The sequence below is a fragment of the Triticum urartu genome, chromosome 4A, assembly GCF_056163025.1.
Source record: "Triticum urartu cultivar PI428250 chromosome 4A, HENAU_Tu73, whole genome shotgun sequence".
In the NCBI taxonomy this organism is placed as follows: domain Eukaryota; kingdom Viridiplantae; phylum Streptophyta; class Magnoliopsida; order Poales; family Poaceae; genus Triticum; species Triticum urartu.
In genome coordinates this window covers 3,177,841-3,322,019 of record NC_141876.1, presented here as the reverse complement: position 1 = coordinate 3,322,019, position 144,179 = coordinate 3,177,841, and positions in this window count along the sequence as shown.

The following is a 144,179-nucleotide window of genomic DNA, read 5'->3' as shown; positions in this document are numbered from 1 at the left end:
GGTGTCTTATGTCGACGATATGCAGAAAGATGATCTTTGGACGGCGCTTAAAGAAAATTTCACCCTACAGCCAGAGGAGGATCCGGAGAAGCCAGTTAAAGAGCAATTGATCAAGTTTTATGCTCTTAAGAAGATGGCAGAACTATTTAGGAGGTGGAAGAATGAGCTGAAAAAATTTGTCGACAAAGAAGAGACACCAGAATTCAAAGGCCGGTATGAGAAGATCAGAGATCACTTGCCCGCATTTGTGGCCCACAAGACATCGGACAAGAGTAAGAAGATGTCAGTGACAAACAAGAGGAATGCTACGAAGAAGAAGCATCACCATTGCACGGGGTCAGGTGGCTACCTCAAAGCCCGGCCGTTGTGGACCAAGGCTGAGAATGACCTGATTGATAAAGGGGTCGAACCAGAGACATTGAACTGGCCAGACCATTGCCGGAATTGGTTCTTCGGGGTTGGCGGAACCTTGGACCCTATATCAGGGAAGTGCATTTGGACGGACGAGCAACTGAGAATACCCATCATGAGGCTTCAGGAGTATATCAATGCAGCGCAGCAAGGGACGTTCGTTCCAGACAGAGAGAACGACGAGCTCATAATGGCCCTCAGGAATCCTGACCACCCTAGATGGACACGAGGCACGCCAGGCTCGGTTCCGTGGAAGGCTGTGTTTCCGGACGCAGGCGGTTACAAATGCTAGGAGAGGAGGAAGAAAGTGGAGCATACCCAACTGCAGGAGCTGCACGCAAGGGTACAAGCGATAGAGGAACGAGAAGCAAATCGCAGCAGACGACCTGCCGAAGCTTCCTCCGAAGCTACCCCGCCATCTCAGCGGAGAAGCAGCATGGCTTCCACCGAGCAGCTTCAGCTGGAGCCTGTCTTCACGGCTCCTGCTAGCTACCCCGTGTATGTTATCACGGAGTCTCAACATTGCCACCTTATGACGCAATGGATGAAATTTAAAGTCAAGGCGGCTATTGGCTCTGTTTTACCTCCTGAACCTGGCGCAACCTATCACTGCTGGCCGATTCCAAAAGGATATGCTAGGGTGATGGTGGATGAAATAACAGACGAATTTGAGGACCTCGAGCTTGACCACCCTACAGGTGATGGGGAGACTCGGCTGGGTTCTTCTCTGAAGACTCCATGCCTATGGCGGAAGGCAAGCTCATCAACCTTCCCAACTGGACGCCTTCGCCTCCTCCTCCTCCTCCGGCGAGTCAGGGCACTCCGCCTCCTCCTCCATCTCCTCCTCCGGCGAGTGATCAGGGCACTCAACCTCCTTGTCTGGCGCGTGGCTGCACTCCGCCTCCTTCTCCGCCTATGCCGGCGCGCCCGAGAAGCCAGCCTCCTCCTTCTCCGCCTCATCAGCAAGGGCGGAAGAGACCTGCCGCCACTCCAGTTTCTCCGGCGCGTCGTAGTCCTCCTCCTCCGCCTTGTAAGAAAGGAAAGAAGATAGCCGCAGCCGCTCCATCTGCTCCGGCGTCTAGCAGTACAGCCAGAGGCGGGAGGCAATACAGATTCGGTCCTTCTCTGAAGACTCTAGAGAAGTTACCATACGAGAGGAGCCTGGAGGAAAACGCAAAGATCGTGCGAGCGGAAGTGACTAACTTCTTTGAAGGGGTGAAAGCAAAGAAACATCCACCTCCGGAGGAGAAGGTAGATCCAGTGAAAGCGAAGCGCACTTTGGATGCCCTGAGGAAACCACCAAAGTCTCCGCCGAAAACCAACTATGAGCGCGTTACTGAAAAGGTATATATCGAAGTGGAGCGGTCGGGAAGTACTATCAGTGATCGAAGGTTAGCAGAACGGCGAGCTGCGAAAAAAATTGCCCAGGTCGGCGAACAAGCGAACCAATCATGCCCCCCGCTCAAGGTGTCTAGCGATATCGTTGCTAATGATCCGAGGATAGTGCCCGGTTATACCAATCTTGGAGATTACCTACCCGACGATGTACATTATGATTTCTTGGAGGTGGACGAACACAGATACCATTACGGGAAGCCTCTCGTCAAACATGAAAAATCTCTAACAACAATGATGGGAAGATTGCATGATTGGTACATGAAAACCTGCAGAGTCTGGGGGGACGAATACTTTGATGCTGAGAGTTAAAGAGGAGCACGACCTCGTTGGAATTGATCTGTTGTCTATTCCATTTGAGGAGTTCTTCTAGTTTTACAATCAAAAGGCCCTCGATAAATTAACTGTCACTTGCTACTGTCTGTAAGTACTACTTCTGTCATTAAGTCTCTACATTTAGCTCAGCTCTTTCATTGCATGTATTTATAATTATCCTCACTATATTATGCAGATTGAAGATCGCCGAGTGCAGAAAAGTAGAAATGTATGATATTGGGTTCATTAACACAAATCTCATAGATGAATTTACGGTTAAAAAGAGCGCCAAACAAGCCGAGGCCAACTTGCTCAAATCATTGATAATAAATCAAAACAAAGATAAAATACTCTTTCCTTACAATTTCAAGTGAGTTTTACTGTCTTGTGCATATTCGGTTTCCCTTATTACTCGAGCGAGGTTATAGTAATGTAATTGATGAGTTATGCATGCGTGCGCAGCTTCCACTATATTCTCCTGGAGATTAAGCTTGAGCAGGGACTAGTAGTCGTCTTAGACTCGAGACGAAAAGATCCCGAGACCTATGCGGACATGACTAAAATTCTCAACAAGTTCAATCGATCATTATCGCACCATATCGGCAACTTTTTGTTCATTTCCTGATATCTCAAGTAATAATTATTTTCTTTGTCTTGCAGGGTTTGGAAAAAGTTCACCGCAGAAGCTCCGGGACTGCCGAAGGAGCTACGATATACATACCCGAAAGTAAGTACTACTAGCTAGCTAGTTCCACGCATCTCCCGTTGATTCTAGCTACTTCTATCAATGCCATTTATAATGCTTCATTATCAGTTTGAACGCACAGTCCGGAGGCTGAAGCCTTAGCAGTTTTCAAACACAACGTTCGAGATGAATGGCTTGCCAGACACCTCGGCCACGAAAAGCCAAGAACAATGGCCTCATTAACAAGCCTCATGATCCGCTTTTGCGCGGGAGAGGACAGCTGGTTGGCAAGATGCAGAACCAGCGACCCAAGTACATCCATAGTTAGGGATGGAAACGGGAAACCGCGGCGCAGCAAGGAACAACGCCGGAATAAGGAAAGCAGCTCGAAGAGCACGGCAGTGAACGCCGGATTCAAAAGCTCTCGGCAGAATCAGAAAAAGTTGTCCCTCAAGGATAACAGGGATGAGCTATCCAACCTAAACAAAATCTTGGATAAGATATGTCAAATCCACAGTACCCCCGGGAAGGCTGCGAACCATACCCACAGAGAATGTTGGGTCTTCAAGCAATCCGGCCAACTCAATGCCGAACACAAGGGGCTTGACACACCAAGTGAGGACGATGACGAATCCCACAAGCAGAGCACCGGGAAACAAAAGAATTTCCCACAAGATGTCAAAACAGTAAACTTACTTCACGTGACAAAAGGGAAAAATAGAGTGGCGCCTATACGGCCTACCCCAAAGGAGTCTCGCCACTGGTCGTTAAAACCGATTACCTTCGACCATCAGGATTACTCTAAAAGTATCCGGAACGCAGGTCGGACCGCCTTAGTGTTAAATCCAATAATCAACGGGCTCCTTTACACAAGTCCTGATGGACGGCGGCAGTAGCCTAAACCTGCTATATCAGGACATAGTCCGCAAAATGGGGTTGGACCCAACAAAAATTCTCCATAGCAACACTTCCTTTCAAGGAGTAACGCCAGGCCCGGATACTCATTGCACGGGTTTTATCCCACTAGAAGTTATGTTCGGCTCTACCGATAACTTCCGCCGCGAAAAGCTAACCTTCCACATCGCCCCATTTTCAAGTAGCTATCAAGCACTACTGGGGCGCGAGGCTTTCGCCCGCTTTAACGCGATACCGCATTATGCATCTCTTACGCATAAGATGCCCGGTCCACGAGGCATCATCTCTCTAAAGGGAAATATCGAGTGTTCCTCGCACGCGGAAGAATTAGCGGCTGCCTTGACAGCCACACATTAAAACAACATCCAACAGGTCATTAAGACCACGGACACGGCTAGGCGAGTCCGGAGAAAACATATAGTTGGTAAAGGTTCAGTAGCCATACACCCCTATACAAGGGGCTCCGCATATGTAAAATAAGCGTCAATAAGGCTCAGTTTTACCCGTCTTGAATTATACCCTATTTATTTAGTACAACTTACATTCCGCACTACTATTCTTTTTTTTCTCAGCTAAGTTCCTCTCTTTTACAGATGAACACCATGCTACGCCCGTCCAGGACATGGCACAACGGAGACACAGGCGCAGACGTGCAGCAGGGACCCGTCTCCAGGATTCTTTTTAGATTAAGACCCTGCGTAAACCTTTTTTACTGTCTCTTGTTGATACACATCCCCCGGACTACTAGTATAGCCGAGGAGGAGACTGGCGTCTTGGCATGTGGCCACGTCAGAATTCTGCACGTACCTGGACACCAGGGGCTTATTATCAAGGGCACTGCTTAGCCCGTTTTTCATAAAGACCGAATACCTTAGGGAGTGTTCGGTGTCGCGAGTTTGGCCTTATATGCATCAGCTCCGAATCATGTCTTTGGTCAAATGTTGGGTTTGCCTGGCTCCTGTGTTTTGCTGCCTTACGTTCCGCTCTATCGGCTAAGGCGGCACCAGGAGAACTACTGCGATTGTGCCCCAGTTCAGCCAGGCGAGCACCTCAGTAGAGAAAGCCGAAAAATGATTGTCATGATATAGCGCGAGACTGGTCAACCACTTGATGACCCGCCGGAATCTTTAGGATTCCTCCGTATTAACGAAGGGCCGTTTCCTAGCCAGGCACACACACGCCCCGAATTCGGGTGAGCGTGGAGCCCCCAGGGGCTATACAGTAGCCCCACTGTCAAACTCCTATGGCTAAGTGAAAGTGATAAAGCATTATAGTCCGGTTGCCTAGTTCGCTGCGCTACCACCTCCTTAATGGGACCAAGACGTTGGATCAAGTGTGAAAATGCGCCTTCTGTGAACACCCCCGCACTATATGTGTGGGGGCTGAAGCCGAAGACTGCCATCTTTCAAGTTATATACACATATACATTAACGGCCGCATAGGAGGTATTTTACTTCTTGAAGGCACAAGTATAAAAAGCTATTACATTCCATCAAAATATTGTTTTATAATAATACATGTCATTCGAACATAGTATCCTTCGAGCACTGCGTCTCTATTAAACAAGCGCATTGCAGAACTTCCTGAAAATAGTGCTCGGCAGGTACTCGGCTTCCGTCCGAGTCTTGGGATGCAACAGCGGTGGCCTCCATCTCCGCCCAGTATGTCTCAACATGGGCAAGGGCCATCCGCGCACCCTCTATGCATGCTGACCTCTTCATGGCATTGATACGCGGCACTGCACCAAGGAACTGCTGCACCAAGCTAAAATAATTGTTCAGCTTTGGCCCTCCCGGCCACAGATGATCTAGGACATCCTTCATGGCGAGTCCGGACAACCTATTCAGTTTGGCCCATTCGGCCAAACGATCAGTCAATGAGAGTGGACGCTCCAGATTGTTGATCTCGGAAATGTTCGGCCGCATCAGCGGCACTCGCGGCCAAATCCAGATAGTCGTCCGCTGAACTCCACATCCGGTCCAACGGTGCATACTTAGGATCTCCGAACTTGCTCCGCAGCATAAAGGGCTTTCCAGCCGCAATATCTCCGGCCTGACGTAGCTCCTCCTTCATCGCTCTCATCGCAGAACGAGCATCCTTGGCCGCCGTAAGGGCCTTTTCCAGGTCGGTCCGCTCCACCTGGTCTTCTTTCTCAAGAAGCTTCTAGCGGTCAGCAGCAGTCTTTAACTTCGCAGCCATCTCGGCCATCTCCTTTTTGCTGTGGCAATGAGCAACATGTTCGGCCTTCAGCTCTTCAACCGCCTTTAAGGAAGCCGCATCGCTTTTTCTGGCTTGCTCCTTGGCTTGGGCAAACTCTGCCCGAAGGTCCTCCACAGCGGCAGCCCCATCTGCATCAAGTGCAATACGGTAAGATATTGGCGTCAAGCTCCTCTTACCAGGCGTCTCCGGAGAGATTACATACCTTGTGCCTCGTAAAGCCGCTTGTTGACAAGCGTGATGTCGGCATCTGCCACGTCAAGTTGCCGCTTTAGTTCGGCAAATTCATCAGTCCGGCTAGCCACCGGACACTTCGCCACCTACACAGGAAGAGGGACATATTACACCTGGGATTATGATCCTCTGCGCGCCGTCACTTTTGACAACACATGGAGTCTCAGGGGCTACTATCTACACAGGGCGCATATTATATATGCGGAACTGTCAAAAGGTACATCGATTCGCGTACCTCAAAACCGGTCAGTAAACTCCTGACGGCCTCATGCAACCCGCTCTCCGCTGATGAAATCCTTTCAATCACCGTACCCATCAACGTACGGTGTTCTTCTGAGATAGACGCTCGCCCGAGCAGATCCCTTAGCTCCTCCGACCGTCCACCGGACGGTGCCGGACTCGTCCGATGGCCTTCTTCAAAGGCCGGATACAGAGGGCTTTGGGGGGCCATATGACTGCTTCCCGGCCCTGCCGGATTCGGAGAAACCCTCCGTGACGACACCTCAGGGTCGCTCGCCTCGTGAGGCGGTACGGCAAGGGGAGGCGTTCCGCTCTCCATCATCTCCGGAAGAAGATCCCCCGAAGATGAGCTCCCCTGAGAAGGGCTGAGATCCGAACTACAAGGTAAAATTTCAGTTATTTTTCTCAGGAATAAAATAGGGGTGTCTCTCATTTTAAACTCCCCTCTCTACTTACGGCTCGGTGCAGGGCTGATCCCCTTGGGGGCATAGTACGGCCGAGGTATCCCCAGGTGCAGGACCCTCTGGCGAAGACCTCTTCCCCCGCTTTGAGACTATGGTCTCCGGGCCTTCAGAGGCGGTCCTTTTCTTCCCCTGGGTAGAGGAATTTTCTATTCCTCCTTTCCCAACAGACTCCTTCGAGGAGGCGGTAGCCCCCTTGTCCCCCTCCTTGTTCTCTTCCAAAGGCACGATCTCCAGCATCCTGGTCAACACGGGATCCGGCGAGGTCTCTGGAAGAGGGGCCAGACACCTGATCAACTTTGCTTTCGCTACCCATTCCTGTTTCAAAGACAACTCTCTTAAGGGTGATGTTGTGATGAATAAACAGATGGTGTGTCCGGAAGCGGGGCTACTTACCTGAGTATCCGGACGATTGCAGCTTAGTCCTGCGTCCTCCGTAGAATCCGGACACATTGCTTGTGGTCCGAAGAACAATTTGTACATCTCCACTGGCGTCATGCCAAGAAAGTGTTGGAGAGCTCGCGGTAACTCCGGGTTGAACTCCCATAGATGGAGAGGGTGACGTTTGCAAGGCAGGACTCGGCGAATTAACATAACCTGCGTCACCATGATATTTCTTTCTAGGAGATCTCGAATGCGGCCTTGCAGCAGGGGCACGTCTTTTGCCGGCCCCCAGTCCAACCCCTTGTTGACCCATGACGTTAGTCGGGGTGGGGAACCCGAGCGGAAAGCTGGCGGCGCCACCCACTTGGTGCCCCTAGGAGCGGTGATATAGAACCACTCTTGTTGCCATAAGTTGAACTCCTCCTGAAGAGAGCCCTCGGGCCATGGAGCGTCAGCATTCTTGCTTATAACAGCGCCTCCGCACTCCGCGTGCTGTCCCTCGATCATCTTCGGCTCTACTTTAAAGGTCTTGAGCCACAGTCCAAAGTGAGGAGTAATGCGGAGGAAGGCTTCGCACACGACAATAAATGATGAGATATGGAGGATGGACTCCGGAGCTAAGTCGTGAAATTCTGGCCCATAATAAAACATGAGCCCCCTCACGAAGGGATCCGTCGCGAAGCCGAGCCCTCGAAGGAAGTGGGACATGAATACCACACTCTCACTGGGCTCGGGAGTAGGAACAACCTGCCCTTGAGCAGGCAGCCTATGCGAGATTTCGCTGGTCAAGAACCTGGCTTCTCTCAGCTTTAGCACGTCCTCCTCTGTAATGGAGGAAGGCATCCATCGGCCTCGAAGGTCGAATCCGGACATCGTCGAAGGTCCGAAGTGCCCAAAATCTAGGGCCTTGGGAGTTGGAACTCGACGCAAAAGGACGGAATCGATTGAGATCAAAAGAAAGGAGTAAGGCCTTGGTCTCTTTATAAGAGGTTGAATACCAAGAGCCCTCCCCGTGACCATTTGAGACTCGCCTTTGATCGAGGAAACATACCAACGGGCACGATTGGGTTACCCACGTCTGTATTGATGAGAATCCCGTAAGTTAAGGGGACACGATCTCTGCTTTGACAAGACGTGCCAAGGAAACCGCCTCGCTGAACACGCTAAGGTGGCACAACAAAACGATTCGAATAAAGACTTGGTCGTGGTGTGATGTCACACTACAGAATACGTCGGCAGATTAGATTTGTGTAAATATTATTCTCTCTATGGCAATATGTGGAACTTATTTTGCAGAGCCGGACACTATCCTTGTGTTCAAAATCTTCTACGAAGTATTCGGAGGAGGAACCTGCCTTGCAATGTCGGAGACAATTTGCGCACCGGACTCGTCGTCATTGAAGCCTGGTTCAGGGGCTACTGAGGGAGTCCTGGATTAGGGGGTGTCCGGATAGCCGGACTATAACCTTTGGCCGGACTCTTGGACTATGAAGATACAAGATTGAAGACTTCGTCCCGTGTCTGGATGGGACTTTCCTTGGTGTGGAAGGAAAGCTTGGCGATATGGATATGAAGATCTCCTTCCGTTGTAACTGACTCTGTGTAACCCTAGCCCTCTCCGGTGTCTATATAAACCGGAGAGTTTTAGTCCGTAGGACGAACAACAATCATACCATAGGCTAGCTTCTAGGGTTTAGCCTCTCTGATCTCGTGGTAGATCTACTCTTGTACTACCCATATCATCAATATTAATCAAGCAGGAGTGGGGTTTTACCTCCATCAAGAGGGCCCGAACCTGGGTAAAAACATCGTGTCCCTTGTCTCCTGTTACCATCCGCCTAGACGCACAGTTCGGGACCCCCTACCCGAGATCCGCCGGTTTTGACACCGACATTGACCTCTATTTCTCGTAAAGTGCTTGTGGCAGGAACAAGGGAATGATTACTGTGTATACTACGTGTGTGAGTTCATCTACAACGCGACTTGCAAAGATAAGCGGGGCTACTCTAAAAGACAATATGAAGTGCGTAAGTAATAATATTCACAATTTCATTTTATTACACCATCATTTCTATTGAGTTTCATTCATATATATGTATTAACCCCCTTCTTCAAATTAGACGTGGCAGATGCGGAATGAACTCCTACCAGAAGATCGCATGAAAGCAATTCAAGAGGAATTGGCGGGATTCTTTCTTGACCACGTCATCAATAAAGCCAGAGAATACCATGTTGAAGCTGCGTTCATATATAATTAAGGGAGATTATATTGTAAGAGATCTTAATATTGTATATATGTAGCCAGTAGCGTCGAATAGATATACGAAAACTTGTTGTTCATGCAATCTCTTGGAGAAGGAGAGGTCGATATCACTTCTCTCGGTATGAATGACGAACTTTTGTACTTAATGGTTTCCTTCATTTGCTTACTAGCTAGCGTGTCGAGGGCCTCTCTATACGTATAGTACGTAGCGTCGACCAAGCACGGAGATAAGATAGGACACTTCTCTCTATTAATTAATTAGCTACCTAACACAATACATGAAACACCTTAATTAATCATACAAAACCACCAAATCCCCCTCCCCCCTTTCAGAAAAAAAAACCCTAGCCCCTGAACAGCTGACGCGTGGATGCCTATTGGTCCAAGTTGGTGCCACCAACCGGGACTAAAGGCCCTACTGCCTGGGCTCGCAGCACCGGCCACGTGGAGGCCCATCTGTCCTGGTTCTTGTAAGAACCGGGACTAAAGGCCTAGGGCTTTAGTAATGACCCTTTAGTCCCGATTCAAAAACTGGGACAAATGGGCCTTACGAATCGGGACAATAGGCCCTTTTTCTACTAGTGTTGGTTCGGCGGTATTGTGAGATGAAGCGGCCCGGACCGACATTACGCGTACGCTTACACGAGACTGATTTCACCGTTGCGAGCACTCGTTGCTTAAAGGTGACTGGCGGGTGTCTGTCTCTCTCACTTTAGTTGAACAGGTTTCCATGAAGAGGGTTCTTTTAGAAGATCAAAAAGCAATCACTACACCACGTTGTGGTTTTGCGTAAGTAAGAATCGGTTCTTCTAAACCCGTAGTAGCCACGTAAAACTTGCAACAACAAAGTAGAGCACGTCTAACTTGTTTTTGCAGGGTATGTTGTGATGTGATATGGTCAAGATGTGATGAAATATAAGTTGTTGTATGAGATGACCATGTTTTGTAAAGTTATCGGCAACTGGCAGGAAGCCTTATGGTTGTTGCTTTATTGTATGAAATGCAATCTCCATGTAATTGCTTTACTTTATCACTAAGCGGTAGCGATAGTCGTGGAAGAAACATTGGAGAGACGACATCGACGCTACGATGAAGAACAAGGTGTCACGCCGGTGACGGTGGAGATCATTACGATGCTTTGGTGATGGAGATCATGAGCACAAGATGATGATGGCCATATCATGTCACATATTTTGATTGCATGTGATGTTTATCTTTTATGCATCTTATTTTGCTTAGTACGACGGTAGCATTATAAGATGATCTCTCACTGAATTTCAAGGTATAAGTTTTCTCCCTGAGTATGCACCGTTGCTTCAGTTCTTTGTGCCGAGACACCACGTGATGATCGGGTGTGATAAGCTCTACGTTCACATACAACGGGTGCAAGCCAGTTGTGCACACGCAGAATACTCGGGTTAAACTTGACGAGCCTAGCATATGCAGATATGGCCTCGGAACACTGAGACCGAAAGGTCGAGCGTGAATCATATAGTAGATATGACAACATAAGATGTTCACCATTGAAAACTACTTCATCTCACATGATGATCGGACATGGTTTAGTTGATTTGGATCACGTGATCATTTAGATGACTAGAGGGATGTCTATCTAAGTGAGAGTTCTTTAGTAATATGATTAATTGAACTTTAATTTATCATGAACTTAGTACCTGATAGTATTTTGCATGTCTATGTTATTGTAGATCAATGACCCGTGCTACCGTTCCTTTGAATTTTAATGCGTTCCTAGAGAAAGCTAAGTTGAAAGATGATGGTAGCAATTACACGGACTGGGTTCGTAACTTGAGGATTATCCTCATTGCTGCGCAGAAGAATTATGTCTTGGAAGCACCGCTAGGTGTACCACCTGCTCCAGCAACTGCAGACATTATGAATGCCTGGCAATCGCGTGTTGATGACTACTCGATAGTTTAGTGTGCCATGCTTTACGGCTTAGAATCGGGACTTCAAAGATGTTTTGAACGTCATGGTGTTGGGGAACGTAGTAATTTCAAAAAATTTCCTACGCACACGCAAGATCATGGTGACGCATAGCAACGAGAGGGGAGAGTGTTGTCTACGTACCCTCGTAGACCAGAAACGGAAGCGTTGACACAACGTACAGGAAGTAGTCGTACGTCTTCCCGATCCGACCGATCCAAGTACCGAACGCACGGCACCTCCGAGTTCTGCACACGTTCAGCTCGATGACGTCCCTTGATCTCCGATCCAGCCAAGTGTTGAGGGATGGTTTCGTCAGCACGACGGCGTGATGACGGTGATGATGTTGCTACCGACACAGGGCTTCGCCTAAGCACCGCTACGATATAATCGAGGTGGAATACGGTGGAGGGGCACTGCACACGGCTAAGGAACGATCATGAAGATCAACTTGTGTGTCTTGGGGTGCCCCCCTGCCCCCGTATATAAAGGAGGAAGGGCGGAGGTGCGGCCTGCCCTAGGGGTGCGCCTGGAGGAGTCCTACTCCCACCGGGAGTAGGATTCCCCCCCTCTCCTAGTTGGAATAGGATTGGGGAAGGGGGAAAGAGAGGGAAGGGGGGGGCGCCGCCCCCCTCTCCTTGTCCTATTCGGACTAGGGGGAGGGGGGCACGCAGCCTACCCTAGCCGTTCCTCCTCTTCTCCCTTAGGGCCCATGTAGGCCCATTAACCCCCGGGGGGGTTCCGGTAACCCCCCGATACTCCGGTAAAATCCCGATTTCACCCGGATCACTTCCGATATCCAAACAAAGGCTTCCAATATATCAATCTTTATGTATCGACCATTTCGAGACTCCTTGTCATGTCCGTGATCACATCCGGGACTCCGAACAACCTTCGGTACATCAAAACACAAAAACCCTAATTACGATCATCACCGAACATTAAGCGTGCGGACCCTACGGGTTCGAGAACTATGTAGACATGACCGAGACACGTCTCCGGTTAATAACCAATAGTGGAACCTGGATGCTCATATTGGCTCCCACATATTCGACGAAGATCTTTATCGGTCAGACCGCATAACAACATACGTTGTTTCCTTTGTCATCGGTACACTACTAGGAAAAGGGCTATAAATGAAATTGACACTAATGGCGCACCAGACATGTGGTGCGCCACTACTATATACTAATGGCGCACCATGTGTTGGTGCACCATTAGTGTCCAAATACTAATGGCGCACCACATCCACGGTGCGCCATTAGTAACAAGTTTTTTTTATTTTTTTTAAAACTAGTAATGGCGCACCAGGGGATAGTGCGCCATTACTAGTTAAAGTAGTAATGGCGCACCACATCCACGGTGCGCCATTAGTAAAAAAAATTCAAATTTTTTTTTCAAATTTTTTTTCATTTTTTTTTCAAAACTAGTAATGGCGCACCAGTGGATAGTGCGCCATTACTAGTTAAACTAGTAACGGCGCACCACATCCACGGTGTGCCACTAGTAATTTTTTTCAAATTTTCCTTTTTATATTTTTTAAAAACTAGTAATGGCGCACCGAGGGAGTGGTGCGCCATTACTAGTTGAACTAGTAATGGCGCACCACTCCCACGGTGCGCCATTACTAACTTGGCCCAAAAATTCCCTCGCATGCACCGCCCGGTGGACCGCCTTTTTAGTTTTTTAAAAAATAAAAGAAAATGATGAAAATGTCAAAAAAATAAAATAAAATAAGTTCCCATGTGATATGTGGTCTAGTTGTTGGGAAAATTTACAAATATGAATTTCGACTTTATTTGCAAAATTTCTCTAGAATTTGTAAAATGAGCATAACTTTTGCATACGAACTCGGATTAAAAAGTTTTCTATATGAAAAATCATCTAGTCGAAAAGTTACATCCGAATTTAACCGGGGGAACCCCGTTAAACATTTTCAAAATCCTCAAAAACCTAACAGAAAAATAGTTACGGGGCTTTTAAGATCTGGAGGCAAAAAAATTCAAAATTTTTCAAACTTACTAGTGGCGCACCGTATGCTAGGTGCGCCACTAGTAACAGAAAAAAATTAGTTTCGATTTTTTTCGCAATTTTTTTTTAAATATGATACGTAATATGAACGGAAGTTTGAAATATTTTTTCAAAATTTCATCACACTCATGAACATGAAAAAAGTTCTAAACATCAACAAGGTTTAATAGGGTTGATATGCTAGATATACAACAAGTGCCTGTGAAGTGAGCTGGTGCTAGGGTTGGATAGAACTCTGAAGTTAAGCGTGCTTGGGTTGGAGTAGTGTGAGGATGGGTGACCTTTCGGGAAGTTTGACCACGGAGTGCAACTTGACCTGAGATTAAGCATATTGACCCGAGATTAAGCCATAGTGACCCGAGATTAAGAAAAAAATAAAATAAATAAAAATAAATTTAAAAAAATTTAGAAAAAAATTGAAAAAAAAAATATTACTAATGGCGCACTTCTATGTGGTGCGCCATTACTAAGTCAGATAGTAATGGCGCACCTCTAGGCATACTAATGGCGCACTACTGGTGCACCATTAGTATCTGGTATACTAATGGCGCACCAGTGGTGCGCCATTTGTAAAAAAATACTAGTGGCGTGGTACTAATGGCGCACCAGTGGTGCACCATTAGTAGGCAAAACTGGTGCGCCATTAGTAGGCCTTTTCCTAGTAGTGGTATGTTACTTGACCGAGATTCAATCGTCGGTATCTCAATACCTAGTTCAATCTCGTTACCGGCAAGTCTCTTTACTCGTTCCGTAATACATCATCCCGCAACTAACTCATTAGTTACAATGCTTGCGAGGCTTATAGTGATGTGCATTACCGAGTGGGCCCAGAGATACCTCTCCGACAATTGGAATGACAAATCCTAATCTCGAAATACGCCAACCCAACAAGTACCTTCGGAGATACCTGTAGAGCACCTTTATAATCACCCAGTTACGTTGTGACGTTTGGTAGCGCACAAAGTGTTCCTCCGGTAAACGGGAGTTGCATAATCTCATAGTCATAGGAACATGTACAAGTCATGAAGAAAGCAATAGCAACATACTAAACGATCAAGTGCTAAGCTAACAGAATGGGTCAACTCAATCACATCATTCTCTAATGATGTGATCCCGTTAATCAAATGACAACTCATGTCTATGGCTAGGAAACATAACCATCTTTGATCAATGAGCTGGTCAAGTAGAGGCATACTAGTGACACATTGTTTGTCTATGTATCCACACATGTATCAAGTTTCCGGTTAATACAATTCTAGCATGAATAATAAACATTTATCATGATATAAGGAAATATAAATAATCACTTTATTATTGCCTCTAGGGCATATTTCCTTCAGTCTCCCACTTGCACTAGAGTCAATAATCTAGATTACACAGTAATGATTCTAGCACCCATGGAGTCTTGGTGTTGATCATGTTTTGCTCGTGGAAGAGGCTTAGTCAACGGGTCTGCGACATTCAGATCTGTATGTATTTTGCAAATCTCTATGTCTCCCACCTGGACTAAATCCCGGATGGAGTTGAAGCATCTCTTGATGTGCTTGGTTCTCTTGTGAAATCTAGATTCATTCGCCAAGGCAATTGCACCAGTATTGTCACAAAAGATTTTCATTGGACCCGATGCACTAGGTCTGACACTTAGATCAGATATGAACTCCTTCATCCAGACTCCTTCATTTGCTGCTTCCGAAGCAGCTATGTACTCCGCTTCACACGTAGATCTCGCCACGACGCTTTGTTTAGAACTGCACCAACTGACAGCTCCACCGTTCAATGTAAACACGTATCCGGTTTGCGATTTAGAATCGTCCGGATCAATGTCAAAGCTTGCATCGACGTAACCGTTTACGATGAGTTCTCTGTCACCTCCATAAACGAGAAACATATCCTTTGTCCTTTTCAGGTACTTCGGGATGTTCTTGACCGCTGTCCAGTGATCCACTCCTGGATTACTTTGGTACCTTCCTGCTAAACTAATAGCAAGACAGACATCTGGTCTGGTACACAACACTTCATACATGATAGAGCCTATGGCTGAAGCATAGGGAACATTTTTCTTTTTCTCTCTATCCTCTACAGTGGTCGGGCATTGAGTCTTACTCAACTTCACACCTTGTAACACAGGCAAGAACCCTTTCTTTGCTTGATCCATTTTGAACTTCTTCAAAACTTTGTCAATATATGTGCTTTGTGAAAGTCCAATTAAGCGTCTTGATCTATCTCTATAGATCTTGATGCCCAATATATAAGCAGCTTCACCAAGATCTTTCATAGAAAAACTCTTGTTCAAAAATCCCTTTATGCTATCCAGAAATTCTATATCATTTCCAATTAGTAATATGTCATCTACATATAATATCAGAAATGCTACAGAGCTCCCACTCACTTTCTTGTAAATACAGGCTTCTCCAAAAGTCTGTATAAACCCAAATACTTTGATCACACAATCAAAGCGTTTATTCCAACTCCGAGAGGCTTGCACCAGTCCATAAATGGACCGCTGGAGCTTGCACACTTTGTTAGCACCCTTTGGATCGACAAAACCTTCTGGTTGCATCATATACAACTCTTCTTCCAGAAATCCATTCAGGAATGCTGTTTTGACATCCATTTGCCAAATTTCATAATCATAAAATGCAGCAATTGCTAACATGATTCGGACAGGCTTAAGAATCGCTATGGGTGAGAGGGTCTCATCGTAGTCAATCCCTTGAACTTGTCGAAAACCTTTTGCAATAAGTCGATTTTTATTGACAGTAACATTACCGTCAGCGTCAGTCTTCTTCTTTAAGATCCATTTATTCTCAATGGCTTGCCGATCATCGGGTAAGTCAACCAAAGTCCATACTTTGTTCTCATACATGGATGCCATCTCAGATTTCATGGCTTCAAGCCATTTTGCGGAATCTGGGCTCACCATCGCTTCTTCGTAGTTCGTAAGTTCGTCATGGTCTAGTAACATAACTTCCAGAACCGGATTACCATACCACTCTGGTGCGGATCTTGACGAAGCTATGTACCTAGGGTAGGGGCATGGACCTGTCCTAAGAGCCCTACCCAAGGACATCCCTGGAAGAAGTCACCTTTCAATCGACTTGAAGGTATCCCACTCGACGGATTCAAGACACTCGACCAGGAAGCTACCACTCGACTACGAAGCCAACCACTCGACTGACAGGAGATCTAAAGTCACTCCGCAAGCAAACGGTCGGCCATTAAGTAGTCTTTATGGTCATCATAGCACTTTAATAGGGGCATTACCAGTAACGCCCAGTCTTAATGTATTTTAACCCTGCATTACTAAGGGCCGGAGGGGTCTGGCGAACTCTATATAAGCCACCCCCTCCTCAGTAGCAAGGGTTGGCACCCCTGTAATCCATCCACACATAATTCAGTCGACCGCCTCCGGGCACCGAGACGTAGGGCTGTTACTTCCTCCGCGAAGGGCCTGAACTCGTACATCCTGGTGTATTTACAACTCCTCAATAGCTGAGATCTAGCCTCTCCATACATACCCCCTACCTCACTGTCAGAGTTAGAACCACGACAGTTGGCGCCCACCGTGGGGCAGGAGTCTTAGCGCCTAATTAGAGAAGTTGCGATTTTTCCGATCCCTTTGATCATGTTTTCGTGCAGAGATTTGGTGGAGGGCCGCGAGATACGTCTCGGTGCACTCACGTTCATCGCCGACAACTCCGCTTGGCTTCAGGAGGCTCCACTCGACATCGACGCCCTCCCCGTCCGCGGTGCGACGCACTGCCGCGCATGTGTCCGTGGCGTCCTCCTGCGGCAGCCGTCGACCCAGTATCGGTCGGCTCCCGTGCCATCTTCCCGCCTTGTCTCCCACCGGCACAAGCGCTCCGGCCGGTCGAGACTTCAGAGGTGGGTAAGGCATGCCGTGGCCCGCCAGTCAGCAGCCCCACTAGTCGCGGCGATCGAGCCCGACGAATCCCTCTACGGCCTGTTTAACCTGTCGACTGGCTCCGCTGAGACCGCATCCGAGTGCGACAGCAGCGACTCGGCGGCTGAGGTTCTGGCGGTCGATGGAATGCACAGTCCTCCCGGTTTTCCTCGCACCGATGGAGGCGCGGGTGGGGGCGACCCGTCGCACCCCCACGATGAGTATCTCCCCGAACCTCTCACGTCATTGCAGCGAGAGGAGCTTCGCCGCCGGAACATGGATGCACTCCGCACTCCTATCGTCGGGAAACCCCCGAGGCCCGGGCCTTGGAGGATGCACGCTTGGCTAACTTGGCCGAGCGCACTCGACTGGAGAATCTCCAGCGAGTACTCGACGAGCAAGTGCGTCAGCGAGCTCCCAAGTCCAGTCAACGTCAGCTCTTCCCGCCTACACAGGTATATCGAACCCCAGTTCAGAATTTGGCAGCCGCGGCCCGTATAGCAGAATCGATTCAGCCCTCCTAGTCGGAGGCTGGCAGGGGCTTGTTGCAAATCAGAGCGTTGCTCCGGGCAGCGGGAAACCAGAATTCCGCTGTTTCTCAGTCGCGGAATAGGATCCACAATCGATCTGTTGCAACGGATACAATCCAGTCGGCTCACAGCCCAAGATCGCCCCCGAGGCGTGAGGGACGCGGAGACCGGCACGATCAGTACAGAAGGAATGAGCAGTATGATCACCGGTTTGATCGACGTCGAGTGCCAACCCCTCCCCCGAGGAGTGGGTCATATGCGCCTCGACAGCAGGATGACGGACACCCTCATAGTGTTGGGCGGAGAGTTCCAGTCGACCCCAGGGACCCAGGCTTTGATGCGAGATCCATCCTCGTCCAGGGTCTGGTTGACAGGAATAGAGCTCACCGAGAAGGCCACGACAGGGATGCGCCTGCCAGCAGCAGAATACGTGTTTCGGGGCCAGAGTGTTTCAGTCGAGCCATCAGGGCCACAGTGATTCCCCCCAACTTTCGGTTGGCGACTGGAGTCAGCAAGTTCACCGGCGAGTCTAAGCCTGACACTTGGCTCAAAGACTACCGAGTGGCTGTCCAGATTGGTGGCGGCAATGATGATGTGGCTTTGAAGCATTTGCCTCTCCTGTTAGAGGGCTCAGCCAGAGCGTGGCTGAATCAGTTAGCACCCAGCAGCATCTACACTTGGGAGGATCTCTCTCGAGTGTTTGTCACGACCTTTGAGGGAACATGCAAGCGACCAGCAGGCCTTACAGAATTGCGGTCTTGCGTTCAGAAACCGAGTGAAACTCTGAGGGATTACATCCAGAGGTGGATCACTTTGCATCACACAGTTGAGAATGTACCAGATCACCAAGCAGTTTGTGCCTTTAAAGAAGGCGTCAAGAACAGAGAGTTGAACCTGAAGTTCGGTCGGACCGGAGAAATGTCTCTGAATCGGATGATGGAAATTGCCACCAAATACGCTAACGGAGAAGATGAAGATCGACTCCGGAGTGGCAAGAGAAAGCAGTTGCCCAGGAAACTGGAGGCAATTCCAGTCGGAAGCAGAAGCGGAAGGCCGAGCCAGCCGCTCCTGGGGAGGCCCTGGCCGTAACCCAGGGAAAATTCAAGGGAAAACCCAAGGGGCCCTGGAACCCCAAGAAAGTCAAGGATCAAGATGGAAATTATGTTTTGGATCTTCCATGTCACATCCACTCCAAGAAAGATGAAGAGGGTAATCTTATTTACCCAAAGCATACCACTCGACAGTGCCGGCTCCTGATCCAGCAGTTTCAGGGCAAGCAGTCCAAAGACAAGGAAAAAGAGTCAGACAGAGTTGAGGACAAAGAAGATAGTGACGATGGATACCCCCAAGTCAATTCCACCTTGATGATTTTCGCTGATGTCGAAAGGAAAAGTCGACTGAAAGTCATTATCCGTGAAGTGAATATGGTTGCCCCGGCAACACCCAGCTACCTGAAGTGGTCTCAGACTGCCATCACGTTCGACCAGTCCGATCACCCTGCGCACATCGCCACCCCTGGGAGGCAAGCTCTGGTGGTCGATCCAATTGTCGAAGGCACTTGACTGACCAAAGTCCTGATGGATGGTGGCAGCGACCTAAACATACTGTATGCAGAAACATTGAAAGGAATGGGCATTCCGATGTCCAGGCTCAGTGCCAGCAACATGAGTTTCCATGGAGTCATTCCTGGAAAGAAAGCCGAGTCACTCGGCCAGATTGCTCTCGGTGTGGTTTTCGGTGATTCAAAGAATTACCGCAAGGAAAAGTTGACATTTGAGGTTGTGGACTTCCAAAGTGTTTATCATGCTATTCTGGGCCGGCCAGCTTATGCACGCTTCATGGCTCGACCGTGCTATGTGTACCTCAAGTTGAAGATGCCTGGCCCCAGAGGTGTGATCACCATTACAGGCAATCGGAAGAAAGCAGAGGAGTGTTTTCAGAAAGGATCAAAGATCCCTGATGCTCAGATGTCAGTAGTCGAGCTGCAAGAGTACCAGAAGACTGCTGATCCGAGTGAACTGCTGCGAGCCAAGAAGCCAGCTTCAGAATCGGCTTTTCAGTCGTCCGGTGAAACTAAGCCAGTTCACATTCACCCGACCAACCCCAACGCTGCTCCGACTCACATCTCAACGACGCTCGACTCCAAATAGGAAGAAGCGCTCATCCAGTTCCTCCATGAGAACTGGGACATCTTCGCATGGAAACCTTCTGACATGCCTGGAGTTCCCAGGGGGCTGGCTGAGCACCATCTACGAGTCGACCCGAAGTTCAAGCCTGTGAAAGAGCATCTTCGACGGCCCGCCGTCCAGAAGAGGAAAGCTATTGGCGAGGAGGTGGCTCGGCTCTTAGCAGCGGAGTTCATCTGAGAGATCTACCACTCCGAGTGGCTCGCCAATGTTGTCATGGTCCCCAAGAAGGACAAGTCACTTCGCATGTGCATTGACTTTAAACATATCAATCGGGCCTGCCCGAAAGATCATTTCCCTCTCCCCCGCATCGACCAGGTAGTCGACTCGACTGCGGGGTGTGAGCGTTTGTCTTTTCTAGATGCTTATTCAGGGTACCATCAGATCCGTCTGTATGGACCCGACGAGGTCAAAACGGCTTTCATCACCCCATTCGGGTGCTTCTGTTATGTCACCATGCCCTTCGGCCTCAAGAATGCTGGAGCCACGTTCATGAGGATGATTCAGAAGTGTTTGCTCACTCAGATCAGTCGGAACGTAGAAGCATACATGGATGATATTGTGGTTAAATCATGGAAAGGTTCCGACCTACTGACTGACCTTGCCGAAACCTTTGCTAACCTCAGGAGATATGATATCAAGCTCAATCCATCAAAGTGCACATTCGGAGTTCCAGGTGGAAAGTTACTCGGTTTTCTCGTTTCCGAATGAGGAATCGACGCCAATCCCGAGAAAGTTGGCACCATACTCCGGATGAAGCGCCCTGTGCGCGTACACGATGTCCAGAAGCTTACAGGTTGCTTGGCCGCTTTAAGTCGATTCATTTCTCGTCTCGGTGAAAAGGCGTTACCTCTTTACCGAGTGATGAAGAAGTCTGACAAGTTCGAGTGGACTCCAAAAGCTGATGCAGCATTTGCAGAGCTCAAAGCTCTACTCTCCACCCAGCCGGTGCTTGCTGCCCCAATCAGTAAAGAGCCTCTGCTGCTCTACATTGCGGCCACGGGACAAGTTGTCAGTACAGTACTTACGGTCGAACGGGAAGAAGAAGGAAAGGCCTTCAGAGTTCAGCGCCCAGTATATTATGTGTCTGAAGTTTTGATTCCTTCGAAGCAAAGATATCCCCATTACCAGAAGCTTGTATATGGGATTTACATGACCACGAAGAAGGTTGCACACTACTTCTCTGACCATTCCATTACAGTCGTCAGCGACGCTCCACTGTCAGAGATTTTGCACAACAGAGATGCAACTGGTCGAGTGGCGAAGTGGGCGATTGAACTCCTTCCCCTAGATATCAAGTTTGAAGCAAAGAAGGCTATCAAGTCCCAAGCAATTGCAGATTTCGTCGCCGAGTGGATTGAACAGCAGCTTCAGACTCAAGTTCACTCGGAGCACTGGACCATGTTCTTCGATGGATCTAAGATGCTGAATGGTTCCGGTGCTGGGGTAGTATTGGTCTCCCCCCGAGGAGATAAGCTCAGATATGTTCTCCAGATTCACTTCGATTCCTCCAATAATGAAGCAGATTATGAAGCACTCTTGTATGGGTTGCGCATGGCCATTTCACTCGGTGTCCGGCGCCTCATGGTCTATGGCAACTCAGATTTGGTGGTCAATCAGGTGATGAAGGAGTGGGACGTCAGAAGCCCAGCTATGACTGGCTACTGCAACGCAGTAAGAAAGTTAGAAAAGAAATTCGAGGGGTTAGAGCTCCATCACATCCCCCGACTGAAAAATCAAGCAGCTGATGATCTAGCAAAGATAGGCTCCAAGAGAGAAGCCATTCCTAGCGATGTATTTTTGGAGCACATCCGCTCGCCGTCAGTCCAGGAGGATCCTTTTACAGAAGAAGCCCCGCAACCGAAAAGTGCCACAGATCCGACTGAAGTCGAAATTCCTGCTATGGTCGACCTAGTCATGGAGGTCTTGGCAATCACTCCCGACTGGACGATACCATACATCGCGTATATCTTGAGGAAAGAACTTCCAGAGGACGAAGAAGAGGCTCGACAGATCGTCCGTCGATCTAAAGCGTTCACAGTCATAAAAGGACAGTTGTATAGAGAAAGCGCAACTGGAATCGGTCAGAAGTGCATAACACCAGAAGAAGGTCAGATAATCCTTGATGATATCCACTCGGGGACCTGTGGTCACCATGCGTCCTCTCGGACCATCGTGGCCAAAGCATACCGAGCAGGTTTTTACTGGCCCAGGGAAAACGAAATGGCGAAAGAGATAGTCGACAAGTGTGAAGGCTGCCAGTTCTACTCCAACATGTCACACAAGCCAGCATCAGCCCTGAGGACCATTCCACTCGTCTGGCCCTTCGCTGTTTGGGGACTGGACATGGTTGGTCCACTGAGAACAGGCAGGAGCGGATTCACACATGTGCTTGTGGCAGTCGACAAGTTCGCCAAATGGATTGAAGCCAAGCCTATCAAAAATCTTGATGCTAGCACTGCTATCAGTTTCATCAGAGAGTTGATATTAGGATATGGAGTCCCGCATAGCATCATCACTGACAATGGGTCAAACTTTGATTCAGACAAGTTCAGAGCTTTTTGCGCCTCTCAAGGCACACGAGTCGACTACGCGTCGGTCGCGCATCCCCAGTCGAATGGACAAGCTGAAAGAGCAAATGGTTTGATTCTCAAAGGACTGAAGCCTCGACTGATGCGTGATCTCAAGAACGCAGCAGGCTCTTGGGTCGACGAGCTTCCGTCAGTTTTGTGGGGACTGAGGACCACCCCGAACCGGTCGACTGGAAGAACGCCATTCTTTCTGGTTTACGGAGCCGAAGCCGTCCTGCCGAGTGATCTACTTCACAACGCCCCCAGAGTCGAGCTTTATAACGAAGACGAAGCAGAGCAAGCCCAGCAAGATGCAGTCGACCTCCTGGAGGAGGAGAGGGAAATGGCTATGATCAGATCGACCATCTGTCAGCAAGACTTACGTCGATTCCATGCCAGAAATGTGAAGAGCCGAGCCTTCCAAGAAGGAGATTTGGTCCTCCGAGTGGATCAACAGAAACCACACAAACTTGCTCCTACTTGGGAAGGCCCCTTCATCGTCACCAGAGTCCTCCACAATGGAGCATATCACCTCTACAACGTTGATCGCCGGATCGACGAGCCACGAGCTTGGAATGCGGAACTACTCCGCCCATTTTACACTTGAATTCTCACTCGGATGAGGTGTAATAAGAAAAACTTCTGTAGTTTATTTTTATCAAAGAAAAGAGTGTCCCAGTTCTTCATGTAATTGCTGTCACTTTTGTTTGCGTACGAAATCCCCAAGTGGGTGGCTTAGCTGCGAATCCGTTTCACCTAAGTTTGCAAAAAATCCTACCGAGTGGTGAGCCAGACTCCCACTCGGGGGCTTAGCTGCAGCCCAGTGCAAGCCTAAGTATTTGAAAATCCTACCGAGTGGTGAGCCAGACTCACACTCGGAGGCTTAGCTGCAGCCCAGTGCTCGCCTAAGTGTTCGAAAATCCTACCGAGTGGAGAGCAAACCTCCCACTCGGAGGCTTAGCTGCAGCCCAGTGCTCGCCTAAGTATATAAAAATCCTACCGAGTGGAGAGCAAACCTCCCACTCGGAGGCTTAGCTGCAGCCCAGTGCTCGCCTAAGTATATAAAAATCCTACCGAGTGGAGAGCAAACCTCCCACTCGGGGGCTTAGCTGCAGTCCAAGCACTCGCCTAAGTATTTGAAAATCCTACCGAGTGGAGAGCAAACCTCCCACTCGGGGGCTTAGCTGTAGTCCAAGCACTCGCCTAAGTATATGAAAACCCTACCGAGTGGTGAGCCAGACTCCCACTCGGAGGCTTAGCTGCAGCCCAGTGCTCGCCTAAGTGTTTGAAAATCCTACCGAGTGGAGAGCAAACCTCCCACTCGGAGGCGTAGCTGCAGCCCAGTGCTCGCCTAAGTATATAAAACTCCTACCGAGTGGAGAGCAAACCTCTCACTAGGAGGCTTAGCTGGAGCCCAGTGCTCGCCTAAGTATATAAAAATCCTACCGAGTGGAGAGCAAACCTCCCACTCGGGGGCTTAGCTACAGTCCAAGCACTCGCCTAAGTATTTGAAAATCCTACCGAGTCGAGAGCAAACCTCCCCCTCGGGGGCTTAGCTGCAGTCCACGCACTCGCCTAAGTATATGAAAGCCCTACCGAGTGGAGAGCAAACCTCCCACTCGGAGGCTTAGCTGCAGCCCAGTGCTCGCCTAAGTATTTGAAAATCCTACCGAGTGGAGAGCAAACCTCCCAATCGGGGGCTTAGCTGCAGTCCAAGCACTCGCCTAAGTATTTCAAAATCCTACCGAGTGGAGAGCAAACCTCCCACTCGGGGGCTTAGCTGCAGCCCAGTGCTCGCCTAAGTATTTGAAAATCCTACCGAGTGGAGAGCAAACCTCCCACTCGGGGGCTTAGCTATAGTCCAAGCACTCTCCTAAGTATTTGAAAATCCTACCGAGTGGAGAGCAAACCTCCCACTCGGGGGCTTAGCTGCAGTCCAAGCACTCGCCTAAGTATATGAAAGCCCTACTGAGTGGAGAGCAAACCTCCCACTCGGAGGCTTAGCTGCAGCCCAGTGCTCGCCTAAGTATTTGAAAATCCTACCGAGTGGAGAGCAAACCTCCCACTCGGGGGCTTAGCTGCAGTCCAAGCACTCGCCTAAGTATTTGAAAATCCTACCGAGTGGAGAGCAAACCTCCCACTTGGGGGCTTAGCTGCAGTCCAAGCACTCGCCTAAGTATATGAAAACCCTACCGAGTGGTGAGCCAGACTCCCACTCGGAGGCTTAGCTGCAGCCCAGTGCTCGCCTAAGTATTTGAAAATCCTACCGAGTGGAGAGAAAACCTCCCACTCGGGGGCTTAGCTGCAGTCCAAGCACTCGCCTAAGTATATGAAAACCCTACCGAGTGGTGAGCCAGACTCCCACTCGGAGGCTTAGCTGCAGCCCAGTGCTCGCCTAAGTTCGGAACACGTCCCAATCCACAAAGACGGCAAGATGATAATCGACTGTTACCTTTTCCTTCAGAGTTGCACCACAAATACGAAGTTATTTCGAGTGAAGGCCAAGTTCCACTCGACAGATAATTCCCAAAGATATTCAACGATAAATCAAGTTCGGATAAAACCCAAAGGTCCAAGACCTCAGATCAAAGTACTCGAGCCCTCGGCTCGACAGAGTTTAACGGCTACAGAATCCACTCGGCATTCCGAGGCAAATTTAAAGTGAAGCATAAAAGTTTTTCATTCCTCAAGCGGAGGACAGGAAGGGGCGACGAACTCGTCCAAGTCGATCCCGTCTGCAATACGAGTAGCAGCAGCAATGAAAGTCTCCATGAAGTCTTGAAAGCTGTGCTTCCTGGTATTGGCAACTTGGATGGCGCCCAGCTTTTATTCTCGCGCCTCCTTGCAATGGACGCGGACCAGAGACAGAGCGACATCAGCACCACATCTAGCAGAAGATTTCTTCCATTCCGCCACTCGACCCGGGACTTCATCCAGTCGAACCATCAGGGACTCAAGGTCGTTCTGAAGCGTCGTTCCAGGCCAGAGTGATGTGTCGATCCGCGACATTGCAACCTTCAGCCGAGCAAGATAGTCAACAACACTGGTAACACGAGACTCCAGTCGGAGCACGTTCATAGCAGCCTCGTCCTTCACGAGAGAATTGGCAGGATCCAAGCCTGGCTCCACTCGACTGGTTTCCTCTTCGAAGCTCTGGCAGAATTCTGCAAATATGATTCAAGAATAAGACAGTGGCCTTACGCGGGCTTGGTAACTGCAAGACAGTCGGGTCGGAATAATTACCTTCGAGCATGACGAACAGCTTCTTGACGAGTCCACTGAGATAAGCCTCCAGATCGTTTACCTTCCCCGCCAGCTCACCCGCCTGGTCGTGCAGAACCATCTTGTCTTTCTTCAGTCGGCTGACCTCTCGATTAGCTGTCTCGAGAGCAGTTTTCAATCTGGAGTTCTCCTGTTCAAGAGTTCCGACCGAAGCCAGTTTCTCTTCTGCAAGCTTCGTTTTGCTCAAGGCCTCCTTCTGTGCTTCGGCAAGATCTTGATCCTTCTTCTTTAGAGCTTCCTCCAGTTCATCTACAAAACATCGAGTGAACTCAACATCAAGAATGGGCAAGAAAGAGAAGTCACTCGTCAAGAATGAGAAACCTCGCCAGCCATACCTTTTGCTTCGTCTCGCGCCTTCTGCAGGTTCTGTTGAGCGAGCTTCAAGTCAAGGTCGAGCTGGATCTGTTTGTTCTCCAACTCAGTGTAGAGAGCCACAAGTCCACAGGATTTCTGCAAAAGTCAGTCGACAGAGGTCCAAGATAAGTTGCTTCCGAGTAACCAAGAGACAATGACGACGTTTATAAGGCTACAGATGAATCAAAAACATTCAACAGTAGTCTCGGGGACTACACCCAGTGGGTGCACTCAGCGTGGCCCCACTGGTTTTGAAAAAAAAAAGAAGAAAAAAATCGACTGCCCGCAGTCAACCGGATACAGTTTCATTCGACATGGCCTGACCAGACCGAGTGAAGGAGTAAAACTACAGCAACGCAATATAAAGACTACAGTCGACTGCCAGCAGTCCACCGTAGTCTCGGGGACTACACCCAGTGGGTGCACTCAGCGTGCCCCCACTCGACCAAAAAACTTAACAGAAACACCCAGTGGGTGTACAGATTTAAAAGATCTTCGGAAAAGAGATTCTTCAGACAGCATACCCTAATAGAACAAGCAGTGAATCGACTGACCTGGACGTTACTCTGAAGAGCTGAACTCGCGTCATAAGCCGCTTGGCTGGCTTCTCGAACCACCTTGACCTGCTCCATCATGATGCCTGCCTGGCGTATAGCTTCCTTAGCTGCTCCCACTTGGTCCTCAGGGACGTGGTGTGTGGCGAAGAGCGAAGGCAGATTTACAGTCGACGTCAAGGGCCGTGCACTCGCCAGAGGATTGGCGAAAGTCATAGAAGCCCGGGTGGTATCGCCACCATCTCGAGCTACGGCCTTAGGCGTGGGAGTGGATTGTGGAGTCTCGCCAGCCGACGCTTTCCTGTTCCGCCTCACTCTCAACGGCGCTTCGTCTTCGTCGTCAGGAAGGCTAATAACATGAGGAGGAGCTACGAGAAAAAATCCAATCGACCAGAGTTATAAGAAATTGTCAGTCGACTCAAGGCAGAACATCACTAATCATACCAGGGTTGGAAGTAACAGCATCTTCCATCTCTTGATCATCGTCCTTGGCGGAGATCTCAGAAGTAGCAGCACTGCAAATTTTGAAAGACCGTCAGTCGGCTTAGTGGGTCGACCAAGGATCCGTCCACGGTCGACAAAGGAGAACAAGTTCTATCATTACCCAGAAATGGTGGGGACGGTCATCCTCATCTTGGGCAGAGCCTTGGGTGGCTTGGACGGCGCCGCGCGGGCGTGCTTGGGAGCTTTTTCAGTCGGCGCTGGAGAAGAGGTCCGAGGGTGCTTCGACGACTGCCCAACGGGAGCAGTCGCCTTACCATATTCCCGCGCAGGGTCGTGTGTAAGCTTGGATCGCCTTTCCGAGCGGGGAGGTCCAGCTTCCTCCTCCTCCTCCTCTTCGCCGGAGTCGACGTCGTCGTCTCCCTCTCCTTCGCCGTCAGACTCCCACTCCTCCTGTTCGTCTCCGCTCGCCTCCCCTTCCTCGGCCTGCCCCTGTGCTCCGTTGGGTGTCGAGTACATCTCTGTAGTTGCATGGAGAACAGCAGACAAGTCAAAAGTCAGTCGACCGATTCAAAGAGAGCAAATGAAGAAGACAAGATCTCAGTCGGGAACACAAGATCGGACCTGGTCCACGTCGTATGAACTGTCAAGAGGGGAAACCCTCCTGGCTCCTCGGGGGTTGTCTTTGTTCCCTGTGATGCTCGACAGCCACCCTTCCAGCATCTCGTCGGTGACCTCCTCTGGGTGGACCCGAGTGGTGTCGTCGAGACCCGAGTACAGCCACATAGGATGGTCACGAGCCTGAAGCGGTTGGATGCACCTCCGAAGGAAGACCTCCAACAAGTCCATGCCGGTCACGCCCTCTCGGACAAGTTTAACCACTCGACCAACCAGCTCCTTGACTTGCGCCTTTTCCTCCGGCAGCACTTTTAGAGAAGCAGGCTTTTGAGCTCGGTCCAGAGAGAAAGGGGGGAGACCAGTCGACTGCCCTGGGGTCACCTGGTCTTGACAATAAAACCAGGTCGACTGCCAACCACGGACCGACACGGGAAAAGTGATAGATGGAAAAGAGCTTTTACCCCTCATCTGGATCGCCAGGCCCCCGCATAGCTGGATCACTTGCGTCCGTTCGTCACTCGACTTGGCTTTCTTTACCGATTGGGAACGGCAAGTGAAGATGTGTTTAAAGAGTCCCCAATGAGGACGGCAACCCAAGAAACTTTCGCACAAGGAAACGAAAGCCGCAAGATACACGATGGAATTGGCAGTGAAATGGTGGAGCTGCGCTCCGAAGAAGTTCAGGAAGCTCCGGAAAAAAGGATGAGGGGGTAGAGAAAATCCGCGATCGATATGGGTGGCGAGGAGGACGCACTCACCGTCACGAGGTTGGGGTTCGACTTCTCCCCCCGGGAGACGCGCAGCTTCATGGGGAATGACTCCCCCCTCGACCATGTCGTTGAGATCTTCCTGCCGAATCACCAAGGGCATCCAGTCGCCCTGGATCCAATCCCTGGGCAGGGCAGTCCTCGAGGAAGATCCGCCCCGAGCGGACTTCTTCCCCTTCCCCTGCGCCGCCGCCTTCTTCGCGCGCTCCAAAGCCGACGTCTTGTCCTTCGCCATCGTCGCCGGCGAGGCTCGAACGGACCTACGACGCTAGGGTGAGAGCGGAGGTGGCGGAGGACCTTGTGGGAGGAGAAGGAAAAGCGAGAGCACACTGTTGGGAGCCCCGAGCCGGCAACTTATAAGGGGCCGCTTCCGAGTGGCTGACCGGTAGGCCCAGGCGATCCCATCAAATCCCGCAACAGGCGCGCGCGGGGTACGTGGCGAAAAAGGTGGCGCGGAGATTGAGGAGCTTCCATCTTATCCCATCCGATTACTTCGGCCGCCCCCGTCCCGCTCGCTTCCCGAAATTCGAAACCCGCGAAATCCGCGGACTGCAGAACAACTCATCAAACTGAAGAGCCCGCTCATGCTGGCACTCGGTATTCCACAAGTAAGGAAATTCACTCGACGAAAGACCAAGAATGGATCAAGGTGACCGAAAGAAGTTGACAACGTCATTCGTGACGATTGATCCAGTACAAGACGTTCGTATAACGCTAAGAACCAGTCGGAAGGACCCCCAACTCCTTCCCCACTCGAACCTCGATCCATTCGGGGGCTAATGATGAAGCTATGTACCTAGGGTAGGGGCATGGACCTATCCTAAGAGCCCTACCCAAGGACATCCCTGGAAGAAGTCACCTTTCAATCGACTTGAAGGTATCCCACTCGACGGATTCAAGACACTCGACCAGGAAGCTACCACTCGACTACGAAGCCAACCACTCGACTGACAGGAGATCTAAAGTCACTCTGCAAGAAAACGGTCGGCCATTAAGTAGTCTTTATGGTCATGATAGCACTTTAATAGGGGCATTACCAGTAACGCCCAGTCTTAATGTATTTTAACCCTGCATTACTGAGGGCCGGAGGGGTCTGGCGAACTCTATATAAGCCACCCCCCTCCTCAGTAGCAAGGGTTGGCACCCCTGTAATCCATCCACACATAATTTAGTCGACCGCCTCCGGGCACCGAGACGTAGGGCTGTTACTTCCTCCGCGAAGGGCCTGAACTCGTACATCCTGGTGTATTTACAACTCCTCCATAGCTTAGATCTAGCCTCTCCATACATACCCCCCTACCTCACTGTCAGAGTTAGAACCACGATAGATCTTACTCTGGTTGATCTACGAGGTTCAGTAACAACTTGATCTGAAGTTTCATGATCACCATCATTAACTTCCTCACTAATTGGTGTAGTCGTCACAGGAACCGGTTTCTGTGAAGAACTATTTTCCAATAAGGGAGCAGGTACCGTTACCTCATCAAGTTCTACTTTCCTCCCACTCACTTCTTTCGAGAGAAACTCCTTCTCTAGAAAGGATCCAAATTTAGCAACAAAAATCTTGCCTTCGGATCTGTGATAGAAGGTGTACCCAAAAGTTTCCTTTGGGTATCCTATGAAGACACATTTCTCCGATTTGGGTTCGAGCTTATCAGGTTGAAGCTTTTTCACATAAGCATCGCAACCCCAAACTTTAAGAAACGACAACTTTGGTTTCTTGCCAAACCAGAGTTCATAAGGCGTCGTCTCAACGGATTTAGATGGTGCCCTATTTAACATGAATGCAGTCGTCTCTAAAGCATAACCGCAAAACTACGATATTCGCACCATATCTAATAAAGTACGATTACAACATTCGGACACACCATTACGCTGTGGTGTTCCGGGTGGCGTGAGTTGCGAAACTATTCCGCATTGTTTCAAATGAAGACCAAACTCGTAACTCAAATATTCTCCTCCACGATCAGATCGTAGAAACTTTATCTTCTTGTTACGATGATTTTCCACTTCACTCTGAAATTCTTTGAACTTTTCAAATGTTTCAGACTTATGCTTCATCAAGTAGATATACCCATATCTGCTCAAATCATCTGTGAAGGTGAGAAAATAACGATACCCGCCGTGAGCCTCAACATTCATTGGACCACATACATCAGTATGTATGATTTCCAACAAATCAGTTGCTCGCTCCATAGTTCCGGAGAACGGCATTTTAGTCATCTTGCCCATGAGGCACGGTTCGCAAGTACCAAGTGATTCATAATCAAGTGATTCCAAAAGTCCATCAGTACGGAGTTTCTTCATGCGCTTTACACCGATATGACCTAAACGGCAGTGCCACAAATAAGTTGCATTATCATTATCGACTCTACATCTTTTAGCTTCAATATTATGAATATGTGTATCGTCACTATCGAGATTTAATATGAACAGACCACTCTTCAAGGGTGCATGACCATAAAAGATATTACTCATATAAATAGAACAACCATTATTCTCTGATTTAAATGAATAACCGTCTCACATCAAATAAGATCCAGATATAATGTTCATGCTCAACGTTGGCACCAAATAACAATTATTTAGTTCTAATACTAATCCCGAAGGTAGATATAGAGGTAGCGTGCCGACTGCGATCACATCGACTTTGGAACCATTTCCCACGCACATCGTCACCTCGTCCTTAGCCAATCTTCGCTTGATCCGTAGCCCCTGTTTCGAGTTGCAAATATTAGCAACAGAACCAGTATCAAATCCCTAGGTGCTACTGCGAGCATTAGTAAGGTACACATCAATAACATGTATATCACATATACCTTTGTTCACCTTGCCATCCTTCTTATCTGCCAAATACTTGGGGCAGTTCCGCTTCCAGTGACCAGCCTGCTTGCAGTAGAAACACTCAGTCTCAGGCTTAGGTCCAGACTTGGGTTTCTTCTCTTGAGCAGCAACTTGCTTGTTGTTCTTCTTGAAGTTCCCCTTCTTCTTCCCTTTACCCTTCTTGAAACTGGTGGTGTTGTTGACCATCAACACTTGATGCTCCTTTTTGATTTCTACCTCCGCAGCCTTTAGCATCGCGAAGAGCTCGGGAATTGTCTTATCCATCCCTTGCATATTATAGTTCATCATGAAGCTCTTGTAGCTTGGTGGTAGTGATTGGAGAATTCTGTCAATGACGCTATCATCTGGAAGATTAACTCCCAGTTGAATCAAGTGATTATTATACCTAGACATCTTGAGTATATGCTCACTGACAGAACTATTCTCCTCCATCTTGCAGCTATAGAACTTATTGGAGACTTCATATCTCTCAATCCGGGCATTTGCTTGAAATATTAACTTCAACTCTTGGAACATCTCATATGCTCCATGACGTTCAAAACGTCGTTGAAGTCCCGGTTCTAAGCCGTAAAGCATGGCACACTGAACTATTGACACTACAAGAAAACTGTTATTTCATGAAGGATTTGTGGTGACGTTCCTAAAAACCGTCATGATTGATGACAGATTTCTCTTGTTCGTCATGAAATCCGTCACAAATTTGTTAGATGAGAACAAGCCAAATGGCAATGGCACCTTTACGATGGACCGTCACTGATACCGTCATGGATCCACCAGCTATACACCAGACAGACCATCATGGATGCCTCATGCTGATGTGTCATGCGTGTCAGACCCACACATGTGCGGCTTTGTTTGTTCGAATCACCACAGACGGCCTTCTGGTGTTTTTTAGATTAGGAAAGCGGAACACTGATGATGTTGGGCTGTCCCGACGTTGGGCCGCTGCAACTCTTTTTTTAGGGGAGAAAACACAGCCTGCTCCTGGTGCGTCATCCCAACGTTGGGCCGCTGCAAGTCTTTTGTTACCCAAAAAACTGTATGGTTTATTAGTACAAACTGAGAAGCGGCTCGTGGGGGGAGCGGATTTTTGAAGGCCGAGCTCTAGTGAGCTCGGTATTTTCAAAAAATCAAAAAACATATTTAAAAGTTCCAAAAAACATCTGAATTTTTTTCCATGGAAACATATATGTATCCCTCAAGAACGTGTTAAATTTCGTCGAAAAATGTTGTGATTTGTAGGCTGTACAAAAATAACAAATTTCCGGTCCAATAACAAAAATAAAAGGCCCATTTAAAAATGCGTATTTGTCTTTTTTCTGTATGCCACATGTAAACGTATAATGCTGTGAAATTTTGCATGTATGTAGTATACATGTGCATGTGTGTTCACAAATTTTTTTTGGAATTTTTGGCGCTTCGAAAAAGTAAAATTTGAGAACGAGCTCACTTGAGCTCGGCCTTCGTTGTATTTTCCGCTCTTGGGGATCTCACTAGGGACCTCACGCTTATATATACCTAGTTCTCCACCGCTGAGGAATGTCTATGTTTCTATCACATGGCTTTCTAAGTTCGGACATAAAATGAAACAAGTTTTTTAGTTAAAGAAAAGTGATTGAACGGGGGAATCGGACCACATAGCATTCAAAAAAGAAAAACTCATGTAGCACTAACCTGTACTGTACTACTTAACGTCGATGTATAACAAACATTCGCAAAAAAGACAAGCCAAGTTTTTACATACAACGAGCATAGTTTTTTAGTTCAACAATATGTTTTTTTTTGCAAAAAGACAACAATTTTATATATTGTACTACTTAACATCGATATATAGCAAACATTTACGAAATCTCCTAAAAAATTGTGCAGATCTTATGAATCAATAACATTGTTCCATGCCCAATTATATGAATTGTCTAACATATTGTTATATTATTATCATTTTTCAGTAGGTTGCAAATAGAAGTTTGAGTTATCCCTAAGTATGTTTTGATGTTTTCATCTATTTCTAGAATGTGAGCTAAAATAAAAACATAATTCCTTAAATATTTTGTAAAATGTTTAAACCTTATTTCACTTGCATATACACAAAATGGCATTACCTCCAATAAGCACACATAAATTCATTTAAACTATAGAAAATGTTAAATCATCTCTAAAATTATTGAAACTCTAAGAAAACAAAATACATGTATTATAGTACATGTAACAATTCTATAGGGGTACGTCGCATTTTCACATTAAAAAAAAAGAAGAACCACACATGAATGGAACTGGAACCCAAGGCATGAATTTTAAGCGGTAAGCTCCGCCCCCCGAGCAACTATGTTGTCGTGATATGAGTGGGACTTTATTCATTAGTAAAGTATATAACGCCCAAAAAATGCCAATGAAGGCCGAGCTCCAGTGAGCTCGTTTTCAAAAAAAAAATCAGAGTGCAAAACATTCCATTTTTTTTTGTGAACACACATGCACATGTATACTACATATATGCAAAATTTCACAGCATTATAGTTTTACATGCGGTGTACAGGAAAAAGACAAATATGCATTTTAAATGGGCCTTTTATTTTTCTTATTGGGCCGGAATTTTGTCTTTTTTGTACAACCAACAAATCACAAGGATTTTCGATGAAATTCAACAAGTTCCTACAGAATACATTTATGTTTCCATAGATATTTTTTTCATATTTTTATTGAAACTTTTAAGTATGCTTTTTGATATTTTCAAATACCGAGCTTACTGGAGCTTGACCTCTAGAAATCCACACCTCATATACCGCCACACTTTTAAGGTTGCGGATCGAATCAGATACATGTGGCTTTGAACAATCATATTTGTTTAAAGAATCTTTCATACGATCAACAAAAATGACCAACTTGTATTTTAAAAATGTTTATCATTTTTTCAATAAGAATTCAACCATGTATTTTGACAAAAAATATGTTCAAACACGTATTTTGAAAATAATGGTCATCATGTGTTTAAAAATGGTAAAAACATGTATTTTGAAGAATAATGTTTATCATGTATTTGAAAAAACATTCAACGTGTATAAGAAAATGTTATGTGTGCATACCAAAATGTACAAGTATATTGGATAGAGTTGATGTGTATTTGTTTGAATGTACAAAATAAAAAATGAATAAGAAAAAGGAAAATGAAAAGAATGAAAAACAAAAAAGATGAAAATTGTAAAACACATAAAACCAATAATAAAAACACAAAGAAAATCATGAGCTTGGCCTGGGAGTTTCAGCCCAACTGAAAGGGAAATCTTTTTTCAAATAATAAAAGTGCATAAATTTTTTAAAGCAAAAAGAAACAAATGACGTCCATGAAATTTTATCTCTAAATGATGTTGAACATGGGAAACTCGGAAAGAATACTATCAAACGTTAGCAAATTAATGATTATAGCCAGAAATTCATTTAATACCAAAATATTAACAAATGATTTCGTCTGATATTTTTTAGTCCTTTAAGTCATTCAATGCATCTGTGAGGAAGACATGTGGTTTCCAGAGAGAAACATGACTAGTTTGAAGGCGAAGCGGCCGATGCTTCATTTGTTGGGATTGCAAGTTTTTCTACAGTCAAAATATACCATTATATCATCCATGTCGAAATTTGGGATTTTTGCAAACCTTTCGCTATATTTAAGTCAAGACTCGACCACAAATATGGATTTAAAAAAATAATTTTGATAAATGGAAGCGAACCCAGAAAAGCATGAAAATTGGCACGGTGTCATCCTTATTCGGCCATCTCTTTTATTTCGCGTATTTATTGAATCTTCTGGCCACATGGTCCCCTCTTTAGGTTAACGATTGATACTTCATCCACTAGCTTTGAAACTTTTTCTGCACTCAAAATACACCACTACATCATCCATGTCAAAATTTGGTATTGCTCGTGATCCGTTTGTTTATTTAATTCATTAAGTTTATTTCTAGACATTTAACAGATATAATTCAAAATTGAACCGGAAGCAATTGAAAAGATTGGCAAAATTAGCTTGAAAATTTGTATTTGTGTTCTCGAGTCTATGTTTAGGCTTTATAGAAGAAAAGGAAAGTAATTCCAAACATGGTGTTTTCAATTTTTAATTGGGCGACGCTACGCGTGGGCTGTCGGATCTTTTTACAAGATCCACCGCATCGACGGCCATTTGAGTTGGCCCCTTTCATCACCATTGCAACAAAGATACTATTGCAAAACTCTTGCAACAGACCTCATGTTGCAGAAACATTTGCAACATGGGTGTTTTTGCGGAAGGACTTCCGCATCACAGTTGATGTTGCAAAAAAATTACCAAGGTCACAAAGGCACGCGTCCAGTGGTTTAGGTCCCCGTCGTCCAGCGAGGAAAGAAGGTGAGGAGACCAAGGGAGGGACGAAGGAGCCAGGGGATGGCGAAGCTCGCCAGCAACGACAGTCGACTAGGCTTGCCCCGCGGCAGTCAGAAGAGGAGGTTGACCGTGGTGGCGGCTGGCGGCCGTGGTTGGCTGCGAAGAGAGGAGAAAGAGAGGTCGGGGAGGAAGGGAACATGGTGCGGTAGCGGGGCGAGGCTCGCCGGCGGCAGAGCTCCGGCTGCCAGCCAGACGATGTGGCGGCGCATGGATCGAATCGGGTGAGGTGGTTGGCGCAGCTCCAGATCCGATCGAGACGGAAGACTTACAGGGTTTGCAACACCCCAGCGTGTTGCAATTAGGAGTTTTGCATCAACTAGTGTGTTGCATTAAGATGTACGTTGCATGCCGTCCAATCGAACTTGGATCTAACGCGGAAGTCTAGGTGTGATCGACAGGTTGATTCTAATCGTTTTCCTTTTTAATTTAGAAAAATGCAAACGAAATCCGAAAAGCAAAAAAAATTCAAGTTGAAAAATATGTTCATATATTTGTCTCCAAATAAAATAGAGAAAATATATTCCATTTCGTTTACCAATTTTCAATAACAGAGTAAATTTTTAAAAATAAAAGTAAGAAAGCAACAAAAGAAAAAAATGAAATCCATAAAAATTGAAGCACATGGGTTTTGAACCCATGACCAGTTTGCGTTGCTAATGCCACAAAATAAGTGTACTAATAATCACACACCGGACGTTTTTATAGTAATAATAGAAGATTTTCTAGTCTGCTGGCTGCTGCGTTCTGATTGGATCAACCAGACCTCCCACGGATCACGCTTCTCCACCGTCCATTCTTACTCGATCCAACGGTTCATGCTCCTTCTACTCTGTATATGTGCTTTCCCTGATGCTTATCCTCACAGTCGCACTCTAGAAGCAGCAAGGCCCTAGGAACTGCAGAGCTTGTAGCCGTCGGACGTCGTCGTCCGCGCGACGGGTCGCCTTCCGCGTGACGGGCCGCAGCACGCCGCTGAGCCGCGCCTTTCGACGCCTATCTCTGTCCTCTGCTCTCCTCTCCCGTCTCTCATCCCTCTTTCCTCTTTGCCTCTCCCTGCAGCAATGGAGGCCGAGCGCCCATGGCGTCGCCCGAGCTCACCTCCCAGCCTCCGTTCTCCTTCGATGTCGTCGGGATCCGGCCGGATCCCGACGCCGTCGCCACGTTTCGGACCTCCCGCCTCGCTTGGGTCATCGGCCACCGCGACACCGTCAAATCGCTCAAGGGATCCAGTGCCACCGCCACTTCCTCGCCCGGAGGAGATGCCCCCACACCGGCACCCGCCCCCACCAGCAGCAGCAACAAACGCGTCAGCAAGGGCATCTCCGGCAGCGTCATTTTCTCATGGCGATGAACTCCGATTTATGTCCTGTGGGTACTAAGCGACGCTTGATGTGGTGGCTGCAGAATAGTACAACTTTGGGCAGAGTAGTCGGCCAGATCTGGAAAGAATATATGTAATTCCAAGTTATTTGATGTGTATTTCTTCCCTCTGATAAAAAATGTTATTTATCTGGTATATTTATGTAATTTCCATTTTTGTTTAATTGAAGAAATCCTTATGGCTCAAAGTTTCCATGGACCAAGAGAAACAAGTGATGGGCTAATGTTTCAATTGAAATTATTGGGCCTTGGATGGACATGAAATTTAATGGGCCAAAATTCTTAGGATGGGTGATACTCTTGAATAGAGTTGAAATTTAGTGGGCCAAAACTCTAATTGGGTTGACTACTACATGGGCTGCCTGGTCAGATCCATTTTGGCCATCATGTCAGACGATGACGTGGATTCATGGTTAACGCCGTTACCTGGCAATAAGCTGTGACGGTCAAGAACCGTCATGGATCCATGACGGTTCTGGAGATCCGTCATGGAGTGCATGGTGGTTAAATTATGACGTGATATACATGACGAATTTCAAATCTGTCATGAACGTTCTACGATGACAATTTTGCGCACATATGTGACAGCTTGAATCCGTCATGGATTAACACATTTCTTGTAGTGTGAGTAGTCATCATCTTTGCTTTGCCAGATGTTCATAACATCTGGTTCAGCCCCTGCAGCAGGTTTGTCCTCTAGCGGTGCTTTCAGGATGTAATTCTTCTGTGCAGCAATGAGGATAATCCTCAAGTTACGGACCCAGTCCGTGTAATTGCTACCATCATCTTTCAACTTAGCTTTCTCAAGGAACGCATTAAAATTCAATGGAACAACAGCACGGGCCATATATCTACAACAACATAGACAAGCAAGATACTATCAGGTACTAAGTTCATGATAAATTTAAGTTCAATTAATCATATTACTTAAGAACTCCCACTTAAAAAGACATCCCTCTAATCCTCTAAGTGATCACGTGATCCAAATCAACTAAACCATGTCCGATCATCACGTGAGATGGAGTAGTTTCAATGGTGAACATCATTATGTTGATCATATGTCAGGACCCCGATTCCAAGTCACATCGATCTAGCCGGTAACACCTCATATCACTTTGCGGCCTCACGCAGGGTATTCCCACGGGTGTCACCTTACCATGGCCTGGGACCGTTTGCGCCTTTTGGCTCACGTATATGATAGTGTCGCTAGCATCCATATGACAGAGAACCCGGGCCGACATCACTAGTCGTGAACCCAAAGTGGCACTAACTTATGGGGACAGGCATACATGAATCAACATCGAGCTTGTCGGTCAGCAGCGTGCGAATCCGGGCTGTAGCGCTGGGTTAACAGGACTCTAGTGAACCAGGCTGTAGCAGGCTAGGCAGGACTCCGGATGTCACCGCGTGACATTTCTGTCACGATCGGGTTTTCCAGACATAAATTTCCAGAAAAGAGCGTCGTGCTCATCAGCCCCAGGATTACTGTTAGCTGATGAGGCTCCACTTGATACAGAAATTCCAAGCAAAATACAACATATGTAGTACAAGACCATTCTGGCCTGTGAGTACAAACAATTGGGTTTCTGGTGGTCGATGGCGGAAGCGGTTTGTGAGACATCAGTGTCTATGGGACTCCATTTCCCACGGGAATAGCTGACCAGGTTAACTCCTATCTTCGCGAGGCTGCTATCACCGTTGCTTAGTTTCCGGGGCTGTCATCGCCACGCTCCTCTCCAAGCAAGCAATCTGGCCAAGACAATAGACAGGGACAAGCCAGTGAGTACTTTGAATGTACTCGCAAACATTAAGAACACAGGTATAATATAATTGATAATCATGCACTAAAAAAAATTCCATGTTCACATCGTCAGTCATAAATAAAACATCTTTTATGCATGGAAGCAGGTTATTTTCATGCAACATGAATAAGCAGTAATAGAGTGGGAATAAAATGCCGCAGTCGGGCGTCTGAGCGACACCACATAAAGGGCTTTAAAAGAAATGCCACAGTCGGGCGTCTGAGCGACACCACATAAAGGGCTTTAAAAGAAATGCCACAGTCGGGCGTCTGAGCGACACCACATAAAGGGCTTTAAAAGAAATGACACAGTCGGGCGTCTGAGCGACACCACATAAAGGGCTTTAAAATAAATAACAAGCATTGCCACAGTCGGGCGTCTCAGCGACACCACATAAAGGGCTTACAAATAAATAATCACAATGAATATCCAGGAGGTAGAACCGTCCCAGGGATACTCCATAATATAATTAATGCAACGGGTTAGTCCATCATAAAATAATAATCATGGTCCTCACAAGTAACCAGTCGGTATCCAAGTTTGGTTTAACAATATCTCCTCTGAAGACCGACACTAAGACCAACACTTGACCCATCCCAGACTGTAATCCTTAACCATGGACACGGCTATTCGAATAGGTTTTAATCTCTGCAGAGGGTGTACTCTTTACCCACGAGTAACGGATTCCTTTAGTCCATCGGGGCTAATTCCGTCTACGGCCTTTTAGTTGAAAACACGCCTAACTTGCACACACCAGCTTAACTCATCGGTGTCTGGAATCACCCACGACACTTGTTAAGCAAAACTCTAAGTGGGGAGGCTACAACCTCGCGTAGCATGGGATCAAATTTATATCGCGCGCTCTAAGGGGTGGCCTCCCCTCTCGGTCCCAACCGGAAACACCCATGCCCCCGGACCAGGTGGCCTGCCTACCGGCTACAACCGATATCTTCCACCATGGCCTCTCTGTACGTTGTGTGCTTGAAAGGGGTTGACGACTTACTTAACCATACCCTACCTGCGGCAGGGACAAGTGGTAGTACATAACAAGTATGGGGGTTACTAGAACAAGACTCGGTCTACGGTCGACTCAGGAGGTTTATAAGTTCCCTGCATGTCATGTAAACAATTATATTTCAATCAACAAAATCACCACTCAATATACCTTACCATGCCATACCGGACATTACCGTCCCGACGGGGACCGGCGACAAGCTCACTCCTACCCAAGGCAGAGGCTTTCCCGGATTCCTTTCCGGCATGCATGCAAGGCACATGAGGGTGATTACCATCACAAGTATATTCATTCCAACAGCAAGGAAATCACTAATATGCCTCCATGTAAATGATCATGTCACATGAAATAAAAAGTCCTCCGAAGTAAGGTGGTGTTATAAACGTGTCAACTAGCACACCAAAAAATATTATTCCGGGGTTCAGAATGCTTGCCTTTAAGTTGTGGAGGGGTGAGGTGCTCTCCAAAACTTTTGGAAGTTTCTTCTCTCTCTCCAAAATCCTATTTAAAATATATTTGAATTAACACACATTTCAAAAACAGTACAAAAAAGTTGTTTGGAAAATTTTCAAATAAATCTTAAAATAAACTAGACCAAATTTGAGGAAGGTAGGAAAAAGAATCAATTCATTTGGAGTTATATTTAAAAAGTTATAGACAGTCAAAGTTGTGGTCAAAATCTGTTATTTAAAATAAAACAGAAAAGAAAACGTTTCGGAGGGGAATACGCTTTCGGAGCGGGGGAAACGTACTGGGCGGATTACGCCTTCACTTAATCCCACGTGGACAGGCACGGGGTCGCTGACAGTGGGTCCAGGAAGTCCCACTAGTCAGGTTTGACTAGTCTCTCTTTCCCCCTCCTTCCTCTGTCCCGAGCGGAGGCGGAGCTCAGGCGATCGTCGCCGATGACTGGCAGCTCTTCGCGGGGCCCCGAGGGCGGGGATGGATCCGCTACTCCAGTGCGGTCCTCCCGGTGGTTGCCAGGCCGGTGGGGACGGAGGGAGCTGCCGGCGGCGAGCTTCGCGGCGGAGGAGGCTTCGGGGGCGGAGTGAAAATTCTCCCGCAGTGAGCCCCGATCGAAATCGAGTAGTGGGAATGGTTCACGGGAGGATGAGGAAGCTCTTGGTGGGGAGAACGGAGAGTGGGAGGCCCTGGTGGTGCTGAATTGGCCGGGGCGGCGGCTGCAGTTGCCGGAGATGAGGAAGGAGGCCTCCCCGGGTCGAATGCGAGCTAGGGGAGTGCCATTGGGGTGGCCTGAGGTTGCCTGCGTGCTCGGGGAAGCATGGGGGCCTCCTTTTATAGCTCGTCGAGGTCGGTTCCGCGGCGGCCGGATAAGAACGACCGCGGACCGCCTTCCTGTAGTGGCAGGGCGTCGTGGCGGCGACGAGCGCTAGGGGACACACTCGCGGATGAGCACGCGCTGTTCCAGGGGCCAGGTGGCGAGCCGGGGTGGCTTTGGCGGCGCCGACCGTGGCAGAGGCGCGCTGCGGACGCCGGTGTGCCGCCAAAAGCTCTGTCGGCGTCGCTGCAGGCTGCCAGGGCGGCTTGGCGCGTTGCTGTGAGGAGGGGAGCGCGTGGCGTGGTGCTGCAGAGCGGGCCAAAACCGTGGGGGCCAGCATGTCGGCTCGGCGCACGGGTCGTGCAATACGCGCGCTCTGGGCGCGTCCTGTGCACGCACTGAATGTGCTCGACGAAATGCCAGAGCATGCTAGAGGTCGCGGTTGAGGCTGGGAAGAAACAGGACTAGGTTAGGGTTTGCAAGGAGATCAGTGGACAAGCTGGTTTGGTCAGGGGATCAGGTTCACAGTGCAAACCAAGAGTTCATGCCAAAACAGATCCTGCCCATAAGGTGTTTGACAAAATGTCAAGGGCACTTAGGCAAGTCTTGGAGTGGTCAAAAACTCCAGATGGTGGTCTCTTTAGATGTACAAGAGGGTGGTGAGGTTAGTTTGTGAAAAGCACAAACTTGTTAGTGCAAGTTTTGCAAAACTTCAATTCTGGACAGGAAATAAATGACATTATTTCATGAACCAAAAATAATCCAATGGGTGCATGCTCCTGGATTTAGGGGTTTGGTAGGGCAGTCTACAAGTAGGAGAAAGCACAAGATCTTTGGAGCAAAAATAAATAGGGTTGCAGTAGAAATCACAAGGCTGGACCAGAATGAAAATGAGGTTGATTCACTCAAAATTTTCAAAGAACAGCACTAGGTTTTTGCATAAAGTGGAATCATAGGCTATTACCATCATCCCATAATTTTGGTGGAGGCTAGAAAGAATTATTTAAATGGGTTGTAGTGCAAATTGCACTCTGGACCAGAGAAGAAAAATTGAGTGTAGACCTCAGAATATTTCATGAATAAGAGATATTTTTGTATAAAAGTGATTTAAAAACATCACATGACATCTACAAATTTTGGTTAGAATTTTAGGTGAATTTATCAAATGGTTGTAGTTCAAATATGGCCATATAACCTTGAAAAACCATTTTTCAAGAAAATAAAGATCAAGCAATTTAATTAGATAATTAGTTATACTGATAAAAGAAAAGTTTTTATTGAGAAGTTAAATATGTCCAATGACATATTTGAAAAGTTTTCTCTTTGGGAAAAACTCATCATAACAGGGAAGGAAATGATTTAAAAATCAAAATGGAGCTCAGAAATTCAAAGTTTTAATTCCTGGCAAAATTTTTAATTCATTAAAACAAGGCCAAATTTTTGGGGTGTCAGAACACTACCCCCCTTAAGAAAAAATCTCGTCCTCGAGATTTGTTAAAAGCTGTTTTAAGAAGAACAATAAGCAGTAAAAAAATGTGGCTATAGTGAGGGGGCAATAAGTGGTGAAAAACCACAGTGTGAACACTGGTGCTGCGCGGAAAAATCTACGGTTCGGGACAAGAACGTGGGATTCTACGCTAGATATAAATTTAGAATAATTTCTAAATTAAATATATGCTGGTCGTACCCGAGAGCACAATGCTCTCTCTGGCTGACAGGTGGACCCGGGGCCCACAGTCAGCCTCTTCTTCTCCCTCTGGCTCTCTCTTCTTCCTCTCTCCCGCGCGCTTTCTCCACCGGTGACTCCTAGCGCGTAGGGCATCTAGGCCGTACCGTGGTAGTGCGCGACGTGCTAGCAGCCGGTGCAGCGTGCACTCACCTCGCGGGCCAGCGTGCTGTCGGCACTGCTCGCGGATTCGACTCCGAACACCGGCGATCGGCGACGAGCGGTGTTGGTGGACTTCGCCCACCGTACACCGAGCTCGAGCTATAAAACAGACGGGGTGCCTCTCTCTTCTTCCTCACACCTGGCCTCACTTCTCCTCCTCCTCCTTTCTCCATTACTGCTTACAGAAGCTCGGGTGAGGCTCTAATGGCGGAGGCGATGCCGGACTGGTTTGTGATCCTGATATTTGGAGGGCTGGCGACATTACTGGGGCTCTCTGTGCTCCTGTGCACGATGATCCTCGACGATCGTCGCGACGCTGCTGCTCGGGTGTTGGCTCTCCGCGGTAGTGGTGATCACGCGGAGTAGATGGGGTGTGCCGGGTGCTAACTGTTGTTAGGGGGTGATTAGTTAGATGTAACACCGTTGCAATGTTTTGCAAACAGTGTACGCGTTCGAATGATTATGGTTGTGAGGCTGCTGCCGTGGTGTTGTGTGAAATTAAATAATCCACGCCGTGAGGAGGTGCAGATGTAGCAACTCAGGGATAAGAAATCTCACTCCAGGATTTTGCGAGGGAAAAACAGTTAATTTAAAGGAGCATAAACCACAACAAAACTACGCACATTAGTAGAAGCCAATTAATTGACTTGTCGTACAAACTCAGGGTATCACGCATAAGTCACACACATAAATAAATGTTGTAATAATGAACACCGCAGCGATGTTCTAAAATGGAAACGGTAACTGGACGGGGTCCCTAGAAAACGTGTCTGGTACTGGGATACACTCCTCTTCTATCGGGGGAAGTGGATTGACCAGTCGATGTACGTGTCTCTCCTGGTCGGGCCTTAGTGCTTTGCCGATGGTGATCTGAGGATTTAAATCTGTGAGGCTCTGAAGATAACCCATCACACGTTGGGTTAAATGCTCTTGAGCGATGACGTACTGGACAAGGTTGGCCAGGACTGGGTCTCTCTCAATGCGTCCACCGGGAAAAGATGTCACTCCTCCGGGTGCTGCACGGCTCGGGAAGTAATAATACCCTCGTTCGCTGGCATAGGGTACCGCGAATCGAAGGCGAGCAAGCGCTTCGTAGGCAACAGCTTCTATGGCCATCTGTGGGGTTGGCATAGATTTCCCCACAAAGGAGACCTCTGTTGGGTCTTGGTTTGAGTTTACGGGAGGGATGTGTACTGCTGCCCAATATCTTGAGGTGGAAGGGGTAATTCTTGATTTGAACAGCTCGTACTGGGGTGGCTGGGTAGCGCCCATGGTACTGCAGGTAAAATCCCGCAATATCTTGACAAAACTACCTGGGGTTGCATCTGGGGTTCTCAGATAAATGCTAGGGCTCGGCATGCTAGAAAATGGTTGTGAGGGTGGTGCACAAGGTGAGAGGTGCTTGGCAAGGTCACGCGGTGGCCTTTTTATAGCACCGAAGCTGGGTCATTTTTACCGTGGTGAATGGTAAAGAAAATTTTCAGCTCTGTTCCAAGGGTCGAGGTCAAGCCACGGATTCACACATTTCACTATAGTGATGTGTTACTGTGGGATTGACGGGGTGATTTTTGGTAACTGTGTCCGGGATAGAAATCTTATACTGCATACTGGCGTATACAGGCAAGGCTACTATTAAAACAGAGGCACGACAACAGGCGGCGCTTAATTACAAGACCACACGATTACAAAGCGAGGGTACACTGGGACTCGATACGACTCGGGTGACTTAGTCTACCTCGTTTACATCCAAGCGGGCGTGCCTTGAGGCTCCTCCACGGGTCTCGTCGTCGGAATTAGCTGGAGTTGGTTGAGGGGCTGCAGGCTCGGGGTAGCGATGAGGACCATCTCGGGGATTGTTGGCCACAATCCCGTTGGAGTGTGCTCCCAATATGCGACGAAGCACTTCTGGGGTTATCGCAGCACCTTGGCTTATGGCTGGGGCAGGCCTCAGGGACTCGATCGGGTGTCCAAACAACACGACTGGGTTGTCGGCGTTGGGCTCATTTTCTTCTCTCGCCGGGGCTCGACGAACCAGCTCTCCACGAGCTGCGATTAGATCAATAGTGATTTGATCGCACAGTTCCTCTAGTGCACTTACATAGCGCACTAGGTGCAACAACGCAGGATCTGTCTCGTGATCTCCGTTGGCAACTTGGGGTGGCCTACCATACCCTTCACGTCTGGGGTAGTAGTGGAACGAGCGACAGTTAACTCTGGGCGACAAGTGCCGAAGATGAACTATAGCCTCTCGAGCAGCTAGTTGGATGGCTTGAAGCTCAAAGGAAGTCGTCCTTCCGGTGAACCTGTAGGGGCGCTCGGGCTCTAGTCCTCTACCATAAATGTGCACAGTGGCCCAGAATTGATGGCTCTCACCGCTCATGGGTCCTTGATACACAACATATTTTGGGGGCCCTTCTAACGCATAGGCACGACGGGTGAGGTTTGCGAGTATGGTCACAAAGCCTCCAAGGTTGGTTGCTGTGGTCTCATTGTGCACGACAGGGCCAGGCATTGTGGCTCGGTTTGGGGTAGAGGCTGTGCTGTGCTGTGGCTAGCGTGCCCCTTTTTATAGGAAAAAGGGGACGGAGTCTTCCTTTGCACGCTTGCGAGAAAGGACTATTTAGGGGCCGGTCACTGGCGCATGAGTGACAAGTTAGGCTGATAGGTTGGGCACCGACTGCCAAAAAGGTGTTGGGTCACTGTGTGGCTATCTTGCACGAGAAGCTTGGCTGGGGTTTGGTTATGGTTTGGTGGATTGGTTTGCCTAAGCTTATAGACCCGGCTAAGATAGGATTAGTCAATGGTCAGCCTGGCTCTGATACCAAGTCTGTCACGACCGGGTTTTCCAGACATAAATTTCCAGAAAAGACCGTCCTGCTCATCAGCCCCAGGATTACTGTTAGCTGATGAGGCTCCACTTGATACAGAAATTCCAAGCAAAATACAACATATGTAGTACAAGACCATTCTGGCCTGTGAGTACAAACAATTGGGTTTCTGGTGGTCGATGGCGGAAGCGGTTTGTGAGACATCAGTGTCTATGGGACTCCATTTCCCACGGGAACAGCTGACCAGGTTAACTCCTATCTTCGCGAGGCTGCTATCACCGTTGCTTAGTTTCCGGGGCTGTCATCGCCACTCTCCTCTCCAAGCAAGCAATCTGGCCAAGACAATAGCCAGGGACAAGCCAGTGAGTACTTTGAATGTACTCGCAAACATTAAGAACACAGGTATAATATAATTGATAATCATGCACTAAAAAAATTCCATGTTCACATCGTCAGTCATAAATAAAACATCTTTTATGCATGGAAGCAGGTTATTTTCATGCAACATGAATAAGCAGTAATAGAGTGGGAATAAAATGCCGCAGTCGGGCGTCTGAGCGACACCACATAAAGGGCTTTAAAAGAAATGCCACAGTCGGGCGTCTGAGCGACACCACATAAAGGGCTTTAAAAGAAATGCCATAGTCGGGCGTCTGAGCGACACCACATAAAGGGCTTTAAAAGAAATGCCACAGTCGGGCGTCTGAGCGACACCACATAAAGGGCTTTAAAAGAAATGCCACAGTCGGGCGTCTGAGCGACACCACATAAAGGGCTTTAAAATAAATAACAAGCATTGCCACAGTCGGGCGTCTCAGCGACACCACATAAAGGGCTTACAAATAAATAATCACAATGAATATCCAGGAGGTAGAACCGTCCCAGGGATACTCAATAATATAATTAATGCAACGGATCAGATTTGGGCTTTTTCACTTGAGCAGCAACTTGCTTTCTGTTCTTCTTGAAGTTCTCCTTCTTCCCTCTGCCCTTTTCTTGAAACTAGTGCTCTTGTCAACCATCAACACTTGATGTTTTCTTTGATTTCTACCTTCGTTTGATTTCAGCATCACGAAGAGCTTGGGAGTTGTTTCTGTTATCCCTTGCATATTATAGTTCATCACGAAGTTCTACTAACTTGGTGATGGTGACTAGAGAATTCTGTCAATCACTATCTTATCTGGAAGATTAACTCCCACTTGATTCAAGCGATTGTAGTACCCAGACAATCTGAGCATATGCTCACTAGTTGAGCGATTCTCCTCCAACTTTTAGCTATAGAACTTGTTGGAGACTTCATATCTCTCAACTCGGGTATTTGCTTGAAATATTAACTTCAACTTCTGGAACATCTCATATGGTCCATGACGTTCAAAACGTCTTTGAAGTCCCGATTCTAAGCCGTTAAGCATGGTGCACTAAACTATCAAGTAGTCATCATATTGAGCTAGCCAAACGTTCATAACGTCTGCATCTGCTCCTGCAATAGGTCTGTTACCTAGCGGTGCATCCAGGACATAATTCTTCTGTGCAGCAATGAGGATAAACCTCAGATCACGGATCCAATCCGCATCATTGCTACTAACATCTTTCAACACAATTTTCTCTAGGAACATATCAAAATAAACATATGAAAGCAACAACGCGAGCTATTGATCTACAACATAGATATGCTAATACTACCAGGACTAAGTTCATGATAAATTAAAGTTCAGTTAATCATATTACTTAAGAACTCCCACTTAGATAGACATCCCTCTAATGTTCTAAGTGATCACGTGATCCAAATCAACTAAACCATAACCGATCATCACGTGAGATGGAGTAGTTTTCAATGGTGAACATCGTTATGTTGATCATATCTACTATATGATTCACGCTCGACCTTTCGGTCTCTGTGTTCCGAGGCCATATCTGCATATGCTAGGCTCGTCAAGTTTAACCTGAGTATTCTGCGTGTGCAAAAACTGGCTTGCACCCGTTGTAGACGGACGTAGAGCTTATCACACCCGATCATCACGTGGTGTCTGGGCACGACGAACTTTGGCAACGGTGCATACTCAGGGAGAACACTTCTTGATAATTTAGTGAGAGATCATCTTATAATGCTACCGTCAATCAAAGCAAGATAAGATGCATAAAAGGATAAACATCACATGCAATCAATATAAATTATATGATATGGCCATTATCATCTTGTGCTTGTGATCTCCATCTCCGAAGCACCGTCATGATCACCATCGTCACTGGCGTGACACCTTGATCTCCATCGTAGCATCGTTGTCGTCTCGCCAATCTTATGCTTCCACGTCTATCACTACCGTTTAGTAATAAAGTAAAGCATTACATCGCGATTGCATTGCATACAATAAAGCGACAACCATATGGCTCCTACCAGTTGCCGATAACTCGGTTACAAAACATGATCATCTCATACAATAAAATTCAGCATCATGCCTTGACCATATCACATCACAACATGCCCTGCAAAAACAAGTTAGACGTCCTCTACTTTGTTGTTGCAAGTTTTACGTGGCTGCTACGGGCTTAAGCAAGAACCAATCTCACCTACGCATCAAAACCACAACGATAGTTTATCAAATAGACTCCGTTTTAACCTTCGCAAGGACCGAGCGTAGCCATACTCGGTTCAACTAAAGTTGGAGAGACAGTCGCCCGCAAGCCACCTATGTGCAAAGCATGTCGGGGAAACCCTTCTCGCGTAAGTGTACGCATAAGGTTGGTCCGGGTCGTCTCGTCCAACAATGCTGCCGAACCAAAGTATGACATGCTGGTAGGCAGTATGACTTATATCGCCCACAACTCACTTGTGTTCTACTCGTGCATATAACATCAACATAAATAACCTAGGCTCGGATGCCACTGTTGGGTTTCGTAGTAATTTCAAAAAATTTCCTACGCACACGCAAGATCATGTGATGCACAGCAACGAGAGGGGAGAGTGTTGTCTACGTACCCACGCAGACCGACTGCGGAAGCGTTGACACAACGTAGAGGAAGTAGTCGTACGTCTTCACGATCCAACCGATCAAGCACCGAAACTACGGCACCTCCGAGTTCGAGCACACGTTCAGCTCGATGACGATCCCCGGACTCCGATCCAGCAAAGTGACGGGGAAGAGTTCCGTCAGCACGACGGCGTGGTGACGATCTTGATGTACCACAGCAGCAGGGCTTCGCCTAAAACTCCGCTACAGTATTATCGAGGATTATGGTGGCTGGGGCACCGCACACGGCTAAGGAATAGATCACGTGGATCAACTTGTGTGTTTCTGGGGTGCCTTTACCTCAGTATATAAAGGACTAGAGGGGGGGAGGCTGGCCGGCCAAGGTGTGGCGCGCCAGGAGAGTCCTACTCCCTCTAGGAGTAGGATTCCCCCCAATCCTAGTTGGAATAGGATTCGCGGAGGGGGAAAAGAGAGAGAGGGGGCCGGCCACCTCTCCTAGTCCTAATAGGACCAGGGGAAGGAGGAGGCGCGCAGCCCATGTAGGGCTGCCTCTTATCTTTTCCACTAAGGCCCATCATGGCCCATTTAGCTCTCGGGGGGTTCCGGTAACCTTCCCAGTACTCCGGTAAAATCCCGATTTCACCCGGAACACTTCCGATATCCAAACATAGGCTTCCAATATATCAATCTTTATGTCTCGACCATTTTGAGACTCCTCGTCATGTCCGTGATCACATCCGGGACTCCGAACAACCTTCGGTACATCAAAATGCATAAACTCATAATATAACTGTCATCATAACCTTAAGCGTGCGGACCCTACGGGTTCGAGAACAATGTAGACATGACCGAGACACGTCTCCAGTCAATAACCAATAGCGGGACCTGGATGCCCATATTGGCTCCTACATATTCTACGAAGATCTTTATCGGTTAGACCGCATAACAACATACGTCGTTCCCTTTGTCATCGGTATGTTACTTGCCCGAGATTCGATCGTCGGTATTCCAAATACCTAGTTCAATCTCGTTACCGGCAAGTCTCTTTACTCGTGCTGTAATACATCATCCTACAACTAACTCATTTAGTTGCAATGCTTGCAAGGCTTAAGTGATGTGCATTACCGAGAGGGCCCAGAGATACCTCTCCGACAATCGGAGTGACAAAACCTAATCTCGAAATACGCCAACCCAACATGTACCTTTGGAGACACCTGTAGTACTCCTTTATAATCACCCAGTTATGTTGTGACGTTTGGTAGTACCCAAAGTGTTCCTCCGGTAAACGGGAGTTGCATAATCTCATAGTTATAGGAACATGTATAAGTCATGAAGAAAGCAATAGCAACATACTAAACGATCGGGTGCTAAGCTAATGGAATGGGTCATGTCAATCAGATCATTCAACTAATGATGTGACCTCGTTTAATCAAATAACAACTCTTTGTTCATGATTAGGAAACATAACCATCTTTGATTAACGAGCTAGTCAAGTAGAGGCATACTAGTGACACTCTGTTTGTCTATGTATTCACACATGTATTATGTTTCCGGTTTAATACAATTCTAGCATGAATAATAAACATTTATCATGATATAAGGAAATAAATAATAACTTTATTATTGCCTCTAGGGCATATTTCCTTCAGATGGCTCCGGTGACCCAATGCCGGTGCAAGAAGGACACCGTGATGACGGCTCCGGTGACCGAACGGAGTCCGGCCAGGTATATATATTAATTAAGCATGTGCTGACTATAGCTAATTGATGCATTAATTGTTTTTGGTATGTACACATATTAATGAACTCTCGTCTTTCTTCTTTTTTCTGGCCCTCCGAATCGAGCACAACTTCGGTAAAGAGATGAGGCCCAAAGAAAAAGTTGCGCTCGGATGAAAGGTTTGAGATCATAGAAATCGCGCGCGATGGCATGCCGATTGAACCCATCCGGACAAAGGAAGCATTTGCTGCTCAGTGCGGGGTTCTTGTTAGGGACAAGATCCCGATCAGCATCCACCAGTGGTTAAAGCCGGCTAAAGAAGACCCTGGGGTGTCTTATGTCGACGATATGCAGAAAGATGATCTTTGGACGGCGCTTAAAGAAAATTTCACCCTACAGCCAGAGGAGGATCCGGAGAAGCCAGTTAAAGAGCAATTGATCAAGTTTTATGCTCTTAAGAAGATGGCAGAACTATTTAGGAGGTGGAAGAATGAGCTGAAAAAATTTGTCGACAAAGAAGAGACACCAGAATTCAAAGGCCGGTATGAGAAGATCAGAGATCACTTGCCCGCATTTGTGGCCCACAAGACATCGGACAAGAGTAAGAAGATGTCAGTGACAAACAAGAGGAATGCTACGAAGAAGAAGCATCACCATTGCACGGGGTCAGGTGGCTACCTCAAAGCCCGGCCGTTGTGGACCAAGGCTGAGAATGACCTGATTGATAAAGGGGTCGAACCAGAGACATTGAACTGGCCAGACCATTGCCGGAATTGGTTCTTCGGGGTTGGCGGAACCTTGGACCCTATATCAGGGAAGTGCATTTGGACGGACGAGCAACTGAGAATACCCATCATGAGGCTTCAGGAGTATATCAATGCAGCGCAGCAAGGGACGTTCGTTCCAGACAGAGAGAACGACGAGCTCATAATGGCCCTCAGGAATCCTGACCACCCTAGATGGACACGAGGCACGCCAGGCTCGGTTCCGTGGAAGGCTGTGTTTCCGGACGCAGGCGGTTACAAATGCTAGGAGAGGAGGAAGAAAGTGGAGCATACCCAACTGCAGGAGCTGCACGCAAGGGTACAAGCGATAGAGGAACGAGAAGCAAATCGCAGCAGACGACCTGCCGAAGCTTCCTCCGAAGCTACCCCGCCATCTCAGCGGAGAAGCAGCATGGCTTCCACCGAGCAGCTTCAGCTGGAGCCTGTCTTCACGGCTCCTGCTAGCTACCCCGTGTATGTTATCACGGAGTCTCAACATTGCCACCTTATGACGCAATGGATGAAATTTAAAGTCAAGGCGGCTATTGGCTCTGTTTTACCTCCTGAACCTGGCGCAACCTATCACTACTGGCCGATTCCAAAAGGATATGCTAGGGTGATGGTGGATGAAATAACAGACGAATTTGAGGACCTCGAGCTTGACCACCCTACAGGTGATGGGGAGACTCGGCTGGGTTCTTCTCTGAAGACTCCATGCCTATGGCGGAAGGCAAGCTCATCAACCTTCCCAACTGGACGCCTTCGCCTCCTCCTCCTCCTCCGGCGAGTCAGGGCACTCCGCCTCCTCCTCCATCTCCTCCTCCGGCGAGTGATCAGGGCACTCAACCTCCTTGTCTGGCGCGTGGCTGCACTCCGCCTCCTTCTCCGCCTATGCCGGCGCGCCCGAGAAGCCAGCCTCCTCCTTCTCCGCCTCATCAGCAAGGGCGGAAGAGACCTGCCGCCACTCCAGTTTCTCCGGCGCGTCGTAGTCCTCCTCCTCCGCCTTGTAAGAAAGGAAAGAAGATAGCCGCAGCCGCTCCATCTGCTCCGGCGTCTAGCAGTACAGCCAGAGGCGGGAGGCAATACAGATTCGGTCCTTCTCTGAAGACTCTAGAGAAGTTACCATACGAGAGGAGCCTGGAGGAAAACGCAAAGATCGTGCGAGCGGAAGTGACTAACTTCTTTGAAGGGGTGAAAGCAAAGAAACATCCACCTCCGGAGGAGAAGGTAGATCCAGTGAAAGCGAAGCGCACTTTGGATGCCCTGAGGAAACCACCAAAGTCTCCGCCGAAAACCAACTATGAGCGCGTTACTGAAAAGGTATATATCGAAGTGGAGCGGTCGGGAAGTACTATCAGTGATCGAAGGTTAGCAGAACGGCGAGCTGCGAAAAAAATTGCCCAGGTCGGCGAACAAGCGAACCAATCATGCCCCCCGCTCAAGGTGTCTAGCGATATCGTTGCTAATGATCCGAGGATAGTGCCCGGTTATACCAATCTTGGAGATTACCTACCCGACGATGTACATTATGATTTCTTGGAGGTGGACGAACACAGATACCATTACGGGAAGCCTCTCGTCAAACATGAAAAATCTCTAACAACAATGATGGGAAGATTGCATGATTGGTACATGAAAACCTGCAGAGTCTGGGGGGACGAATACTTTGATGCTGAGAGTTAAAGAGGAGCACGACCTCGTTGGAATTGATCTGTTGTCTATTCCATTTGAGGAGTTCTTCTAGTTTTACAATCAAAAGGCCCTCGATAAATTAACTGTCACTTGCTACTGTCTGTAAGTACTACTTCTGTCATTAAGTCTCTACATTTAGCTCAGCTCTTTCATTGCATGTATTTATAATTATCCTCACTATATTATGCAGATTGAAGATCGCCGAGTGCAGAAAAGTAGAAATGTATGATATTGGGTTCATTAACACAAATCTCATAGATGAATTTACGGTTAAAAAGAGCGCCAAACAAGCCGAGGCCAACTTGCTCAAATCATTGATAATAAATCAAAACAAAGATAAAATACTCTTTCCTTACAATTTCAAGTGAGTTTTACTGTCTTGTGCATATTCGGTTTCCCTTATTACTCGAGCGAGGTTATAGTAATGTAATTGATGAGTTATGCATGCGTGCGCAGCTTCCACTATATTCTCCTGGAGATTAAGCTTGAGCAGGGACTAGTAGTCGTCTTAGACTCGAGACGAAAAGATCCCGAGACCTATGCGGACATGACTAAAATTCTCAACAAGTTCAATCGATCATTATCGCACCATATCGGCAACTTTTTGTTCATTTCCTGATATCTCAAGTAATAATTATTTTCTTTGTCTTGCAGGGTTTGGAAAAAGTTCACCGCAGAAGCTCCGGGACTGCCGAAGGAGCTACGATATACATACCCGAAAGTAAGTACTACTAGCTAGCTAGTTCCACGCATCTCCCGTTGATTCTAGCTACTTCTATCAATGCCATTTATAATGCTTCATTATCAGTTTGAACGCACAGTCCGGAGGCTGAAGCCTTAGCAGTTTTCAAACACAACGTTCGAGATGAATGGCTTGCCAGACACCTCGGCCACGAAAAGCCAAGAACAATGGCCTCATTAACAAGCCTCATGATCCGCTTTTGCGCGGGAGAGGACAGCTGGTTGGCAAGATGCAGAACCAGCGACCCAAGTACATCCATAGTTAGGGATGGAAACGGGAAACCGCGGCGCAGCAAGGAACAACGCCGGAATAAGGAAAGCAGCTCGAAGAGCACGGCAGTGAACGCCGGATTCAAAAGCTCTCGGCAGAATCAGAAAAAGTTGTCCCTCAAGGATAACAGGGATGAGCTATCCAACCTAAACAAAATCTTGGATAAGATATGTCAAATCCACAGTACCCCCGGGAAGGCTGCGAACCATACCCACAGAGAATGTTGGGTCTTCAAGCAATCCGGCCAACTCAATGCCGAACACAAGGGGCTTGACACACCAAGTGAGGACGATGACGAATCCCACAAGCAGAGCACCGGGAAACAAAAGAATTTCCCACAAGATGTCAAAACAGTAAACTTACTTCACGTGACAAAAGGGAAAAATAGAGTGGCGCCTATACGGCCTACCCCAAAGGAGTCTCGCCACTGGTCGTTAAAACCGATTACCTTCGACCATCAGGATTACTCTAAAAGTATCCGGAACGCAGGTCGGACCGCCTTAGTGTTAAATCCAATAATCAACGGGCTCCTTTACACAAGTCCTGATGGACGGCGGCAGTAGCCTAAACCTGCTATATCAGGACATAGTCCGCAAAATGGGGTTGGACCCAACAAAAATTCTCCATAGCAACACTTCCTTTCAAGGAGTAACGCCAGGCCCGGATACTCATTGCACGGGTTTTATCCCACTAGAAGTTATGTTCGGCTCTACCGATAACTTCCGCCGCGAAAAGCTAACCTTCCACATCGCCCCATTTTCAAGTAGCTATCAAGCACTACTGGGGCGCGAGGCTTTCGCCCGCTTTAACGCGATACCGCATTATGCATCTCTTACGCATAAGATGCCCGGTCCACGAGGCATCATCTCTCTAAAGGGAAATATCGAGTGTTCCTCGCACGCGGAAGAATTAGCGGCTGCCTTGACAGCCACACATTAAAACAACATCCAACAGGTCATTAAGACCACGGACACGGCTAGGCGAGTCCGGAGAAAACATATAGTTGGTAAAGGTTCAGTAGCCATACACCCCTATACAAGGGGCTCCGCATATGTAAAATAAGCGTCAATAAGGCTCAGTTTTACCCGTCTTGAATTATACCCTATTTATTTAGTACAACTTACATTCCGCACTACTATTCTTTTTTTTCTCAGCTAAGTTCCTCTCTTTTACAGATGAACACCATGCTACGCCCGTCCAGGACATGGCACAACGGAGACACAGGCGCAGACGTGCAGCAGGGACCCGTCTCCAGGATTCTTTTTAGATTAAGACCCTGCGTAAACCTTTTTTACTGTCTCTTGTTGATACACATCCCCCGGACTACTAGTATAGCCGAGGAGGAGACTGGCGTCTTGGCATGTGGCCACGTCAGAATTCTGCACGTACCTGGACACCAGGGGCTTATTATCAAGGGCACTGCTTAGCCCGTTTTTCATAAAGACCGAATACCTTAGGGAGTGTTCGGTGTCGCGAGTTTGGCCTTATATGCATCAGCTCCGAATCATGTCTTTGGTCAAATGTTGGGTTTGCCTGGCTCCTGTGTTTTGCTGCCTTACGTTCCGCTCTATCGGCTAAGGCGGCACCAGGAGAACTACTGCGATTGTGCCCCAGTTCAGCCAGGCGAGCACCTCAGTAGAGAAAGCCGAAAAATGATTGTCATGATATAGCGCGAGACTGGTCAACCACTTGATGACCCGCCGGAATCTTTAGGATTCCTCCGTATTAACGAAGGGCCGTTTCCTAGCCAGGCACACACACGCCCCGAATTCGGGTGAGCGTGGAGCCCCCAGGGGCTATACAGTAGCCCCACTGTCAAACTCCTATGGCTAAGTGAAAGTGATAAAGCATTATAGTCCGGTTGCCTAGTTCGCTGCGCTACCACCTCCTTAATGGGACCAAGACGTTGGATCAAGTGTGAAAATGCGCCTTCTGTGAACACCCCCGCACTATATGTGTGGGGGCTGAAGCCGAAGACTGCCATCTTTCAAGTTATATACACATATACATTAACGGCCGCATAGGAGGTATTTTACTTCTTGAAGGCACAAGTATAAAAAGCTATTACATTCCATCAAAATATTGTTTTATAATAATACATGTCATTCGAACATAGTATCCTTCGAGCACTGCGTCTCTATTAAACAAGCGCATTGCAGAACTTCCTGAAAATAGTGCTCGGCAGGTACTCGGCTTCCGTCCGAGTCTTGGGATGCAACAGCGGTGGCCTCCATCTCCGCCCAGTATGTCTCAACATGGGCAAGGGCCATCCGCGCACCCTCTATGCATGCTGACCTCTTCATGGCATTGATACGCGGCACTGCACCAAGGAACTGCTGCACCAAGCTAAAATAATTGTTCAGCTTTGGCCCTCCCGGCCACAGATGATCTAGGACATCCTTCATGGCGAGTCCGGACAACCTATTCAGTTTGGCCCATTCGGCCAAACGATCAGTCAATGAGAGTGGACGCTCCAGATTGTTGATCTCGGAAATGTTCGGCCGCATCAGCGGCACTCGCGGCCAAATCCAGATAGTCGTCCGCTGAACTCCACATCCGGTCCAACGGTGCATACTTAGGATCTCCGAACTTGCTCCGCAGCATAAAGGGCTTTCCAGCCGCAATATCTCCGGCCTGACGTAGCTCCTCCTTCATCGCTCTCATCGCAGAACGAGCATCCTTGGCCGCCGTAAGGGCCTTTTCCAGGTCGGTCCGCTCCACCTGGTCTTCTTTCTCAAGAAGCTTCTAGCGGTCAGCAGCAGTCTTTAACTTCGCAGCCATCTCGGCCATCTCCTTTTTGCTGTGGCAATGAGCAACATGTTCGGCCTTCAGCTCTTCAACCGCCTTTAAGGAAGCCGCATCGCTTTTTCTGGCTTGCTCCTTGGCTTGGGCAAACTCTGCCCGAAGGTCCTCCACAGCGGCAGCCCCATCTGCATCAAGTGCAATACGGTAAGATATTGGCGTCAAGCTCCTCTTACCAGGCGTCTCCGGAGAGATTACATACCTTGTGCCTCGTAAAGCCGCTTGTTGACAAGCGTGATGTCGGCATCTGCCACGTCAAGTTGCCGCTTTAGTTCGGCAAATTCATCAGTCCGGCTAGCCACCGGACACTTCGCCACCTACACAGGAAGAGGGACATATTACACCTGGGATTATGATCCTCTGCGCGCCGTCACTTTTGACAACACATGGAGTCTCAGGGGCTACTATCTACACAGGGCGCATATTATATATGCGGAACTGTCAAAAGGTACATCGATTCGCGTACCTCAAAACCGGTCAGTAAACTCCTGACGGCCTCATGCAACCCGCTCTCCGCTGATGAAATCCTTTCAATCACCGTACCCATCAACGTACGGTGTTCTTCTGAGATAGACGCTCGCCCGAGCAGATCCCTTAGCTCCTCCGACCGTCCACCGGACGGTGCCGGACTCGTCCGATGGCCTTCTTCAAAGGCCGGATACAGAGGGCTTTGGGGGGCCATATGACTGCTTCCCGGCCCTGCCGGATTCGGAGAAACCCTCCGTGACGACACCTCAGGGTCGCTCGCCTCGTGAGGCGGTACGGCAAGGGGAGGCGTTCCGCTCTCCATCATCTCCGGAAGAAGATCCCCCGAAGATGAGCTCCCCTGAGAAGGGCTGAGATCCGAACTACAAGGTAAAATTTCAGTTATTTTTCTCAGGAATAAAATAGGGGTGTCTCTCATTTTAAACTCCCCTCTCTACTTACGGCTCGGTGCAGGGCTGATCCCCTTGGGGGCATAGTACGGCCGAGGTATCCCCAGGTGCAGGACCCTCTGGCGAAGACCTCTTCCCCCGCTTTGAGACTATGGTCTCCGGGCCTTCAGAGGCGGTCCTTTTCTTCCCCTGGGTAGAGGAATTTTCTATTCCTCCTTTCCCAACAGACTCCTTCGAGGAGGCGGTAGCCCCCTTGTCCCCCTCCTTGTTCTCTTCCAAAGGCACGATCTCCAGCATCCTGGTCAACACGGGATCCGGCGAGGTCTCTGGAAGAGGGGCCAGACACCTGATCAACTTTGCTTTCGCTACCCATTCCTGTTTCAAAGACAACTCTCTTAAGGGTGATGTTGTGATGAATAAACAGATGGTGTGTCCGGAAGCGGGGCTACTTACCTGAGTATCCGGACGATTGCAGCTTAGTCCTGCGTCCTCCGTAGAATCCGGACACATTGCTTGTGGTCCGAAGAACAATTTGTACATCTCCACTGGCGTCATGCCAAGAAAGTGTTGGAGAGCTCGCGGTAACTCCGGGTTGAACTCCCATAGATGGAGAGGGTGACGTTTGCAAGGCAGGACTCGGCGAATTAACATAACCTGCGTCACCATGATATTTCTTTCTAGGAGATCTCGAATGCGGCCTTGCAGCAGGGGCACGTCTTTTGCCGGCCCCCAGTCCAACCCCTTGTTGACCCATGACGTTAGTCGGGGTGGGGAACCCGAGCGGAAAGCTGGCAGCGCCACCCACTTGGTGCCCCTAGGAGCGGTGATATAGAACCACTCTTGTTGCCATAAGTTGAACTCCTCCTGAAGAGAGCCCTCGGGCCATGGAGCGTCAGCATTCTTGCTTATAACAGCGCCTCCGCACTCCGCGTGCTGTCCCTCGATCATCTTCGGCTCTACTTTAAAGGTCTTGAGCCACAGTCCAAAGTGAGGAGTAATGCGGAGGAAGGCTTCGCACACGACAATAAATGATGAGATATGGAGGATGGACTCCGGAGCTAAGTCGTGAAATTCTGGCCCATAATAAAACATGAGCCCCCTCACGAAGGGATCCGTCGCGAAGCCGAGCCCTCGAAGGAAGTGGGACATGAATACCACACTCTCACCGGGCTCGGGAGTAGGAACAACCTGCCCTTGAGCAGGCAGCCTATGCGAGATTTCGCTGGTCAAGAACCTGGCTTCTCTCAGCTTTAGCACGTCCTCCTCTGTAATGGAGGAAGGCATCCATCGGCCTCGAAGGTCGAATTCGGACATCGTCGAAGGTCCGAAGTGCCCAAAATCTAGGGCCTTGGGAGTTGGAACTCGACGCAAAAGGACGGAATCGATTGAGATCAAAAGAAAGGAGTAAGGCCTTGGTCTCTTTATAAGAGGTTGAATACCAAGAGCCCTCCCCGTGACCATTTGAGACTCGCCTTTGATCGAGGAAACATACCAACGGGCACGATTGGGTTACCCACGTCTGTATTGATGAGAATCCCGTAAGTTAAGGGGACACGATCTCTGCTTTGACAAGACGTGCCAAGGAAACCGCCTCGCTGAACACGCTAAGGTGGCACAACAAAACGATTAGAATAAAGACTTGGTCGTGGTGTGATGTCACACTACAGAATACGTCGGCAGATTAGATTTGTGTAAATATTATTCTCTCTATGGCAATATGTGGAACTTATTTTGCAGAGCCGGACACTATCCTTGTGTTCAAAATCTTCTACGAAGTATTCGGAGGAGGAACCTGCCTTGCAATGTCGGAGACAATTTGCGCACCGGACTCGTCGTCATTGAAGCCTGGTTCAGGGGCTACTGAGGGAGTCCTGGATTAGGGGGTGTCCGGATAGCCGGACTATAACCTTTGGCCGGACTCTTGGACTATGAAGATACAAGATTGAAGACTTCGTCCCGTGTCTGGATGGGACTTTCCTTGGTGTGGAAGGAAAGCTTGGCGATATGGATATGAAGATCTCCTTCCGTTGTAACCGACTCTGTGTAACCCTAGCCCTCTCCGGTGTCTATATAAACCGGAGAGTTTTAGTCCGTAGGACGAACAACAATCATACCATAGGCTAGCTTCTAGGGTTTAGCCTCTCTGATCTCGTGGTAGATCTACTCTTGTACTACCCATATCATCAATATTAATCAAGCAGGAGTGGGGTTTTACCTCCATCAAGAGGGCCCGAACCTGGGTAAAAACATCGTGTCCCTTGTCTCCTGTTACCATCCGCCTAGACGCACAGTTCGGGACCCCCTACCCGAGATCCGCCGGTTTTGACACCGACATTGACCTCTATTTCTCGTAAAGTGCTTGTGGCAGGAACAAGGGAATGATTACTGTGTATACTACGTGTGTGAGTTCATCTACAACGCGACTTGCAAAGATAAGCGGGGCTACTCTAAAAGACAATATGAAGTGCGTAAGTAATAATATTCACAATTTCATTTTATTACACCATCATTTCTATTGAGTTTCATTCATATATATGTATTAACCCCCTTCTTCAAATTAGACGTGGCAGATGCGGAATGAACTCCTACCAGAAGATCGCATGAAAGCAATTCAAGAGGAATTGGCGGGATTCTTTCTTGACCACGTCATCAATAAAGCCAGAGAATACCATGTTGAAGCTGCGTTCATATATAATTAAGGGAGATTATATTGTAAGAGATCTTAATATTGTATATATGTAGCCAGTAGCGTCGAATAGATATACGAAAACTTGTTGTTCATGCAATCTCTTGGAGAAGGAGAGGTCGATATCACTTCTCTCGGTATGAATGACGAACTTTTGTACTTAATGGTTTCCTTCATTTGCTTACTAGCTAGCGTGTCGAGGGCCTCTCTATACGTATAGTACGTAGCGTCGACCAAGCACGGAGATAAGATAGGACACTTCTCTCTATTAATTAATTAGCTACCTAACACAATACATGAAACACCTTAATTAATCATACAAAACCACCAAATCCCCCTTCCCCCTTTCAGAAAAAAAAACCCTAGCCCCTGAACAGCTGACGCGTGGATGCCTATTGGTCCAAGTTGGTGCCACCAACCGGGACTAAAGGCCCTACTGCCTGGGCTCGCAGCACCGGCCACGTGGAGGCCCATCTGTCCTGGTTCTTGTAAGAACCGGGACTAAAGGCCTAGGGCTTTAGTAATGACCCTTTAGTCCCGATTCAAAAACTGGGACAAATGGGCCTTACGAATCGGGACAATAGGCCCTTTTTCTACTAGTGTTGGTTCGGCGGTATTGTGAGATGAAGCGGCCCGGACCGACATTACGCGTACGCTTACACGAGACTGATTTCACCGTTGCGAGCACTCGTTGCTTAAAGGTGACTGGCGGGTGTCTGTCTCTCTCACTTTAGTTGAACAGGTTTCCATGAAGAGGGTTCTTTTAGAAGATCAAAAAGCAATCACTACACCACGTTGTGGTTTTGCGTAAGTAAGAATCGGTTCTTCTAAACCCGTAGTAGCCACGTAAAACTTGCAACAACAAAGTAGAGCACGTCTAACTTGTTTTTGCAGGGTATGTTGTGATGTGATATGGTCAAGATGTGATGAAATATAAGTTGTTGTATGAGATGACCATGTTTTGTAAAGTTATCGGCAACTGGCAGGAAGCCTTATGGTTGTTGCTTTATTGTATGAAATGCAATCTCCATGTAATTGCTTTACTTTATCACTAAGCGGTAGCGATAGTCGTGGAAGAAACATTGGAGAGACGACATCGACGCTACGATGAAGAACAAGGTGTCACGCCGGTGACGGTGGAGATCATTACGATGCTTTGGTGATGGAGATCATGAGCACAAGATGATGATGGCCATATCATGTCACATATTTTGATTGCATGTGATGTTTATCTTTTATGCATCTTATTTTGCTTAGTACGACGGTAGCATTATAAGATGATCTCTCACTGAATTTCAAGGTATAAGTTTTCTCCCTGAGTATGCACCGTTGCTTCAGTTCTTTGTGCCGAGACACCACGTGATGATCGGGTGTGATAAGCTCTACGTTCACATACAACGGGTGCAAGCCAGTTGTGCACACGCAGAATACTCGGGTTAAACTTGACGAGCCTAGCATATGCAGATATGGCCTCGGAACACTGAGACCGAAAGGTCGAGCGTGAATCATATAGTAGATATGACAACATAAGATGTTCACCATTGAAAACTACTTCATCTCACATGATGATCGGACATGGTTTAGTTGATTTGGATCACGTGATCATTTAGATGACTAGAGGGATGTCTATCTAAGTGAGAGTTCTTTAGTAATATGATTAATTGAACTTTAATTTATCATGAACTTAGTACCTGATAGTATTTTGCATGTCTATGTTATTGTAGATCAATGACCCGTGCTACCGTTCCTTTGAATTTTAATGCGTTCCTAGAGAAAGCTAAGTTGAAAGATGATGGTAGCAATTACACGGACTGGGTTCGTAACTTGAGGATTATCCTCATTGCTGCGCAGAAGAATTATGTCCTGGAAGCACCGCTAGGTGTACCACCTGCTCCAGCAACTGCAGACATTATGAATGCCTGGCAATCGCGTGTTGATGACTACTCGATAGTTTAGTGTGCCATGCTTTACGGCTTAGAATCGGGACTTCAAAGATGTTTTGAACGTCATGGTGTTGGGGAACGTAGTAATTTCAAAAAATTTCCTACGCACACGCAAGATCATGGTGACGCATAGCAACGAGAGGGGAGAGTGTTGTCTACGTACCCTCGTAGACCAGAAACGGAAGCGTTGACACAACGTACAGGAAGTAGTCGTACGTCTTCCCGATCCGACCGATCCAAGTACCGAACGCACGGCACCTCCGAGTTCTGCACACGTTCAGCTCGATGACGTCCCTTGATCTCCGATCCAGCCAAGTGTTGAGGGATGGTTTCGTCAGCACGACGGCGTGATGACGGTGATGATGTTGCTACCGACACAGGGCTTCGCCTAAGCACCGCTACGATATAATCGAGGTGGAATACGGTGGAGGGGCACTGCACACGGCTAAGGAACGATCATGAAGATCAACTTGTGTGTCTTGGGGTGCCCCCCTGCCCCCGTATATAAAGGAGGAAGGGCGGAGGTGCGGCCTGCCCTAGGGGTGCGCCTGGAGGAGTCCTACTCCCACCGGGAGTAGGATTCCCCCCCTCTCCTAGTTGGAATAGGATTGGGGAAGGGGGAAAGAGAGGGAAGGGGGGGGCGCCGCCCCCCTCTCCTTGTCCTATTCGGACTAGGGGGAGGGGGGCACGCAGCCTACCCTAGCCGTTCCTCCTCTTCTCCCTTAGGGCCCATGTAGGCCCATTAACCCCCGGGGGGGTTCCGGTAACCCCCCGATACTCCGGTAAAATCCCGATTTCACCCGGATCACTTCCGATATCCAAACAAAGGCTTCCAATATATCAATCTTTATGTATCGACCATTTCGAGACTCCTTGTCATGTCCGTGATCACATCCGGGACTCCGAACAACCTTCGGTACATCAAAACACAAAAACCCTAATTACGATCATCACCGAACATTAAGCGTGCGGACCCTACGGGTTCGAGAACTATGTAGACATGACCGAGACACGTCTCCGGTTAATAACAAATAGTGGAACCTGGATGCTCATATTGGCTCCCACATATTCGACGAAGATCTTTATCGGTCAGACCGCATAACAACATACGTTGTTTCCTTTGTCATCGGTACACTACTAGGAAAAGGGCTATAAATGAAATTGACACTAATGGCGCACCAGACATGTGGTGCGCCACTACTATATACTAATGGCGCACCATGTGTTGGTGCACCATTAGTGTCCAAATACTAATGGCGCACCACATCCACGGTGCGCCATTAGTAACAAGTTTTTTTATTTTTTTTAAAACTAGTAATGGCGCACCAGGGGATAGTGCGCCATTACTAGTTAAAGTAGTAATGGCGCACCACATCCACGGTGCGCCATTAGTAAAAAAAATTCAAATTTTTTTTTCAAATTTTTTTTCATTTTTTTTTCAAAACTAGTAATGGCGCACCAGTGGATAGTGCGCCATTACTAGTTAAACTAGTAACGGCGCACCACATCCACGGTGTGCCACTAGTAATTTTTTTCAAATTTTCCTTTTTATATTTTTTAAAAACTAGTAATGGCGCACCGAGGGAGTGGTGCGCCATTACTAGTTGAACTAGTAATGGCGCACCACTCCCACGGTGCGCCATTACTAACTTGGCCCAAAAATTCCCTCGCATGCACCGCCCGGTGGACCGCCTTTTTAGTTTTTTAAAAAATAAAAGAAAATGATGAAAATGTCAAAAAAATAAAATAAAATAAGTTCCCATGTGATATGTGGTCTAGTTGTTGGGAAAATTTACAAATATGAATTTCGACTTTATTTGCAAAATTTCTCTAGAATTTGTAAAATGAGCATAACTTTTGCATACGAACTCGGATTAAAAAGTTTTCTATATGAAAAATCATCTAGTCGAAAAGTTACATCCGAATTTAACCGGGGGAACCCCGTTAAACATTTTCAAAATCCTCAAAAACCTAACAGAAAAATAGTTACGGGGCTTTTAAGATCTGGAGGCAAAAAAATTCAAAATTTTTCAAACTTACTAGTGGCGCACCGTATGCTAGGTGCGCCACTAGTAACAGAAAAAAATTAGTTTCGATTTTTTTCGCAATTTTTTTTTTAAAATATGATACGTAATATGAACGGAAGTTTGAAATATTTTTTCAAAATTTCATCACACTCATGAACATGAAAAAAGTTCTAAACATCAACAAGGTTTAATAGGGTTGATATGCTAGATATACAACAAGTGCCTGTGAAGTGAGCTGGTGCTAGGGTTGGATAGAACTCTGAAGTTAAGCGTGCTTGGGTTGGAGTAGTGTGAGGATGGGTGACCTTTCGGGAAGTTTGACCACGGAGTGCAACTTGACCTGAGATTAAGCATATTGACCCGAGATTAAGCCATAGTGACCCGAGATTAAGAAAAAAATAAAATAAATAAAAATAAATTTAAAAAAATTTAGAAAAAAATTGAAAAAAAAAATATTACTAATGGCGCACTTCTATGTGGTGCGCCATTACTAAGTCAGATAGTAATGGCGCACCTCTAGGCATACTAATGGCGCACTACTGGTGCACCATTAGTATCTGGTATACTAATGGCGCACCAGTGGTGCGCCATTTGTAAAAAAATACTAGTGGCGTGGTACTAATGGCGCACCAGTGGTGCACCATTAGTAGGCAAAACTGGTGCGCCATTAGTAGGCCTTTTCCTAGTAGTGGTATGTTACTTGACCGAGATTCAATCGTCGGTATCTCAATACCTAGTTCAATCTCGTTACCGGCAAGTCTCTTTACTCGTTCCGTAATACATCATCCCGCAACTAACTCATTAGTTACAATGCTTGCGAGGCTTATAGTGATGTGCATTACCGAGTGGGCCCAGAGATACCTCTCCGACAATTGGAATGACAAATCCTAATCTCGAAATACGCCAACCCAACAAGTACCTTCGGAGATACCTGTAGAGCACCTTTATAATCACCCAGTTACGTTGTGACGTTTGGTAGCGCACAAAGTGTTCCTCCGGTAAACGGGAGTTGCATAATCTCATAGTCATAGGAACATGTACAAGTCATGAAGAAAGCAATAGCAACATACTAAACGATCAAGTGCTAAGCTAACAGAATGGGTCAACTCAATCACATCATTCTCTAATGATGTGATCCCGTTAATCAAATGACAACTCATGTCTATGGCTAGGAAACATAACCATCTTTGATCAATGAGCTGGTCAAGTAGAGGCATACTAGTGACACATTGTTTGTCTATGTATCCACACATGTATCAAGTTTCCGGTTAATACAATTCTAGCATGAATAATAAACATTTATCATGATATAAGGAAATATAAATAATCACTTTATTATTGCCTCTAGGGCATATTTCCTTCAGTCTCCCACTTGCACTAGAGTCAATAATCTAGATTACACAGTAATGATTCTAGCACCCATGGAGTCTTGGTGTTGATCATGTTTTGCTCGTGGAAGAGGCTTAGTCAACGGGTCTGCGACATTCAGATCTGTATGTATTTTGCAAATCTCTATGTCTCCCACCTGGACTAAATCCCGGATGGAGTTGAAGCATCTCTTGATGTGCTTGGTTCTCTTGTGAAATCTAGATTCATTCGCCAAGGCAATTGCACCAGTATTGTCACAAAAGATTTTCATTGGACCCGATGCACTAGGTCTGACACTTAGATCAGATATGAACTCCTTCATCCAGACTCCTTCATTTGCTGCTTCCGAAGCAGCTATGTACTCCGCTTCACACGTAGATCTCGCCACGACGCTTTGTTTAGAACTGCACCAACTGACAGCTCCACCGTTCAATGTAAACACGTATCCGGTTTGCGATTTAGAATCGTCCGGATCAATGTCAAAGCTTGCATCGACGTAACCGTTTACGATGAGTTCTCTGTCACCTCCATAAACGAGAAACATATCCTTTGTCCTTTTCAGGTACTTCGGGATGTTCTTGACCGCTGTCCAGTGATCCACTCCTGGATTACTTTGGTACCTTCCTGCTAAACTAATAGCAAGACAGACATCTGGTCTGGTACACAACACTTCATACATGATAGAGCCTATGGCTGAAGCATAGGGAACATTTTTCTTTTTCTCTCTATCCTCTACAGTGGTCGGGCATTGAGTCTTACTCAACTTCACACCTTGTAACACAGGCAAGAACCCTTTCTTTGCTTGATCCATTTTGAACTTCTTCAAAACTTTGTCAATATATGTGCTTTGTGAAAGTCCAATTAAGCGTCTTGATCTATCTCTATAGATCTTGATGCCCAATATATAAGCAGCTTCACCAAGATCTTTCATAGAAAAACTCTTGTTCAAAAATCCCTTTATGCTATCCAGAAATTCTATATCATTTCCAATTAGTAATATGTCATCTACATATAATATCAGAAATGCTACAGAGCTCCCACTCACTTTCTTGTAAATACAGGCTTCTCCAAAAGTCTGTATAAACCCAAATACTTTGATCACACAATCAAAGCGTTTATTCCAACTCCGAGAGGCTTGCACCAGTCCATAAATGGACCGCTGGAGCTTGCACACTTTGTTAGCACCCTTTGGATCGACAAAACCTTCTGGTTGCATCATATACAACTCTTCTTCCAGAAATCCATTCAGGAATGCTGTTTTGACATCCATTTGCCAAATTTCATAATCATAAAATGCAGCAATTGCTAACATGATTCGGACAGGCTTAAGCATCGCTATGGGTGAGAGGGTCTCATCGTAGTCAATCCCTTGAACTTGTCGAAAACCTTTTGCAATAAGTCGATTTTTATTGACAGTAACATTACCGTCAGCGTCAGTCTTCTTCTTTAAGATCCATTTATTCTCAATGGCTTGCCGATCATCGGGTAAGTCAACCAAAGTCCATACTTTGTTCTCATACATGGATGCCATCTCAGATTTCATGGCTTCAAGCCATTTTGCGGAATCTGGGCTCACCATCGCTTCTTCGTAGTTCGTAAGTTCGTCATGGTCTAGTAACATAACTTCCAGAACCGGATTACCATACCACTCTGGTGCGGATCTTGACGAAGCTATGTACCTAGGGTAGGGGCATGGACCTGTCCTAAGAGCCCTACCCAAGGACATCCCTGGAAGAAGTCACCTTTCAATCGACTTGAAGGTATCCCACTCGACGGATTCAAGACACTCGACCAGGAAGCTACCACTCGACTACGAAGCCAACCACTCGACTGACAGGAGATCTAAAGTCACTCCGCAAGCAAACGGTCGGCCATTAAGTAGTCTTTATGGTCATCATAGCACTTTAATAGGGGCATTACCAGTAACGCCCAGTCTTAATGTATTTTAACCCTGCATTACTAAGGGCCGGAGGGGTCTGGCGAACTCTATATAAGCCACCCCCTCCTCAGTAGCAAGGGTTGGCACCCCTGTAATCCATCCACACATAATTCAGTCGACCGCCTCCGGGCACCGAGACGTAGGGCTGTTACTTCCTCCGCGAAGGGCCTGAACTCGTACATCCTGGTGTATTTACAACTCCTCAATAGCTGAGATCTAGCCTCTCCATACATACCCCCTACCTCACTGTCAGAGTTAGAACCACGACAGTTGGCGCCCACCGTGGGGCAGGAGTCTTAGCGCCTAATTAGAGAAGTTGCGATTTTTCCGATCCCTTTGATCATGTTTTCGTGCAGAGATTTGGTGGAGGGCCGCGAGATACGTCTCGGTGCACTCACGTTCATCGCCGACAACTCCGCTTGGCTTCAGGAGGCTCCACTCGACATCGACGCCCTCCCCGTCCGCGGTGCGACGCACTGCCGCGCATGTGTCCGTGGCGTCCTCCTGCGGCAGCCGTCGACCCAGTATCGGTCGGCTCCCGTGCCATCTTCCCGCCTTGTCTCCCACCGGCACAAGCGCTCCGGCCGGTCGAGACTTCAGAGGTGGGTAAGGCATGCCGTGGCCCGCCAGTCAGCAGCCCCACTAGTCGCGGCGATCGAGCCCGACGAATCCCTCTACGGCCTGTTTAACCTGTCGACTGGCTCCGCTGAGACCGCATCCGAGTGCGACAGCAGCGACTCGGCGGCTGAGGTTCTGGCGGTCGATGGAATGCACAGTCCTCCCGGTTTTCCTCGCACCGATGGAGGCGCGGGTGGGGGCGACCCGTCGCACCCCCACGATGAGTATCTCCCCGAACCTCTCACGTCATTGCAGCGAGAGGAGCTTCGCCGCCGGAACATGGATGCACTCCGCACTCCTATCGTCGGGAAACCCCCGAGGCCCGGGCCTTGGAGGATGCACGCTTGGCTAACTTGGCCGAGCGCACTCGACTGGAGAATCTCCAGCGAGTACTCGACGAGCAAGTGCGTCAGCGAGCTCCCAAGTCCAGTCAACGTCAGCTCTTCCCGCCTACACAGGTATATCGAACCCCAGTTCAGAATTTGGCAGCCGCGGCCCGTATAGCAGAATCGATTCAGCCCTCCTAGTCGGAGGCTGGCAGGGGCTTGTTGCAAATCAGAGCGTTGCTCCGGGCAGCGGGAAACCAGAATTCCGCTGTTTCTCAGTCGCGGAATAGGATCCACAATCGATCTGTTGCAACGGATACAATCCAGTCGGCTCACAGCCCAAGATCGCCCCCGAGGCGTGAGGGACGCGGAGACCGGCACGATCAGTACAGAAGGAATGAGCAGTATGATCACCGGTTTGATCGACGTCGAGTGCCAACCCCTCCCCCGAGGAGTGGGTCATATGCGCCTCGACAGCAGGATGACGGACACCCTCATAGTGTTGGGCGGAGAGTTCCAGTCGACCCCAGGGACCCAGGCTTTGATGCGAGATCCATCCTCGTCCAGGGTCTGGTTGACAGGAATAGAGCTCACCGAGAAGGCCACGACAGGGATGCGCCTGCCAGCAGCAGAATACGTGTTTCGGGGCCAGAGTGTTTCAGTCGAGCCATCAGGGCCACAGTGATTCCCCCCAACTTTCGGTTGGCGACTGGAGTCAGCAAGTTCACCGGCGAGTCTAAGCCTGACACTTGGCTCAAAGACTACCGAGTGGCTGTCCAGATTGGTGGCGGCAATGATGATGTGGCTTTGAAGCATTTGCCTCTCCTGTTAGAGGGCTCAGCCAGAGCGTGGCTGAATCAGTTAGCACCCAGCAGCATCTACACTTGGGAGGATCTCTCTCGAGTGTTTGTCACGACCTTTGAGGGAACATGCAAGCGACCAGCAGGCCTTACAGAATTGCGGTCTTGCGTTCAGAAACCGAGTGAAACTCTGAGGGATTACATCCAGAGGTGGATCACTTTGCATCACACAGTTGAGAATGTACCAGATCACCAAGCAGTTTGTGCCTTTAAAGAAGGCGTCAAGAACAGAGAGTTGAACCTGAAGTTCGGTCGGACCGGAGAAATGTCTCTGAATCGGATGATGGAAATTGCCACCAAATACGCTAACGGAGAAGATGAAGATCGACTCCGGAGTGGCAAGAGAAAGCAGTTGCCCAGGAAACTGGAGGCAATTCCAGTCGGAAGCAGAAGCGGAAGGCCGAGCCAGCCGCTCCTGGGGAGGCCCTGGCCGTAACCCAGGGAAAATTCAAGGGAAAACCCAAGGGGCCCTGGAACCCCAAGAAAGTCAAGGATCAAGATGGAAATTATGTTTTGGATCTTCCATGTCACATCCACTCCAAGAAAGATGAAGAGGGTAATCTTATTTACCCAAAGCATACCACTCGACAGTGCCGGCTCCTGATCCAGCAGTTTCAGGGCAAGCAGTCCAAAGACAAGGAAAAAGAGTCAGACAGAGTTGAGGACAAAGAAGATAGTGACGATGGATACCCCCAAGTCAATTCCACCTTGATGATTTTCGCTGATGTCGAAAGGAAAAGTCGACTGAAAGTCATTATCCGTGAAGTGAATATGGTTGCCCCGGCAACACCCAGCTACCTGAAGTGGTCTCAGACTGCCATCACGTTCGACCAGTCCGATCACCCTGCGCACATCGCCACCCCTGGGAGGCAAGCTCTGGTGGTCGATCCAATTGTCGAAGGCACTTGACTGACCAAAGTCCTGATGGATGGTGGCAGCGACCTAAACATACTGTATGCAGAAACATTGAAAGGAATGGGCATTCCGATGTCCAGGCTCAGTGCCAGCAACATGAGTTTCCATGGAGTCATTCCTGGAAAGAAAGCCGAGTCACTCGGCCAGATTGCTCTCGGTGTGGTTTTCGGTGATTCAAAGAATTACCGCAAGGAAAAGTTGACATTTGAGGTTGTGGACTTCCAAAGTGTTTATCATGCTATTCTGGGCCGGCCAGCTTATGCACGCTTCATGGCTCGACCGTGCTATGTGTACCTCAAGTTGAAGATGCCTGGCCCCAGAGGTGTGATCACCATTACAGGCAATCGGAAGAAAGCAGAGGAGTGTTTTCAGAAAGGATCAAAGATCCCTGATGCTCAGATGTCAGTAGTCGAGCTGCAAGAGTACCAGAAGACTGCTGATCCGAGTGAACTGCTGCGAGCCAAGAAGCCAGCTTCAGAATCGGCTTTTCAGTCGTCCGGTGAAACTAAGCCAGTTCACATTCACCCGACCAACCCCAACGCTGCTCCGACTCACATCTCAACGACGCTCGACTCCAAATAGGAAGAAGCGCTCATCCAGTTCCTCCATGAGAACTGGGACATCTTCGCATGGAAACCTTCTGACATGCCTGGAGTTCCCAGGGGGCTGGCTGAGCACCATCTACGAGTCGACCCGAAGTTCAAGCCTGTGAAAGAGCATCTTCGACGGCCCGCCGTCCAGAAGAGGAAAGCTATTGGCGAGGAGGTGGCTCGGCTCTTAGCAGCGGAGTTCATCTGAGAGATTTACCACTCCGAGTGGCTCGCCAATGTTGTCATGGTCCCCAAGAAGGACAAGTCACTTCGCATGTGCATTGACTTTAAACATATCAATCGGGCCTGCCCGAAAGATCATTTCCCTCTCCCCCGCATCGACCAGGTAGTCGACTCGACTGCGGGGTGTGAGCGTTTGTCTTTTCTAGATGCTTATTCAGGGTACCATCAGATCCGTCTGTATGGACCCGACGAGGTCAAAACGGCTTTCATCACCCCATTCGGGTGCTTCTGTTATGTCACCATGCCCTTCGGCCTCAAGAATGCTGGAGCCACGTTCATGAGGATGATTCAGAAGTGTTTGCTCACTCAGATCAGTCGGAACGTAGAAGCATACATGGATGATATTGTGGTTAAATCATGGAAAGGTTCCGACCTACTGACTGACCTTGCCGAAACCTTTGCTAACCTCAGGAGATATGATATCAAGCTCAATCCATCAAAGTGCACATTCGGAGTTCCAGGTGGAAAGTTACTCGGTTTTCTCGTTTCCGAATGAGGAATCGACGCCAATCCCGAGAAAGTTGGCACCATACTCCGGATGAAGCGCCCTGTGCGCGTACACGATGTCCAGAAGCTTACAGGTTGCTTGGCCGCTCTAAGTCGATTCATTTCTCGTCTCGGTGAAAAGGCGTTACCTCTTTACCGAGTGATGAAGAAGTCTGACAAGTTCGAGTGGACTCCAAAAGCTGATGCAGCATTTGCAGAGCTCAAAGCTCTACTCTCCACCCAGCCGGTGCTTGCTGCCCCAATCAGTAAAGAGCCTCTGCTGCTCTACATTGCGGCCACGGGACAAGTTGTCAGTACAGTACTTACGGTCGAACGGGAAGAAGAAGGAAAGGCCTTCAGAGTTCAGCGCCCAGTATATTATGTGTCTGAAGTTTTGATTCCTTCGAAGCAAAGATATCCCCATTACCAGAAGCTTGTATATGGGATTTACATGACCACGAAGAAGGTTGCACACTACTTCTCTGACCATTCCATTACAGTCGTCAGCGACGCTCCACTGTCAGAGATTTTGCACAACAGAGATGCAACTGGTCGAGTGGCGAAGTGGGCGATTGAACTCCTTCCCCTAGATATCAAGTTTGAAGCAAAGAAGGCTATCAAGTCCCAAGCAATTGCAGATTTCGTCGCCGAGTGGATTGAACAGCAGCTTCAGACTCAAGTTCACTCGGAGCACTGGACCATGTTCTTCGATGGATCTAAGATGCTGAATGGTTCCGGTGCTGGGGTAGTATTGGTCTCCCCCCGAGGAGATAAGCTCAGATATGTTCTCCAGATTCACTTCGATTCCTCCAATAATGAAGCAGATTATGAAGCACTCTTGTATGGGTTGCGCATGGCCATTTCACTCGGTGTCCGGCGCCTCATGGTCTATGGCAACTCAGATTTGGTGGTCAATCAGGTGATGAAGGAGTGGGACGTCAGAAGCCCAGCTATGACTGGCTACTGCAACGCAGTAAGAAAGTTAGAAAAGAAATTCGAGGGGTTAGAGCTCCATCACATCCCCCGACTGAAAAATCAAGCAGCTGATGATCTAGCAAAGATAGGCTCCAAGAGAGAAGCCATTCCTAGCGATGTATTTTTGGAGCACATCCGCTCGCCGTCAGTCCAGGAGGATCCTTTTACAGAAGAAGCCCCGCAACCGAAAAGTGCCACAGATCCGACTGAAGTCGAAATTCCTGCTATGGTCGACCTAGTCATGGAGGTCTTGGCAATCACTCCCGACTGGACGATACCATACATCGCGTATATCTTGAGGAAAGAACTTCCAGAGGACGAAGAAGAGGCTCGACAGATCGTCCGTCGATCTAAAGCGTTCACAGTCATAAAAGGACAGTTGTATAGAGAAAGCGCAACTGGAATCGGTCAGAAGTGCATAACACCAGAAGAAGGTCAGATAATCCTTGATGATATCCACTCGGGGACCTGTGGTCACCATGCGTCCTCTCGGACCATCGTGGCCAAAGCATACCGAGCAGGTTTTTACTGGCCCAGGGAAAACGAAATGGCGAAAGAGATAGTCGACAAGTGTGAAGGCTGCCAGTTCTACTCCAACATGTCACACAAGCCAGCATCAGCCCTGAGGACCATTCCACTCGTCTGGCCCTTCGCTGTTTGGGGACTGGACATGGTTGGTCCACTGAGAACAGGCAGGAGCGGATTCACACATGTGCTTGTGGCAGTCGACAAGTTCGCCAAATGGATTGAAGCCAAGCCTATCAAAAATCTTGATGCTAGCACTGCTATCAGTTTCATCAGAGAGTTGATATTAGGATATGGAGTCCCGCATAGCATCATCACTGACAATGGGTCAAACTTTGATTCAGACAAGTTCAGAGCTTTTTGCGCCTCTCAAGGCACACGAGTCGACTACGCGTCGGTCGCGCATCCCCAGTCGAATGGACAAGCTGAAAGAGCAAATGGTTTGATTCTCAAAGGACTGAAGCCTCGACTGATGCGTGATCTCAAGAACACAGCAGGCTCTTGGGTCGACGAGCTTCCGTCAGTTTTGTGGGGACTGAGGACCACCCCGAACCGGTCGACTGGAAGAACGCCATTCTTTCTGGTTTACGGAGCCGAAGCCGTCCTGCCGAGTGATCTACTTCACAACGCCCCCAGAGTCGAGCTTTATAACGAAGACGAAGCAGAGCAAGCCCAGCAAGATGCAGTCGACCTCCTGGAGGAGGAGAGGGAAATGGCTATGATCAGATCGACCATCTGTCAGCAAGACTTACGTCGATTCCATGCCAGAAATGTGAAGAGCCGAGCCTTCCAAGAAGGAGATTTGGTCCTCCGAGTGGATCAACAGAAACCACACAAACTTGCTCCTACTTGGGAAGGCCCCTTCATCGTCACCAGAGTCCTCCACAATGGAGCATATCACCTCTACAACGTTGATCGCCGGATCGACGAGCCACGAGCTTGGAATGCGGAACTACTCCGCCCATTTTACACTTGAATTCTCACTCGGATGAGGTGTAATAAGAAAAACTTCTGTAGTTTATTTTTATCAAAGAAAAGAGTGTCCCAGTTCTTCATGTAATTGCTGTCACTTTTGTTTGCGTACGAAATCCCCAAGTGGGTGGCTTAGCTGCGAATCCGTTTCACCTAAGTTTGCAAAAAATCCTACCGAGTGGTGAGCCAGACTCCCACTCGGGGGCTTAGCTGCAGCCCAGTGCAAGCCTAAGTATTTGAAAATCCTACCGAGTGGTGAGCCAGACTCACACTCGGAGGCTTAGCTGCAGCCCAGTGCTCGCCTAAGTGTTCGAAAATCCTACCGAGTGGAGAGCAAACCTCCCACTCGGAGGCTTAGCTGCAGCCCAGTGCTCGCCTAAGTATATAAAAATCCTACCGAGTGGAGAGCAAACCTCCCACTCGGAGGCTTAGCTGCAGCCCAGTGCTCGCCTAAGTATATAAAAATCCTACCGAGTGGAGAGCAAACCTCCCACTCGGGGGCTTAGCTGCAGTCCAAGCACTCGCCTAAGTATTTGAAAATCCTACCGAGTGGAGAGCAAACCTCCCACTCGGGGGCTTAGCTGTAGTCCAAGCACTCGCCTAAGTATATGAAAACCCTACCGAGTGGTGAGCCAGACTCCCACTCGGAGGCTTAGCTGCAGCCCAGTGCTCGCCTAAGTGTTTGAAAATCCTACCGAGTGGAGAGCAAACCTCCCACTCGGAGGCGTAGCTGCAGCCCAGTGCTCGCCTAAGTATATAAAACTCCTACCGAGTGGAGAGCAAACCTCTCACTAGGAGGCTTAGCTGGAGCCCAGTGCTCGCCTAAGTATATAAAAATCCTACCGAGTGGAGAGCAAACCTCCCACTCGGGGGCTTAGCTGCAGTCCAAGCACTCGCCTAAGTATTTGAAAATCCTACCGAGTCGAGAGCAAACCTCCCCCTCGGGGGCTTAGCTGCAGTCCAAGCACTCGCCTAAGTATATGAAAGCCCTACCGAGTGGAGAGCAAACCTCCCACTCGGAGGCTTAGCTGCAGCCCAGTGCTCGCCTAAGTATTTGAAAATCCTACCGAGTGGAGAGCAAACCTCCCAATCGGGGGCTTAGCTGCAGTCCAAGCACTCGCCTAAGTATTTCAAAATCCTACCGAGTGGAGAGCAAACCTCCCACTCGGGGGCTTAGCTGCAGCCCAGTGCTCGCCTAAGTATTTGAAAATCCTACCGAGTGGAGAGCAAACCTCCCACTCGGGGGCTTAGCTATAGTCCAAGCACTCTCCTAAGTATTTGAAAATCCTACCGAGTGGAGAGCAAACCTCCCACTCGGGGGCTTAGCTGCAGTCCAAGCACTCGCCTAAGTATTTGAAAATCCTACCGAGTGGAGAGCAAACCTCCCACTTGGGGGCTTAGCTGCAGTCCAAGCACTCGCCTAAGTATATGAAAACCCTACCGAGTGGTGAGCCAGACTCCCACTCGGAGGCTTAGCTGCAGCCCAGTGCTCGCCTAAGTATTTGAAAATCCTACCGAGTGGAGAGAAAACCTCCCACTCGGGGGCTTAGCTGCAGTCCAAGCACTCGCCTAAGTATATGAAAACCCTACCGAGTGGTGAGCCAGACTCCCACTCGGAGGCTTAGCTGCAGCCCAGTGCTCGCCTAAGTTCGGAACACGTCCCAATCCACAAAGACGGCAAGATGATAATCGACTGTTACCTTTTCCTTCAGAGTTGCACCACAAATACGAAGTTATTTCGAGTGAAGGCCAAGTTCCACTCGACAGATAATTCCCAAAGATATTCAACGATAAATCAAGTTCGGATAAAACCCAAAGGTCCAAGACCTCAGATCAAAGTACTCGAGCCCTCGGCTCGACAGAGTTTAACGGCTACAGAATCCACTCGGCATTCCGAGGCAAATTTAAAGTGAAGCATAAAAGTTTTTCATTCCTCAAGCGGAGGACAGGAAGGGGCGACGAACTCGTCCAAGTCGATCCCGTCTGCAATACGAGTAGCAGCAGCAATGAAAGTCTCCATGAAGTCTTGAAAGCTGTGCTTCCTGGTATTGGCAACTTGGATGGCGCCCAGCTTTTATTCTCGCGCCTCCTTGCAATGGACGCGGACCAGAGACAGAGCGACATCAGCACCACATCTAGCAGAAGATTTCTTCCATTCCGCCACTCGACCCGGGACTTCATCCAGTCGAACCATCAGGGACTCAAGGTCGTTCTGAAGCGTCGTTCCAGGCCAGAGTGATGTGTCGATCCGCGACATTGCAACCTTCAGCCGAGCAAGATAGTCAACAACACTGGTAACACGAGACTCCAGTCGGAGCACGTTCATAGCAGCCTCGTCCTTCACGAGAGAATTGGCAGGATCCAAGCCTGGCTCCACTCGACTGGTTTCCTCTTCGAAGCTCTGGCAGAATTCTGCAAATATGATTCAAGAATAAGACAGTGGCCTTACGCGGGCTTGGTAACTGCAAGACAGTCGGGTCGGAATAATTACCTTCGAGCATGACGAACAGCTTCTTGACGAGTCCACTGAGATAAGCCTCCAGATCGTTTACCTTCCCCGCCAGCTCACCCGCCTGGTCGTGCAGAACCATCTTGTCTTTCTTCAGTCGGCTGACCTCTCGATTAGCTGTCTCGAGAGCAGTTTTCAATCTGGAGTTCTCCTGTTCAAGAGTTCCGACCGAAGCCAGTTTCTCTTCTGCAAGCTTCGTTTTGCTCAAGGCCTCCTTCTGTGCTTCGGCAAGATCTTGATCCTTCTTCTTTAGAGCTTCCTCCAGTTCATCTACAAAACATCGAGTGAACTCAACATCAAGAATGGGCAAGAAAGAGAAGTCACTCGTCAAGAATGAGAAACCTCGCCAGCCATACCTTTTGCTTCGTCTCGCGCCTTCTGCAGGTTCTGTTGAGCGAGCTTCAAGTCAAGGTCGAGCTGGATCTGTTTGTTCTCCAACTCAGTGTAGAGAGCCACAAGTCCACAGGATTTCTGCAAAAGTCAGTCGACAGAGGTCCAAGATAAGTTGCTTCCGAGTAACCAAGAGACAATGACGACATTTATAAGGCTACAGATGAATCAAAAACATTCAACTGTAGTCTCGGGGACTACACCCAGTGGGTGCACTCAGCGTGGCCCCACTGGTTTTGAAAAAAAAAAAGAAGAAAAAAATCGACTGCCCGCAGTCAACCGGATACAGTTTCATTCGACATGGCCTGACCAGACCGAGTGAAGGAGTAAAACTACAGCAACGCAATATAAAGACTACAGTCGACTGCCAGCAGTCCACCGTAGTCTCGGGGACTACACCCAGTGGGTGCACTCAGCGTGCCCCCACTCGACCAAAAAACTTAACAGAAACACCCAGTGGGTGTACAGATTTAAAAGATCTTCGGAAAAGAGATTCTTCAGACAGCATACCCTAATAGAACAAGCAGTGAATCGACTGACCTGGACGTTACTCTGAAGAGCTGAACTCGCGTCATAAGCCGCTTGGCTGGCTTCTCGAACCACCTTGACCTGCTCCATCATGATGCCTGCCTGGCGTATAGCTTCCTTAGCTGCTCCCACTTGGTCCTCAGGGACGTGGTGTGTGGCGAAGAGCGAAGGCAGATTTACAGTCGACGTCGAGGGCCGTGCACTCGCCAGAGGATTGGCGAAAGTCATAGAAGCCCGGGTGGTATCGCCACCATCTCGAGCTACGGCCTTAGGCGCGGGAGTGGATTGTGGAGTCTCGCCAGCCGACGCTTTCCTGTTCCGCCTCACTCTCAACGGCGCTTCGTCTTCGTCGTCAGGAAGGCTAATAACATGAGGAGGAGCTACGAGAAAAAATCCAATCGACCAGAGTTATAAGAAATTGTCAGTCGACTCAAGGCAGAACATCACTAATCATACCAGGGTTGGAAGTAACAGCATCTTCCATCTCTTGATCATCGTCCTTGGCGGAGATCTCAGAAGTAGCAGCACTGCAAATTTTGAAAGACCGTCAGTCGGCTTAGTGGGTCGACCAAGGATCCGTCCACGGTCGACAAAGGAGAACAAGTTCTATCATTACCCAGAAATGGTGGGGACGGTCATCCTCATCTTGGGCAGAGCCTTGGGTGGCTTGGACGGCGCCGCGCGGGCGTGCTTGGGAGCTTTTTCAGTCGGCGCTGGAGAAGAGGTCCGAGGGTGCTTCGACGACTGCCCAACGGGAGCAGTCGCCTTACCATATTCCCGCGCAGGGTCGTGTGTAAGCTTGGATCGCCTTTCCGAGCGGGGAGGTCCAGCTTCCTCCTCCTCCTCCTCTTCGCCGGAGTCGACGTCGTCGTCTCCCTCTCCTTCGCCGTCAGACTCCCACTCCTCCTGTTCGTCTCCGCTCGCCTCCCCTTCCTCGGCCTGCCCCTGTGCTCCGTTGGGTGTCGAGTACATCTCTGTAGTTGCATGGAGAACAGCAGACAAGTCAAAAGTCAGTCGACCGATTCAAAGAGAGCAAATGAAGAAGACAAGATCTCAGTCGGGAACACAAGATCGGACCTGGTCCACGTCGTATGAACTGTCAAGAGGGGAAACCCTCCTGGCTCCTCGGGGGTTGTCTTTGTTCCCTGTGATGCTCGACAGCCACCCTTCCAGCATCTCGTCGGTGACCTCCTCTGGGTGGACCCGAGTGGTGTCGTCGAGACCCGAGTACAGCCACATAGGATGGTCACGAGCCTGAAGCGGTTGGATGCACCTCCGAAGGAAGACCTCCAACAAGTCCATGCCGGTCACGCCCTCTCGGACAAGTTTAACCACTCGACCAACCAGCTCCTTGACTTGCGCCTTTTCCTCCGGCAGCACTTTTAGAGAAGCAGGCTTTTGAGCTCGGTCCAGAGAGAAAGGGGGGAGACCAGTCGACTGCCCTGGGGTCACCTGGTCTTGACAATAAAACCAGGTCGACTACCAACCACGGACCGACACGGGAAAAGTGATAGATGGAAAAGAGCTTTTACCCCTCATCTGGATCGCCAGGCCCCCGCATAGCTGGATCACTTGCGTCCGTTCGTCACTCGACTTGGCTTTCTTTACCGATTGGGAACGGCAAGTGAAGATGTGTTTAAAGAGTCCCCAATGAGGACGGCAACCCAAGAAACTTTCGCACAAGGAAACGAAAGCCGCAAGATACACGATGGAATTGGCAGTGAAATGGTGGAGCTGCGCTCCGAAGAAGTTCAGGAAGCTCCGGAAAAAAGGATGAGGGGGTAGAGAAAATCCGCGATCGATATGGGTGGCGAGGAGGACGCACTCACCGTCACGAGGTTGGGGTTCGACTTCTCCCCCCGGGAGACGCGCAGCTTCATGGGGAATGACTCCCCCCTCGACCATGTCGTTGAGATCTTCCTGCCGAATCACCAAGGGCATCCAGTCGCCCTGGATCCAATCCCTGGGCAGGGCAGTCCTCGAGGAAGATCCGCCCCGAGCGGACTTCTTCCCCTTCCCCTGCGCCGCCGCCTTCTTCGCGCGCTCCAAAGCCGACGTCTTGTCCTTCGCCATCGTCGCCGGCGAGGCTCGAACGGACCTACGACGCTAGGGTGAGAGCGGAGGTGGCGGAGGACCTTGTGGGAGGAGAAGGAAAAGCGAGAGCACACTGTTGGGAGCCCCGAGCCGGCAACTTATAAGGGGCCGCTTCCGAGTGGCTGACCGGTAGGCCCAGGCGATCCCATCAAATCCCGCAACAGGCGCGCGCGCGCGGTACGTGGCGAAAAAGGTGGCGCGGAGATTGAGGAGCTTCCATCTTATCCCATCCGATTACTTCGGCCGCCCCCGTCCCGCTCGCTTCCCGAAATTCGAAACCCGCGAAATCCGCGGACTGCAGAACAACTCATCAAACTGAAGAGCCCGCTCATGCTGGCACTCGGTATTCCACAAGTAAGGAAATTCACTCGACGAAAGACCAAGAATGGATCAAGGTGACCGAAAGAAGTTGACAACGTCATTCGTGACGATTGATCCAGTACAAGACGTTCGTATAACGCTAAGAACCAGTCGGAAGGACCCCCAACTCCTTCCCCACTCGAACCTCGATCCATTCGGGGGCTAATGATGAAGCTATGTACCTAGGGTAGGGGCATGGACCTGTCCTAAGAGCCCTACCCAAGGACATCCCTGGAAGAAGTCACCTTTCAATCGACTTGAAGGTATCCCACTCGACGGATTCAAGACACTCGACCAGGAAGCTACCACTCGACTACGAAGCCAACCACTCGACTGACAGGAGATCTAAAGTCACTCTGCAAGAAAACGGTCGGCCATTAAGTAGTCTTTATGGTCATGATAGCACTTTAATAGGGGCATTACCAGTAACGCCCAGTCTTAATGTATTTTAACCCTGCATTACTGAGGGCCGGAGGGGTCTGGCGAACTCTATATAAGCCACCCCCCTCCTCAGTAGCAAGGGTTGGCACCCCTGTAATCCATCCACACATAATTTAGTCGACCGCCTCCGGGCACCGAGACGTAGGGCTGTTACTTCCTCCGCGAAGGGCCTGAACTCGTACATCCTGGTGTATTTACAACTCCTCCATAGCTTAGATCTAGCCTCTCCATACATACCCCCCTACCTCACTGTCAGAGTTAGAACCACGATAGATCTTACTCTGGTTGATCTACGAGGTTCAGTAACAACTTGATCTGAAGTTTCATGATCACCATCATTAACTTCCTCACTAATTGGTGTAGTCGTCACAGGAACCGGTTTCTGGGAAGAACTATTTTCCAATAAGGGAGCAGGTACCGTTACCTCATCAAGTTCTACTTTCCTCCCACTCACTTCTTTCGAGAGAAACTCCTTCTCTAGAAAGGATCCAAATTTAGCAACAAAAATCTTGCCTTCGGATCTGTGATAGAAGGTGTACCCAAAAGTTTCCTTTGGGTATCCTATGAAGACACATTTCTCCGATTTGGGTTCGAGCTTATCAGGTTGAAGCTTTTTCACATAAGCATCGCAACCCCAAACTTTAAGAAACGACAACTTTGGTTTCTTGCCAAACCAGAGTTCATAAGGCGTCGTCTCAACGGATTTAGATGGTGCCCTATTTAACATGAATGCAGTCGTCTCTAAAGCATAACCGCAAAACTACGATATTCGCACCATATCTAATAAAGTACGATTACAACATTCGGACACACCATTACGCTGTGGTGTTCCGGGTGGCGTGAGTTGCGAAACTATTCCGCATTGTTTCAAATGAAGACCAAACTCGTAACTCAAATATTCTCCTCCACGATCAGATCGTAGAAACTTTATCTTCTTGTTACGATGATTTTCCACTTCACTCTGAAATTCTTTGAACTTTTCAAATGTTTCAGACTTATGCTTCATCAAGTAGATATACCCATATCTGCTCAAATCATCTGTGAAGGTGAGAAAATAACGATACCCGCCGTGAGCCTCAACATTCATTGGACCACATACATCAGTATGTATGATTTCCAACAAATCAGTTGCTCGCTCCATAGTTCCGGAGAACGGCATTTTAGTCATCTTGCCCATGAGGCACGGTTCGCAAGTACCAAGTGATTCATAATCAAGTGATTCCAAAAGTCCATCAGTACGGAGTTTCTTCATGCGCTTTACACCGATATGACCTAAACGGCAGTGCCACAAATAAGTTGCATTATCATTATCGACTCTACATCTTTTAGCTTCAATATTATGAATATGTGTATCGTCACTATCGAGATTTAATATGAACAGACCACTCTTCAAGGGTGCATGACCATAAAAGATATTACTCATATAAATAGAACAACCATTATTCTCTGATTTAAATGAATAACCGTCTCACATCAAATAAGATCCAGATATAATGTTCATGCTCAACGTTGGCACCAAATAACAATTATTTAGTTCTAATACTAATCCCGAAGGTAGATATAGAGGTAGCGTGCCGACTGCGATCACATCGACTTTGGAACCATTTCCCACGCACATTGTCACCTCGTCCTTAGCCAATCTTCGCTTGATCCGTAGCCCCTGTTTCGAGTTGCAAATATTAGCAACAGAACCAGTATCAAATCCCTAGGTGCTACTGCGAGCATTAGTAAGGTACACATCAATAACATGTATATCACACATACCTTTGTTCACCTTGCCATCCTTCTTATCTGCCAAATACTTGGGGCAGTTCCGCTTCCAGTGACCAGCCTGCTTGCAGTAGAAACACTCAGTCTCAGGCTTAGGTCCAGACTTGGGTTTCTTCTCTTGAGCAGCAACCTGCTTGTTGTTCTTCTTGAAGTTCCCCTTCTTCTTCCCTTTACCCTTCTTGAAACTGGTGGTGTTGTTGACCATCAACACTTGATGCTCCTTTTTGATTTCTACCTCCGCAGCCTTTAGCATCGCGAAGAGCTCGGGAATTGTCTTATCCATCCCTTGCATATTATAGTTCATCATGAAGCTCTTGTAGCTTGGTGGTAGTGATTGGAGAATTCTGTCAATGACGCTATCATCTGGAAGATTAACTCCCAGTTGAATCAAGTGATTATTATACCTAGACATCTTGAGTATATGCTCACTGACAGAACTATTCTCCTCCATCTTGCAGCTATAGAACTTATTGGAGACTTCATATCTCTCAATCCGGGCATTTGCTTGAAATATTAACTTCAACTCTTGGAACATCTCATATGCTCCATGACGTTCAAAACGTCGTTGAAGTCCCGGTTCTAAGCCGTAAAGCATGGCACACTGAACTATTGACACTACAAGAAAACTGTTATTTCATGAAGGATTTGTGGTGACGTTCCTAAAAACCGTCATGATTGATGACAGATTTCTCTTGTTCGTCATGAAATCCGTCACAAATTTGTTAGATGAGAACAAGCCAAATGGCAATGGCACCTTTACGATGGACCGTCACTGATACCGTCATGGATCCACCAGCTATACACCAGACAGACCATCATGGATGCCTCATGCTGATGTGTCATGCGTGTCAGACCCACACATGTGCGGCTTTGTTTGTTCGAATCACCACAGACGGCCTTCTGGTGTTTTTTAGATTAGGAAAGCGGAACACTGATGATGTTGGGCTGTCCCGACGTTGGGCCGCTGCAACTCTTTTTTTAGGGGAGAAAACACAGCCTGCTCCTGGTGCGTCATCCCAACGTTGGGCCGCTGCAAGTCTTTTGTTACCCAAAAAACTGTATGGTTTATTAGTACAAACTGAGAAGCGGCTCGTGGGGGGAGCGGATTTTTGAAGGCCGAGCTCTAGTGAGCTCGGTATTTTCAAAAAATCAAAAAACATATTTAAAAGTTCCAAAAAACATCTGAATTTTTTTCCATGGAAACATATATGTATCCCTCAAGAATGTGTTAAATTTCGTCGAAAAATGTTGTGATTTGTAGGCTGTACAAAAATAACAAATTTCCGGTCCAATAACAAAAATAAAAGGCCCATTTAAAAATGCGTATTTGTCTTTTTTCTGTATGCCACATGTAAACGTATAATGCTGTGAAATTTTGCATGTATGTAGTATACATGTGCATGTGTGTTCACAAATTTTTTTTGGAATTTTTGGCGCTTCGAAAAAGTAAAATTTGAGAACGAGCTCACTTGAGCTCGGCCTTCGTTGTATTTTCCGCTCTTGGGGATCTCACTAGGGACCTCACGCTTATATATACCTAGTTCTCCACCGCTGAGGAATGTCTATGTTTCTATCACATGGCTTTCTAAGTTCGGACATAAAATGAAACAAGTTTTTTAGTTAAAGAAAAGTGATTGAACGGGGGAATCGGACCACATAGCATTCAAAAAAGAAAAACTCATGTAGCACTAACCTGTACTGTACTACTTAACGTCGATGTATAACAAACATTCGCAAAAAAGACAAGCCAAGTTTTTACATACAACGAGCATAGTTTTTTAGTTCAACAATATGTTTTTTTTTGCAAAAAGACAACAATTTTATATATTGTACTACTTAACATCGATATATAGCAAACATTTACGAAATCTCCTAAAAAATTGTGCAGATCTTATGAATCAATAACATTGTTCCATGCCCAATTATATGAATTGTCTAACATATTGTTATATTATTATCATTTTTCAGTAGGTTGCAAATAGAAGTTTGAGTTATCCCTAAGTATGTTTTGATGTTTTCATCTATTTCTAGAATGTGAGCTAAAATAAAAACATAATTCCTTAAATATTTTGTAAAATGTTTAAACCTTATTTCACTTGCATATACACAAAATGGCATTACCTCCAATAAGCACACATAAATTCATTTAAACTATAGAAAATGTTAAATCATCTCTAAAATTATTGAAACTCTAAGAAAACAAAATACATGTATTATAGTACATGTAACAATTCTATAGGGGTACGTCGCATTTTCACATTAAAAAAAAAGAAGAACCACACATGAATGGAACTGGAACCCAAGGCATGAATTTTAAGCGGTAAGCTCCGCCCCCCGAGCAACTATGTTGTCGTGATATGAGTGGGACTTTATTCATTAGTAAAGTATATAACGCCCAAAAAATGCCAATGAAGGCCGAGCTCCAGTGAGCTCGTTTTCAAAAAAAAAATCAGAGTGCAAAACATTCCATTTTTTTTTGTGAACACACATGCACATGTATACTACATATATGCAAAATTTCACAGCATTATAGTTTTACATGCGGTGTACAGGAAAAAGACAAATATGCATTTTAAATGGGCCTTTTATTTTTCTTATTGGGCCGGAATTTTGTCTTTTTTGTACAACCAACAAATCACAAGGATTTTCGATGAAATTCAACAAGTTCCTACAGAATACATTTATGTTTCCATAGATATTTTTTTCATATTTTTATTGAAACTTTTAAGTATGCTTTTTGATATTTTCAAATACCGAGCTTACTGGAGCTTGACCTCTAGAAATCCACACCTCATATACCGCCACACTTTTAAGGTTGCGGATCGAATCAGATACATGTGGCTTTGAACAATCATATTTGTTTAAAGAATCTTTCATACGATCAACAAAAATGACCAACTTGTATTTTAAAAATGTTTATCATTTTTTCAATAAGAATTCAACCATGTATTTTGACAAAAAATATGTTCAAACACGTATTTTGAAAATAATGGTCATCATGTGTTTAAAAATGGTAAAAACATGTATTTTGAAGAATAATGTTTATCATGTATTTGAAAAAACATTCAACGTGTATAAGAAAATGTTATGTGTGCATACCAAAATGTACAAGTATATTGGATAGAGTTGATGTGTATTTGTTTGAATGTACAAAATAAAAAATGAATAAGAAAAAGGAAAATGAAAAGAATGAAAAACAAAAAAGATGAAAATTGTAAAACACATAAAACCAATAATAAAAACACAAAGAAAATCATGAGCTTGGCCTGGGAGTTTCAGCCCAACTGAAAGGGAAATCTTTTTTCAAATAATAAAAGTGCATAAATTTTTTAAAGCAAAAAGAAACAAATGACGTCCATGAAATTTTATCTCTAAATGATGTTGAACATGGGAAACTCGGAAAGAATACTATCAAACGTTAGCAAATTAATGATTATAGCCAGAAATTCATTTAATACCAAAATATTAACAAATGATTTCGTCTGATATTTTTTAGTCCTTTAAGTCATTCAATGCATCTGTGAGGAAGACATGTGGTTTCCAGAGAGAAACATGACTAGTTTGAAGGCGAAGCGGCCGATGCTTCATTTGTTGGGATTGCAAGTTTTTCTACAGTCAAAATATACCATTATATCATCCATGTCGAAATTTGGGATTTTTGCAAACCTTTCGCTATATTTAAGTCAAGACTCGACCACAAATATGGATTTAAAAAAATAATTTTGATAAATGGAAGCGAACCCAGAAAAGCATGAAAATTGGCACGGTGTCATCCTTATTCGGCCATCTCTTTTATTTCGCGTATTTATTGAATCTTCTGGCCACATGGTCCCCTCTTTAGGTTAACGATTGATACTTCATCCACTAGCTTTGAAACTTTTTCTGCACTCAAAATACACCACTACATCATCCATGTCAAAATTTGGTATTGCTCGTGATCCGTTTGTTTATTTAATTCATTAAGTTTATTTCTAGACATTTAACAGATATAATTCAAAATTGAACCGGAAGCAATTGAAAAGATTGGCAAAATTAGCTTGAAAATTTGTATTTGTGTTCTCGAGTCTATGTTTAGGCTTTATAGAAGAAAAGGAAAGTAATTCCAAACATGGTGTTTTCAATTTTTAATTGGGCGACGCTACGCGTGGGCTGTCGGATCTTTTTACAAGATCCACCGCATCGACGGCCATTTGAGTTGGCCCCTTTCATCACCATTGCAACAAAGATACTATTGCAAAACTCTTGCAACAGACCTCATGTTGCAGAAACATTTGCAACATGGGTGTTTTTGCGGAAGGACTTCCGCATCACAGTTGATGTTGCAAAAAAATTACCAAGGTCACAAAGGCACGCGTCCAGTGGTTTAGGTCCCCGTCGTCCAGCGAGGAAAGAAGGTGAGGAGACCAAGGGAGGGACGAAGGAGCCAGGGGATGGCGAAGCTCGCCAGCAACGACAGTCGACTAGGCTTGCCCCGCGGCAGTCAGAAGAGGAGGTTGACCGTGGTGGCGGCTGGCGGCCGTGGTTGGCTGCGAAGAGAGGAGAAAGAGAGGTCGGGGAGGAAGGGAACATGGTGCGGTAGCGGGGCGAGGCTCGCCGGCGGCAGAGCTCCGGCTGCCAGCCAGACGATGTGGCGGCGCATGGATCGAATCGGGTGAGGTGGTTGGCGCAGCTCCAGATCCGATCGAGACGGAAGACTTACAGGGTTTGCAACACCCCAGCGTGTTGCAATTAGGAGTTTTGCATCAACTAGTGTGTTGCATTAAGATGTACGTTGCATGCCGTCCAATCGAACTTGGATCTAACGCGGAAGTCTAGGTGTGATCGACAGGTTGATTCTAATCGTTTTCCTTTTTAATTTAGAAAAATGCAAACGAAATCCGAAAAGCAAAAAAAATTCAAGTTGAAAAATATGTTCATATATTTGTCTCCAAATAAAATAGAGAAAATATATTCCATTTCGTTTACCAATTTTCAATAACAGAGTAAATTTTTAAAAATAAAAGTAAGAAAGCAACAAAAGAAAAAAATGAAATCCATAAAAATTGAAGCACATGGGTTTTGAACCCATGACCAGTTTGCGTTGCTAATGCCACAAAATAAGTGTACTAATAATCACACACCGGACGTTTTTATAGTAATAATAGAAGATTTTCTAGTCTGCTGGCTGCTGCGTTCTGATTGGATCAACCAGACCTCCCACGGATCACGCTTCTCCACCGTCCATTCTTACTCGATCCAACGGTTCATGCTCCTTCTACTCTGTATATGTGCTTTCCCTGATGCTTATCCTCACAGTCGCACTCTAGAAGCAGCAAGGCCCTAGGAACTGCAGAGCTTGTAGCCGTCGGACGTCGTCGTCCGCGCGACGGGTCGCCTTCCGCGTGACGGGCCGCAGCACGCCGCTGAGCCGCGCCTTTCGACGCCTATCTCTGTCCTCTGCTCTCCTCTCCCGTCTCTCATCCCTCTTTCCTCTTTGCCTCTCCCTGCAGCAATGGAGGCCGAGCGCCCATGGCGTCGCCCGAGCTCACCTCCCAGCCTCCGTTCTCCTTCGATGTCGTCGGGATCCGGCCGGATCCCGACGCCGTCGCCACGTTTCGGACCTCCCGCCTCGCTTGGGTCATCGGCCACCGCGACACCGTCAAATCGCTCAAGGGATCCAGTGCCACCGCCACTTCCTCGCCCGGAGGAGATGCCCCCACACCGGCACCCGCCCCCACCAGCAGCAGCAACAAACGCGTCAGCAAGGGCATCTCCAGCAGCGTCATTTTCTCATGGCGATGAACTCCGATTTATGTCCTGTGGGTACTAAGCGACGCTTGATGTGGTGGCTGCAGAATAGTACAACTTTGGGCAGAGTAGTCGGCCAGATCTGGAAAGAATATATGTAATTCCAAGTTATTTGATGTGTATTTCTTCCCTCTGATAAAAAATGTTATTTATCTGGTATATTTATGTAATTTCCATTTTTGTTTAATTGAAGAAATCCTTATGGCTCAAAGTTTCCATGGACCAAGAGAAACAAGTGATGGGCTAATGTTTCAATTGAAATTATTGGGCCTTGGATGGACATGAAATTTAATGGGCCAAAATTCTTAGGATGGGTGATACTCTTGAATAGAGTTGAAATTTAGTGGGCCAAAACTCTAATTGGGTTGACTACTACATGGGCTGCCTGGTCAGATCCATTTTGGCCATCATGTCAGACGATGACGTGGATTCATGGTTAACGCCGTTACCTGGCAATAAGCTGTGACGGTCAAGAACCGTCATGGATCCATGACGGTTCTGGAGATCCGTCATGGAGTGCATGGTGGTTAAATTATGACGTGATATACATGACGAATTTCAAATCTGTCATGAACGTTCTACGATGACAATTTTGCGCACATATGTGACAGCTTGAATCCGTCATGGATTAACACATTTCTTGTAGTGTGAGTAGTCATCATCTTTGCTTTGCCAGATGTTCATAACATCTGGTTCAGCCCCTGCAGCAGGTTTGTCCTCTAGCGGTGCTTTCAGGATGTAATTCTTCTGTGCAGCAATGAGGATAATCCTCAAGTTACGGACCCAGTCCGTGTAATTGCTACCATCATCTTTCAACTTAGCTTTCTCAAGGAACGCATTAAAATTCAATGGAACAACAGCACGGGCCATATATCTACAACAACATAGACAAGCAAGATACTATCAGGTACTAAGTTCATGATAAATTTAAGTTCAATTAATCATATTACTTAAGAACTCCCACTTAAAAAGACATCCCTCTAATCCTCTAAGTGATCACGTGATCCAAATCAACTAAACCATGTCCGATCATCACGTGAGATGGAGTAGTTTCAATGGTGAACATCATTATGTTGATCATATGTCAGGACCCCGATTCCAAGTCACATCGATCTAGCCGGTAACACCTCATATCACTTTGCGGCCTCACGCAGGGTATTCCCACGGGTGTCACCTTACCATGGCCTGGGACCGTTTGCGCCTTTTGGCTCACGTATATGATAGTGTCGCTAGCATCCATATGACAGAGAACCCGGGCCGACATCACTAGTCGTGAACCCAAAGTGGCACTAACTTATGGGGACAGGCATACATGAATCAACATCGAGCTTGTCGGTCAGCAGCGTGCGAATCCGGGCTGTAGCGCTGGGTTAACAGGACTCTAGTGAACCAGGCTGTAGCAGGCTAGGCAGGACTCCGGATGTCACCGCGTGACATTTCTGTCACGATCGGGTTTTCCAGACATAAATTTCCAGAAAAGAGCGTCGTGCTCATCAGCCCCAGGATTACTGTTAGCTGATGAGGCTCCACTTGATACAGAAATTCCAAGCAAAATACAACATATGTAGTACAAGACCATTCTGGCCTGTGAGTACAAACAATTGGGTTTCTGGTGGTCGATGGCGGAAGCGGTTTGTGAGACATCAGTGTCTATGGGACTCCATTTCCCACGGGAATAGCTGACCAGGTTAACTCCTATCTTCGCGAGGTTGCTATCACCGTTGCTTAGTTTCCGGGGCTGTCATCGCCACGCTCCTCTCCAAGCAAGCAATCTGGCCAAGACAATAGACAGGGACAAGCCAGTGAGTACTTTGAATGTACTCGCAAACATTAAGAACACAGGTATAATATAATTGATAATCATGCACTAAAAAAAATTCCATGTTCACATCGTCAGTCATAAATAAAACATCTTTTATGCATGGAAGCAGGTTATTTTCATGCAACATGAATAAGCAGTAATAGAGTGGGAATAAAATGCCGCAGTCGGGCGTCTGAGCGACACCACATAAAGGGCTTTAAAAGAAATGCCACAGTCGGGCGTCTGAGCGACACCACATAAAGGGCTTTAAAAGAAATGCCACAGTCGGGCGTCTGAGCGACACCACATAAAGGGCTTTAAAAGAAATGACACAGTCGGGCGTCTGAGCGACACCACATAAAGGGCTTTAAAATAAATAACAAGCATTGCCACAGTCGGGCGTCTCAGCGACACCACATAAAGGGCTTACAAATAAATAATCACAATGAATATCCAGGAGGTAGAACCGTCCCAGGGATACTCCATAATATAATTAATGCAACGGGTTAGTCCATCATAAAATAATAATCATGGTCCTCACAAGTAACCAGTCGGTATCCAAGTTTGGTTTAACAATATCTCCTCCGAAGACCGACACTAAGACCAACACTTGACCCATCCCAGACTGTAATCCTTAACCATGGACACGGCTATTCGAATAGGTTTTAATCTCTGCAGAGGGTGTACTCTTTACCCACGAGTAACGGATTCCTTTAGTCCATCGGGGCTAATTCCGTCTACGGCCTTTTAGTTGAAAACACGCCTAACTTGCACACACCAGCTTAACTCATCGGTGTCTGGAATCACCCACGACACTTGTTAAGCAAAACTCTAAGTGGGGAGGCTACAACCTCGCGTAGCATGGGATCAAATTTATATCGCGCGCTCTAAGGGGTGGCCTCCCCTCTCGGTCCCAACCGGAAACACCCATGCCCCCGGACCAGGTGGCCTGCCTACCGGCTACAACCGATATCTTCCACCATGGCCTCTCTGTACGTTGTGTGCTTGAAAGGGGTTGACGACTTACTTAACCATACCCTACCTGCGGCAGGGACAAGTGGTAGTACATAACAAGTATGGGGGTTACTAGAACAAGACTCGGTCTACGGTCGACTCAGGAGGTTTATAAGTTCCCTGCATGTCATGTAAACAATTATATTTCAATCAACAAAATCACCACTCAATATACCTTACCATGCCATACCGGACATTACCGTCCCGACGGGGACCGGCGACAAGCTCACTCCTACCCAAGGCAGAGGCTTTCCCGGATTCCTTTCCGGCATGCATGCAAGGCACATGAGGGTGATTACCATCACAAGTATATTCATTCCAACAGCAAGGAAATCACTAATATGCCTCCATGTAAATGATCATGTCACATGAAATAAAAAGTCCTCCGAAGTAAGGTGGTGTTATAAACGTGTCAACTAGCACACCAAAAAATATTATTCCGGGGTTCAGAATGCTTGCCTTTAAGTTGTGGAGGGGTGAGGTGCTCTCCAAAACTTTTGGAAGTTTCTTTTCTCTCTCCAAAATCCTATTTAAAATATATTTGAATTAACACACATTTCAAAAACAGTACAAAAAAGTTGTTTGGAAAATTTTCAAATAAATCTTAAAATAAACTAGACCAAATTTGAGGAAGGTAGGAAAAAGAATCAATTCATTTGGAGTTATATTTAAAAAGTTATAGACAGTCAAAGTTGTGGTCAAAATCTGTTATTTAAAATAAAACAGAAAAGAAAACGTTTCGGAGGGGAATACGCTTTCGGAGCGGGGGAAACGTACTGGGCGGATTACGCCTTCACTTAATCCCACGTGGACAGGCACGGGGTCGCTGACAGTGGGTCCAGGAAGTCCCACTAGTCAGGTTTGACTAGTCTCTCTTTCCCCCTCCTTCCTCTGTCCCGAGCGGAGGCGGAGCTCAGGCGATCGTCGCCGATGACTGGCAGCTCTTCGCGGGGCCCCGAGGGCGGGGATGGATCCGCCACTCCAGTGCGGTCCTCCCGGTGGTTGCCAGGCCGGTGGGGACGGAGGGAGCTGCCGGCGGCGAGCTTCGCGGCGGAGGAGGCTTCGGGGGCGGAGTGAAAATTCTCCCGCAGTGAGCCCCGATCGAAATCGAGTAGTGGGAATGGTTCACGGGAGGATGAGGAAGCTCTTGGTGGGGAGAACGGAGAGTGGGAGGCCCTGGTGGTGCTGAATTGGCCGGGGCGGCGGCTGCAGTTGCCGGAGATGAGGAAGGAGGCCTCCCCGGGTCGAATGCGAGCTAGGGGAGTGCCATTGGGGTGGCTTGAGGTTGCCTGCGTGCTCGGGGAAGCATGGGGGCCTCCTTTTATAGCTCGTCGAGGTCGGTTCCGCGGCGGCCGGATAAGAACGACCGCGGACCGCCTTCCTGTAGTGGCAGGGCGTCGTGGCGGCGACGAGCGCTAGGGGACACACTCGCGGATGAGCACGCGCTGTTCCAGGGGCCAGGTGGCGAGCCGGGGTGGCTTTGGCGGCGCCGACCGTGGCAGAGGCGCGCTGCGGACGCCGGTGTGCCGCCAAAAGCTCTGTCGGCGTCGCTGCAGGCTGCCAGGGCGGCTTGGCGCGTTGCTGTGAGGAGGGGAGCGCGTGGCGTGGTGCTGCAGAGCGGGCCAAAACCGTGGGGGCCAGCATGTCGGCTCGGCGCACGGGTCGTGCAATACGCGCGCTCTGGGCGCGTCCTGTGCACGCACTGAATGTGCTCGACGAAATGCCAGAGCATGCTAGAGGTCGCGGTTGAGGCTGGGAAGAAACAGGACTAGGTTAGGGTTTGCAAGGAGATCAGTGGACAAGCTGGTTTGGTCAGGGGATCAGGTTCACAGTGCAAACGAAGAGTTCATGCCAAAACAGATCCTGCCCATAAGGTGTTTGACAAAATGTCAAGGGCACTTAGGCAAGTCTTGGAGTGGTCAAAAACTCCAGATGGTGGTCTCTTTAGATGTACAAGAGGGTGGTGAGGTTAGTTTTTGAAAAGCACAAACTTGTTAGTGCAAGTTTTGCAAAACTTCAATTCTGGACAGGAAATAAATGACATTATTTCATGAACCAAAAATAATCCAATGGGTGCATGCTCCTGGATTTAGGGGTTTGGTAGGGCAGTCTACAAGTAGGAGAAAGCACAAGATCTTTGGAGCAAAAATAAATAGGGTTGCAGTAGAAATCACAAGGCTGGACCAGAATGAAAATGAGGTTGATTCACTCAAAATTTTCAAAGAACAGCACTAGGTTTTTGCATAAAGTGGAATCATAGGCTATTACCATCATCCCATAATTTTGGTGGAGGCTAGAAAGAATTATTTAAATGGGTTGTAGTGCAAATTGCACTCTGGACCAGAGAAGAAAAATTGAGTGTAGACCTCAGAATATTTCATGAATAAGAGATATTTTTGTATAAAAGTGATTTAAAAACATCACATGACATCTACAAATTTTGGTTAGAATTTTAGGTGAATTTATCAAATGGTTGTAGTTCAAATATGGCCATATAACCTTGAAAAACCATTTTTCAAGAAAATAAAGATCAAGCAATTTAATTAGATAATTAGTTATACTGATAAAAGAAAAGTTTTTATTGAGAAGTTAAATATGTCCAATGACATATTTGAAAAGTTTTCTCTTTGGGAAAAACTCATCATAACAGGGAAGGAAATGATTTAAAAATCAAAATGGAGCTCAGAAATTCAAAGTTTTAATTCCTGGCAAAATTTTTAATTCATTAAAACAAGGCCAAATTTTTGGGGTGTCAGAACACTACCCCCCTTAAGAAAAATCTCGTCCTCGAGATTTGTTAAAAGCTGTTTTAAGAAGAACAATAAGCAGTAAAAAAATGTGGCTATAGTGAGGGGGCAATAAGTGGTGAAAAACCACAGTGTGAACACTGGTGCTGCGCGGAAAAATCTACGGTTCGGGACAAGAACGTGGGATTCTACGCTAGATATAAATTTAGAATAATTTCTAAATTAAATATACGCTGGTCGTACCCGAGAGCACAATGCTCTCTCTGGCTGACAGGTGGACCCGGGGCCCACAGTCAGCCTCTTCTTCTCCCTCTGGCTCTCTCTTCTTCCTCTCTCCCGCGCGCTTTCTCCACCGGTGACTCCTAGCGCGTAGGGCATCTAGGCCGTACCGTGGTAGTGCGCGACGTGCTAGCAGCCGGTGCAGCGTGCACTCACCTCGCGGGCCAGCGTGCTGTCGGCACTGCTCGCGGATTCGACTCCGAACACCGGCGATCGGCGACGAGCGGTGTTGGTGGACTTCGCCCACCGTACACCGAGCTCGAGCTATAAAACAGACGGGGTGCCTCTCTCTTCTTCCTCACACCTGGCCTCACTTCTCCTCCTCCTCCTTTCTCCATTACTGCTTACAGAAGCTCGGGTGAGGCTCTAATGGCGGAGGCGATGCCGGACTGGTTTGTGATCCTGATATTTGGAGGGCTGGCGACATTACTGGGGCTCTCTGTGCTCCTGTGCACGATGATCCTCGACGATCGTCGCGACGCTGCTGCTCGGGTGTTGGCTCTCCGCGGTAGTGGTGATCACGCGGAGTAGATGGGGTGTGCCGGGTGCTAACTGTTGTTAGGGGGTGATTAGTTAGATGTAACACCGTTGCAATGTTTTGCAAACAGTGTACGCGTTCGAATGATTATGGTTGTGAGGCTGCTGCCGTGGTGTTGTGTGAAATTAAATAATCCACGCCGTGAGGAGGTGCAGATGTAGCAACTCAGGGATAAGAAATCTCACTCCAGGATTTTGCGAGGGAAAAACAGTTAATTTAAAGGAGCATAAACCACAACAAAACTACGCACATTAGTAGAAGCCAATTAATTGACTTGTCGTACAAACTCAGGGTATCACGCATAAGTCACACACATAAATAAATGTTGTAATAATGAACACCGCAGCGATGTTCTAAAATGGAAACGGTAACTGGACGGGGTCCCTAGAAAACGTGTCTGGTACTGGGATACACTCCTCTTCTATCGGGGGAAGTGGATTGACCAGTCGATGTACGTGTCTCTCCTGGTCGGGCCTTAGTGCTTTGCCGATGGTGATCTGAGGATTTAAATCTGTGAGGCTCTGAAGATAACCCATCACACGTTGGGTTAAATGCTCTTGAGCGATGACGTACTGGACAAGGTTGGCCAGGACTGGGTCTCTCTCAATGCGTCCACCGGGAAAAGATGTCACTCCTCCGGGTGCTGCACGGCTCGGGAAGTAATAATACCCTCGTTCGCTGGCATAGGGTACCGCGAATCGAAGGCGAGCAAGCGCTTCGTAGGCAACAGCTTCTATGGCCATCTGTGGGGTTGGCATAGATTTCCCCACAAAGGAGACCTCTGTTGGGTCTTGGTTTGAGTTTACGGGAGGGATGTGTACTGCTGCCCAATATCTTGAGGTGGAAGGGGTAATTCTTGATTTGAACAGCTCGTACTGGGGTGGCTGGGTAGCGCCCATGGTACTGCAGGTAAAATCCCGCAATATCTTGACAAAACTACCTGGGTTTGCATCTGGGGTTCTCAGATAAATGCTAGGGCTCGGCATGCTAGAAAATGGTTGTGAGGGTGGTGCACAAGGTGAGAGGTGCTTGGCAAGGTCACGCGGTGGCCTTTTTATAGCACCGAAGCTGGGTCATTTTTACCGTGGTGAATGGTAAAGAAAATTTTCAGCTCTGTTCCAAGGGTCGAGGTCAAGCCACGGATTCACACATTTCACTATAGTGATGTGTTACTGTGGGATTGACGGGGTGATTTTTGGTAACTGTGTCCGGGATAGAAATCTTATACTGCATACTGGCGTATACAGGCAAGGCTACTATTAAAACAGAGGCACGACAACAGGCGGCGCTTAATTACAAGACCACACGATTACAAAGCGAGGGTACACTGGGACTCGATACGACTCGGGTGACTTAGTCTACCTCGTTTACATCCAAGCGGGCGTGCCTTGAGGCTCCTCCACGGGTCTCGTCGTCGGAATTAGCTGGAGTTGGTTGAGGGGCTGCAGGCTCGGGGTAGCGATGAGGACCATCTCGGGGATTGTTGGCCACAATCCCGTTGGAGTGTGCTCCCAATATGCGACGAAGCACTTCTGGGGTTATCGCAGCACCTTGGCTTATGGCTGGGGCAGGCCTCAGGGACTCGATCGGGTGTCCAAACAACACGACTGGGTTGTCGGCGTTGGGCTCATTTTCTTCTCTCGCCGGGGCTCGACGAACCAGCTCTCCACGAGCTGCGATTAGATCAATAGTGATTTGATCGCACAGTTCCTCTAGTGCACTTACATAGCGCACTAGGTGCAACAACGCAGGATCTGTCTCGTGATCTCCGTTGGCAACTTGGGGTGGCCTACCATACCCTTCACGTCTGGGGTAGTAGTGGAACGAGCGACAGTTAACTCTGGGCGACAAGTGCCGAAGATGAACTATAGCCTCTCGAGCAGCTAGTTGGATGGCTTGAAGCTCAAAGGAAGTCGTCCTTCCGGTGAACCTGTAGGGGCGCTCGGGCTCTAGTCCTCTACCATAAATGTGCACAGTGGCCCAGAATTGATGGCTCTCACCGCTCATGGGTCCTTGATACACAACATATTTTGGGGGCCCTTCTAACGCATAGGCACGACGGGTGAGGTTTGCGAGTATGGTCACAAAGCCTCCAAGGTTGGTTGCTGTGGTCTCATTGTGCACGACAGGGCCAGGCATTGTGGCTCGGTTTGGGGTAGAGGCTGTGCTGTGCTGTGGCTAGCGTGCCCCTTTTTATAGGAAAAAGGGGACGGAGTCTTCCTTTGCACGCTTGCGAGAAAGGACTATTTAGGGGCCGGTCACTGGCGCATGAGTGACAAGTTAGGCTGATAGGTTGGGCACCGACTGCCAAAAAGGTGTTGGGTCACTGTGTGGCTATCTTGCACGAGAAGCTTGGCTGGGGTTTGGTTATGGTTTGGTGGATTGGTTTGCCTAAGCTTATAGACCCGGCTAAGATAGGATTAGTCAATGGTCAGCCTGGCTCTGATACCAAGTCTGTCACGACCGGGTTTTCCAGACATAAATTTCCAGAAAAGACCGTCCTGCTCATCAGCCCCAGGATTACTGTTAGCTGATGAGGCTCCACTTGATACAGAAATTCCAAGCAAAATACAACATATGTAGTACAAGACCATTCTGGCCTGTGAGTACAAACAATTGGGTTTCTGGTGGTCGATGGCGGAAGCGGTTTGTGAGACATCAGTGTCTATGGGACTCCATTTCCCACGGGAACAGCTGACCAGGTTAACTCCTATCTTCGCGAGGCTGCTATCACCGTTGCTTAGTTTCCGGGGCTGTCATCGCCACTCTCCTCTCCAAGCAAGCAATCTGGCCAAGACAATAGCCAGGGACAAGCCAGTGAGTACTTTGAATGTACTCGCAAACATTAAGAACACAGGTATAATATAATTGATAATCATGCACTAAAAAAATTCCATGTTCACATCGTCAGTCATAAATAAAACATCTTTTATGCATGGAAGCAGGTTATTTTCATGCAACATGAATAAGCAGTAATAGAGTGGGAATAAAATGCCGCAGTCGGGCGTCTGAGCGACACCACATAAAGGGCTTTAAAAGAAATGCCACAGTCGGGCGTCTGAGCGACACCACATAAAGGGCTTTAAAAGAAATGCCATAGTCGGGCGTCTGAGCGACACCACATAAAGGGCTTTAAAAGAAATGCCACAGTCGGGCGTCTGAGCGACACCACATAAAGGGCTTTAAAAGAAATGCCACAGTCGGGCGTCTGAGCGACACCACATAAAGGGCTTTAAAATAAATAACAAGCATTGCCACAGTCGGGCGTCTCAGCGACACCACATAAAGGGCTTACAAATAAATAATCACAATGAATATCCAGGAGGTAGAACCGTCCCAGGGATACTCAATAATATAATTAATGCAACGGGTTAGTCCATCATAAAATAATAATCATGGTCCTCACAAGTAACCAGTCGGTATCCAAGTTTGGTTTAACAATATCTCCTCCGAAGACCGACACTAAGACCAACACTTGACCCATCCCAGACTGTAATCCTTAACCATGGACACGGCTATTCGAATAGGTTTTAATCTCTGCAGAGGGTGTACTCTTTACCCACGAGTAACGGATTCCTTTAGTCCATCGGGGCTAATTCCGTCTACGGCCTTTTAGTTGAAAACCCGCCTAACTTGCACACACCAGCTTAACTCATCAGTGTCTGGAATCACCCACGACACTTGTTAAGCAAAACTCTAAGTAGGGAGGCTACAACCTCGCGTAGCATGGGATCAAATTTATATCGCGCGCTCTAAGGGGTGGCCTCCCCTCTCGGTCCCAACCGGAAACACCCATGCCCCCGGACCAGGTGGCCTGCCTACCGGCTACAACCGATATCTTCCACCATGGCCACTCTGTACGGTGTGTTCTTGAAAGGGGTTGACGACTTACTTAACCATACCCTACCTGCGGCAGGGACAAGTGGTAGTACATAGCAAGTATGGGGGTTACTGGAACAAGAATCGGTCTACGGTCGACTCAGGAGGTTTATAAGTTCCCTGCATGTCATGTAAACAATTATATTTCAATCAACAAAATCACCACTCAATATACCTTACCATGCCATACCGGACATAACCGTCCCGACGGGGACCGGTGACAAGCTCACTCCTACCCAAGGCAGAGGCTTTCCCGGATTCCTTTCCGGCATGCATGCAAGGCACATGAGGGTGATTACCATCACAAGTATATTCATTCCAACAACAAGGAAATCACTAATATGCCTCCATGTAAATGATCATGTCACATGAAATAACAAGTGCTTCGAAGTAAGGTGGTGTTATAAACGTGTCAACTAGCACACCAAAAAATATTATTCCGGGGTTCAGAATGCTTGCCTTTAAGTTGTGGAGGGGTGAGGTGCTCTCCAAAACTTTTGAAAGTTTCTTCTCTCTCTCCAAAATCCTATTTAAAATATATTTGAATTAACACACATTTCAAAAACAGTACAAAAAAGTTGTTTGGAAAATTTTCAAATAAATCTTAAAATAAACTAGACCAAATTTGAGGAAGGTAGGAAAAAGAATCAATTCATTTGGAGTTATATTTAAAAAGTTATAGACAGTCAAAGATGTGGTCAAAATCTGTTATTTAAAATAAAACAGAAAAGAAAACGTTTCGGAGGGGAATACGCTTTCGGAGCGGGGGAAACGTACTGGGCGGATTACGCCTTCACTTAATCCCACGTGGACAGGCACGGGGTCGCTGACAGTGGGTCCAGGAAGTCCCACTAGTCAGGTTTGACTAGTCTCTCTTTCCCCCTCCTTCCTCTGTCCCGAGCGGAGGCGGAGCTCAGGCGATCGTCGCCGGTGACTGGCAGCTCTTCGCGGGGCCCCGAGGGCGGGGATGGATCCGCCACTCCAGTGCGGTCCTCCCGGTGGTTGCCAAGCCGGTGGGGACGGAGCGAGCTGTCGGCGGCGAGCTTCGCGGCGGAGGAGGCTTCGGGGGCGGAGTGAAAATTCTCCCGCAGTGAGCCCCGATCGAAATCGAGTAGTGGGAATGGTTCACGGGAGGATGAGGAAGCTCTTGGTGGGGAGAACGGAGAGTGGGAGGCCCTGGTGGTGCCGAATTGGCCGGGGCAGTGGCGGCGGCTGCAGTTGTCGGAGATGAGGAAGGAGGCCTCCCCGGGTCGAATGCGAGCTAGGGGAGTGCCATTGGGGTGGCCTGAGGTTGCCTGCGTGCTCGGGGAAGCTCGGGGGCCTCCTTTTATAGCTCGTCGAGGTCAGTTCCGTGGCGGCCGGATAAGAACGACCGCGGACCGCCTTCCTGTAGTGGCAGGGCGTCGTGGCGGCGACGAGCGCTAGGGGACACACTCACGGATGAGCACGCGCTGTTCCATGGGCCAGGTGGCGAGCCAGGGTGGCTTTGGCGGCGCCGACCGTGGCAGAGGCGCGCTGCGGACGCCGGTGTGCCGCCAAAAGCTCTGTCGGCGTCGCTGCAGGCTGCCAGGGCGGCTTGGCGCGTTGCTGTGAGGAGGGGAGCGCGTGGCGTGGTGCTGCAGAGCGGGCCAAAACCATGGGGGCTAGCGTGTCGGCTCGGCGCACGGGTCGTGCAATACGCGCGCTCTGGGCGCGTCCCGTGCACGCACTGAATGTGCTCGACGAAATGCCAGAGCATGCTAGAGGTCGCGGTTGAGGCTGGGAAGAAACAGGACTAGGTTAGGGTTTGCAAGGAGATCAGTGGACAAGCTGGTTTGGTCAGGGGATCAGGTTCACAGTGCAAACCAAGAGTTCATGCCAAAACAGATCCTGCCCATAAGGTGTTTGACAAAATGTCAAGGGCACTTAGGCAAGTCTTGGAGTGGTCAAAAACTCCAGATGGTGGTCTCTTTAGATGTACAAGAGGGTGGTGAGGTTAGTTTGTGAAAAGCACAAACTTGTTAGTGCAAGTTTTGCAAAACTTCAATTCTGGACAGGAAATAAATGATATTATTTCATGAACCAAAAATAATCCAATGGGTGCATGCTCCTCGATTTAGGGGTTTGGTAGGGCTGCCTACAAGTAGGAGAAAGCACAAGATCTTTGGAGCAAAAATAAATAGGGTTGCAGTAGAAATCACAAGGCTGGACCAGAATGAAAATGAGGTTGATTAACTCAAAATTTTCAAAGAACAGCACTAGGTTTTTGCATAAAGTGGAATCATAGGCTATTACCATCATCCCATAATTTTGGTGGAGGCTCGAAAGAATTATTTAAATGGGTTGTAGTGCAAATTGCACTCTGGACCAGAGAAGAAAAATTGAGTGTAGAGCTCAGAATATTTCATGAATAAGAGATATTTTTGTATAAAAGTGATTTAAAAACATCACATGACATCTACAAATTTTGGTTAGAATTTTAGGTGAATTTATTAAAATGGTTGTAGTTCAAATATGGCCATATAACCTTGAAAAACCATTTTTCAAGAAAATAAAGATCAAGCAATTTAATTAGATAATTAGTTATACTGATAAAAGAAAAGTTTTTCTTGAGAAGTTAAATATGTCCAATGATATATTTGAAATTTTTTCTCTTTGGGACAAACTCATCATAACAGGGAAGGAAATGATTTAAAAATCAAAATGGAGCTCAGAAATTCAAAGTTTTAATTCCTGGAAAAAATTTTAATTCATTAAAACAAGGCCAAATTTTTGGGGTGTCACAATTTCCCCGAAGGGACAGACACAGGAACGAAGTGAATCACATGCCGGCCAGTCAAGTGTTCCGGAGCAGTAGTGCTGGGCTAGCAGGACTCCGGGGAACCGGGTTGTAGCGGACTACTATGGCTCATGGAAGCACAAGACTACATTTCCCCGTAAGAGTGGCTACCAAGGATAAACAACTAGGATGTCGGATCCCACACATACCAAGCATTTCAATCATACACACAATATGCTCGATATGTGCAAATACAACATGGCATCACAACAAGACTCTACGACTCAAGAGTATTTATTCAATAGGCTCCGAGGAGCGAGATATTACAAACATGGGTCTCATGACCCAACATTCAGAGCATACAAGTCAAAGCACATGCGGAAGCTTAACATGTCTGAGTACAGACATCTACAAATGAAAAAGGCTGAGAACCCTGACTATCTACCAGATCATGCCGAGGTACAAGATCGTAGCTGAGGTATCAAGCTAAACGTCGAAGTCCACACGGGACTACTAGCGAGACTGACATCTCTCTGCAAAACATAAAATAGGCAAACGTGAGTACAAATGTACACAACAAGACTTACATCAGAACTATCTACATATGCATCGGTACCAACAAAGGGGGTGGTGGAGTTTAACTTCAGCAAGCCAGCTTTGACTCAGTGGCTAACCTGAACTACGACTGCAAGTAACTCTTTTGAGGTGGCGCACACGAGTCCACATATTCACCATATCAGTACACCAATATGGATCCACTCCCGTCTCCCTACGAGAAGGCCATCCATAGCACTCACGCTTATCTTGCGTATTTTAGAGTATCCACTTTCACTTGTCTATGAACTATTATAGGCAACCCAGAAGTCCTTACTGCGGACACGGCTATTCGAATAGATGATGTTAACCCTGCAGGGGTGTACTTCTTCACACACGCACTCACCACTTATCGCCGTTTACACGACATGTACTCGGCAACCTTCAAGCGGAAGCCCAGCGAGGGTGTCCGCCACGGCCTACCTAAACACTCAAGTCTCTTGTCCAGGTTTATCGCCTATTCAGGTTCCTTCCACAGGGAGTCCGGCCTAGGTTTCCACATACGGCCCCGAACGATGTGTACAGGGTTCCGAGACACCAAACAGGCTCCCGGCATGCCCGGCCACGTGCCTACCACATCATAGCCCACCCCTCCGGTCAGCGCTGCCCACGGCCTCCAGCATACTACAAACACCAGAAACTACTTGCAACTCCTCGACAGAGGACAAGGGTGATTAAGAAGCCGAGAGAGTCAATTAAGTATCCCAATGTGTGGTAGTAACTGTTTCATGGATCACAAACACAGAACTCAGTTCCTGAGGACGGCTTCAATGAGACAACCCACCATGTACTCCTACATGGCCTCTCACCGCTACCTTTACCAAATAGTGTTCACACACTTAGCTCACACACAGTAGGACATGTTCATCACCATTCCAATTCATTCCCGATGAATCAGACCTGACACAACTATAAGCAATAGCAGGCACAACAAAACAAGCATGAATGAGTAGGCACATCAGGGCTCAAACAACTCCTACTCATGCTAGTGGGTTTCATCTATTTACTGTGACAATGACAGGTCATGCAGAGGATAAGGGGTTCAACTACTGCAGCAAGTAACAGATGAATCGTTGTTATCCTAATGCAGTAAAATAGAGCACGGGCGAGAGTGTGGGATTGTATCGGAATGAACAAGGGGGTTTTGCTTGCCTGGCACTTCTGAAGATAGTATAGCTCTTCATCGGTGTCATCGAACTCATCGTCAGAACCACGTCTATCGAGAGGGGGCAATTACCGAAAAACAAAGAGGAACACAATCAATGCAATGCAACAATTATGATGCATGATAATGTCATGGCAATATGCTTTGGATTGAGCTAATGCAACTAGCAACCATATTAAATGAAGTTGGTTTGAACCAAGGGTTCAAATTCAAACTCCATATGTGCTTATTTAAATGTCAATTATGCAAATTGCCATGTACAGCAACCCTATGTTGTTAAAACATGCATGCAAATACCATGAACAGATTACTTGAATTTTTCGGATAATTTTTCATATATAATTTATTTGATTTGGAGTTACGGTTGAATTACTATGAATTTTAGAAGTTTAGGACATTTTCTGGAAATAAATAAATCATTTAGATTTATTTAAAATACACAAAAGTGTTTACTGCGTCAGCCTTGCGTCATGCTGACGTCATCTGGTCAACAGACGCGGTCCAGGTCAAACCTGACCAATGGGACCCACAGGTCAGTAGTTAGTTAACTAACTAAAGTTAGTTAGTGTTAAACTAATACTAATCCTAGTTTAGTTAGTGGCCTGGGGCCCACACGTCAGTGACCCAGGGGGTCAAACTGGGCCCACCCGGTCAAGGGTCAGCGGGGTCAAACCCACTGGCGACTCGACGCCGGCGAGGCCCGAGACGGTGGCGCGGCTCGAAAAACGCCCACAGGGCACGGGCGAGGCCATTCTTGGGCTCGTTCGAGAGCTCTTGCAGGCGCGCATCTAGTGGGGGTGGAGGCCGGGCCTATGGTGGCCGGAGCCGACGACGGCGAGCTCCAAGGCGGTGGCCGGAGTTCGGCCATGTGCGGGGTTGGGGTTGCGGCGTGCAAATGCGGAAATTGAGGCGCTAGCGAGGCACTACGCGATGCGGCAAGCATGTTGGGTAGCACGGGATGACCAAATGGTCGCCGGAGCGACGCTGGCGACAAGCTCGAGCGGAGGCGAGCTTTGGCCATGGTGGAACTATGGCCTAGAGGGCGCAAACGTGTGGGAAAGAAGAGGGGAAAATCGGCGGAGCTCACAGGGAGGTCGATGAGCAGATCAGTGGGCTCGGGGGAGACCGGAGCGAGGCGAATCGATGAACGGCGTACGGCAGGTATCGAGGTTGAAGACGACCCGATGGCGGCGATGCAGGGCCTCCGGCGAAGTGTGGCTCGGTGGGGAGGGCGAGGGTAGCGCTCGGGCGCGGTGAGAGAGAGCGAGGGAGAGGAGGGGAAGGAACGAGAGAGAGTGAGAGAGGAGCGGGGCGTTTCCGTGGCACATCCAGAAGAGCCAGGGCGTCGCGGTGGAAGCAGGAGCTGGCGTGCGCGCGGCGACCACGCGCCCTGCCTACTGGCGTGAGGAGGAAGACGACAGAGGGGGCTGCGATGCTGGGCTGGGCTGCACAGTTGGGCCGCCATGTGGGCTAGGTGAGCTCTTCTCTCTCTCTCTCTCTTTTCTAATTCTTTCTGTTTTCTATTTATCTGTAACTTCTGGGCTTTATTAAAAATACCAGAACGTTTCCGAAAATCATGAGACTAATCATGGCTACTATTTAGAATATATCCAACAGTAAACATTTTAGTTTAAGATTATTTGAGCATTTAAAATATTTTATTTCATTTAAATGCCCAAATGCAAATACAATATGACTTAACTCAAAAATCCAGAATGGCCTAGAAATATGTGCATCACTTTTGTCAAAGGTGTTGGACCAATTCAAAAATGATGAACATTTCTAAAGGGCATCTTGGGATCATTGAAAAGATTTAAGTTTGAACCTTGTTGAATGTCATTTGCTGTTAGGGTTTATTATCCCCCATTTCAAACTAAAGAAGTAATTTAGACTAGATGCATGGATGCTTGTGCCACTAATTGCAAACAATTCTAGGGCTATGACAACTCACCCCCACTAAACAAGAATCTCATCCCGAGATTCAAGTCGTGAGGTAAGAAGACAGAGGGGCACAAGCTAACACGGTCTTCACGATCCAGGTTGCTCTTCATAGGAACGTTGACACGATCACCATCTTTGGCCGGATGTCTTGCTCTGAGAACTCCATCCAACACGATAACGGGAGGAAAAGGAACTCTCGAAGAATCGATCTTCTCGAAGATCGAGCAACCGACGATCAACTCACAGAACGAGACATAGCGACATCTGTCGAGATGAGACACGATACACACGTCAAGAATGATGGAAATGAGCATATGACAAGGTTTAAACAAGTAGCGGAATTCCCACACCTAGGAGGGTGGTGAACGGTGTCAACGTAGCGAGGAGTTGGGTTGCCATGATACCACAACGAGACACCTTAAGAAGGTGACTCGCAAGAATATTCCCTTAAGTGGCAAAACGAATTACTTTTGATTCAGAGATCATTGACACTCTTTATACCAGCCGAAGGCAAACAACAACAATCGTTTGGCGGAGTACGAAGGGATGGCATACCCGTACTAGGATGGGTGATGTGGACTACCTTGTTGAAGACAACACAATGGATGATTTTGGTTATCATCGGAAATGGATGGGATCTGTGGTAGGACCACTTTGAAGATGATCCTAATCAGTAATTACTGAGAAAGGTAGTCCATAGGGGATGGCACAATGGCGGTGCAAGCTGGGAACAAAATGCAAATGTTGGGAATGATTCTAGTAACTGGGGATACACTCAACAGTAGAGTGTGATTCCACTGTTTGTATGGTTTTAGCATATCCGAGGAAACCGAGAGCACAAGGATCCCAAGGGAGCAACTTCTAGAATAAGTTGCACGAGATCCTCATGGATAAGATGGTCAAATAGCTCAATCAAGATACTACAATGATAGATCTTCCGGCTAGGTGTGTCGGCCAGAACATCAACCTTGTCGGGACTTACATAACAGATCTTCAAAAAGTTCCAACCATCATATCTACCTGAGATTCAGATCTGGTTGGTAACAGGATATTCCATACTCATCAAGTCTAGAAAGAAAAATGAAGGTTTGCAACACAAATCGACGAGATGGCGTTGCGAGATTCTCGGAGAATGAACTATGATAGCATGCTCCAAAACATGAGCTGGTTCTACTACATACATGTGAACACGTTGCCCAAGACAAGCATGACCATGTATAAGTCTTACAACAAAACACTACTGAGTTCAGGTGGGGAACCATCATTGAGGATATCGAAGTCCTTGTGCATGAACTAGTATTCGCACAGCAACTCCTTTTCCTTGAATAAATCAATCAGTGGCTTGGTGTGCTAGGGAATACATGTGGAGTGGAGGTAATTAATCTACCAAACCATAGAATACTTCGCACGTATGCATGACTGATTTGGGATGATTCCAGGGGAAACAAAACAAACCTTTCTGAAATTCATGGCGGCAACTTACACCTAGTGCACGTGAACTTGGAGAAAGTCACTTCTTTCACCAAAACATATACCTCATAAGCGGAACACGAAGGCAATGCTTACAAAATTTCCAACACTAGCTTGATGTTCAACATGAATCATGGAGGAGACAAAATGCTGCTGATGGCTCAACAACACCTCATCGGAATTTCCATATCACTGGACTTCCACCATCATGTGAACACGGTGATAGCATTGATCAGACCAAAAGATGTAATGATGTATGCTCGAGGGATCAACCACGAGTAAGACCACATTACGAACATCGCTGGTTCTGATTTGACTTGACGATAGCCCATACTCAAGTCAAAGTTTTGACAAGGCAATAGATCCAACAACTGATCACGAGGACCAATTGATGGAGATATCATCTTCTTCAACACACACAGACAAGGATACCCCTTAGTGATGAACTAAGTGGATTAAGCTTTTATCTTCCAACTCTCCAAGTTGTTGTTTAGCTCAACCAACTAGCTCAGGGGTATCCAACACAGATTCTTGGAGAAAGGGTGGTTCACAAGAAACCAACTTGATCATGAGCTCAACATAACAGTCAGGGGACAACCTGGCAATACTTCCGAGAAGATATTCAGAAAATCACGAACCACCGATATGTTAATAAGCTCGAGAACAACCTTGCTTTTCAGGGCAAGATGATATGATCAAAAGAGTGAGGGATTGGCACAATCCTAAATCATTGATCGAAGGGTGCACCAGAAATAAGGACTAGGTAGCACGATCAATCTTAGGATGATGATTTAATAACCAACACGCTAAGAATGAGAATATTGTCCATTTACTACCAAGCAACTAGTTGCTAGGAGTATTGATTTCACACATCACGGTTCACTTGTCGGTATTCCGGTTGCAACAACACAGGACCGAAGAATGAATAATGATGGCGAGAAGTATCACTGCGTCAAGCATTCATAAGAGGTGGTGCAATTCTCATGACACTCTTGACGTTAAGATGGTAACACTCCAAGGTAGAACAGAACAAAAGCTGGAATTGCAATTTGATCTGCGGAGTACAACTACTTTGACCCAATCCTGGATATGGATGAGGTACTGGAGTTTGTTTCTCCTAGTCATTCTGAATAGGATGGCTTGACGAACCAGAAGAATAATAGGCATCGATGAACAGGAATGCACAACTAGTCATGACTATCAATTGATAGATGAGGGTCAGAAAACAACGGAGGAGGAACAACTCGAATGAACATATATCTTTCTGAGTTGTGGATGCATAGATTAGTACGTCGAGCAAAGCTCAACATTTCTTCCGGATAACCCATGCAGGAAGGTAGAACTGGCAGATTCACATTATAGAATGGAGAACTCATCAAGAGCACTCTGGTTGTGATCTTTTTGTTCAAAAGAACTTCTGTCATAAGCAGTTCATGGTATTTGGAAGAAGGAAATACCACGGACCTCGAGGACTATCGCAAGGTTACTAATATGCTAAAGGAACTAGCAAACACTATCAACATGAACGAGTAGAGTGAATCTCGGTTCAAAAACCCAGGAATAGAATGCCTACTAACTAAATGGCATCACGGGATGCTTTCGAGAAAGATGGGTAGAATCATCACACTGGGAACACAAAACATGGCTAGATTACTGGGTGGTTCTCTAGAACACCTAGGGTCATAGTAATAGCTCCAACATGTATGTCGAGGCAATGGAGTACCTCAACTCAGCAATTAGTGTGGTTAATCTGGCCCAAAAGGATATCGGGATCGGAAAGGGATTTGCAAACGCATCAGGCTATTTAGAAACCTGGGATGACTCGGACATCATAACGGCTGTAATGCTCAAAATTATTTGAGACATCCTGCAAAATGGTAGCATAACCACTTAACATCACAAAATCAAGGGTATGAGATCAACTGTCAACACACAGAAGTAGTAGGAACTGAACTGGGCTTGAAACCATCAATCTTATAAGTCTACAGATTAGTAACACGTGATCCTGATAGAAAGACGAGAAGCCTAGTTCTTAATCCCCGCAGAAAAGAAGAGGTTGACTCAGATCAAAAGGCATAAGGTAAAGGAGTAAAAAGAGCCTTACGTTCCCTTCCACAATCAATTCCCTTACATAACTAAAGCATTTCTAGACTCAACTTCGACCAGTTTGGCTTGGTAAACTTACAGGTAGTCAGGCTCTGATACCAAAGCTGTCAGGACCCTGATTCCAAGTCACATCAATCTAGCCGGTAACACCTCATATCACTTTGCGGCCTCACGCACGGTATTCCCACGGGTGTCGCCTTACCATGGCCCGGGACCGTTTGCGCCTTTTGGCTCACATATATGATAGTGTCGCTAGCATCCATATGACAGAGAACCCGGGCCGACATGACTAGTCGTGAACTCAAAGTGGCACTAACTTACGGGGACAGGCATACATGAATCAACATCGAGCATGTCGGTCAGCAGCGTGCGAATCCGGGCTGTAGCGCTGGGCTAACAGGACTCTAGTGAACCAGGCTGTAGCAGGCTAGGCAGGACTCCGGATGTCACCGCGTGACATTTCCCCGAAGGGACAGACATAGGTACAAAGTGAATCACATGCCGGCCAGTCAAGTGTTCTGAAGCAGTAGTGCTGGGCTAGCAGGACTCCGGTGAACCGGGCCGTAGCGGACTACTATGGCTCATGGAAGCACAAGACTACATTTCCCCATAAGAGAGGCTACCAAGGATAAACAACTAGAATGTCGGATCCCACACATACCAAGCATTTCAATCATACACACAATATGCTCGATATGTGCAAATACAACATGGCATCACAACAAGACTCTACGACTCAAGAGTATTTATTCAATAGGCTCCGAGGAGCGAGATATTACAAGCATGGGTCTCATGAACCAACATTCAGAGCATACAAGTCAAAGGACATGCGGAAGCTTAACATGTCTGAGTACAGACATCTACAAATGAAAAAGGCTGAGAATCCTGACTATCTACCAGATCATGCCGAGGTACAAGATCGTAGCTGAGGTATCAAGCTAAACGCCGAAGTCCATACGGGACTACTAGTGAGACTGACATCTCTCTGCAAACCATAAAATAGGCAAACGTGAGTACAAATGTACCCAGCAAGACTTACATCAGAACTATCTACATATGCATCGGTATCAACAAAGGGGGTGGCGGAGTTTAATTGCAGCAAGCCAGCTTTGACTCAGTGGCTAACCTGAACTACGACTGCAAGTAACTCTTTTGAGGTGGCGCACACGAGTCCACATATTCACCATATCAATACACCACTATGGATCCACTCCCGTCTCCCTACGAGATGGCCATCCATAGCACTCACGCTTATCTTGCATATTTTAGAGTATCCACTTTCACTTGTCTATGAACTGTTATAGGCAACCCAGAAGTCCTTTACCGCGGACACGGCTATTCGAATAGATGATGTTAGCCCTGCAGGGGTGTAGTTCTTCACACACGCTCTCACCACTTATCGCCGTTTACACGACACGTACTCGGCAACCTTCAAGCGGAAGCCTAGCGAGGGTGTCGGCCACGGCCTACCTAAACACTCAAGTCTCTAGTCCAGGTTTATCGCCTATTCAGGTTCCATCCACAGGGAGTCCGGCTGAGGTTTCCACATACGGCCCCGAACGATGTGTACAGGGTTCCGAGACACCAAACGGGCGCCCGGCATGCCTGGCCACGTGCCTACCGCATCACAGGCCACCCCTCCGGTCCGCGCTGCCCACGGCCTCCAGCATACTACAAACACCAGAAACTACTTACAACTCCTGGACAGAGGACAAGGGTGATTAAGAAGCCGAGAGAGTCAATTAAGGATCCCAATGTGTGGTAGTAACTGTTTCATGGATCACAAACACAGAACTCAGTTCCTGAGGACGGCTTCAATGAGACAACCCACCATGTACTCCTACATGGCCTCTCACCGCTACCTTTACCAAATCGTGTTCACACACTTAGCTCACACACAGTAGGACATGTTCATCACCATTCCAATTCATTCCCGATGAAATAGACCTGACACAACTCTAAGCAATAGCAGGCATGACAAAAAAAGCATGAATGAGTAGGCACATCAGGGCTCAAACAACTCCTACTCATGCTAGTGGGTTTCATCTATTTACTGTGACAATGACAGGTCATGCAGAGGATAAGGGGTTCAACTACCGCAGCAAGTAACAGATGAATCGTTGTTGTCCTAATGCAGTAAAATAGAGCAGGGACGAGAGTGTGGGATTGTATCGGAATGAACAAGGGGGTTTTGCTTGCCTGGCACTTCTGAAGATAGTATAGCTCTTCATCGGTGTCATCGAACTCATCGTCGGAACCACGTCTATCGAGAGGGGGCAATTACCGGCAAACAAAGAGGAAGACAATCAATGCAATGCAACAATTATGATGCATGATAATGTCATGGCAATATGCTATGGATTGAGCTAATGCAACTAGCAACCATATTAAATGAAGTTGGTTTGAACCAAGGGTTCAAATTCAAACTCCATATGTGCTTATTTAAATGTCAACCATGCAAATTTCCATGTACAACAACCCTAGGTCGTTCAAATATGCATGCAAATGCCATGAACAGATTCCTTGAATTTTTCTGATAGTTTTTCATATAATTTATTTGATTTGGAGTTACGGTTGAATTACTATGAATTTTAGAAGTTTAGGACATTTTCTGGAAATAAATAAATGATTTAGATTTATTTAAAATACAGAAAAACATTTACTGCGTTAGCCTTGCATCATGCTAACATCATCTGGTCAACAGACGCGGTCCAGGTCAAACCTGACCAGTGGGACCCACTGGTCAGTAGTTAGTTAACTAACTAAAGTTAGTTAGTGTTAAACTAATACTACTCCTAGTTTATTTAGTGGCCTGGGGCCCACACGTCAGTGACCCAGGGGTCAAACTGGGCCCACCCGGTCAACGGTCAGCGGGGTCAAACCCACAGGCGACTCGACGCCGGCGAGGCCCGAGACGGTGGCGCAGCTCAGAAAACGCCCATAGGGCACGGGCGAGGCCGATCTTGGGCTCGTTGGAGAGCTCTTGCAGGCGCGCATCTAGTGGGGGTGGAGGCCGGGCCTATGGTGGCCGGAGCCGACGACAGCGAGCTCCAAGGCGGCGGCCGGAGTTCGGCCATGTGCGGGGTTAGGGCTGCGGCGTGCAAACGCGGAAACTGAGGCGCTAGCGAGGCACAAGGCGATGCGGCAAGCATGTTGGGTAGCACGGGATGACCAAATGGTCGCCGGAGCGACGCTGGCGACAAGCTCGAGCGGAGGCGAGCTTCGGCCATGGTGGAACTATGGCCTAGAGGGTGCAAATGCGTGGCAAAGAAGAGGGGAAAAGCGGCGAAGCTCACAGGGAGGTCGATGAGCAGATCAGTGGGCTCGGGGGCGACCGGAACGAGGCGAATCGATGAACGTCGTCCGGCGGGTACCGAGGTTGAAGACGACCCGATGGCGGCGATGCAGGGCCTCCGGCGAAGCGTGGCTCGGTGGGGAGGGCGAGGGTAGAGCTCGGGCGTGGTGAGAGAGAGCGAGGGAGAGGAGGGGAAGGAACGAGAGGGAGTGAGAGAGGAGCGGGGCGTCTCCGTGGCACATCCAGAAGAGCCGGGGTGTCGCGGTGGAAGCAGGAGCTGGCGCGCGCGTGGCGAGCACGCGCCCTGCCTACTAGCGTGAGGAGAAAGATGATAGAGGGGGCTGCGGTGCTGGGCTGGGCTGCACAGTTGGGCCGCCAGGTGGGCTAGGTGAGCTCTTTTCTAATTCTTTCTGTTTTCTATTTATCTGTAACTTCTGGGCTTTATTAAAAATACCAGAACGTTCCCAAAAATCATGAAACTAATCATGGCTACTGTTTAGAATATATCGAACAGTAAACATTTTAGTTTAAGATTATTTGAGCATTTAAAATATTTTATATCATTTAAATGCCCAAATGCAAATACAATATGACTTAGTTCAAAAATCCAGATGGCCTAGAAATATGTGCATCATTTTTATCAGAGGTGCTGGACCAATTCAAAAATGATGAACATTTCTAAAGGGCATTTTGGGATCATTGAAAAGATTTAAGTTTGAACCTGGTTGAATTTCATTTGCTGTTAGGGTTTATTATCCCCCATTTCAAACTAAAGAAGTAGTTTAGACTAGATGCATGGATGCTTGTGCCACTAATTGCAAACAATTCTATGGCTGTGACATCATATCTACTATATGATTCACGCTCGACCTTTCGGTCTCCGTGTTCCGAGGCCATATCTGTTATATGCTAGGCTCGTGAAGTTTAACCTGAGTATTCCGCGTGTGCAACTGTTTTACACCCGTTGTATTTGAACGTAGTGCCTATCACACCCGATCATCACGTGGTGTCTCAGCACGAAGAACTTTCGCAACGGTGCATACTCAGGTAGAACACTTATCTTGATAATTTGGTGAGTGATCATCTTATAATGCTACCGTCAATCAAAGCATGATAAGATGCATAAAAAGATAAACCTCACATGGAATCAATATAGGTGATATGATATGGCCATCATCATCTTGTGCTTGTGATCTCCATCTCCGAAGCACCGTCATGATCACCATCGTCACCATCGCAACACCTTGATCTCCATCGTAGCATCGTTGTCGTGTCGCCAATCTTATGCTTCTACGACTATCGCTACCGCTTAGTGATAAAGTAAAGCATTACAGGGCGATTGCATTGCATACAATAAAGTGACAACCATATGGCTCCTGCCAGTTGCCAATAACTCGGTTACAAAACATGATCATCTCATACAATAAAATATAGCATCATCTCTTGACCATATCGCATCACAACATGTCCTGCAAAAACAAGTTAGACGTCCTCTACTTTGTTGTTGCAAGTTTTACATGGCTGCTAGGGCTGAGCAAGAACTGTTCTTACCTACGCATCAAAACCACAACGATAGTTCGTCAAGTTAGTGCTATTTTAACCTTCGCAAGCACCGGGCGTAGCCACACTCAGTTCGACTAAAGTGAGAGAGAAAGACACCCGTCGATCACCTTTAAGAAATGAGTGCTCGCAACGGTGAAACCAGTCTCGCGTAAGCATACGCGTAATGTCGGTCCGGGCTGCTTCATCTCACAATACCGCCGAATGAAAGTATGACATGCTGGTAAGCAGTATGACTTGTATCGCCCAGAACTCACTTGTGTTCTACTCGTGCATAACATCAACGCATAAAACCAGGCTCTGATGCCACTGTTGGGGAACGTAGTAATTTCAAAAAAATTCCTACGCACACGCAAGATCATGGTGATGCACAACAACGAGAGGGGAGAGTGTTGTCTACGTACCCTCGTAGACCAGCAACGGAAGCGTTGACACAACATAGAGGAAGTAGTCGTACGTCTTCCCGATCCGACCGATCCAAGTACCGAACGCACGGCACCTCCGATTTCTGCACACGTTCAGCTCGATGACGTCCCTCGAACTCCGATCCAGCCGAGTGTTGAGGGAGAGTTTCGTCAGCACGATGGCGTGATGACGGTGATGATGTTGCTACTGACGCAGGGCTTCGCCTAAGCACCGCTACGATATGACCGAGGTGGAATACGGTGGAGGGGGGCACCGCACACGGCTAAGGAACGATCACGAAGATCAACTTGTGTGTCTTGGGGTGCCCCCTGCCCCCGTATATAAAGGAGGGAGGGGGGAGGTGCGGCCGGCCCTAGGGGTGCGCCTGGAGGAGTTCTACTCCCACCGGGAGTATGATTCCCCCCCTCTCCTAGTTGGAATACGATTGGGGAAGGGGGAAAGAGAGGGAAGGCGGGGCACCTCCCCCATCTCCTTGTCCTATTCGGACTAGGGGGAGGGGGGCGCGCAGCCTGCCCTAGCCGGCCCTCCTCTTCTCCCTTAGGGCCCATGTAGGCCCATTAACCCCCGGGGGGCTTTCGGTAACCCCCCGGTACTCCGGTGAAATCCCGAATTCACCCGGATCACTTCCGATATCCAAACATAGGCTTCCAATATATCAATCTTTATGTATCGACCATTTCGAGACTCCTCGTCATGTCCGTGATCACATCCGGGACTCCGAACAACCTTCGGTACATCAAAACACAAAAACCCTAATTACGATCGTCACCGAACTTTAAGCGTGCGGACCCTACGGGTTCGAGAACTATGTAGACATGACCGAGACACGTCTCCGGTCAATAACCAATAGCGGAACCTGGATGCTCATATTGGATCCCACATAATCTACGAAGATCTTTATCGGTCAGACTGCATAACAACATACATTGTTCCCTTTGTCATCGGTATGTTACTTGCCCAAGATTCGATCGTCGGTATCTCAATACCTAGTTCAATCTCATTACCGGCAAGTCTCTTTACTCATTCCGTAATACATCATCTCGCAACTAACTCATTAGTTGCAATGCTTGCAAGGCTTATGTTATGTGCATTACCGAGAGGGCCCGGAGATACCTCTCCGACAATCGGAGTGACAAATCCTAATCTCGAAATACGCCAACCCAACAAGTACCTTTGGAGACACCTGTAGAGCACCTTCATAATCACCCAGTTACGTTGTGACGTTTGGTAGCACACAAAGTGTTCCTACGGTAAACGGGAGTTGCATAATCTCATATTCATAGGAACATGTATAAGTCATGAAGAAAGCATTAGCAATATACTAAACGATCGAGTGCTAAGCTAACAGAATGGGTCAAGTCAATCACATCATTCTCCTACTGATGTGATCCCGTTAATCAAATGACAACTCATGTCTATGGCTAGGAAACATAACCATCTTTGATCAACGAGCTAGTCAAGTAGAGGCATACTAGTGACACTCTGTTTGTCTATGTATTCACACAAGTATTATGTTTCCGGTTAATACAATTCTAGCATGAATAATAAACATTTATCATGATATAACAAAATAAATAATAACTTTATTATTGCCTCTAGGGCATATTTCCTTCACATGGAGCATATGAGATGTTCTAGGAGTTGAAGTTAGCATTTCAAGCAAATGCCCGAGCTGAGAGATATGAAGTCTCCAACAAGTTCTATAGCTGCAAGATGGAGGAGAATAGTTCTGTCAATGAACACATACTCAGAATGTCTAGGTACAATAATCACTTGATACAGCTGGGAGTTAATCTTCCAGATGATTGTGTCATTGACAGAGTTCTTCAATCACTGCCACTAAGCTATAAAGGCTTCGTGATGAACTATAATAGGCAAGGGATGCAAAATTCTATTCCTGAGCTCTTCGCGATGCTAAAGGCTGTAGAGGTAGAAATCTAGAAGGAGCATCAAGTGTTGATGGTCAACAAGACCACTAGTTTCAAGAAAAAGGCCAAAGGGAAGAAGGGGAAGTTCAAGAAGAACGGCAAGAAAGTTGTTGCTCAAGTGAAGAAGCCCAAGTCTGGACCTAAGCCTGAGACTGAGTGCTTCTACTACAAAGGGACTGGTCACTGGAAGCGGAACTTCCCAAGTTTTTGGCGGATAAGAAGGATGGCAAAGTGAAAGGTATATTGATATACATGTTATTGATGTGTACCTTACTAATACTGGTAGTAGCACCTAGGTATTTGATACTAGTTTTGTTGCTCATATTTGCAACTCAAATCAGGGGCTACGAATTAAACGAAGACTAGCTAAGGACAAGGTGATGATGCGTGTGGGAAATGGTTACAAAGTCGATGTGATCACCGTCGGCACGCTACATCTACATCTACCATCGGGATTAGTTTTAGACCTGAATAATTGTTATTTGGTGCCAGCGTTGAGAATGAATAGTATATCTGGATCTTGTTTGATGCGAGACGGTTATTCATTTAAATTAGAGCATAATGGTTGTTTTATTTATATGAGTAACATCTTTTATGGTCATGCACCCTTGATGAGAGGTCTATATTTACTAAATCTTGATAGTAGTGATACACATATTCATAGTATTGAAACCAAAATATGCAAAGTTAATAATGATAGTGCAACTTATTTACGGCACTGCCGTTTAGGTCATATTGGTGTAAAGCGCATGAAGAAACTCCATGCTGATGGGCTTTTGGAATCACTTGATGCTTGCGAACCATGTTGTGACGCCCCCGATTCAATCATACACTAATCATACACGCAAACATGTACGATCAAGATCTAGGACTCACGGAAAGATATCACAACACAACTCTACAAATAAAATAAGTCATACAAGCATCATATTACAAGCCAGGGGCCTCGAGGGCTCGAATACAAGTGCTCGATCACAGACGAGTCAGCGGAAGCAACAATATCTGAGTTTAGACATAAGTTAAATAAGTTTGCCTGAAGAAGGCTAGCACAAACTGGGATACAGATCAAAAGAGACGTAGGCCTCCTACCTGGGATCCTCCTAAACTACTCCTGGTCGTCGTCAGCGGCCTGCACGTAGTAGTAGGCACCTCCAGTATAGTAAGAGTCGTCGTCGACGATGGCGTCTGGCTCCTAGGCTCCAGCAACTGGTTGCGACAACCAGGTAGAATGGAAAGGGGGAAAAGAGGGAGAAAAGCAACCGTGAGTACTCATCCAAAGTACTCGCAAGCAAGGATCTACACTACATATGCATGGGTATATGTGTAAAGGAGCCATATCAGTGGACTGAACTTCAGAAAGCCAGAATAAGAGGGGGATAGCTAACCCTGTCGAAGACTACGCTCCTGGCCATCTCCATCTTGCAGCATGTAGGAGAGAGTAGATTGAAGTTCACCAAGTAGCATCGCACAACATAATCCTACCCGGCGATCCCCTCCTCGTCGCCCTGTTAGAGAGCGATCACCGGGTTGTATCTGGCACTTAGAAGGGTGTGTTTTATTAAGTATCCGGTTCTAGTTGTCATAAGATCAAGGTACAACTCCGAGTCGTCCTGTTACCGAAGATCACGGCTATTCGAATAGATTAAACTTCCCTGCAGGGGTGCACCACATAACCCAACAGGCTTGATCCCATTTGGCCGGACACACTTTCCTAGGTCATGCCCGGCCTCGGAAGATCAACACGTCGCAGCCCCACCTAGGCACAACAGAGAGGTTAGCATGCCGGTCTAATCCTAAGCGCATAGGGGTCTGGGCCCATCGCCCATAGCACACCTGCACGTTGTGTGGGCGGCCGGTAGCAGAACTAGCCCCCTTAATACAAGAGCAGGCTTACGTTCCAATCCAGCGCATGCCACTCAGTCGCTGACGTCACGAAGTCTTTGGCTGATACCACGACGCCGAGTGCCCATAACTGTTCCCGCGTAGCTGGTTAGTTCATATAGACCAAATGGCTCGACTCAGATCAAATACCCAGAACTCGTAAGTGTGTTATTTTGAAATAACCGTGGATGCCAACCAGGGCCAGGCCCACCTCTCTCCTAAGTGGTCTCAACCTGCCCTGTCGCTCTGCCACAAAGATCCACACAGAGGGTCGTGGGACAAAGGACCTTTCGGCCCCCAATCCGTGAATCACTCGCGGGTACTCTACGAGCAGACCCGACTTTAGTCACCACATGTATCATGTATACTTATATAGTATATATCCGTGATCATCTCCCAAGTGATCACGGCCCGATAGTATAGCATGGCAGACGGACAAGAATGTAGGGCCACTAATGGAATACTAGCATCCTATACTAAGCAGGTAGGATTGCAGGTAAAGGTAACAACTGTAGCAACAATGACAGGCTATGCAGCAGAATAGGATTAACCGAAAGCAGTAACATGCTACACTACTCTAATGCAAGAAGTATAGAGAAGAATAGGCGATATCTGGTGATCAAGGGGGGGGCTTGCCTGGTTGCTCTGGCAAGGAGGGGTCGTCGTCGATGTAGTGGATCACAGGGGTACCGGCAGCGGTCTCGGGGTCTATCGGAAAGAGGTACGGAGGGGGGACACAATAAATAATAGAGCAATCAAAGCATCACAAAGAGTAACATGGCAATACGCGGTGCTAGAGTGTCCTAACGCGGTAAGAGGTGATACCGGCAAAGGGGGGAAATATCTGGGAAAGTATCCCCGGTGTTTCACGTTTTCAGACAGATGAGACGGAGGGGAAAAGTTGCATGTTTGCTATGCTGGATGCGTGGCAGACGAACGGACTACCTATTCGGATTCGTCTCGTCGTTTTGAGCAACTTTCATGTATAAAGTTTTTCCATCTGAGCTACGGTTATTATTCTACGAATTATTAAAGTTTTAGCATTATTTTGACATAACTATTAAATCTAAAAATGGGGGTTATTGCATCAGCATGACGTCATCATGACGTCAGTTGCCAACTGAGTTGACCAAAGTCAACCCTGACGTGTGGGACCGTTCTTTCATAGACTAACAACTAATTAACAGTTTTAATTAACTAATCAAGTTAATTAGGTTAATTAACATGATTAATTAAGTGGCCGGTGGGGCCTACTGGGCAGTGGCCCATACGCCTTAGCGGGGCGTGGCGAAACGGGGCAGAGCCCCGGGGTGCGGGCGTAACCCGCCCAGGTGACGCGGCAGAGCCGGGCGCGGGGCGCCGGTGGCCAGGGGCCGCATGAGCGCCTGTCGGAACAGGGCGGAGGGGACCGGAGCCGTGGGCGCGTGCGCTGGTGAGCGACAGCGCTGCGCAGGCGGGTGGGGCGGACGGGCGAGGCATAGTGGCCGCACGTGCAGGCGGCGACGGGCGCAGCGGGACCGCGGGGGCAGGACGAGGGGAGCGAGCGCCCACAGGGAGGTTGGCGGGCGTGGGTGCCAGCGCGCTCCGGCAGAGCACGGGCGCGGCCGGGCGGAGCCGGCGCGGCCAGGTGGAGGTGGGTGCAGCGGCGGGGGGGGGGGGGGAGGCCACGGCGGATGATACGTCTCCAACGTATCTATAATTTTTTATTGCTCCATGCTATATTATCTACTGTTTTAGGCAATATTGGGCTTTATTATCCTCTTTTATATTATTTTGGGACTAACTAATTAACCGGAGGCCCAGCCCAGATTTGCTGTTTTATGCCTATTTCAGTGTTTCGAGGAAAAGGAATATCAAACGGAGTCGAAACGGAACGAAATCAACTGGAGAAGTTATTTTTGGAAGGAAACCCACCTGATAGACTTGGACTCTACGTCAGAAGATGCGGGAGCTGGCCACGAGGGTGGGGGGCGCGCCCCACTGCCTCGTGGGGCCCCCGCATCTCCACCGACGTACCCCTTGCACCCATATATACCTACGTATCGTAAAACTTCCAGAACAGAAGATAGATCGGGAGTTCCGCCGCCGCAAGCCTCTGTAGCCACCAAAAGTCAACCGGGACCCTGTTCCGGCACCCTGCCGGAGGGGGGAACCCTCACCGGTGGCCATCTTCATCATCCCGGCGCTCTCTATGACGAGGAGGGAGTAGTTGTCCCTCGGGGCTAAGGGTATGTACCAGTAGCTATGTGTTTGATCTATCTCTCTCGTGTTCTTGATTTGGCACGATCTTGATGTATCGCGAGCTTTGCTATTATAGTTGGATCATGTGTTTCTTCTCCCCCTCTTCTCTCTTGTAATGGATTGAGTTTCCCCTTGAAGTTATGCTATCAGATTGAGTGTTTAAATATTTGAGAACACTGGATGTATGTCTTGCCGTGATTATCTGTGGTGACAATGGGATATCATGTGCCACTTGATGTATGTTTTGGTGACCAACTTGCGGGTTCCGCCCATGAATCTATGCATAGTGGTTGGCACACGTTTTCGTCATGATTCTCCGGTAGAAACTTTGGGGCACTCTTTGAGGTTCTATGTGTTGGATTGAGTAGATGAATTGAGATTGTGTGATGCATATCGTATAATCATGCCCACGGATACTTGAGGTGACAATGGAGTATCTAGGTGACATTATGGTTTTGGATGATTTGTGTCTTAATGTGTTATTCTAGTACGAACTCTAGGGCTGTTTGTGACACTTATAGGAATAGCCCAACAGATTGATTGGAAAGAATAACTTTGAGGTGGTTTCGTACCCTACCATAATCTCTTCATTTGTTCTCCGCTATTAGTGACTTTGGAGTGACTCTTTGTTGCATGTTGAGGGATAGTTATATGATCCAATTATGTTATTATTGTTGAGGGGACTTGTACTAGTGAAAGTATGAACCCTAGGCCTTGTTTCCTATCATTGCAATACCGTTTACGCTCACTTTTACCGCTTGCTACCTTGCTGTTTTTATATTTTTTCAGTTTACAAAAACCTATATCTACCTTACATATTGCACTTGTATTACCATCTCTTCGCCGAACTAGTGCACCTATACAATTTATCATTGTATTGGGTGTGTTGGGGACACAAGAGACTCTTTGTTATTTGGTTGCAGGGTTGCTTGAGAGAGACCATGTTCATCCTACGCCTCCCACGGATTGATAAACCTTAGGTCATCCACTTGAGGGAAATTTGCTACTGTCCTACAAACCTCTGCACTTGGAGGCCCAACAACGTCTACAAGAAGAAGGTTGTGTAGTAGACATCAGCGGAGCAAGCTCCGGGCGCGGTTGCGGGTGGAGGTCGCGGTGCGCGTGCGGCGAGCGTGCAGCGTGTGGTCGAGCACGATGGCCATCCAGGGGAGGCGCGATGAGCGCGGGGAGGCCACGAGCGAGCACGGCCTCGGGCACGCGGTGACAGGGGAAGTGGAGAGGAGGGCGCTCACGGCGGGCCGTAGGGTAAATGGCAGTGGGGATCGGGGTGGGCGACGGGGACGACGCGTGGTGGGGAGGCAGGCCGACGGTGAGGTGGACGTGGACGTGTCGATGACGGAGAGGCGAGCGGCATGGTTCCGGTGATGGGATCCGGGGAGGTGGGGGCGCGGCATCGGGCCCTTCCAGATCCGGGAAACGGGAGGAGAACGGGGCCGCGAGGAGGAGGTTGAGGAGGACGGCGGCGTTCCGGTGATGGGGTCCGGCATGTCGAGGCAGCGAGGGCGACGGTGGTCGGGGTCGCCACCGGGGTCATTGCCCCGATCCAGAAGGGGGATCGGGGGAGTGGGGGAGTGCGTGGGGAGTGGGGGTAGCGGTTTAGGGTTTGGTCACATGGGGGAATAAGGGGGGACCGGGGTGGGCCGGCCTGGCGGCCCGTCGGCCTGCTGGGCCGAGGCCCAGATGGCCAAGGGGTTCTTTCTCTCTCTCTCTCTCTCTCTCTCTTATTTCCTTTCTATTTTCTTTTAATTTACTTTTGTTAGTTTAGTTTCTTTAAAATACCAAGTTAGCACCTAAATTAGTATTATCAAAATAGGCCACTGCCAAACCTAGTTTGGACATAAAATTATTTAGTTTAATAATTTTATATTTTTAAAAACAATTAAATTATTATTTTGGCTACTATTTTTAATTAGTTTAGGGCATTTAAACACTTTGTAAAAGGTTGTTTCCACCATCAAAAATATTTAGGGATTATTGGCCACATGATGAAAAATTTAGCTTTAATGTTTCAAAACTTTTGTTGTTTTCCTAAAATTCAAATTTTGATTTCGAAATGTTTTGATCTAACGCGAGGTTAGCAACTCTAATCGAGGTGACGTGGCATCAGTAGCAAAGGTTTACTGTAGCTTGATTCCCCGGGCGTCACAATTCTCCTCCACTACAAGAAATCTCGTCCCGAGATTTAAGACGGGAGTAAGGGGGAAAGTTCTGGTTATGAAATTCTAGCGAGTGTTCTCGGTCTTGGTTGCTCTTCTAGAAGAGGCTGACCCATTATGTTGATGTCTTCATTTCTCTGTTTCAGGGCATCATGATGAAGTTGTCGTCCTTCCTTCAGGATCTTCACCGGACTTATGAAAGGATAAGAGGGGGAAAACTCTACAAGGACAGATTCTAACAAAATTGAGCATCAGACGGTTAACTCAGGGGAAGAAGCATAATTATCTCTCGAATTGAAACTTAAGAAGTTATCGAGAGCAAAGTAAGAAGGTACCATGAGATGTTTCAAACGGATAGGCAATCGTTCGATGTCTGAAACAACCTGCAAAAGGGGTTCAGAGCAACGAGATTGAGTATTGCGTCTGTTGCCAGAAAAGATCACTAGGACGGTGGTCCGTGAATTGCATACGAGGTCATGCGCGAGGAATAACTTTGGGAACAGGGGGTGCACATGAGAGTCAGGTTTCGATCCTGTGGAACTTTGGGTTATGGGCCCACCATGTGGGTAAAAAGTAAAAGGAGCGGTGACATCTTGCGTGATCATGTATGCAAGGCATGTCAGAGGGGATCCTGTCGATTATGTCGGCAACAACGTCGGTACCAAGGGCGAGGGACAAAGAGAACCATTTTCCTGCTCGCTGAACGAGGCGGACCAATAGGCAAAGTTCTCGTCCATCGGTGGCTACCAGAATGTCATCAACAATATTAATAGGGTCTTACTGACAGAGTGGTTCAACGAGGTGCTTACCTAAGCAGGAGAATAATACTGCTTAGATCATATTGATCACCAGTAAGGTTAAACAAAACAATGGAAATGAAAAGGTGATCATCAGATTAAACAAAACAATGGAAAGAAAAATGTGTTTAAACACATGTTTCAGGGATATATCCTTCCCAAGGACAAGCAGACCATGATATCCATCACAGGATAGAAAGCAGAAAACCATTTAGGTAAGGGGACAGGAATTTCATGACATAACCCAAAAAACGGTGTTTGGATAATGGACAAAGAAAATTTAGCATTGTTCTTCAAATGCTCTTTATTGAAGATCAGAGTACCACAGACAAGCTTCGAGATAGCATTGACATGGTCTTCAAGCAAAAGTCATACTTTGGGCGGACAAAGTATCCATCAGGACCAACTTATAGAATAAGTCTTACAATTTCCTCATGGAAGAATGTCTAACGTAGCAAAAGATTAAAACAACATCAATAGGTCCTCCAGCCAGGTGTGCTAGGTAGGACATCACCTTACCAGGTCACATAAAGACCAATGTTATAACTCTTGGAAATATGTTCCAACCATCATATCTGACCGAGATTTAGATCTGAGTGGTGTCAGGATAACTCGGACTTAGGATGCCTGAGAAGAAAGGTGCAACACAAATTGTCGAGAAGACAATGTAAGATTCTCAGGAATTGAACTATGAAAGCGAGTTCCAGAACAAGAGTTCATCATTAAACCAAGGAGAAGATGAGGAGGTGGCTGATGGCCTCAGCAACAATTCATCAAGATTTCCAACAAGATGGATTTCCTCAATTATGTGAATAAGGAGATAACAATTGTCAGATCAAATGATATAATGATGTATGTTCAAGGAAAACATCCACAATTAAACATTGGTTGAAAGGTGCACCCGAAATATGGGCTTATGTAGCATGATCAATGTTAGAACGGAGATTCAATAACCAATAGTCTGAGGATGAACTGTCGGCCATTAACTTCAAAGCAATAGGGTTGCCTGAGTTACAAAATACAAGCAACATCGTCCACTTGTTGATATTCACGGTTAGGCAATACGAGGTCCAAGAAAGAAGGGTGCTTATGAGTAGTATCACTATACCAAGTATTCTTAAGAGGTGGAGAAATTCTCACAACATCCTTGACAAAATAGACAGTAATACTTCAAGGTAGAACATAATACCAGCGGGATAGAAAAGGAACTCAAGGTACTAGACGAAACATGAACAAGTTTGTGTTGAACGGATGGCAATAAAATGGTCGATGATAACACAATCCATCGAGGGCAAGGATGGTATTTCTCATCATGAATTCAATTAATATCCTTGAGGAGCTCGGAATGTTGATGATGATCATGACACATTTGTCGAGAGGTTTCATGAAGCTATAATCGCTCATCGACGACATCAAGCAAAAAGGAAGGATGGAGAAAAGAGTTATTGAAACCATGGATACGACACAAACTCGGAATCAAGCTTGTTGTTCAAGGCGAAATGATATGATGAGGAAGTCGACGTAAGCTTAGCTCATCGTCAAAAATTGTGCTTCGGAAATAAGGACCAGATAGCACAGTTAAAATGTTGCACGATCATGATATAGCCGATAAGGCTAGGAATAACTTGAAGGATTAATAAACTCATAAGCAACGAAGGTTACTTAGAGTTATTGAATCAGAGTGCGGAATTGATTCCCTTATCGGTGTCCTCGGTCGACAAACAACCCAGAACCCATGAAGTGACAAAGACAAGGTAAGGTACTACTTCATCAAAAGTTTATAAGATGTAGAGAATGGCATGATATGCTCGAGATACCAGGTGGTAATACTCGACGACAGATCAAAGTAGAGGTTGGACTGGGGTATTGCTCTGTAGAAGACAAGTGCTTAAACTTGCACATGAAATGGTATTTAAAGGAGAACATGGTCGGAACCACGATTTGCAAAGGATCAATTCACCGCTACCAAAGGATATTATTTCAAGGAAATAGTTATTATTATAAGAAGCTTCCATGATAGGATCTACTTCGTGTCCATGGGCATGAACACAAAGGTTCAAGGTCAACTCCCACTTCTTCAATGCATAACCTTCCATTCACCTCTCGTATTTCCAAAATGGCATTAGTTGTTGAAAGTTTTTACCAGGTGCAATACCATATAAGTATGACCCGTGAAATCATTCGGGTTCTCACGGATTTGGGAAGGCGTAGGTTCAACCCATCGGGGCAACTTAGGAACATATACCACAAACTTCGGAGTAAATAATAGAAGCTCGAAAGTAGAGTATGGTTATCCAAGCAAAGAATACAAATTACCAAAGGCATTATATACCACAAGGAAAGGCTCACAAGGTTATTGAATATGAAGGATACTATCAGATAATAGTCCAACAAGGGTTTGTGGTCTACAACGGAGCTGATGTGAGTATCGGTACTCTATCAAAGGAAGAAGGAATGCAAGTGCATCGGATTATAGAAACAACTGACTAACGCAAAGCTCAAATGCAAAGGATTTATGAATTCCAAGACAAGGGATCAGAAGCAATGCTCTGATTAGGGATGGATAAGTTGAATAGCCTTAGGGGTACAATCGACGGCAATTTGATTGGTCGAGAACCAGCTCCTGTTCAAAATGACGTCTGAGCTGGAAGGATGAATTCTAGGATTTCGACTGAGTATTGCGAGCATTCACCACATATAAAATCAAAGGCTGAAAATTATGATGACAAGGGATACTAATGAATATTGCTAGACATATGGAATGCAACCATAATGCAAGTAGACAAGTATTTGCACAGCAACAGCTGGCCGGGAATTACCGGAAGACCGGATAGTATATCAGTGTACCTTGTGGATCATATGATCGACTAGTAATCAACAGTTCCTCGATAAGGGTGAAGAATTATTCGTAGGGGTATTCATGTGGCAGGGAACTACGGGGTAGTAAGCATAAAGGATGCTTGGAACATCGGAGAGTATTTGAGGGCACCTTGTAATAACAAGGGCAACTGGGGATGAAGGTATGAACGGCAAAAGTATGTAGTTATCCATAAAGATTTATCGGTGGTAGGGATCACAACGGCGAAGGCACAAGGGTCTCGGGAAAGCATCAAAGAGTGTCTTCAGAATCTTCTGGTGGAGCAGACGATCATTTGGCCTGAAGGGGCTCTCCGGGAGGAAGTATTTTCGAGAACCTAAAGTTAGATTTTAGCAAAATAATCTAACCCGAATAGAAGAGAGTTCAGAGTCCCAGAGTAAAGGTCGAGGAGTAAAAGATCCTAATACCACCCAAATGGCGACGTGGGCCCGTAAGACACACAACCATGTTAGTAAAAGTTTTTGTAATGTCTAGACTCGACTTCGGCCAAGGAGTGTGGAAGGGGGATTCCTACAGGCAGTCGGGTCTGATACCAACTTGTGACGCCCCCGATTCAATCGTACACTAATCATACACACAAACATGTATGATCAAGATCAGGGACTCATGGGAAGATATCACAACACAACACTACAAATAAAATAAATCATACAAGCATCATAATACAAGCCAGGGGCCTCGAGGGCTCGAATACAAGTGCTCGATCACAAACGAGTCAGCGAAGGCAACAATATCTGAGTACAGATATAAATTAAATAAGTTTGCCTTTAGAAGGCTAGAACAAACTCGGATACAGATCGAAAGAGGCGCAGGCCTCCTGCCAGGGATCCTCCTAAACTACTCCTGGTCGTCGTCAGCGGCCTGCACGTAGTAGTAGGCACCTCCAGTGTAGTAAGAGTCATCATCGACGGTGGCGTCTGGCTCTGGGCTCCAGCATCTGGTTGCGACAACCAGGTATAATGGAAAGGGGGAAAAGAGGGAGAAAAGCAACCGTGAGTACTCATCCAAAGTACTCGCAAGCAAGGATCTACACTACATATGCATGGGTATATGTGTAAAGGGGCCATATCAGTGGACTGAACTTCAGAAAGCCAGAATAAGAGGGGGATAGCTAACCCTGTCGAAGACTACGCTTCTGGCCATCTCCATCTTGCAGCATGTAGGAGAGAGTAGATTGAAGTTCACCAAGTAGCATCGCACAGCATAATCCTACCCGGCGATCCCCTCCTCGTCGCCCTGTTAGAGAGCGATCACCGGGTTGTATCTGGCACTGGGAAGGGTGTGTTTTATTAAGTATCCGGTTCTAGTTGTCATAAGGTCAAGGTACAACTCCGGGTCTTCCTGTTACCGAAGATCACAACTATTCGAATAGATTAAACTTCCCTGCAGGGGTGCACCACATAACGCAACACGCTTGATCCCATTTGGCCGGACACACTTTCCTGGGTCATGCCCGGCTTCGGAAGATCAACATGTTGCAGCCCCACCTAGGCACAATAGAGAGGTCAGCACGCCAGTCTAATCCTAAGCGCACAGGGGTCTGGGCCCATCGCCCATAGCACACTTGCACGTTGCGTGGGCTGCCGGAAGCAGAACTAGCCCCTTAATACAAGAGCAGGCTTACATTCCAATCTAGCGCGCGCCACTCAGTCGCTGACGTCACGAAGGCTTCGGCTGATACCACGACGCCGAGTGCCCATAACTGTTCTCACGTAGCTGGTTAGTGCGTATAGACCAAATGGCTAGACTCAGATCAAATACCCAGAACTCGTAAGAGTGTTATTTTGAAATAACCGCGGACGCCAACCAGGGCCAGGCCCACCTCTCTCCTAGGTGGTCTCAACCTGCCATGTCGCTCCGCCACAAAGATCCACACAGAGGGCCGTTGGGACAAAGGTCCTTTTGGCCCCCAATCCGTGAATCACTTGCGGGTACTCTTCGAGCAGACCTGACTTTAGTCACCACATGTATCATGTATAATTATATAGTATATATCCGTGATCACCTCCAGAGTGATCACGACCCGATAGTATAGCATGGCAGACGGACAAGAATGTTGGGCCACTGATGGAATACTAGCATCCTATACTAAGCAGGTAGGATTGCAGGTAAAGGTAACAACTGTAGCAACAATGACAGGCTATGCAGCAGAATAGGATTAACCGAAAGCAGTAACATGCTACATGTTGGGGAACGTAGCAATAATTCAAAAAAATTCCTACGTGTCACCAAGATCAATCTAGGAGATGCTAGTAATGAGAGAGAGAAAGTGCATCTTCATACCCTTGAAGATCGCTAAGCGGAAGCGTTACAAGAACACGGTTGATGGAGTCGTACTCGCGGCGATTCAAACCGCGAAAGATCCGATCTAGCGCCGAACGGATGGCGCCTCCGTGTTCAACACACGTACAGCCCGGGGACGTCTCCACCTTCTTGATCCAGCAAGGGGAGAGGAGAAGTTGAGGGAGAACTCCAGCAGCACGACGGCATGGTGGCGATGGAGCTCATGGTTCTCCAGCAGGGCTTTGCCAAGCACTATGGAGGAGGAGAAGGTGTAGGAGGAGGGAGGGCTGCGCCAGGGAAGAGGTGCGGCTGCCCTCCCACCCCTCCACTATATATAGGGGCAAGGGGAGAGGGGGAGGCCCCCTAGGGAAAATCCTAGGCATACTTGCCCCCCAAGCCAAGCAGGTGGAGGCTTGCCTCCCAAGCCAGGTGGAGGCACCCCACCTCCCCAATTAACGTGGGAAAGGGTGTGGGGGGCGCACCACCCCTTAGTGAACTGGTTTGCCCCTTACCCTTTGGCCCATGAGGCCCTCCAACACTTGCTAGGGCTCCCGAAACACCTTTCAGTCATGCTGGCCATAGCCCGGTAACCCCAGAACACTTCCGGACTCCAATACCCTTCGTCCAATATATCAATCTTCACTGCCGGACCATTCCAGAACTCCTCGTGACGTCCGGGATCTCATCCGGGACTCCGGACTACCTTCGGTAACCACATACTATTTCCCATAACAACTCTAGCGTCACCGAACCTTAAGTGTGTAGACCCTACGGGTTAGGGAACCATGCACACATGACCGAGACACCTCTCCGGCCAATAACCAATAGTGGGATCTGGATACCCATATTGGCTCCCACATGTTCCACGATGATCTCATCGGATGAACCACGATGTCGGGGATTCGATCAATCCCGTATTCAATTCCCTTTGTCAATCGGTATGTTACTTGCACGAGATTCGATCGTCGGTATCCCAATACCTCGTTTAATCTCGTTACCGGCAAGTCACTTTACTCATTCCGTAACGCATGATCCCATGACTAACTACTTAGTCACATTGAGCTCATTATGATGATGCATTACCGAGTGGGCCCAGAGATACCTCTCCGTCATACGAAGTGACAAATCCCAGTCTCGATTCGTACCAACCCAACAAACAGTTTCGGAGATACCTGTAGTGCACCTTTATAGCCACCCAGTTACGTTGTGACGTTTGGTACACCCAAAGCATTCCTACGGTATCTGTGAGTTGCACAATCTCATGGTCTAAGGAAATGATACTTGACATTAGAAAAGCTTTTAGCAAATGAACTACACGATCTTGTGCTATGCTTAGGATTGGGTCTTGTCCATCACATCATTCTCCTAATGATGTGATCCCGTTATCTATGACATCTAATGTCCATGGTAAGGAAACCATAACCATCTATTGATCAACGAGCTAGTCAACGAGAGGCTCACCAGGGACATGTTGTGGTCTATGTATTCACACATGTATTACGGTTTCCAGTTAATACAATTATAGCATGAACAATAGACAATTATCAAGAACAAGGAAATACAACAATAACCATTTTATTATTGCCTCTAGGGCATATTTCCAACAGTCTCCCACTTGCACTAGAGTCAATAATCTAGTTCACATCACTATGTGATTGTAATGAATCCAACACCCATGGGGTTTGATCATATCTCGCTTGTGAGAGAGGTTATTAGTCAACGGGTCTGAACCTTTCAGATCCGTGTGTGCTTTACAAATCTCTATGTCATCTTGTAGATGCAGCTACCATGCGCTACTTGGAGCTATTCCAAATAACTACTCTACTATATGAATCCGGTTTACTATTCCGAGTCATCCGGATTAGTGTCAAAGTTTGCGTCGACGTAACCCTTTACGATGAACTCTTTTACCACCTCCATAATCAAGAAAATTCCTTAGTCCACTAGTTACTAAGGATAAGTTTGACCGTTGTCATGTGATCCATTCCTGGATCACACTTGTACCCCTTGATTGACTCATGGCAAGGCACACTTCAGGTGCGGTACACATCATAGCATACTGTAGAGCCTACGTCTAAAGCATAGGGGATGACCTTCGTCCTTTCTCTTTCTTCTGCCGTGGTCAGATCTTGAGTCTTACTCAATGCTCACACCTTATAACACAGCCAAGAACTCCTTCTTTGCTGATCTATTTGAACTCCTTCAAAATCTTGTCACGGTATGTATTCATTTGAAAGTACTATTAAGCGGTTTTTTCGATCTATCCTTATAGATCTTGATGCTCAATGTTCAAGTAGCTTAATCCAGGTTTTCCATTGAAAAAACACTTTTCAAATAACCCTATATGCTATCCAGAAATTCTACATCATTTCTGATCAACAATATGTCAACAACATATAGTCATCAGAAATTCTATAGTGCTCCCACTCACTTCTTTGGAAATACAAGTTTCTCATAAACTTTGTATAAACCCAAAATCTTTGATCATCTCAGCAAAGCGTATATTCAAACTCCGAGATGCTTACTCCAGTCCTTAGAAGGATTGCTGGAGCTTTGCATACTTGTTAGCATCTTTTAGGATTGATAAAACCTTCTGGTTGTATCACATACAACCTTTCCTCAAGAAAATTGTCAAGGAAACAATGTTTTGACATCCTATCTACAAGATTTCATAAATAATGCAGTAACTGCTAATACAATTCCAACAGACTCTTAGCATCCCTATGAGTGAGAAAGTCTCACCGTAGTCAACTCCTTGAACTTGTCGGAAAACATCTTAATGACAAGTCGAGCTTTCTTAATGGTGATACTTACCATCATTGTCCGTCTTCCTTTTAAAATCCATCTGTACCCAATAGCCTTACGACCATCAAGTAGTTCTTCCAAAGTCTATACTTTGTTTTCACACATGGATCCTCTCGGATTTTATGGCCTCGAGCCATTTGTCGGAATCCGGGCCCACCATCGCTTCTCCATAGCTCGTAGGTTCATTGTTGTCTAGCAACATGACTTCCAAGACAGGATTACGTACCATTCTGAAGTAGTATTCATCCTTGTCGACCTACGAGGTTTGGTAGTGACTTGATCCGAAGTTTCATGATCACAATCATAAGCTTCCACTTCAATTGGTGTAGGTGTCACTGGAACAACTTCTTGTGCCCTGCTACACACTAGTTGAAGTGACGGTTCAATAACCTCATCAAGTTTCCACCATACTCCCACTCAATTCTTTCAAGAGAAACTTTTCCTCGAGAAAGGACCCGTTTCTAGAAACAATAATTTTTGCTTCCGGATCCGAAATAGGAGGTATACGCAACTGTTTTGGGTGTCCTATGAAGATGCATTTATCCGCTTTGGGTTCGAGCTTATCAGGCTAAACCTTTTCACATAAGCATCGCAGCCCCAAACTTTTAAGAAATGACAACTTAGGTATCTCTAAACCATAGCTCATACGGTGTCATCTCAACGGAATTACGTGGTGCCCTATATAAAGTGAATGCGGTTGTCTCTAATGCCTAACCCATAGACGATAGTGGTAATTCGATAAGAGACATCATGGTATGCACCACATGCAATAGGGTGCAGCTATGATGTTCGGACACACCATCACACTATGGTGTTCCAGGCAGTATTAGTTGTGAAACAATTTCCACAATGTCTTAATTGTGTGCCAAACTCGTAACTCAGATATTCATCTCTATGATCATATCATAGACATTTTATCCTCTTGTCACGACAATCTTCAACTTCACTCTGAAATTACTTGAACCTTTCAATAATTCATACTTGTGTTTCAACAAGTAAATATACTCAGCATCTACTAAAATCATCTGTGAAGTAAGAACATAATGATATCCACTATGTGCCTCAGCACTCATTGGACTGCACACATCAAATGTATTACTTCCAACAAGTTGCTTTCTTGTTCCATCTTGCTGAAAACGAGGCCTTTCAGTCATCTTGCCCATGTGGTATGATTTGCATGTCTCAAGTGATTCAAAATCAAGTGAATCCAAATGATCCATCTGCATGGACTTTCTTCATGCATATATACCAATAGACATGGTTCGCATGTCTCAATCTTTTCAAAAACGAGTGAGTACAAAGATCCATCAACATGGAGCTTCTTCATGCGTTTTATACCAATATGACTCAAATGGCAGTGCCACAAGTATGTGGTACTATCATTACTATCTTATATCTTTTAGCATGAACATGTGTATCACTAGGATCGAGATTCAATAAACCATTCATTTTAGGTGCAAGACCATTGAAGGTATTATTCAAATAAACAGAGTAACCATTATTCTCCTTAAATGAATAACCGTATTGCGATAAACATAATCCAATCATGTCTATGCTCAACGCAAACACCAAATAACAATTATTTAGGTTTAACACCAATCTCGATGGTAGAGGGAGCGTGCGATGTTTGATCACATCAACCTTGGAAACACTTCCAACATATCGTCATCTCACCTTTAGCTAGTCTCCATAGCCTTTTATTTCGAGTTACTAACACTTAGCAACCGAACCGGTATTTATTACCCTGGTACTACTAGGAGTACTAGTAAAGTACACATTAATATAACGTATATCCAAAATACTTCTGTCCACCTTGCCAGCCTTCTCATCTACCAAGTATCTAGGGTAGTTCCGCTTCAGTGACCGTTCCCCTCATTACAGAAGCACTTAGTCTCGGGTTTGGGTTCAACCTTGGGTTTCTTCACTGGAGCAGCAACTGATTTGCCGTTTCATGAAGTATCCCTTCTTTCCCTTGCCCTTCTTGAAACTAGTGGTTTTACTAACCATCAACAACTGATGCTCCTACTTGTTTTCTACTTTCACGGTGTCAAACATCAGGAATTGCTCAAGGATCATCATGTCTATCCCTGATATGTTATAGTTCATCACGAAGCTCTAATAGCTTGTTGGCAGTGACTATGGAGAACCATCACTATCTCATCTGGAAGATTAACTCCCACTCGATTCAAGCGATTATAGTACTCAGACAATCTGAGCACATGCTCAACGATTGAGCTTTTCTCCCTTATTTTGCAGGCTTAAGAAACTTGTCAGAGGTCTCATACCTCTTGACGTAGGCACTAGTCTGAAATCCCAATTTCAGTCTTTGGAACATCTCATATGTTCTGCGAAGTTTCAAAACGTCTTTGGCGCCTCAATTCTAAACCGTTAGCATTACGCACTGAACTATCCTGTAGTCATCAAAAACGTGTATGTCAGATGTTCGCAACATCAATAGACGACGCTCGAGGTTCAGCACACCGAGCGGTGCATTATGGACATAAGCCTTCTGCGCAGCAACGAGGATAATCCTCAGTTTACGGACCCAGTCCGTATAATTTCTACTATCAACTTTCAACTAAATTTTCTCTAGGATAATATCTTAAACAATAGAACTAAAGCGTAAGCTGCGACATAATTTGCAAACACCTTTTGACTATGTTCATGATAATTAAGTTCATCTGATTATTTAATGAACTCCCACTTAGATAGACATCCCTCTAGTCATCTAAGTGATACATGATCCGAGTCAACTAGGCCATGTCCGATCATCACGTGAGACGGACTAGTCATCATCGGTGAACATCTTCATGTTGATCGTATCTACTATACGACTCATGTTCGACCTTTCGGTCTCTTGTGTTCCGAGGCCATGTCCGTACATGCTAGGATCGTCAAGTCAACCTAAGTGTTTCGCATGTGTAAATCTGGCTTACACCCGTTGTATGCGAACGTCAGAATCTATCACACCCGATCATCACGTGGTGCTTCGAAACAACGAACCTTCGCAGCGGTGCACAGTTAGGGGGAACACATCTCTTGAAATTTTAGTGAGGGTTCATCTTATTTATGCTACCGTCGTTCTAAGCAAATAAGATGTAAACATGACGAACATCACATGCAAATCATAAAGTGACATGATATGGCCAATATCATCTTGCGTCTTTGATCTCCATCTTCGAGGCGCGGCATGATCACCTTCGTCACCGGCATGACACCATGATCTCCATCATCATGTCTTCATGAAGTTGCCTGGCCAACTATCACTTCTACTACTATGGATAACGGTTAGCAATAAAATAAAGTAATTACATGGCATTTTTCATTGACACGCAGGTCATACAATAAATTAAGACAACTCCTATGGCTCCTGCCGGTTGTCATACTCATCGACATGCAAGTCGTGATTCCTATTACAAGAACATGATCAATCTCATACATCACACATATATATATATATATAATTCATCACATCCTTTTGGCCATATCACATCACATAGCATACCCTGCAAAAACAAGTTAGACGTCCTCTAATTGTTGTTGCATGTTTGACGTGGCTGCTATGGGTTTCTAGCAAGAACGTTACTTACCTACGCAAAAGCTACAACGGTGATATGCCAATTGATATTTACCCTTCATAAGGACCCTCTTCATCGAATACGATCTGACTAAAGTGGGAGAGACAGACACCCGCTAGCCACCTTATGCATCAAGTGCATGTCAGTCGGTGGAACTTGTCTCACGTAAGTGTACGTGTAAGGTCGGTCCGGGCCGCTTCATCCCACAATGCCGCCGAATCAAAATAAGACTAGTAACGGTAAGCAAATTGAACAAATCATCGCCCACAACTACTTTGTGTTCTACTCGTGCATAGAATCTACGCATAGATCGAGCTCATGATGCCACTGTTGGGGAACGTAGCAATAATTCAAAAAATTTCCTACATGTCACCAAGATCAATCTAGGAGATGCTAGCAACAAGAGAGAGGAAGTGCATCTTCATACCCTTGAAGATCGCTAAGCGGAAGCGTTACAAGAACGCGGTTGATGGAGCCGTACTCGCGGCGATTCAAACCGCGGAAGATCCGATCTAGCGCCGAATGGACGGCGCCTCTGTGTTCAACACACGTACAGCCCGGGGACGTCTCCTCCTTCTCGATCCAGCAAGGGGAGAGGAGAAGTTGAGGGAGAACTCCAGCAGCACGACGGCATGGTGGCGATGGAGCTCGTGGTTCTCCAGCAGGGCTTCGCCAAGCACTATGGAGGAGGAGGAGGTGTAGGAGGAGGGAGGGCTGCGCCAGGGAAGAGGTGCGGCTGCCCTCCCACCCCTCCACTACTAGGGAAAAGCCTAGCAGCAGCGCGGGTTTTGGGTCTGTCGGTAGCGCGGGTTCCCACGCTACTGATACGGCGCCACAGCTAACTTGTAGCAGTAGCGCGTGTTGACACACGCTACTGCTATACATGGTTAGCTGTAGCCTGCATTGCAGACAGCGCTACAGCTAATTATCTGTAGCGGGTCTTATACCCCGCGCTACTGCTATTACTTTCAAAAACAAAAAATCTCGATCCCGTGCGTGTTGTCAATGGCAGCAGTGCTTCGATCTAGCGACGGTTGGGGTCGGTGGAGGCATGAACGGATAGCGGCAGACCAGATTCGGCGGTGGCTGTTGGAGAGAGCCCGTTTCTATGGAAGAGCCAGGCTGCAGCATGGGGCTCCTCCTCCCGACCATGCCAGATAGCTCCTGCTCGTCCATGGCGACGACCTGCACCGGCATGGACATGGGAGGGTGAGTCAAACCAGAGGAGAGAGAGAAAAGGAAAACCGAGGGAGAGAGGAATGTAATGGAGGGAGCAGTGGAACTAGTCACCGGTGGTGAGGTGCTCCGGTGTGCTGGCGTGGGGCGGCAGCCTCCTAGACATCGGTGGAAGACCGGTGAGCTCCTAGACGCCGGTGGCGCGAGGCGGCGGCCTCTTTCGACGCCATGGAGGAGGAGGGGCGCATGGGCAAGAGGTCCATGTGAGAGCGTATGAAAAGTGAGAGGAGAGAGTGGCGGAAGAGAGGAGGGATTTGGGGGAGGAGATGGGGATTCGGCCGAGGATGCGGCGACTTCATCTACCTCGTACTTAGTAGTAGCGAGGGGTAAAAACCCGCGCTACTACTATCAACTTAGTAGTAGCGTGGGTTTATAACCCGCGCTACTAGTAATTAGCAGTAGCGCATGTTTTCAACCATCGCTACTGGTAAGATTCTGTGTATAAGGTTTTCCCTAGTAGTTCTCCACTATATATAGGAGCAAGGGGAGAGGGGGAGGCCCCCTAGGGTTTCCCCTAGGGGGCGGCGGCCAAGCAGATTGGATCTCCTTAGGGAAAATCCTAGGGAGACTTGCCCCCCAAGCAAGCAGGTGGAGGCTTGCCTCCCAAACCAGGTGGAGGCGCCCCACCTCCCCAATTAACGTGGGAAAGGGTGTGGGGGGCGCACCACCCCTTATTGGACTGGTTTGCCCCTTCCCCTTTGGCCCATGATGCCCTCCAACACTTGCCAGGGCTCCCGAAACACCTTTCGGTCATGCTGGCCATAGCCCGGTACCCCCAGAACACTTCCGGACTCCAATACCCTTCGTCCAATATATCAATCTTCACCGCCGGACCATTCCGGAACTCCTCATGACGTACGAGATCTCATCCGGGACTCCGAACTACCTTCCGTAACCACATACTATTTCCCATAACAACTCTAGCATCACCGAACCTTAAGTGTGTAGACCCTACGGGTTCGGGAACCATGCACACATGACCGAGACACCTCTCTGGCCAATAACCAATAGCGGGATCTGGATACCCATATTGGCTCCCACATGTTCCACGATGATCTCATCGGATGAATCATGATGTCGGGGATTCGATCAATCCCGTATTCAATTCCCTTTGTCAATCGGTATGTTACTTGCCCGAGATTCGATCGTCGGTATCCCAATACCTCGTTTAATCTCGTTACCAGCAAGTCACTTTACTCGTTCCGTAACGCATGATCCCGTGACTAACTGCTTAGTCACATTGAGCTCATTATGATGATGCATTACCGAGTGGGCCCAGAGATACCTCTCTGTCATACGGAGTGACAAATCCCAGTCTCGATTCGTACCAACCCAACAGACACTTTCGGAGATACCTGTAGTGCACCTTTATAGCCACCTAGTTACGTTGTGATGTTTGGTATACCCAAAGCATTCTACGGTATCCGGGAGTTGCACAATCTCATGGTCTAAGGAAATGATACTTGACATTAGAAAAGCTTTTAGCAAATGAACTACATGATCTTGTGCTATGCTTAGGATTGGTCTTGTCCATCACATCATTCTCCTAATGATGTGATCCCGTTATCAATGACATCTAATGTCCATAGTCAGGAAACCATAACCATCTATTGACCAACGAGCTAGTCAACTAGAGGCTCACTAGGGACATGTTGTGGTCTATGTATTCACACATGTATTACGGCTTCCAGTTAATACAATTATAGCATGAATAATAGACAATTATCATGAACAAGGAAATACAATAATAACCATTTTATTATTGCCTCTAGGGCATATTTCCAACACTACACTACTCTAATGCAAGTAGTATAGAGAAGAATAGGCGATATCTGGTGATCAAGGCGGGGGAGGGGGGGGGGCTTGCCTGGTTGCTCTGGCAAGGAGGGGTCGTCGTCGATGTAGTGGATCACAGGGGTACCGACAGCGGTCTCGGGGTCTATCGGAAAGAGGTACAGAGGGGGAACACAATAAATAATAGAGCAATCAAAGCATCACAAAGCGTAACATGGCAACACGCGGTGCTAGATGTGTCCTAACGCGGTAAGAGGTGATACCGGCAAAGGGGGGAAACAACCAGGAAAGTATCCCCGGTGTTTCACGTTTTCAGACAGATGAGACGGAGGGGAAAAGTTGCGTGTTTGCTATGCTAGGGATGCGTGGCGGATGAACGGACAGCGTATTCGGATTCGTCTCGTCGTTCTGAGCAACTTTCATGTATAAAGTTTTTCCATCTGAGCTACGGTTATTATTCTATGAATTATTAAAGTTTTAGCAATATTTTGACATTACTATTGAATCTAAAAATGGGGGTTATTGCATCAGCATGATGTCATCATGACATCAGCAGCCAACTGAGTTGACCAAAGTCAACCCTGACGTGTGGGACCGTTCTGTCATAGACTAACAACTAATTAACAGTTTTAATTAACTAATCAAGTTAATTAGGTCAATTAACATGATTAATTAAGTTGATTGATTAATTAATTTTTAATTATTATTTATATATATATTTTTTAAATCTCTTTTTTTTGAAAAGGGGCCGGTGGGGCCTACTGGGCAGTGGCCCATACGCCTTAGCGGGGCGTGGCGAAACGGGGCAGAGCCCCGGGGTGCGAGCGTAACCCGCCCAGGTGACGCGGCAGAGCCGGGCGCGGGGCGTGATACGTCTCCGTCGTATATACTTTTCCAAACACTTTTGCCCTTGTTTTGGACTCTAACTTGTATGATTTGAATGGAACTAACCCGGAATGACGCTGTTTTCAGCAGAATTGCCATGGTGTTGTTTTATGTGCAGAAAACAAAAGTTCTCGGAATGACCTGAAACTCCACGGAATATCTTAGAATAAATAATAAAAAATCCTCGCCAAAGATGAAGACCAGGGGGCCCACACCCTGTCCACGAGGGTGGGGGGCGCGCCCCTCCCCCGTGGGCGCGCCCCCCTACCTCGTGGGCCCCCTGGATGCCCTCCGACACCAACTCAAACTCCATATATTGGCTTTCGGGGAGAAAAAAATCAGAGAGAAAGTTTCATCGCATTTTACGATACGGAGCCGCCGCCAAGCCCTAATGTCTCTCGGGAGGGCTGATCTAGAGTCTCTTCGCGGCTCCGGAGAGGGGGATTCGTCGCCATCGTCATCATCAACCATCCTCCATCACCAATTTCATGATGCTCACCGCCGTGCGTGAGTAATTGCATCGTAGGCTTGCTGGACGGTGATGGGTTGGATGAGATTTATCATGTAATCGTGTTAGTTTTGTTAGGGTTTGATCCCTAGTATCCACTATGTTCTGAGATTGATGTTGCTATGACTTTGCTATGCTTAATGCTTGTCACTAGGGCCCAAGTGCCATGATTTCAGATCTGAACCTATTATGTTTTCATGAATATATGTGAGTTGTAGATCCTATCTTGCAAGTCTATAGTCACCTACTATGTGTTATGATCCAGCAACCCCGAAGTGACAATAATCGGGACCACTCCCGGTGATGACCATAGTTTGAGGAGTTCATGTATTCACTATGTGTTAATGCTTTGTTCCGGTTCTCTATCAAAAGGAGGCCTTAATATCCCTTAGTTTCCAATAGGACCCCGCTGCCACGGGAGGGTAGGACAAAAGATGTCATGCAAGTTCTTTTCCATAAGAATGTATGACTATTTACGGAATACATGCCTACATTATATTTATGAACTGGAGCTAGTTCTGTGTCACCCTATGTTATGACTGTTACATGATGAACCACATGCGGCATAATTATCCATCATTGATCCGGTGCCTACGAGTTTTCCATATACTGGTTTACGCTTATTTACTTTTCCGTTGCTACTGTTACAATCAGTGCAAAAATACCAAAAACATTACTTTTGCTGTCTTTACTTTTGTTACCGTTACCACCACTGTCATATTATTTTGCTACTAAACACTTTGCTGCAGATATTAAGTTTCCAGGTGTGGTTGAATTGACAACTCAGCTGCTAATACTTGAGAATATTCTTTGGCTCCCCTTGTGTTGAATTAACAAATTTGGGTTGAATACTCTACCCTCGAAAACTGTTGCGATCCCCTATTGAGGGAGTCCTGGATTAGGGGGTGTTCGGGTAGCCGGACTCCAGGACTATGAAGATACAAGATTGAAGACTTCGTCCCGTGTCCGGATGGGACTTTCCTTGGCGTGGAAGGCAAGCTTGGCGATGCGGATATTCAAGATCTCCTACCATTGTAACCGACTCTGTGTAACCCTAACCCTATCCGGTGTCTATATAAACCGGAGGGTTTTAGTCCGTAGGACAACATCATCATACAACAATCATACCATAGGCTACCTTCTAGGGTTTAGCCTCCTTGATCTCGTGGTAGATCTACTCTTGTACTACCCATATCATCAATATTAATCAAGCAGGAGTAGGGTTTTACCTCCATCGAGAGGGCCCGAACCTGGGTAAAAACATCGTGTCCCTTGTCTCCTGTTACCATCCGGCCTAGACGCACAGTTCGGGACCCCCTACCCGAGATCCGCCGGTTTTGACACCGACATTGGTGCTTTCATTGAGAGTTCCTCTGTGTCATCACTTTTAGGCCCGATGGCTCCTTTGATCATCAACGACGATGCAGTCCAGGGTGAAACTTTTCTCCCCGGATAGATCTTCGTGTTCGGCGGCTTCGCACTGCGGGCCAATTCGCTTGGCCACCTGGAGCAGATCAAAAGCTACGCCCCTGGCCATCAGGTCGGGTTTGGAAGCTTAAACTACACGGCTGACATCCGCGGGGATTTGATCTTCGACGGATTCGAGCCACAGCTGAGCGCGCTGCACCGTCTCGAGAGGCATGATCTAGCTCTGCCGCCGAACAGTGCCCTGGAGGCCTCACAAGCACCGGTTCCGACCCTTTGTTCGGAGCCTATTGCGCAAATCGAGGATGAGCGGTTGGACGTCACCTCGGGGGCTGCGATCTCAAAGGTGATCGAGCCGAACGTCAGCCCCGCGTTCCGCACGGCCCGTGACTCCGAGGAGCCGGATTCCTCTCCGAGCTCTGAATCCCCCGCACCCTGCCGATCGAATCCGATTGGGCGCCGATAATGCAGTTCACCGCCGCGGACATCTTTCAGCACTCGCCCTTCAGCGACATCCTGAATTATCTAAAGTCTCTCTCTTTATCAGGAGAGCCCTGGCCGGACTGCGGTCAGCAAGGATGGGATACGGACGATGAAGAAATTCAAAGCCCACCCACCACACACATGGTAGCCACTGTCGACAATTTAAACGACGTGCTCAACTTCGACTCCGCAGACATCAACAACATGGACGACTATCCAGGAGATACAGATGAACCAACGCCCATAGCGCATTGGACAGCCACCTCATCTCACGATGTGTACATGGTGGATAAGCGTAAAGGAAGCGACAATGAGGAAAAAGGGGATGGAACGGGGGACCGACCCCCCGAAAAGCAATCAAAGCGTCGGCGTAAACGCCGACCCAAACCCCGCCTCGATAAAGACCCAGTCATAGAGCAGGATGAGCCGGTAGACGATGAGCAGGCCTTAGAGCAACCGTCCGAACAGGGCAACACGGATAGAGAAACCGAACATCCCTCCCCCGGCGAAAATGGCACTCCGGACGACCTTACGCCGGATAAACCCACGAATCAGAAGAATCTCCACAAGAGGCTCATTGCAACAGCACGCAACCTGAAAAAGCAGAAGCGGAAGCTAAAAACAGCGGAAGATGCACTCAGGAACAGATGGAGCAAAGTAATCAATACCGCAGATAAATACGGCGACAGTCGCCGCACTAAAAGCTATCCCAAGAGAAAGCTACTGCCTGAATTCGACGAAGAGGCCCTAGAGCCCTCGCATTCAAAAAATAACAAAGCCACACGGTCGGATAGACGACCCCATGGCCAGCATAAAGCGGCTAGCGGCGCCGCACTTAGGTCGGCATGCAACCCACTTAAGGATTCGCATCATGGCCCAGTCAGGTCCATTTATGGGCCAAGAAAGCAAGCTCTCGTAAGCAATACAATAAAGCCATTATCAGAATCCGGCACACCCAAATACAGGGGCGCCGCACACCCCCTATGTTTCACCGACGAGGTCCTGGACTATGAATTTCCAGAGGGATTCAAACCCGTAAACATAGAGGCATATGATGGAACAACAGACCCTGGAGTCTGGATCAAGGATTATATCTTCCACATACATATGGCTAGAGGAGATGATCTCCACGCCATAAAATATTTACCCCTTAAGCTTAAAGGGCTAGCCCGGCATTGGCTTAAAAGCCTTCCTGAAAACACAATTGGAAGTTGGGAAGAGCTCGAGGATGCTTTCCAAGCAAATTTTCAAGGGACCTATGTCCGCCCTCCGGACGCAGACGATCTTAGTCACATAACTCAACAGCCCGGAGAATCAGCTCGGCAATTCTGGAATAGATTCCTCACTAAAAAGAATCAGATAGTCGATTGTCCGGACGCCGAAGCCTTAGCAGCTTTCAGGCATAACGTCCGAGACGAATGGCTCGCCAGACACCTCGGCCAAGAAAAGCCAAGAACAATGGCCGCACTAACAAGCCTCATGACCCGCTTTTGTGCTGGAGAGGACAGCTGGTTGGCAAGATGCAACCCCAACGACCGAAGTACATCCGAAACTAGGGATGGAAATGGAAAACCGCGACGCAACAAGGACCGTCGCCGGACTAAGGAAAAAAGTCCGAAGAGCACGGCAGTCAACGCCGGGTTCAAAAGCTCACGACAGAATCAGACAAAGCTGCCCCTCCAGGATAACAGGTATGATCCATCCAACTTAAACAAAATCCTGGACAGGATATGTCAAATACACAGTACTCCCGGGAAGCCTGCTAACCATACCCACAGAGATTGTTGCTGTTTTCAAATCACAAGGGGCTCGACACACCAAGTGAAGACGAGGACGAACCCCAAAAGCAGAGCACCAGGAAACAAAAGAACTTCCCGCAAGAAGTAAAAACAGTAAACTAACTTCACATAACAAAACGTGCGGCGCCCATAAAGGTACGCACCACATGACCTATCCCAAAGGGGTCCCGCCACTGGTTGTCAAAACCAATCATCTTCGATCAGATGGATTATTCTAGAAGTATAAGGAACGCAGGCTGGACTGCCTTGGTACTCGATCCAATAATTGGCGGACTACAGCTTTCAAATGTCCTTATGGACGGCGGTAGTGGACTAAACCTGATATATCAGGACACAATCCGTCACATGGGGATAGACCCAGCGAGAATCCTCCGCAGCAATACCTCCTTTCAAGGGGTAATGCCTGGTCCAGACACCCATTGCATGGGTTTTCTCCGGCTCGAAGTTATATTCGGCTCTACCGATAACTTCCGCCGCGAAAAGCTGACTTTCCACATCGTCCCATTCTCAAGTCGCTATCAAGCACTGCTGGGACGCGAAGCTTTCCCCCGCTTTAATGCAATACCGCATTATGCATCTCTAACGCTTAAGATGCCCAGTCCACGAGGCATCATCTCTTTGAAGGGGAAGCATGGAAGTGTGCCTCCCCCAAGCGGAGGACTGTGCGGCCGCTTTGACAGCCCCACAGTAAAATGGCTTCACCAACCAAATAACTTCGGAATAGGTCATTAAAGACCACGAACGCGCATAGACGAGTTCGGTACAAAATTATCATTGATGCTGGCTTAGTGGCCATATACCCCCGCACTAGGGGATCCGTACATATACAATAAGAGACAATAAAGCTCAATTTTATACATTCTACTTTATACTTAGTTTATTTTAAACTTTTGTTCGGCATGACCCATTTTCAACTCAGTTCCTCTCTTTTACAGATGAACGTCATGCGACGCCCGTCCAGGATATGACACAACGGAGACATAGGCGCAGACGTGCAGTAGGGACCCGTCCTAAGGATTCTTTTTAGATTAAGACCCTGCGTAAACCTTTTTTACTGTCTCTTGTTGCTACATATCCCCTGGTTTTCTCTGATATAACCAAGGAGGAGGCTGGCGTCTTGGCATGTGGCCACGTCAGAATTTTTGCGCGTACCTGGACACTAGGGGCTTTTTAATAAAGAGTGTTGTTTCGCCCGCACTCATAAAGACCGAACACCTTAGGGAGTGTTCGGCGTCGCGAGTTTTGGCATTATATGCATTAGCTCCGAATCATGTCTTTGGTCAAATGTTGGGTTGCCCGGCTCCTGAGTTCGGCTACCTTACGTTCCGCTCTATCGGCTAAGGTAGCACCAGGAGAACTACTGCGATTGTGCCCCGGTTAGGCCGGGCGAGCACCTCAGTAGAGAAAGCCGAAAACAGACTGTCATGATGTAGCGTGAGACTGGTCAGCCACTCGATGACCTATCGGAATTTATAGGATTCCTCCGCTTTAATGAAGGGCCATTTCCCGGCCAGGCACATACGCGCCCCGAGCCCGGGCAAGCGCAGTCGCCACCAAAGGGCTACCTAAATAGT